We start from the raw sequence: 144,179 nt of genomic DNA on the forward strand, positions 1-144,179 counted from the left end.
GACCTCCCGGGTAGTAATTTCTGGATTGCTGCCTGTGAGGGTAGAAACAGGATGACTTGGCAGATAAATGCGTGGCTGAGAAGCTGGTGCAGGGGGCAGGGCTTCAGGTTCTTGGATAATTGGGATCTCTTCTGGGGGAGGTATGACAGCTCTATTTCCATCTTTAATATCTCCATGTTTCCCTTTCAGGGTTCTTTTGAAAACCCTCACCTGGAGTTACACACTGACTTCAGTTCTTTGCGGGAATGGGACCCGCTCTCAGGGTTCATGACTGGCCGTTATTCGATATGCCAAGGATGCGGCCTAGGAGATTAGCTCACCTTTCGAGTTCCTGGATCTCGTGGCTCTGGAGACTGGTAGACTGAAGGTCAGTGTCTCCACAGGAATCCGGTATGTCGTGGGAGACGAAAGATCAAAAGCGGCACCAGACACTTGAGGTCTTTGGGTACGGAGCTCAGAAAAAGCAATGCAACATCATAAATCAGTGAGTTGTTTGTTGTGTCTCCCCTCTCACTATTAGGGAAAGAGAGAGCCAGTGGTATGTTGAATACCATGTGAACGAGTAGCCTTTGGGGTACTGCAAGTCTGTGTCTTTGCTGATGCTTTGCTGCATGCTTGAGTGCTCTGTGGTGGGTGCTGATGCATTTTTTTTGCTGGTGGGGAGGGGGATTGTTGCCTTGCTGCTGCTTACACGTGGGGGTGGGGGTGCTGGAGATGCTTTAGGGTTCTAACATTTAACTGTCAATCACTCTTCGGGGGCACTCCGTTTTCATGGATGGTTGCAAAGAAAAAGTATTTCAGGATGTATATTGTATACATTTCTCTGACATTAAATGTACCTTTGGACTTTCAGAAGGCCTTTGACAAGGTGCCACACATGAGGCTGCTTACCAAGTTAAGAGTCCATGGTTTTATAGGAAAGTTACTAACATGGTTAGAGCATTGGCTGATTGGTAGGAAGCAGTGAATGGGAATAAAAAGATCCTTTTCTGGTTGGCTGCCAGTGATTAGCGGTGTTCCACAGGGGTCGCGGGTTACCGAACCAGCAGAAATGGAATACACGTTGGAGTCTGGTATTACCGTAACTAATAGTATTTATTAGTAAACTAAGTAATACAGTACTATAAAATGCAAAATATATATAAAACAGGTTAGCAATGATATATACAGAAGTGTGGAAATAGGAATCAAAACCAAGCTCTTTCAAAGTCTAGGGGTAAATGGATAGTCTTATGTTGGTGAAGAGTTCAGTTCAGTTCAGTTTAGTTTAGTCGAAGTAGTTGCTGGTGTAACGGAGAGAGAGAGAGAGAGAGCGCGAGAGGTGATGCAGTTGCTGTCGAACCTTCCATTGTCTTCCTGTCCTGTTACAGTCACTGACTGTGATCCCGTACCAGGCACGTCCATTCTTCAGTGGTAGACCTGTCACCCAGGCAAGGGTGGACACACACACAAGCCCCCACCGGTCGCACCTTCACACACTGTGAGCCACTGATCATTTCCCTCGAGTCGATCCTCCAAACCCACACCTTCACATGGGTGTACAACGCTCTTTCAGTGTCCCGTGGTGTGTCTGCTTGTGTCTTCGCAGATCTGCTTTTTATCTCCCCTTGCAGGGCACCGGCCATCAGGCCGTCCATCACCTGGTCCCACCTTGCTGTCTCAGCAAGAATCCTCACAAACAGGCAAAGACAGTATCCTTGGAGCAAAGGTAAACAATCAGCCAAGAAGCCATAATATTAAATCATGTTTCTCTCATCTCTCATCTGTGCGGGATGCCTCCCCCTTCTTCTTCTCTCTCTCTCATTAGCAGCATAGTTCACAGGGGGGTCGACTCTGGACCCCATCTTAGCTTGGTTTGCTCATCACACCCCCACCCTTTTAGGAATTTTTATGGGGGTAAAAATTTAAACATGAGTGTACAGTACAAAGTCTAACATAATACATAGGCAGTCATCAATCAACAGAGTAACACAGATACAACTTCAAAATCTAACATCTAGATAAACAATCAGTGATTATATTGTCAGTTCCCTTTACATGTTTTATCTTCACATCATATCCTTGTAATATCAGACTCCAATTTAACAACCTTTTGTTCTTATCCTTCAGGTTAGTAAAAGTATCAATGGATTGTGGTCAGTATGAACTATTAGTGGCTTCTGTGCCAGACAAATGTAAACCTCAAAATGCTGTAATGCCAGAATAAGTGACAGTAATTCTTTCTCTACAGTGGAATAATTTCTATGGTGCACATTAAACTTTCTAGAGAAATAAGCCACTGGGTGTTCAATTTCGTCCTCATCTTTCTGCAGCAATACTGCCCCTGCAGCCTCATCACTAGCTAATGAGGCTAGCTAATCACCGTTGCTAAGGAGAAGGGTTTCGAAAAATCAGGCATTTTTAACACAGGATGATAACACCATATAGTTTTCAGCCTCATTTATTTTCATGACAGCACTGACTGGTGCTGCCTTAGGGTCATGATAAGCTTTTAACATATTGACATGAACTAACTGATTAGGCTTGCGTCGATCAGGGGTTTCAATAACATAGTTCAAAGAGTCTATCTTCTTAATTACCTTGCATGGACCTTAGAAGCTTGCCTGCAGGGGGTTGGTCACCAAGGGAAATAAAACTAAGACCTTATCACCCACTTTAAACACCCGCTCTTGTGTTCGTTTATCATACCACTGCTTCATTTTGACTTGGGAGTATTGTAGGTTTTTCTTTGCAAGGTCGCATATCTTACTAAGCCTCTCGCAGAATTTCAAAACATAGTCAATCACATTGACATGCACTGTCGGGTTAAACCATTGCTCTACAAGCTCAAATGGGCTGAACCCCAATGACCCTTGAACCGTGTCCCTCACTGCGAACAGCAAGAGAGGTAATCCATCATCCCAGTCTCTGATATTCTCCTGGCAGTAGGTTTTGATCATGGTTTTCAAAGTCGAGTGGAACTGCTCCAAAGCCCCTTGAGACTCCGGGTGGTATGTGGAGGACAAAATTTGTTTAACTCCCATTGCAGACGTCATATGTTAGAATGTGTGGGATGTGAATGTAATCCCCTGATCGGACTGAATCTCCTTAGGCAACCCTACCATGGTGAAAAACTTGACAAGTGCCTTTACCACAATGTGAGCTTTGATGCTCCCCAGAGGTACAGCCTCCGGGAATCTAGAGGCAGCACACATAATAGTTAGCACATACTGACGCCCAGCTGTGGTCCCAGGCAAGGGACCCACACAATCCACAATGACTTAGCAGAAAGGTTCCCTGAAGGTGGGTATCGGTCGAAGGGGTACCCTAGGAATGGCCTGATTCGGCTTTTCCACCACCTGGCACGTGTGATACCTTCTACAATAATCAACAATATCCTTCCTCATATTGGGCCAGTAGAATTATTCTCTCATAACTCTTTCTAACATTTTCCTTACTCCAAAGTGTCCACCTAGGGGTATCTTGTGGGCCAGGTCCAAAATTTTGTCCCGATAAACCTTCGGAACTACCACCTGGTGTACAATTGCCCTATCCTCATCTGCAGGCACTGTAGCTGGTCTCCACTTTCTCATTAACACTCCATCTTTAATGTAATATCCCACTGGTTCCTTTTTAATTCCCTCCTCAAAGAGAGCTGTCTCCTTCAAAGCCACAAGTTCCTCATCTTTTCTCTGTTCCCTCACAAATTCTTTCCTTGATAATGGTAAATCCACCTCATCCCCCTTACTCTCCTCTGCTTCACTGTCCTCTAACCCTTTCTGATACAGGGATGGTAAAAACGTCTCAGCTAAATCAATGTTTGTCTCAGCAGCCTTTTTCACCATGCTTCTGGTTACTGCACAGGCGGGATAAACTTCAGAATCTATGGGTGGGTCCTCAGCCCTTACAGGCTTACTCGTAAGCTGAACTGTTGGGAACACATCCCCCGCTGCCAGGTCATTCCCGAGTAAGACATCCACATCACGTATCGGGAGTGCAGACCGCACCCCTATCGTGACTGGTCTGGATACTAAGTCACATTTCAAAAATACTTTATGCAACGGTACAGCCTCGGTCCCTTTCCCAATGCCTTCTATCACCATGTCACCAGTCTCTGTCTTTCTGCTTCCTCTCTCTGTTGCTTTGCTTCTTCCACCTCTAACTTAAGTCTCTCTAACCTCATCTGTTCCAAACGCACCTGGACCTCCCCTTTCCCTACAGGAAAGTGCTCTAACACCTCTGTCTCAAAGTCTCAAATGCCTTCACCATGACATAATATTCAGCTATCTTCCATTTTATTTCTACCTTTGTCATCCCTTTCTTGACCTGTGTGAGTTTCAAGGCCTCCACAACCTCCCACAACTCATCCTTTTTAGCCTTCTTTAAGCCCGCAGGGTCTGGTCTTGACAGAAAATCCTCAACATCCATTTCTGCTGTTTTCCTTTTGCTTTCCATACAACCAAATCAGATAAGGGAATTTAACCCAGTCAATTCAACAGCCTCCCAATTTGACATTCAAATCTTAGCTTGCTTTGCTCATCACAGGACCACTTCTTTTTATGCTGTATTTAAATGATTTAGATAATGGAATAGATGGCTTTGTTGCCAAGTTTGCAGATGATATGAAGATTGGTGGAGGGGCAGGTAGTGTTGAGGAAACAGATAGGATGCAGAAGGACTTGGACAGATTAGAAGAATGGACTTGAAAGTGACAAATGAAATACAATGTTGGAAATTGCACGGTCATGCACTTTGTTACTAGAAATAAATGTGTGGACTATTTTCTAAACAGGTAAAAAATCCAGGAATCTAAGATGCAGAGGGACCTGGGAGTCCTTGTGCAACAACCTGAAGATTAACTTGCAGGTTGAGTCGATGGAGAGGAAGGTAAATGCCATGTTAGCATTCATTTCAAGAGGTCTAGAATGCAAGAGCATGGATGTAATGCTGAGGCTTTATAAAGCACCAGTGAGGCCTCATCTTGAGTATTGTGAACAGTTTTGGGCCCCTCATCTTAGAAAAGATCTGCTGGCATTGGAGAGGGTCCAGAAGAGGTTCACAAGGATGTTTCCAGAAATGAAAGGGTTATTATACTAAGAACATTTGATGGCTCTGGGTCTGTACTGGCGGGCATTCAGAAGGATGGGGGGATCTCATTGAAACCTCTCGAATATTGAAAGGCTAGACAGAGTAGATGTGGAAAAGATGTTTCCCATGGTGGGAAAGTCTAGGACCAGAGGGCACAGCCTCAGGATAGAGGGGCGCCCTTTCAAAATAGAGATGCAGAGACATTGGTGTTTCCATACCAGTCAGTGATGCAACCATTCAATATATTCTGTACCATACATCTAAAGAAGTTTGTCCCAGTTTTAGATGATTTCACAAACTTCTGAGAAACTAAAGGCACTGCTGTGCTTTCTTCATAATGGCACTTATAAGCTGGACCCAGGACAGATCTTCTGAAGGGGTAGCATCGAAGAATTTGAAGTTGTAGACCCTCTCCATCCCTGATCCCTCAATGAGGTTCATGGATCTCCAGTTTCATCATCCTGAAGTCAATAATCAGGTCCTTGGTCTTGCTGACAGTGAGTGAGAGTTTGTTACTGTGGCATCACTCAGCCAGATTTTTAATCTCCCTCCCATATGCTGATTTGTTACCATCTTTAAGTCAGCCAACATCAGTGGTGTCATCAGCAAACTTAAGTATGGTATTGAAGCTATGCCTAGCCTCACGGTCATAAATGTAAAGCGAGTAAAGCAAAGAGGCGAAGCACAGTCTTGCGAAGCACCTGTGCTGACGGAGCTTGTGGAGGAGCTGGTTTTGCCAGTCTGCAACTGACTGGGGTCTGCAACTGAGGAAATTAAGGATCCAGTTGCACATGAGGGTAGTGAGACCAAGACCTTGAAGCTTATTGGTTAGTTTTGAGGGGATGATAGTATAAAGTGATGTAATTGGTGGAAACATACATAATTCACAACCAATGACATTGAGTGAGGGTTCACTTTATGTGGCTGGTCTGATAATTACATGAAGTTCTGTTACCGTGCTTTGTGTTCAGTTTTTGGAGTACAATAAATGAGTTGTTACAGTTTTCCTTAAACATAAAATGTCTCATGTCTTTTTGTTTGCAAAAACCTACTTTGATGACCCTGATACTCGAGGACAATACCAGATTTATTGAACATGTCAGTGAACACAGTCGCTTTGAAATTGCTGGAGATCTGGGAGCAAAATGCCATTGCTTTGGTTGTACAAGCTGAGGCCCAATTCACAAAGTGAGAAATCATTACTGACAACTCCAAATTTTTCTACGTGGTAGCATGGCTCAACAACTCCATGGCTGCGAGAGTGGGGAATCTTCGAGAAGACCCATCTGAACATGATAAATGCCAATCACTGAAAACTTGTCTTTTACAGACTTTTGGACTATTGGAGTTTGAGCGTCCCTTTAGCATCAACAACACCCGCAGACATGGATCAGGTGTTCATCAGCACCTGGGTTGCTCAGTTTGGCACCTCATCTGATATTTCCTCTGTCCACTGTCCCCAATTCATGTTAGACCTCTGGGCTGCAATAGCCGAGAACCTCAGCATTAGGCTACATTGCAACCACAGAAATCACCCACAGTCCAATGGCCTTTGCGAGTGCTTTTACTGCTCCTTAAAGGCTGCTCTGAGAGCTTCCCAGATGTATGAGAGCAGGCATGATCATCTCCTGTGAGTCCTGCTGGGGCTCAGAACAGTTCCAAAAGGGGACCTGCAGTTGTCAGCGGCTTTGTTGGTATACAGGCAGCTGCTGTGAATGCCAGGTGATTTTACTCCTGGTGCCATGAATGCCTGGTCGGCCTTTTAAAATCTGGAATCTTCCTAGAGTATCGATGTTTCACCGTCCTCAGTAAATTCAATTACTTTTCACTTGTTCCTACCTCCCATCATGGCATATAGCACTCTTGGGTTCCTGTTGACTTGTATTCTGCCTTGTTCGTTTTCATCCACCATGATGCACACCAACATCCCCTGAGGCTCTCTTACAATGGCCTGTTCCATGTTTTGGAGCAGAGAGAAAAGATGTTTATCATAGATAACAGGGGTAAACCTGAACATAATTCAGCAGATTGCCTTAAACCGACCCACCAAGTTTTGGAGGATTCTGCTACCATGCCCATGCCTTCACAACATTACCATGAATGTGTCAACATACCTCTAGATGATCCAGAGGTCAGTTCTAATCTCCCATTAATTTCTCTGTAATCTGTTCTCCCATCAACTGAGCCATTCTCTTGTTGTTCGCCTACACTGGAGACAATTTACAGCAGCCAATTAATCTACTAGTAACTTTTTTTGAGAAATGGAAGGAAACTACAACATCTAGGGAAAATGCCCAGACTCCACAGAGACAGCTTCCGAAGTCAGAATGAAACCTATGTCCTTGAAACTGAAGGCTGGGAACACCAAAACCGTTGTCTGTAGTCCCCAATAGAAACTTCCAAATTGTTTAAGAAGTCAATTCACTATTACCTCCTCAAGTCCATTCAAGTATCAAAATAACACTGTCTTGTTAGAGTAATTTTTACTCAGTTAATAACTAGATCCCACAGTTTATAAACCTAAGGCTTACTAGGTCTATAGTTTCTAGGATTATCACTGCTTTCCTTCGTAAATAATGGAACATTTGCTCCTCTTAGTCGTCCAAACATCACCTGTGATTAGAGAAATAATTCGCCCTTCATTCCCACTTAATACTCTCATAACTTGCTCTGCTCCAATTTAATATTCTACCAGGTTCATACTTACTCTTATCCATAGCTATCTTAAAACTTAAGAAGTTGTGATCACTGTTTTCCAATTAGAGGTTCAATCACCTGACAGGCTCATTACCCAAGCCATGGTCCATTTTGCCCTCTCCTGTTGTTGAACTAGCTACATATTGATTTAAGGAACACTTCTGGAAATACCCAACAAATTCTTCCCCATCTTGCATCACAAAGGTCCCATTATATATTAGAGAAGTGAAAGTCATGCACTACAACAACCCTGTTGTTTTTACTCCTATCCCTAATCTGCCTACATATCTGTACCTCAATGTCCAGTGGCTACTGGGGAGGAAGTCTAGAGTATAATTTGATCAGAGTGGTTGCACCTTTCTTATTTTTAAGTGCTACCCTTATAGACTCATAAAAAACCTTTTTAAGTGCTACCCTTATAGAACCTTATAGAAAACGTTCAGAGAGCTAGGCAATGTCAGAGATCTAGAAGATTATAAGGCTACTAGGAAGCAGCTTAAGAACAAAATTAGGAGAGCCAGAAGGGGCCATGAGGCCTTGGTGGGCAGAATTAAGGAAAACCCCAAGGTATTCTACAAGTATGTGAAGAGCAAGAGGATAAGATGTGAAAGAATAGGACCAATCAAGTGTGACAGTGGGAAAGTGTGTATGGAACTGGAGAAATAGCAGAAGTGCTTAATGAATATTTTACTTCAGTATTCACTATGGAAAAGGATCTTAGTGATTGTAGTGATGACTTGCAGCAGACTGAAAAGCTTGAGCATGTAGATATTAAGAAAGAGGATGTGCTAGAGCTTTTGGAAAGCATCAAGTTGGATAAGTCGCCGGGACTGGACAAAATATACCCCAGGCTACTGTGGGAAGCGAGGGAGGAGATGGCTGAGCCTCTGGTGATGACCTTTGCATCATCAGTGGGGACGGGAGAGGTTCCCAAGGATTGGAAGGTTGCGGATGTTGTTCCTTTATTCAAGAAAGGGAGTAGAGATAGCCCAGGAAATTATAGACCAATGAGTCTTACTTCAGTGGTTGGTAAGCTGATGGAGAGGATCCTGAGAGGCAGGATTTATGAACATTTGGAGAGGTATAATATGATTAGGAGCAGTCAGCATGGCTTTGTAAAGGGCAGGTCGTGCCTTACGAGCCTGATTGAAATTTTTGAGGATGTGATTAAACACATTGATGAAGGAAGAACAGTAGATGTAGTGTATATGGATTTCAGTAAGGCATTTGATAAGGTACCCCATGAAAGGCTTATTGAGAAAGTAAGGATGAATGGGATCCAAGGGGACATTGCTTTGTGGATCCAGAACTGGCTTGCCCACTGAAGGCAAAGGGTGGTTGTAGACAGGTCATATTCTGCATGGAGGTCGGTCTCCAGTGGAATGTCTCAGGGATCTGTCCTGGAACCCTTATTCTTCATGATTTTTATAAATGACCTGGATGAGGAAGTGGAGGGATGGGTTAGTAAGTTTGGAGGTGTTGTGGATAGTGTGGAGGGCTGTCAAAGGTTACAGCAGGACATTGATAGGATGCAAATCTGGGTTGAGAAGTGGCAGGTGGAGTTCAACCTAGATAAGTGTGAAGTAGTTCATGTTGGTCGGTCAAATATGATGGCAGAATATAGTATTAATGGTAAGACCCTTGGCAGTGCAGAGGATCAAAAGGGTCTTGGGGTCCGAGTCCATAGGATGCTCAAAGCAGTTGTGCAGGTTGACTCTGTGGTTAAGAAGGGGTATGGTGTATTGGCCTTCATCAATCATGGAATCGAATTTAGGAGCTGAGAGGTAATGTTGAAGCTATATAGGACCCTGGTCAGACCCCAATTGGAGTACTGTGCTCAGTTCTGGTTGCCTCACTACAGGAAGGATGTGGAAGCCATAGAAAGGGTGTAGAGGAGATTTACAAGGATGTTGCCTGGATTGGGGAGCATGCCTTATGAGAATAGGTTGAGGGAACTTGGCCTTTTCTCCTTGGAGCGAAGGAGGATGAGAGATGACCTGATAGAGGTGTACAAGATGATGAGAGGCATTGACCATGTGGATAGTCAGAGGCTTTTTCCCAGGGTTGAAATGGTTGCCACAAGAGGACACAGGTTTAAGGTGCTGGGGAGTAGGTACAGAGATGTTAGGGGTAAGTTTTTTACTCAGAGAGTGATAAGTGCGTGAAGTGGGCTGCCAGCAATGGTAGTGGAAGTGGATATGATAGGGTCTTCTAAGAGGCTTTTAGATAGGTACATGGAGCTTAGTAAAATAGAGGGCTATAGGTTAGCCTAGTAATTTCTAAGGTAGGGATGCGTTCGGCACAACTTTGTGGGCCAAAGGGCCAGTACTGTGCTGTAGGTTTTCTATGTTTTTATGACTCCATTATGTCCCCTCTGAGTGCCATTGTGATACCCTTGTTGATTAATAGTGCAATACCTTCCAACACCCTACCCAACTTGTCTCTTTCATTACTTTTTTTTCTAAAAAAACTGAAAATTGAAACATTAAATATCCAATCCAGTCCCTCTGTTAACCAAAGTCTCTGTGATGGCTACAACATCGCAGTTCCAAGTACTGATTCATGATCTAGTTCATCACGGGAAGTAAAACAGTAGCATGACCTTGAGACATCCCAGAGTTAGGAGTTGAATTCTAGTGCCATCTGTAAGCAGTTTGTATGTTCTCCCCATGGCTGCGTGGGTTTCCTCCGGGTGCTCCAGTTTCCTCCCACAGTCCAAAGACAACCTGGTTCGTGGATGAATTGGTCATTGTAAATTGTCCTGTGGTTAGGCTAGTGTCAAACATGCGGATTGTTGGGTGTGCGGCTCATTGGGAAGGAAAGGCATGCTCCATGCTGTATCTTTAAATAGAAATAAAAACAATACTTCTGACATTAAAATACACACACTTCAACCTGTCCATCACAGTGTGTCTACTGTCTTGTTCCTGGCTGTTCTTATGGTCAAGGCATTCATCTCACTCTGAATCTCTCCACTTTCTGACCTGGTGCTCTCCTTCCATCTCTTTGTTAAACTAGTTTAAACCCTCCTGAGCAGCATTAGTGAACCTTCTGGCCAGAATATTGGTTACCCTCGAGTTAAGGTGCAACCCATCCCTCTTGTCAGATCACCTCTGCCTCAGAAGAGGTTTCAATGATCCAAGAAACTGAAACCCTGCTCCCTGAACAAGTTCCGCAGTCACTCATCCATCTGTTCTATCTTTCTATTCCTGTTAAGACTATTACAAGAAATTATGCTACAGATTCATAAGGTGGTGGGGTGGAGAGCTGCCTTGACCAAAGGAGGTGTAAGGAGTGTATTCCCTCCACTAGCCTGCAAGTCAACCATGGCAAAGTGTTGCACCTGCTTATCCCATGATCAGGGTCATGTGAAGTCACGGGAGCAATTGGTGGATGGTGGTATGAGCAGCTAGTCGATATCACGTCTTTGTTATGCAGCCACTGATGCCAGGCAGGCAATCTCTGAAGACTATTAATAATGACTGTGGTCACCCATCCTGCAAAGACACTGTCCAGAAGAAGGCAATGCCAAACCACTTCTATAGAAAAATTTGCCAAGAACAATCATGGTCATGGAAAGACCACGATTGCCCTCATCATACAACATTATAATGTCATCATAATGACATTAGTGAAGCTGCACTTAAGAGTATTGTGTACAATTTGATCACCCTGTTACAGGAAGGATGTTATTAACTAGAAATAACACTATACCATATACCTACACCATATACATATATGCTACATCTACTGCTCCAGCTTCATCAATGTTTTTAGACACATACTCAAAAAATTGAATCAAGCTCATAAGGCACGACCTGCCTTTGACAAAGCCATGCTGACTATTCCTAATCAGATTATGCCTCTCCAAATCTTCATAAATCCTGCCTCTCAGGATCTTCTCCATTAGCTTATCCACCAACTTGATGCTTTCCAAAAGCTCCAGCACATCCTCTTCCTTAATATCTATATGTTCAAGCTTTGCAGTCCACTGCAAGTCATCCCTACAATTGCCAAGATCCTTTTCTGTAGTGAATACTGAAGCAAAGTATTCATTAAGTACCTCTGCTATCTCCTCCAGTTCCATACACACTTTTCCACTGTCATGCTTCATTGGTCCTATTCTCTCACGTCTTATCCTTTTGCTCTTCCTATACTTGTAGAATGTCTTGGGGTTTTCTTTAATCCTGTCCGCCAAGGCCTCCTCATGGCCCCTTCTGGGTCTCCTAATTTTATTCTTAAACTCCTTCCTGCTAGCCTCATAATCTTCTAGATCTCTATCATTACCTAGTTTTTTGAACCTTTTGAATCTTTTTTGAATCGTCTTTTCTTCTTGACTAGATTTACAACATAGGTTCCTGTACCCTACCATCTTTATCCTGTTTCATTGGAACATACCAATACGGAACCCCATGCAAATATCCCCTGAACATTTGCCACATTTCCTCCGTATGCTTCCCTGAGAACATTTGTTTTCAATTTATACTTCCAAGTTCCTGCCTAATAGCCTCATATTTCCCTTTACTCCAATTAAACTGTCTGTTCCTATCTCTCTCCAATGCTATGGTAAAGGAGATAGAATTGTGATCACAATCTCCAAAATGCTCTCCCACTGAGAGACCTGACACCTGACCAGATTCATTTCCCAATACCAGATCAAGTACAGCCTCTCCTCTTGTAGGCTTATCTACATATTGTGAAGAAACCTTCCTGAACACACCTAACAAACTCTACCCCATCTAAAGGAGGTGGCCCTGGAAATTGCGGATGCATTGGTAATCATTTTCCAATGGTCCTTAGATTCAGGATCAGTTCCTGAGGATTGGAGAATGGCTAATGTTATCCCACTTTTTAAGAAAGGAGGGAGGGAGAAAACAGAGAACTATCGACCTGTCAGCCTGACATCAGTGGTGGGAAAGATGCTAGAGTCCATTATTAAGGATGAAATAGTGGCATATCTAGATAGCAGTGATAGGATTGGGCCGAGCCAGCATGGATTTACCAAGGGTAAATCATGCTTGACTAATCTGGTGGAGTTTTTCGAGGATGTAACCAGGAAGTTAGACAAGGGAGATCCAGTGGATGTAGTGTACCTCGATTTTCAGAAGGCATTTGATAAGGTCCCACATAGGAGATTGGTGGGTAAAATGAAAGCTCATGGCATTGGGGGGAAGACATTGACATAGATAGAAAACTGGTTGGCAGATAGAAAGCAAAGGGTAGCAGTGAATGGGTGTTTCTCGGAATGGCAGGTGGTGACTAGTGGGGTGCCACAGGGCTCGGTATTGAGACCACAGCTGTTTACAATTTACGTCAATGATTTAGATGAAGGCATTGAGAATAACATCAGCAAATTTGCTGATGATACTAAGCTGGGTGGCAGTGTGACATGTGATGAGGATGTTAGGAGAATTCAGGGTGACTTGGAAAGGCTGGGTGAGTGGGCAGATACTTGGCAGATGACGTTTAATGTGAATAAGTGTGAGGTTATCCACTTTGGGAGTAAGAACAGGAAGGCAGATTATTATCTGAACGGCGTAGAGTTAGGTAAGGGAGAAATACAAAGAGATCTAGGAGTCCTTGTTCATCAGTCACTGAAGGTGAATGAGCAAGTGCAGCAGGCAGTGAAGAAGGCTAATGGAATGTTGGCCTTTATTACAAAGGGAATTGAGTACAAGAGCAAGGAAATCCTCTTGCATTTGTACAGAGCTCTGGTGAGACCACACCTGGAGTATTGTGTACAGTTTTGGTCTCCAGGGTTAAGGAAGGACATCCTGGCTGTAGAGGAAGTGCAGCGTAGATTCACGAGGTTAATTCCTGGGATGTCTGGACTGTCTTACGCAGAGAGGTTAGAGAGACTGGGCTTGTACACGCTGGAATTAAGGAGATTGAGAGGGTATCTGATTGAAACATTTAAGATTATTAAGGACTTGGACAAGATAGAAGCAGGAAATATGTTCCAAATGCTGGGCGAGTCCAGTACCAGAGGGCATGGTTTGAGAATAAGGGGTAGGTCATTTAGGACAGAGTTAAGGAAAAACTTCTTCTCCCAGAGAGTTGTGGGGGTCTGGAATGCACTGCCTCGGAAGGTAGTGGAGGCCAATTCTCTGGATGCTTTCAAGAAGGAGCTAGATAGGTATCTTATGGATAGGGGAATCAAGGGATATGGGGACAAGGCAGGAACCGGGTATTGATAGTAGATGATCAGCCATGATCTTAAAATGGCGGTGCAGGCTCGAAGGGCCAAATGGTCTACTTCTGCACCTATTGTCTATTGTCTATTGAAAGGAAAGGTGACAACCCCGAATGGCTGCATTGGGCCAGTCAACAGACCGATGAAGAAGGAGAGGTCAACCCCAGTTCTAGTGCGGATCTGGAGAGACAATGGGGCTTGTCAGTCATTGATCTTAAGGAAGGTGTTAGAATTCAGTGCTGAGACTGAGACTGGGATGGTAAATGTGATAAAAGGTATTGGAAAAGGGACTGAGGCTGTACCTTTGCACAAGATATTTCTGAAATGTGACCTGGTATCCAGACCAGTCACAATAGGGGTGCGGTCCTGAACTACCGATGGACGACGTGGATCTTACTCGGTAATGATCTTGCAGGTGGGGATGTGTACTCAGCAGTGAAGCTGACGAGCAAACCTGTAAGTGCTGAGGACCCGCCCATAGATTCCAAGGTATATTTCGCCTGTGCAGTGACCCGCAGCATGTCGACAAAGGCGGCTGCAACAGGCACAAATTTAACTGAGTCCGGTGTTGATTTAGCTGAGACGTTTTTACCAGCCTTGTACCAGGAGGGGTTAAAGGATGAGAAGAAAGAGGATAGTGGAGCTAAGGGAAGTAAGGGAGAGGAAGTGGATTTACCATTAGCAAGGAAGGAACTTAAAAAGGAGCAGGGACATGATGAGGAGCATGTGGCATTGAAAGAGACAGCTCTCTCTGAAGCAGGAATTAAGAAGAAACCAGTAGGCTACTATATGAAGGAGGAGTATTAATGAGAAAGTGGAGGCCGACCACCATGCCGGCAGATAAGGACTGGGCGGTGGTACACCAGGTGGTGGTTCCAAAGGTTTATAGGGACAAAATTTTGAACCTGGCGCATAAGATACCCCTAGGTGGACATTTTGGAGTAAGGAAAACGGTAGTTAGAGTTATGAGAGAATTTTACTGGCCTAATACGAGGAAGGAATTTATGGAGGCACAGAGCCAAGATGAGAAACAGATGTGGCAGCTAGAAGGTCCAGGGTTGGACACTGGTGATTTATATAGCTTGAAAGAGCTGTATAAAGAGCTCTTTATAAAGAGCTGTAGAAAGAGCTGTAGTTGAAGAGTTTAAGTGTGTTCCCGATGATGTAAGGGCATTCCGAGAGGAAAAGGATGCCGCTACCTTGGGGGAGTCTGCTGGGTTAGCAGACGAGGTTGTTTTAAACCGTAAGGTTGAGCTTACTCTGGATGGGAGTTGCCCAGAGAGTATCTGGGAGGATCAGGGGAACTTGGAATTTGAAACGGACTGGTATTGAAAGCCTAGAAGAGGCAGATGTCCCGTTTTCCTGTGTTCAGGTTGTTGAGGTACCTGTGGATTCACAGGGTACTGAACCTTGTGTTGAAACTCAGGAAAGGTCTGAGGTATCTGACTTGGTTAAAAAGGAATGCAATCCTTTCGGGTCAGATGAACTTGGTTCAGTGAGTAAGGGGTTAACCCTGGCACCAGTGGAAAGTGAGGATTCTCAGTCACTTGTGTTAGAAGGTGTTCTAAAAGTTAGTGATGAGATGAAGGCTGGTGGTGTGAATATTATTGAAGATAAAGGGAAAAGTATTGTTCCTGAACTTTCGAATAAGGAAAATTTAAAGTTTGGATTGGTTTTAGAAGTAGTAACCATGCTGAAGGGTCAGTGGTCTGTTAACAAGGTGCCTGCTAGTCTGTTACAGTTTATTTTGAAATTTAAAGATAAACAATGTGGTGATGTTGTTCAAGTTTGTGATTTGGAGAGGCAAAACTTGAAGTGTTGCTTTGATCAAGAGGGATCACCTGCTGGTGTTATTATAAGGACTAACAGACTTAAAGATCTTGAAGATAAAATTAATGACTTGCTTAAAATTAATGAGTTGTTTGGAAGTTCAGCAAGTGGGCTTAATCTGAAAAACATTGGTGATAAGCTAGCACCTGTGCAGGGGGTCTATGAAGGCCTTTCCTTCGATAGCCGAGCTGGTATGCAAGCTGATTACGTGAGGGTTAGGTGTTCTGTGTCAAAGTGGAAAAGAGATAATGGTTGACAAAACACCACTTTGAATAACAATATCTGGTTCTGCAGGAATTTGATTTTTTTTGTAACTAAGTATGTGAATGATAAAGACAATGTCATGGTAGATTGACTGACTGAATGTTAAGTTTAAAAGTGAAATATAGATTAGTAGTTGTACACACTTCTGGAATGTGTTATATGATTAATCACACATGTACTAGTTTAAATGCTGTAATATACACCTAAGTTAAAAATTATTCTACTGTAGAAAAAATTACTGGCTCTTATCCTGGCGTTACAGCATTTTGAGGTTTACATTTGTCCGGCACAGAAGCCATTGATAGTTTATACTGATCACAATCCATTGATATTTTTGACTAACACGAAGGATAAGAATAGATGACTACTAAGTTGGAGTCTGATGTTACAAGAATTCGATATAAAAATACAACATGTAAAGGGGGCTGGCAATGTAATTGCTGATTGTTTATCTAAGTGTTAGATTTGAAATTATATCTATGTTACTCTGTTGGTTAATGACTACTTCTGTATTATGTAAGACTGTAATGTGCCTTACTATTGAATTTTTCCCCCAGTAAAAATTATTTTTAAGGGTGGGGGTGTTATGTGTGATGAGAAAACCAGATGGAGATGGGGTCCAGAGTAAACCCCCCCTGTGAACTATGCTGCTAACGAGAGAGAGAGAGATAAAGGGGGGGGGGGGGGAAGGCATCCTGCTGCAGATGTGAGAGACAAAGATTTAAAGTTATGGCTCCATGGATGATTTTGTATTATGGCTTCTTCACTGATTATTTACCTTTACTACAAGAACACTTTTTTTTGCTCATTAACATTCTTGCTGAGACAGCAAGGAGTGGCCCAGTTTAATGGACATAGACATGGTCAGTTAATGGATGGCTGGTACCCCGGCAGGGGAGATAAAAGACGAGTCTGCTGAGACACCGGCAGACACGCCACTGGACACTGAACGAGTGTTGTGCACCCACAGGAAGGTGGGGGCTTGGAGGATCAATTCGGGGGAATCGATCAGAGGCTCACAGAGTGTCAAGGCAGGCCGGTGGGGGCTTGTGTGTGAGTCCACCCTTGCCTGGGTGACAAGCTTATCTCTGAAGAACAGTCTGGCCGGGAACGGAGGGGTCACAGTTGGTGACCACAACAGCACAACAGATCAAGAAGACAACGGAAGGTTTGCCTGCTGCAACTGCTCACCTCTCTCTCTCTCTCTCTCTCTCTCTCTCTCTCTCTCTCCAACATTACAACAGCAACTACCTCAACTCAAACTGAACTGAACTGAACTCTGCATTATCTTAAGACTATTCGTTTACCCCTAGACTTTGATAGAGCTTGGTTTTGATTTATATTTCCACACTTCTGTATATATCATTGCCAACCTGTTTTATATGTATATTTGCATTTTTATTGTACTGTATTACTTAGTTTACTAATAAACACTTATAGTTACAGCACCACCAGACTCCAACATATCATTCCATTTCTGCTGGTTTGGTAACCTGGTCACAGGGTACGTGACAACGCCATCTGGTTAGATGCTACCAGACAGATATAAAGTGTTGCTCTTCCACCCTGAGAGTGGACTCATCTTGGCACAACAAAGTGAATTCAAGGCAGAGAGTGGTAGGTTCTTAGTTGCTAAGGGGTTAAAGTGGAAGAATGGGATTGAGAGAAGAACATCTGCCATGATTGAATACCAAAGGGTTGCCAGTGGGCCAAGGGGTCTGATTTTGCTCAAAGATTATATGAGACAATGAAAGCCCAGTTCTGGTCACCACACTACCAGAAGGATGTGGTAATATGAGATAGATTACAGATGAGACTCACCAGAACATTGACTGGAATGGAAACCTTTATTTATTAGGAGGGATTGGACAAGATGGTTTTATTCTAACTGCAGGATAGGAGATTGAGGGAAAGGGGCTACAGTCCAAGAAAGCGTGCCATTTGAGAATTTCTGTAATACAAAGCCACATCATTTGCATATATAAAGAAAGGCGACTGAGAAAGACATGAATTTTGTGTTGACATTTAATATTTCTGAAGATAAACTATGCAGGATGAATTTCTGTAATTCAAATGGCCATTATACAGTGATCACCAGCATTTACTTCCCAGCCATGGTCAATGTGTACCCTTATTTCCATAAAGGCTATTGGATACAATTCTGATTGTTAAATCTATTTGCCTTTTTAACCATTTCCCCCACTCTGTCTCCTTTTGAAGGTATATTATTATGTCAATATGCTCCATGCACCACAATATGAAACCAATAATTCCTGCATTAACCTCTGAGCCACCCATATAACTCATTTCCCTTTCCCAATATTCACATGGTTATGTAGTCATCCAGAGATTATTACCTCTATGGTTCTGCTTTTTCTGCTGTAGTCTCTGGGATGTATTCCTTTCGCAAGTAAAGTTTATTTTTTAAATTTTATCTCTTTCTCGCCATCCCTTTACTTCCACCTGGACTGACAGTGAGGGCAAGGTGTGTGATGACCTCTCCCCTAACATGATGAAGTCCCTGTACTGTTCCTGCTATCCCAGGACTCGATAGCCAGAACTCATGGAGACACCAGGAAGAGGTGAAAGTGCGACAATGAAAGCCCAATGAGAAAATGCGAGTGGCTCCTTTTTCATTGCTATTTTGTGGGCAGACTGGCTCTGCGGCCTGAAGTCAACAAGTAACACAGAGCTAAATTGAACTGAACTGAACTGAACTGAATGCTCCTAGACTGTTTCAGTGACTGTGTTTTGCTGTTTTATATTCTGTGTTTTTCGCTCACTTTTTGCCATTTGCGGGATTTGTTCATTTTTTGTGTGTTGGATGTTTGACGTTTTCTTTGAATGTGTTCTATGGTGTTTCTTTGTTTCATGCCTGTCTGAGGGAAGTTGAATCTCAGGGCTGTATATTGCATACATATATAGATACATATATATACACAAATATATCAAATAGCTGTTCTTCAACCCGATGGTGTGGTACTTTGGATTTCTGTACCTCCTCCCAATGGTGGCTGAGAGAAGATGAAATGTCCTGATGATGGGAATTTTTGATAATATTGTTTTCTTGTGGCAGCACTACTTGTAGATGCTGCCCATGCCAGGGAGGGATCTGTCTGTGACGTACTGGGCAGAGTCCACTACTCTCTTTGTATGTTCTAGGTGCAATTTAATTGCTGTACCAGATCATGATGCAACCAGTCGGGACACTTTCAATAGTACTTCTGTGGAAGTTTGTTAGTGTTCAATGACAGGCCAACCTCCTTAACATTCTACCAAAGTAAAGATGCTGGAATGCTTTCCTTATGCTTACCTGTATCTGCTGGGCCCAGACAGGCCATGAAATACAGATATTAATGTTACTAACACTCTACATTACCAATTTCTCCCAGTGTAGACTAGCACATATTAACTCTCCTTCCCCTTTCTGAAGTTAATAATCAGTTTTTTAGTTTTGCTGACATCGAGGAAGAGATCGTTTATGCGGCACCACTCAACTAGGTGACCTATCCTGCTCTGGTAGGCTGAATCATCACCACTTGTGATTCATCCAACAACAGAACTGTCATTAGCAAATGTTAAGATGACATTGGAGCAATGCTTGGCTACACAGTCGTATCTGTACAGAGAGAAGATCAGGATGCTAAGCATGCAGCCTTGAGGTGCAACTCATGTTGCTGGTCAGCAACAAGGAAATGTTCTTATTAATCCTTACTGATTGAGGTCTATCATTGTGGAACTCAAGTATCCATTTTCAGAGGGAAGTACAGGGATCTGGTCTTGAAGCTTGATGATGAGTTTGGATGGGATAACAATGTTGAATTTTGAGCTGTTGCTGATGAACAATTTGTCTGATGTACATGTTCCTGATGACCAGATGATCCAGAGTAAAGTGAAGCGCCAGAGAAATCGAATCTGCTATTGACCTGTCGTGGCAGTAGATAAATTGGAGCAGACTTGGGTCATCTGAGAAGGAGTAAATATGTCACATAACTACTCTCTTAAAATATTTCATTACAGTGATGTAATGTAAGTACCACTGACAGTAGTCATTAAGGCAGGTCACTGCAATCTTCTAGTGTATTGGTACAACAGATGCCTCTTTGAAGCAGTGGGAACTTCACACTGCAGAAGTGAGGATGAATACGTCTGTATGTTCTCCTACCATTTGGTCCACACAGATCTTCAGTAATCGGCCGGTACAATGTCTGGACCAGGTGCCTGTCATGGATTCAACCTCTTGGACAATGCTCAGAGACTGAAATTAGAGTCACTCAGAGATGTGGGGGCTTGTGTGGCTGTGTCATAGTTCCCCTATCAGGTTGTGATAAAAGGCATCATGCTTATCCGAAAGTGATTGGTCATTGTTACCAGCACAATGTGATCGTGCCTTGTAGAACATTATATTGTGAAAATCCTGCCGCAGCTGTTATTTCAGTCCAAAATTGATTCTTTGCATACCCAAGACAGGTCCACTGAAATAATAACACATAGGAATTTAAAGTTGCTAACCCTCTCCAGTTCTGATCCTTCAATGAAGACAGGCTGATGGACTTCTGCTTTCCTTCTCCTGAAGTCTAAAATCGGTTCCTTGGTCTTGCTGACATAGAGAGGTTGTTGTTATGACACTACTCTGTCAGATTTTCAGTCTCCCTCCTATACACTGATTCATCACCACCTTTGATTCAGCCTATGACAGTGGTGTCATCAGCAAACCTGAATATGGCATCAGAGCTGTGCCTAGCACAGAGTCATAAATGTAAAGCAAGCAGAGCAGGGGACCAAGCATACAGTTTTGTGATGCACTTGTGCTGATGGCGATCGTGGAGATGTTGTTGCCAATCCAAACATACTACAAATGAGGAAATACAGGATTCAATTGCACAAGGAGGTTTTGAAGCCAACTTCTTGGAGCTTATTGATGAGTTTTAAGGGGATGATATTGAATGCTGAGCTGTAGCTGATAAAAAGCACCCTGATGTGTGCATCTTTGCTGTCGAGATGTTCCAGGATTGAGTGTAGAGCCAATGAGATGGCACCTCTTGCTCTGGTAGGCAAATTGGAGTGAATCTAAATTGCTTCTCAGGCAGGAGTTAATATGTTTCACGCTGAAGCTCTCAAAACACTTAATCACTGTGGATGAGCCAGGTGGGTAGCACACACTGCCGAAGTGAGAAGATAAAGCCAGGTGGGTAGCACACACTGCCGAAGTGAGAAGATAAAGCCAGGTGGGTAGCACACACTGCCGAAGTGAGAAGATAAAGCCAGGTGGGTAGGAAAGTTAAAGGACTTGAGTGGGAGGAATATGATTGGAGAGGAGAGCTGGTGAACATTTTAATTCCCATTCCAACATGTCAGTCCGTGTCCTCCCCTTGATGAGGCCACCCTCAGGGTGGAGGAAAAACCTTATGTTCCATCTGGGTAGCCTCCAACCTAATGGCATAAATACTGATTTCTCGTTCAGGGGAAACAAATTCCCTCCCCCTCCCCTCTTCTTCTCTTCCCCACTCAGATCTCTTATCTCTTCACACCTGCCTATCACCTCCCCCTGGGTTCCCTCCTCCTTCCCTTTTCTGTTATGGTCCACTCTCCTATCAAGGATGTTGCTGGGACTTGAGAAACTGAGTTACAGAGAAAGGTTGAACAGGTTAGGACTCCATTCCTCAGCCCAGCTCTCTGACTGATCAAGATCACTTTGTAATTCATTGTGACCTACTTCAGGACCCTTAAATTTAGTATCATCAGCAAACTTGTTAATTGTGCCATGGACACTCAGATCCAAATCACTTACATAAATAATGACTAAGGCTACATCCACACTCGACCGGGTAACTTTGAAAATGCCGGTTTCACTAAAAACAATAGGCGTCCACAACAGGCGTTTTTGAAAATACCCCCATCCCCATTAAAATGGGTATTTGGGCGAATCTCCTCCTACTGGGCACATCTACAGAAAACAAATGACATGTTTGGTGTCAAATCTCATCGTGAAAGACTGGGTGTGTGTTTGTCCAGTTACAGACTACAAAAGCTTAAAAGGAAATTGCCTAACAACAGGCAGCTGTTGGCTCTCGTGCAGGAGGACTTAAAACTAAAAAAGCAAATACTGGAGTGTATGGAGGCAACCGACAGGTAGTTCACGGACAGTATGACCCAGCTGACGACGAACATTGAAAAACTGACTAACTCTGTTGTAGAGGGATTTGCAATGATGAGGAATATGATGGCTCCCCCCAGTACTTTTCACTGCCACAATGCACTACAGTCACTACAATAGCTCCACATACAGACACACAGACCCCCGGGTGGCCCCACCAACATCTTCCCCACTCCCACAGAGGAGTTACCCTGGAAACATTTCCTACAGCCATAGTCTCTTCACCGATGAAAGGTGCGACAGCTACAACTAAATGCAATAAGACTTGTTACTGGGCAAAAGTGAAATTTGCTGTTACCTCATTTGTTTTCCTTTACTTTTGTCATGTCTTTCTGTATTATTTTGCTGTATTTAACATGTGCAATAAAACGAGTTACTGGGCAAACGTTTCTTTTATTTTTACTTCAGTAAAAGTGAAACTTACTATTTTCCTTTTTTGGCCTTAACATTTTCAAGTCTATACCAAACATAAGCTACTACAGTACTTAAAAATGACATTTTGGAAGTAGTGACAATTGCATCTATTGAATGTTTGCACAAGCAATACATTAATAAAACACCTTGTTAAATGTATAAAACATGTCTGCATTCGTGTTACCTTCTACTTCCATACAATGTTGCATTAGGCTGTTACACATCTATTGTCAGAGAAGTAATTGCATAAGCAGGTAAACAACCTTCATACAATCAAGGACAGAAAACAGGGCAAAGTGATTATACTTATTTATTCAGTAAGTTATAGGTCAAAGTATTTGGTGAATACATGTCTACCTCTTCTGGCTTCAGTCTCATAGCCGTCTGTTCTGAAATTGTTATATTGTGTGGGGGGGGGGGGGGTTGAAATTCTCTGTCATACTGCAAAGCTGCAGTAACATTCTGCTCAGGGACAGTCTCCTGAAGTCATCCGCCATTGTTGTTGTGGTGTTGGAGGTTGCATTCAAGATACCAATGAAATGCCGTGCTGCCAACACCATCTGTTCCGGCACGTCATGACAGCGTTTTTAAAAACCTTCGGTTACCCTGTCCACACTACACTGGCCAATCGGTGTTTTCAGATTTACACACTCTGGAGAACGTTTTAGAAAAGCTCAGTTTTCGGGGGAGGAAAACGCCATTTCATTGTGGACAGAGGGTCAAAATGAAGAGAAAAAGCTTTGGTTATGGGATTTATCCAGTCTAGTGTGGAAGTAGCCTGACAGAGTTCCCAACACTGAACCCTGGGGCACCCACTAATCACAGGCCTCCTGTCAGAGAATCAACCTTCAATAATCACCCTCTGCAAAGGTACAGCACAGGAACAGGCCCTTTGGCCCAGCTAGTCTATGCCAGCCCATTTAGATTGTCTACATCCCATCACTGAGCCAATTGTGAATCCATTTTGCTAACTTCCCCTGATTTCCATGTGACCTAACCTTCCAGATCATCCTACATCTACCAAATGGGCCTACTGAAGACAGTATATACTTGTCTTCACATGCTTACAAACACCTGTCCATGTGTAGCCTATGTGAACATTTGGGAAACTAGCAGGGTGGATTTGCTGGTTCCTGTAGGCATCTACTGCTGTGTGGGGTCATTGTTCTAATTTGCAAACTGTTCAGGTTATGTTAACCCTGTTATAACCTCGAATCGACTTGTACTCAGCCAGATCTTCAAAATCTCTATCACGTTACTTAGAGAGAATTTTCCAGCAACAAAGTAAAGGTAACACATACAAAATGCTGGTGGAACGCAGCAGGCCAGTTTGTGTCTGTTGCTTGAATTTCCAGCATCTGCAGATTTCCTTGTGTTCGCGTAACAAAGTAAAGGTGTCTGTCCTGATCAATCCATGCCTTTCTTTGTGTAGATTGATCTCTTCCCTCAGAAATTGTTCCCAATAATTCAGTCATAGAACACTATAACAAGTAAACAGGCCCTTCAGCCCATCCAATCTGTGGTGAACCATCAATCTGTCTAGTCCCATCAACCAGCATCCGGACCATAGTCCTCCATACCCCTCCCACCCATATATCTTTTCAAATTTCTCTTCAGTGTTCAATTGAACCTGCATCCACTACTTCAACACTCTCACCGCCCTCTGAGTAAAGAAGTTCCCCTTAAACATTTCACCTTTCACCCTTAACCCATGACCTATAGTTGCAGTCTCAGCCAGCCTCAGTGGAAAAAGCCTGCTTGCATTAACCCTATTTATACCCCTCATAATTTTGTTCACCTCTATCAAATCCACCCCCCCCAATCTCCTATGATCTAGGGAATAAAATTCCTAACCTATTCAACTTTTCCCTATAGATAGATAGATAGATAAATAGATACTTTATTCATCCCCATGGGGAAATTCAACTTTTTTTTCCAATGTCCCATACACTTGTTGTATCAAAACTAATTACATACAATACTTAACTCAGTAAAAAATATGATATGCATCTAAATCACTATCTCAAAAAGCATTAATAATAGCTTTTAAAAAGTTCTTAAGTCCTGGTGGTTGAATTGTAAAACCTAATGGCATTGGGGAGTATTGACCTCTTCATCCTGTCTGAGGAGCATTGCATCGATAGTAACCTGTCGCTGAAACTGCTTCTCTGTCTCTGGATGGTGCTATGTAGAGGATGTTCAGAGTTTTCCATAATTGACCGTAGCCTACTCAGCGCCCTTCGCTCAGCTACCGATGTTAAACTCTCCAGTACTTTGCCCACGACAGAGCCCGCCTTCCTTACCAGCTTATTAAGACGTGAGGCGTCCCTCTTCTTAATGCTTCCTTCCCAACACGCCACCACAAAGAAGAGGGCGCTCTCCACAACTGACCTATAGAACATCTTCAGCATCTCACTACAGACATTGAATGACGCCAACCTTCTAAGGAAGTACAGTCGACTCTGTGCCTTCCTGCACAAGGCATCTGTGTTGGCAGTCCAGTCTAGCTTCTCGTCTAACTGTACTCCCAGATACTTGTAGGTCTTAACCTGCTCCACACATTCTCCATTAATGATCACTGGCTCCATATGAGGCCTAGATCTCCTAAAGTCCACCACCATCTCCTTGGTCTTGGTGATATTGAGACGCAGGTAGTTTGAGTTGCACCATATCACAAAGTCCTGTATATAACTCGAGTCCTCAAGTCTAAGCAAGATCCTAGTAAATTTTCTCTGCACTTTATCAATCCTATGTACATCTTACCTGTAGATAGATGACCAAAACTGGATACAATGCTCCAAATTAGTCCTCAACTACATCATACAATTTCATCATAACGTCCCAACTTCTGTACTGAATATTTTAATTTATTAAGGCCAATATGGCAAATTTCCACTTTCAAGGAATTATGATCTGTATTCCCAGATCCCTCTGCCCTACTGTACTCCTCAATGCCCCGTCTGTCGTGTCTGTAAACTACACATCAATTAAATAAAGGCGTGCTCAAGGAAGGTGAGGTTAACTGGTGTATTCACATTGAAGAGTGAGAGAGAGTGAAAGAGAACAGAGAATAGATTCTTAGACAACAAATCAATGCACATAGGTAAGTTATCAGTCCTTAAGTATTGCTAAGGCGAGTCATTGCTCTAAAAGAAATAGATCCATTCATTACACTTCATACGCCTTTAGATTAATATAACATAAAACTGTATATGTAACAAACCATTCAAATTCCCTTTAACAAACCATATTTAAATGAACATGCTTTCACATAATAGTTCATAACAACTTCACTATAATAAAGATTCAGTCTTTTGGGTGGTGCTCTGTTTCTTCCAGGATAGTGCCTCTGGATCTGTGGGGTGGTATCAGGTTTGGTAGGTGTCTTGTCAAACACAACCTTCTCTATTGCAGGTGTCATGTTGCCGTTAGTGACATGAGGCAAGTCCAGTGGGTGTAACGTGTCCATTTTGTTGGATGCAATCAACTCAGGTGTATTCTTCGACTGAGCATCCAGTATCTGATCCACATGATATCTCTATGTCTGATCTCCAACATCCACTGTGTACATCAACGGTTCAGTTCTTGTAGCTATCTTACCAGGTATCTACTTATCTTCTCAGTAATCATGTGCTAGGACTTCCTATCCAATCTCCAAGCTTCTTGATGATTCAGTTAGCAACTGGCTGAACAGTTTATTCTGCACTTCCCCTCCATAGATCTGGTTTCAGGAGGTTTATGCAACGTCTCAGATTCTTGCTTATGAACAGGATTGCAGGTGTTTGATTTGTGATCGTATGACCAGAGTTTCAATACACAAAAAGGAAGTTGCCCACATTACACTGTAAAGAGAGTCATCTTTGTCCATTGCTTTGGACTAACCTTTCAGCTAACCCATTCATTACTGGGTGATGAGGAGCTGACTTGAAATGATTGATGCTGTTTTTCTTCATGAATCGTCTGAGTTCTTCTATTGAGTATAATGGGCTGTTGCCACTCACTATTTGTTCAGGTAACCTAATTCTGGCAAAGGTAGTCGTCAGTGCAGAAACAGTCTTTTCTGAGGTGACTGACTTCATTGGTATGACCTCCGGCCACTTTAAATGAGCATGGACAGCAATCAGAAACATGGAGTCCATGAATGGCCCAGTGAAGCTGACATGTACTCTTTGCCATGGTTATGCCATGGGTATGTATAACAGTGCCTGTGGGGGTGCATTGTGAACTTTGTGTAAACCCGAACTGCTTTTGGTCATGACATCAATCTGTTTATCTATTCCCGAACACCACACGAGGCTCTGGGCAAGACTCTTCATCTTGACTGTCCCTAGGTGTCCTTCATGCAGATTTTCTAACACTCTGGTGCGCAGTTTAGAGGGAACCACAATGCAAGATACACATCAGCGTTCTTTGACATACAGACAGTAGGTTTCATCTCGCTAAGAACTCTGAAAACACAGGATTACCATGAGCTGGCCATCCTTGCATGGTGAGTTCATAGACTTTTGATAATGATGGATCCTTCCCTGTTTCTCTTTGTATTTCAGAATTTGTTACCAGCAACTGATCCACCAATGCTGTGTGCAACACTGCTGCTGGGTCACAGAATGAAGACGTTTCTTCTCCAGTTGCCAGCAGTGGAAGACATGACAAGCCATCAGCGTTGCTGTGTTGTTTGGTACCCTTGAACTCTATGTCATAAGAGTGGGCTCCTAGGAAAAGTGCCCAACATTGTAGCCGGGTAGCAGACATCACTGGAATTCTCTTCCTGGGATTGAAAGTGGACACAAGGGATTGGTGATCTGTCACTAGAGTAAATTTTGGCCTGTAGAGGTAGTGGTGGAACTTCTTTATTCTCCATACTCGACTAAGGGTCCTTCGGTCGATCAGTGCATAGTTGTGTTCTGCACTCATCAGTAATCTTGAAGCAAATGTAATCAGACATTTAAATCCATCTTTCATAGTGTCTGACAGAATAGCACCAATGCCATAAAGCTCTAACTGCTGTGTTTAGCCTCCATATATAAGGTTTACTTTCAGTTTACTTTTGGGAGACACTTTTTCACCTGTGTAGGTCTTTAGTATCTCTGAGGTCTTCTCTAATGGTATCTTAGAAAACAATCTGCTGAAGTCAGCCTCTGAAATTATAGACAAAGTTGACCCTGTATCCAGCTCCATTTTCAGTTTTACACCAGACACATCTATTGTGATTGATATGATATTGTGATTTGTTTTAGTAATGCTATACAGCTCTAGACTTAACAACTTGTTTTGTCAGGCTCTATGTTGTCTGATTCTGTTTCACACTTAGTCACTTCATACATTTGTTTATTTCTGTGTTTGAAACTTTTCTCTCTGTGGGGTTTTCCTCTTTGGCTGTGCTTTTATATCTGACTTGCATATTCTCTCTATGTGATCTTGTCTGTGACACTTTTCACAATCTTTTTTTGAACCAATAGTCATTTGCATCATGGGAGGATTTGCCACGTCAATGACATTTTTGGCTTTTTGCACCATTCAGAGGCATTTTGTGCATTTCACCTTCTAAACTCTTTTTGGATGTTCTGACGAGTCCATTTCTGCATTCTTCAACAATATTGCAAACTCTTTTCTCAATTCCTTCGTCTCAGCCATATCTGTTTTCAGGATACAGTTTTCCATTCCAGGACATCAGATATGTGGTCCTTCTTCAAAGAATGGGGTTTCACTTCCTTTACCTTTGATGCTGCCCTCACCCTCGTCTCTTCCATTTCCGAACATCCACGCTCACCCTATCTTCCCACTGCTTTAACATTTTTTTCTCTAATTTTTTTATTGAGTTTTCAAATGATTACAGAAAGAAGAAAAAAATTATCTACCCTTCCCCCCCTAACATCCCTATAGAAAAAAAGAAAAAGAAAAAGAAGAAGAAAGAAAGAAAGAAAGAATGCCTGGATATCGTAAGATCCCCACATGCTCCACAGAGTTCATAATAACTTTAGTATATATATTTATTTCTTTCCCCAAATAACCAATTATTTTATCTTCGGAGCACCTATATATTTAACCCTGTCTTTTGTAAATAAGGGCGCCAAATTTTCAAAAATGTTTCATATTTATCTCTTAAATTATAAGTAATTTTTTCAAGTGGAATACAGCTGGAAATTTCATTCTTCCAACGATCTATACTTAAGTATGAATCCGATTTCCAAGTAACTGCAATAGCCTTCTTGGCTACTGCCAGTGCAATTTTTATGAATTCTTTCTGATATTTATTCAATTTGGGTTTCGGTTTTATCCCTTCAATATCACCTAATAAAAATAATATTGGGTTATGCGGAAGTTGTGTTCCAATAATTTGTTCCAGTAAAACTCTTAAATTTGTCCAAATAGGTTGAATTTTAGAACAAGACCAGGTAGAATGTAAAAAAGTACCAATTTCTTGGTTACATCGGAAACACTGATCAGATAAATTTGGGTTTAATTTATTTATTTTTTGTGGTGTAATATATAATTGATGTAAAAAATTATATTGCACTAATCTTAATCGGACATTTATTGCATTTGTCATACTATCAAGATATAGTCTTGACCAATTTGTTTCTTCAATTTTAATATTCAAGTCAGTTTCCCATTTTTGTCTTGACTTATGGATTCCTTGTTTAATTGCCTGTTTTTGAATCAAACTATACATACAAGAAATAAATGTTTTAGTTTTTCCTTTTTGAATTAAAATTTCTATTTCATTAGATTTCGGTAATAACATTGTTTGACCCAATTTTTCTCTTAAATAAGCCCTTAATTGGAAGTAACAAAAAAGAGTGTTGTTTGATATTTTATATTTATTCTTTAATTGATCAAATGACATTAATATACCTCCTTCAAAACAATCTCCTATATATCTAATCCCTTTTTGAATCCAATTATATAAAAGTTGATTATCCATTGTAAAAGGAATAAGTCTATTTTGAATTAAAGATCTCTTTGCTAATAAAGATTTCTTTATCTCATCATCAACATTTATCTTATTCCATAAATCAATCAAATGTTTTAATATAGGAGATTCTTTCTTTTCCCATATCCATTTAGATTCCCATTTATATATAAAATCTTATGGTGTATTTTCTCCTATTTTGTCTAATTCTATTCTAATCTATGCCGGTTTATCTTTATCAAAAAAAGATGCAATAAATCTAAGTTGATTTGCTTTATAATAATTCTTAAAGTTTGGAAGTTGTAACCCTCCTAGGTCAAATTTCCATGTCAATTTTTCCAACGATATTCTTGACATCTTACCTTTCCAAAGGAACTTCCTCACACATTTATTTAACTCTTGAAAAAACTTCTGCGGTAGTTGTATTGGTAGTGTTTGGAATAAATATTGTAATCTAGGGAATATATTCATTTTTACAGTATTTACTCTGCCTACTAATGTTATTGGTAACGTCATCCATTTATCAAGATCTTCTTGAATTTTTTTCAATAATGGTAAATAATTTAATTTATATAAATTCTTTATATCATTATCAACTCTTATACCTAAATATTTTATACCGCTTATCGGCCATCTAAATTGAGTTACTAATCGACATTGACTATAATCTCCTTTAGTAAGAGGTAAAATTTCACTTTTATCACAATTTATTTTGTAGCCTGATATTTTCCCATATTCTTCTAATCTAGAGGATAATTTACGCAATGAGTACAATGGGTTTGTTAAATAAAGCAGAACATCATCAGCAAATAAGTTAATCTTGTATTCCTCCTGGTTAACACTGAAACCCTTAATATCTGGGTCCATTCTAATTAATTCAGCTAATGGTTCTATCGCCAACACAAATAAAGCAGGTGATAATGGGCAACCTTGCCTCCACTGCTTTAACATTGATAGAATTCCTCTTGTCCTTACCTACCACCCCATGAGCCTCTGCATCAAACATATCATTCTCTGCAACCTCCGCCATCTCCAAAGGGACCCTACTAGTAAATATATCTTTTCCTCCCCTCTCTCTCGGTTATCCACAGGATCGCTCCCTCCATGATTTCCTTGCCCACTTGTCCCTCCCCATAATCTCCCTCAAGGCACTTATCCTCCAAGCTACAATTGCCCGTCCACCTCCTCCCTCACATCTATTTAGGGCCCCAAATAATCCTTCCAGATGAGAAAACACTTCACCTGCGACTCTCCTGGGGTCGTCAATGTGGCCTCCTCTATATTGCTGAGGCCCGTCATAAATAGGAGAACTGCTTTGTTCAGCACCTCTGCTCGATCCACAAAATGTGAATCTTCCCTGTGGGCCAAACATTTTAATTCCTGTTCTGACATGTTGGTCTATGGCTTTCTCCTGTGCCAAGAGGAGGCCACCCTCAGGGTGGAAGAGCAACACCTAATATTCTGTCTGGCTAATCTCCAACCTGATGACATGAACATCAATTTCTCCTTGTAGTAAAAAAAATTCCCTCCACTCTTTTTCTTCAATTCCCCTCTCTGGCCTCCTACCCCTGGATCCTCTCCTCCTTCCTTTTCTCCTGTAGTCCACTCTCCTCTCCAGTTCTTTATCTCTCCTACCCACCTGGCTTCATATTTCATCTTTTAGCTGTCCTCCTTCCCCTCCCCTCAAATAATAAAAGACCAAAATATTCAAGACAATAAATGCAGAAAATGCCAAGAGAAACCAGAAACAATCCAACATGACAGCAGTGTTCTACAACAGTTTAACTCAATCTGATTACTTACAGCGGCACAATGAAGTGGCAAACCTCGTTCACCAAAATCTTACTTTACTATACAAATTCATACCTTATTATCAATACAAGATGATCCAATTTTAGAAACAGAATCTTACAAATTATATTTCAACTGATCCATTAAAACAAATAAGACAACCCATAAGAACCCTCCGGATATAATGTCACCAAATAAACAAGCAGGAGCAACTTATTTAATAGATACAGTGTATAGCCATTTCAAACACACACAACATACAGAAATCAAGAAGTGAAAAACACCAGAAATATACTGAATTAAAAGAGCAAATTGAAAGACGATAGAACATGAACATTGTCCCAATAGTAATATCTACAACTGTTATCACCCCGAGGCACACGAGTGAATCTGCAGGTGCTAGAAATAAATAACAACACAAAATGCTGGCAGAACTCAGCAGCCCAGACAGCATCTATGGGAGGAGTTTGCTGTCTGGCCTGCTGAGTTCTGCCAGCATTTTGTGTTGTTATCATCCCAAAGTCACTACACAATAGCATTAAACAATTAGGCCTACATGGAAATATTTATGTAAACTTGCAGAAAGGACAACGCTAAACACCACTGGAATAGTACATAAAGTTCCCAGCGATTGAGAAATCAGTGGCTTGGCTCTGCCCATACTTCAGGTTTTACCTGCTTGAGCTGAGAAAAAATCAAAATAATAAATATTGAGAACATGAGATGAAGAGTCCTTGTAAGAGGGTCCATAGGTTGCAGGAACAGTTCAGTGATGGGAGGAGAGGCTAAAGACATCAGTGAACATTCCAGCCAGTTGATCAACAAAGGTCTTCATTATCAGCACAGAGTCATCATGGAGTGAAGGGTCACTGACATTTATGCTGTTAGGTTTCACCTTATCCGAAGTCATGGTATGCAAACCATGCCACAGTTGTTATGAAACTGTTTATGTCTCTAACTGCACATGGAATTTCCATTTCACTTTCATGATGGCTTCTGTAGGTCATACCGGACCAGAACTTACCATGCAGTTCTGAATTGTCAGTGTTGAATGCCACAGACCTAGTCCTCACTGAAAATCTCCTGATTCATCCCTGGCTTCCAGTATCTGCACATTCTCAAAAATACACCACTCATCTATGCAGATCTTAATGAATTTGATGATGACTATGGCAACTTCATTCAGATGAATTCCTGAATTTAGTCTAGTTCACCAATTCAGAGCTGGTCCTGATCACATTTATACAAGAACATTCTGAGAGACTACACAACAAATTGTGGGAACACTGGCAGAGATATTTATTTCATCATTGTCCACAAGTGAAGTGCTTGATGATAGGAGGAATGTGAATGTTGTGCTTTTATTTTAAGAAGGGCTGCAATGGAAAACTGAGAAAATAGAGTCCAGCAAGTTTAACATCTATGGTGGGTGGGCTACTGTAGAAGATTCTGAGGGACAGGATATACATCAATATGGAAAGGCAGACATTGATTAGGGACAGTCAGAAAGGCTTTGTGTGTGTGAGACCATGTCTTATAGACTTGATCTGAGTTTTATGGGAAATGATGAAGAAGGGTGATCAGTGTAGGGTAGTAGATGTGGTCTATATGGACATCAGTAAGGCCTTTAATAAGGTTCTACATGGTTGGCTGCTCTAGAAGGTTATATTGCAAGGGAGCATTGGCTAAAATGATACACAACTGGCTTGATGGTAGGAAGCAGAGCATGATGGTGGAAGGTTGTTTCTCAGACTGGAGCCTGCGGCTACTGCTATGCCACAGGGATCAGTACTGAGACCATTATTGTTTGTTATGAATATCACTGATTTGGATTAGAATGTATGAGACATGATTTATATTTGCCAATGACACTTACAAAGGTGGCATTGTAGACAGCGAAGAAGGTTATCAAGAATTGCAGGAGGATCTTGATCAGCTGGGCAATCAGGCCGAGGAATGCCAAATGGATTTAATTCAGTTAACTTTGAGATGTTGTAGTTTTGAAAGGCAAATCAGGGTCGGTCTTTCACATTAAACTGTCAGGATCTTGGATAAGTTGGAGGACAGAGGGATTTTGGAGTTCACATTAAGACCATGCACCAGGACCATGAGTGTGCAGTAGAAGTAGCCAGTATAAAGATGTGAGGGGGGAATGGATGAGTGAGGCAGCAGCTGGCAGACAATAGGTGAAGAGGAGATGGTGGAATGACTAGTATGGAAAAACCAATGCCCAGGAATGGATAAAGCTACAGAGGGTTGCGGATACAGCCCAGTCCATGACAGGCAAAGCCCTCCCCACCATTGAGCACATTTACATGGAGTGCTACCACAAAAAAACAGCAACCATTATCAAAGAACCCCACAGTCCAGGCCATGCTCTCTTCACACTACTACTATTATTGGGCATGTGGGGGAGAATCCATAGGTCTACACAACCAGGTTCAGGAAGATATTACCTTACTACCATTAGGCTCCTGAACCACCATGGATAACTTCATTCACACACGCTGATCTGATTCTACACCCTAGACTCAATTTCAAGGACTATTTACAACTCATGTTCTCAGTATTATTCCCTGTCTGTGATGGAATATAGAGGGTTAATGATAATGTGTGACTGCTGAGTGTTCTATTTGCACAATTTTGCTTCTTTTGCACATTGGTTGTTCGACAGTCTTTATTTATACAGTGGATTCTGGATAATTGGGCCATTGATTAATTAGGTCTGTTGCTTATTTGGGACAACTATTAAAGAACAAAAACTAAACAAGAAATGAGCCAGGATTCCCTTTGTTTATTTGGGACACTATGCCAATGTTCTAACTAGCGTCAGTTCAGTGCACTTGTGTGGCTGTTAAAAACTATACAATGCTTAGAGAAGAATGTTTTAAAATAGCCTCAGTTGTGTGTGTTTGAGTTTAAAAAAGTGATTTTTAACACTGATAGTTGGTGAAGAATAAGCAGCAAGACAATTCAAAACTGTTTTGCTCATGGGTTTCAAGCATTCATGCTTGGAGATACCAGATATGACTATGAGTGAAAATGAAACAATTTCACTACTTCAGCAAGATAGGAACTATGAAGAATTTGATGGCATTGACAATCATCTGAAATGTTACAATAAAAATGAAGATTTGGAGGATATAACCATCTAAAGGAACTATTAGAAGACAGTCCATTATCTGCACTGATTTTGTTACTTTCTAGTCAATCAAAAGCGTACACTGGATGATTTCCTCTGTTGATAACAATTAGAAACTAATCCACAGTTTTTTTAGCACTGTAGTAGCATTGATAGTGTTCTCATTTGTTCTGTATTGCATTTAAATACATAATCTGTTACACAGTGAAATAGTAGTTTGTCTTTTTTAAATATTTTCAACTATTTTCATGTAACTTTCTGAATTTGGGCAGCTGCTTAATTGGTCCAAAATTTACTGGTCATGATTTGTCCCAATTACCAGAATCCATTGTATATTATTTTTCATAAAACTTTGTTGTGTTTCAGTTTTATTGTAAATACATGCAATAAAGTAACTCTTAATGTAACATATACTACCTCCACTTTGAACTAGTGAATAAGTGAAACCAGGTAAGGGAGTGATCATGGGCAAACACAGTCAGCTGGGAAACAATAAAATTTTCAGTTTACATCTGTTCTGAGAATTGCAAAACAATTTATTTTATGACATGACCCAGTATTTCAAGGCTACAAAATGCATTGACAACTGTCATATTTTAAAGGATGAGAAGAGCTGTGCTCAATTATAAAATAACAATGAAATACAAAATGGTGCTCAGGTATTGCAAAGGAAAGCAATGTCCAGCGAAGAGTGTTCGTATTGTGTAAATCTCCCACTGGATACTGGAAGCAGCAGTGAACATAGTTCTATTTCTTATCCGCATCATTTTCTGGGGTAATAACTTCCTTATTGAATTATGGGGCTTGGTGTAAGATTTACATAATTCCGAGATGCAAAGGTCAGCGATTATAGACCGGCACAATTTAGTTTCTGCTTTCACAATTTCCACTGCAGCAGACAATTGGTCACCAGAGTTTTGAACTGTGTCTTGTTTTTATTGAAGACACCTATGAAAGAGAAAAGCTAGAGTTCCAATTTTAGTCCTTTTTTTTGTTTCCTTCAGGTTTGGGTTTGTTTTGGATTTTAAAATGAAAAGAGGAATATGCAGGATAAACACTATATATTACTGCTGTCTCTATTTTGCTACAGTCTTAGGTAAGTTTCAATATAATCTATATTCTAAAATTATTTTTGTGAGATTTGCATTTGAATTTATCTGAAGCCTGTGATAGACATTGTTGCCGATATGAATGGGATGCATGAGTTTCAGGTGCTGTGTGAAGAGGATAGATAAACCTTGGATATACAGAAAGCTGGAGCAAAAGTTCACTTCTCCCCAGTCAAGCAAACAATACAAAGAACCCGATTGACTGAATAATAAATACAGGATGGAGCTGATAAATCAAACTGCTTGTCTCTTTCACTATTTCAGTCTGGAAACTATTTTTATTTTCATCAGTTAAAAAGAACCCCGTCAATTATGTAATGTTTCAGTTGTGGGTTTTCTGAATGCAACCAATCAAAATAGGAAGGGTGTTAGTTAATTCTTTTACACTCCAGCTAACTGAAAACCTGAAGTCAGGTTCATAACAAGAGACTGACTAAAATACCCTACTAAAGTTACATGTAGTGGATTTGGTTAAAATAGTTCCCAGAGTTTCTAACCACTGTTAGTTAAATGACCCTAAACCGTTAAAACACTTGGCACTTTCTAATACTAGTAAAAACTCTCAAACACCTTCTGCTAACTCCTGATCTCAATTCAAATAACTCCAAACTATTAATATATCTGGATTCCCTCATTCCTTGTCCTATCCTTAAAAACGTCCTCGAAAAATACATGTGGTAGAAGGGGGAATAAACCACTCACTTCTTCATGCCCCTTCACATTAAATAAAATCATGCCTGATCAAACTGTAAACACATCACCACGTTCCAATCTATTCTCAGCCTTTCCCCAAAAACTGTTTTCACCGTATATCAAGGAAGGGAGTTCCAAAGGTTCCCAACTCTGAGAGAATAAATTTTCACCTCATCTACACCTTAAATCAATAAACCTTTTTTTTTTTAAAACAGTGACCTCCTAGCTATACATTCTGTAAGATGAAATAACATCTCCTCTACATCTATATATGGAAAAAGGCCAATAATATCATGAAGGATTCCCCCCCACCCTGCTCATGGACTGTTCGTTCCACTCCTATCAGGTGGAAGACTATGTAGCATCCACACCAGGACCACCAGACTCAAAAACAGTTACTATCCTCAGACTGTAAGGCTAATCAATACTCCACCCACGAACCCAGCACACAACCACTACTTTATCATTTCCTCTCAAGTTACATTATGTACAGACACTCTTGTACCAAGAGTCATTTTATGTAAATAGAGTGAAAGTATAGAAACTATCTTCTGCATTTATATGCATTTATTTATATGTATTTATATTCTGTGCCTTGTGCAGGAAGGCACAGAGTCGACTGTACTTCCTAAGAAGGTTGGCGTCATTCAGTGTCTGTAGTGAGATGCTGAAGATGTTCTATAGGTCAGTTGTGGAGAGTGCCCTCTTCTATGTGGTGGCGTGTTGGGGAGGAAGCATTAAGAAGAGGGACGCCTCATGTCTTAATAAGCTGGTAAGGAAGGCGGGCTCTGTCGTGGGCAAAGTACTGGAGAGTTTAACATTGGTAGCTGAGCGAAGGGCGCTGAGTAGGCTACGGTCAATTATGGATAACTCTGAACATCCTCTACATAGCACCATCCAGAGACAGAGAAGCAGTTTCAGCGACAGGTTACTATCGATGCAATGCTCCTCAGACAGGATGAAGAGGTCAATACTCCCCAATGCCATTAGGCTTTACAATTCTACCGCCAGGACTTAAGAACTTTTTAAAAGCTATTATTAATGCTTTTTGAGATAGTGATTTAGATGCATATCATATTTTTTACTGAGTTAAGTATTGTATGTAATTAGTTTTGCTACAACAAGTGTATGGGACATTGGAAAAAAGTTGAATTTCCCCATGGGGATGAATAAAGTATCTATCTATCTATCTATCTATCTATCTATCTATCTATCTATCTATCTATCTATATCTATTGTGTTTGTATTATTGTTTTATTTATCTTGTTTTTATATACTGCATCAGATCAGGAGTAACAATTATTTCATCCTCCTTTACACTTGTGTACTGGAAATGATATTAAACATTGCTGAATCACCTAGTCAAGATCTCTCAGAGTACCTACTTACTGCTAAATATCAGCAGACACGAGCCTTGCCTGTCCAACTGTTCCTCGCTCTTTTCTGGAATTAGTCATGAAACTCTTCCCTGAACATTCTTCCTGAGATAAAGGAGAACCAACACCATCACACACAACAGAGAATAACTTGCATACGTTTATACTCAGTTCTCAAAGCCATGAACCTACTGTTACTTTTTGCAATAACTTGCCGTATCTGCAAACAAACCTTTTGCTTATTATGCACAATGACACCCAGGTCTTTCTGGCATTTCAGAATTTAATTTAATGATTAGCAGCTGAATTTAGCTACAACACTCAGCTGAGGCACAAAAGAGTATTGAGAAGTTTTGTCTTGGATATCGATTCCTCTCCAATAAAAGAGGACTGCTGAAATTCCATTTCTCTGTTAAATGCTGGATTATCAAGGCAAAGATTACCAATACCCTGTCAACAATAACAGATAAATATCACAAGACATAGCGACAGATGTAGGCCATTCTGACCATCGAGTCTGCTCCAACATTTCATCGTGGTTGATTTATTATTCCTTTCTGAACTTCGTTCTCCTGCCTTCTCTTGCATGCCTTTCCTATCTCCTGTTGTAATTTGCACCCCACATCCTGGATACTATTTACACACCTGTATGTGACTTGCATCAAAGTTTTTTTAACCCTTGCAATATAACTCTACCCTCCAGAGTTCGACACCTTCCAATCCTATATCAAGTCTTACCAGCGGAACCACCCCACCCCCTCTTTTTGATATGTATACTTGGATGTTTTGGGTTCATCTGTGATATTCTTTCAGTTAGTTTTATTACAAAACTTGAAAAAATATACAGATAAAGCTTTCTCCAAGATTAGTTGTGCCATGTGAAAATGTTCAAAATGGAAACCGTTAAAAACTGTTGCTCTTTTCCTTTGCTTTATTCAAGTGATTGGAGGATTTTCTGACTTTCAACTAAGCAAAACCCAAACAAAGTACAAGACGTACAATGCTGGCATTACTTCAACACAAGCACCCGGTGTAGAGTCCAGCACTTCAACCAGAGGAACCAGCACACTGACGAGTGAATCAACCACAGAGGAGTGCGTATGGGTCTGTGTGACAACCAGCAAAACCACCACAACGACAGACACCAGCATAGAAACCACAACGACTACAGGGACCATAACAACAAGCACTACATCGATCACAGTAACAGGTACACCAACCACAACATCGACCAGTACACTGACCAGCACACCGACTCGAGAGATCAGTACACCGACCAGAACATTGCACACAGAGATCAGTACACCGACCAGTACATCAACCACAGAGACTAGTACACTGATCAGTACATCGACCACGGAGACCAGTACACTGACCAGCACATCCACTGCAGTGACCAGTACACCAACCAGAACATCGCACACAGAGACCAGTACACCGACTAGCACATCGACCACAGTGACCAATACACCAACCAGAACATCGCACACAGAGACCAGTACACCAACCAGCACACCGACCACAGAGACCAGTACACTGGCCAGTACACCGACCACAGTGACCAGTACACCAACCAGAACATCGCACACAGAGACCAATACACTGACCAGCACATCCACCACAGAGACCAGTACACCGACCAGCACATCCACCACAGAGACCAGTACACCGACCAGCACATCGACCACAGAGACCAATACACTGACCAGCACATCCACCACAGAGACCAGTACACCGACCAGCACATCCACCACAGAGACCAGTACACCGACCAGTACATCGACCACAGAGACCAGTACACCGACCAGCACATCGACCACAGTGACCAGTACACCGATCAGAACATCGCACACAGAGACCAGTACACCGACCAGCACATCGACCACAGAGACCAGTACACCGACCAGCACATCGATCACAGAGACCAGTACACCCACCAGCACACCGACCACAGTGACCAGTACACCAACCAGAACATCGCACACAGAGACCAGTACACCAACCAGCACACCGACCACAGAGACCAGTACACCGACCAGTACATCGACCACAGAGACCAGTACACCGACCAGCACATCGACCACAGAGACCAATACACTGACCAGCACATTGACCACCGAGACCAGTACACCGACCAGCACATCCACCACAGAGACCAGTACACCGACCAGTACATCGACCACAGAGACCAGTACACCGACCAGCACATCGACCACAGTGACCAGTACACCGATCAGAACATCGCACACAGAGACCAGTACACCGACCAGCACACCGACCACTGTGACCAGTACACTGACCAGCACATCAACCACTGTGACCAACATACCCACCACAGCATCCATTATATCGACCACCTTGTGCACATATCCTACCACACCACTTAGCACTGTAACCACAGTGTCAAGCACAGTGACCAGCATGAGTCCAGTGACCTGTACGATGATCTGTATTCCAATCACACAGTCCTCCACACCGGCCAGTGCACCCACCACATTCTTCAGCACATTGTGCACTACACTAGGCTCTGTGTCCACTGCAGCCGCCAGTGTGTCTCCCACAGTGACCAACCCATCAACAAGGAGCAGTACAATCAAGGTTGCCACAGAGTCCAGTACTCAAACCACCACATCAACCACACCATCAAGCAATCTGACTGCTACATCGACCAAACCCACACTGTCCAATGTGCCGGCCAGCACATCAACAACAATGATCAGTACAACCAAGAAGATCACCACGGAGGTCAGTTCAGCAACTACAGTGTCCAGTTCAGGTAAACTACCTTTATCTTATTCCTTTCACCTGATAACTGAGGCCTAGCAGAGATCTACTGCAGGCTGTTGCAATGATTTGGTACTAAGACGTAGAGATTCAATGTGGAGCGAGTAGTTGAGGCTCAAGACTGGGACCAAAGGTTTGTCTGCAGAACATCATTTATGCTTGTAATAGAAAACAGTTTATCACTGTAATACAATATCTTAGATGTGAATTCACTGCTCATTGAGATTTCCAGATAGATGTGGTCTTTGATCATTCCCTGACAATGGGGTCTTTGGTCTTGGCTTTTTCTTGCCCTGAAGTTCCTGACAGTGCAGCCAAGTGCCAGTTACAAATTGACACCAACCAGTGGTGTGTTTTCATCCTATGCCAATTGATTCCAAATTGAAGTAAGGATTCTTGATGCCAAGTTTGCTTAATTGATCCCTCGAACAGAAGGACAAATATGTGCACTTTGTAATTTAGCTCCACTTTCTGAATTATTGTTCAATTCTTATTTTTTTGGGTTGCGGGTGTCATTGGTGAGACCACCATTCATTTCCTGTCTGCAACTGTTCTTGAGGTGGTACCACTGGGCCGTTGTTTTCAATTTCTACAATCCATCCGTTGAAGCAACTCTCACATCATTGTTGAGTGGGGATTTTCCAGGAGGTCAATACGACGATGGAGAAAGGTGTGCATTATACAGTAAATCTACAAGTAGCCATATTACTCCACACTTGCTGCATATGTGCCTGGTTAGACGCCATGGTTTTGAGAAATGTTGATAATGATTAGCAGGTATCTGCAATGCGTTTTGTAGATAGCACACTGCAGCCGTGTTGCAACAGTGCGGATAGCCACAAATAATTTATGTGGTGAATAAGTTGCTGATAAAATGGCCTGTTTGTTTGTTTGTTTATTTATTTATTTGTGTAATTATTTATATATTTAAATCTTACATCCAACCCACAATGTGAGGGAGTAAAAATCTGCATTATGACTCTGTTGCAATGTACAGACATGAGAATTAATAAGTCTAATGGCTTGTAGAAAGGAGCTGTCCCATAGCCTGTTGGTCCTGGCTTTAATGCTGTGGTACCATTTGCCAGACGGAAGCAGCTGAAACAGTTTATGGTTGGGGTGACTGGTGTCCCCAGTAATCTTCCCGACCTTCTTTCTGTATCTGCTCCAATAAATATCCTCAATGGAGGGAAGTTCACACCCACAGATGTGCTGGGCAGTCCATACCACTCTCTGCAGTGCCCAGCGATCAAGGTTGGTGTAGTTCCCATACCACCTGGTGATACAGTCAGTAAGAATGCTCTCAGTGGTGCCCCTGCAAAAGGTCTTGAGGATTTGAGTTCCCAAGCTGAACTTCATCAGTCACCTGAGGTGGAAGAGATGCTGTTGTGGTTTTTTGCCACAAAGCCAGTGTGTACAGTCCAGGTGAGATCATCAGTGATGTGTATACCGAGGAACGTGAATCTACTCACCCTCTCAACTGCAGACCCATTGATGTTGATGGGGCTGAGCCTCTCTGTTCCTCCTGTAATCTACTATCAGCTCTTTTGTTTTTAGGACACTGAGGGAGAGGTTGTTATCCTGGCACCACTGTGTCAGGGTGTTAACCTCTCCTCTGTAGGCTATCTCATCACTGATAGAAATAAGGCCAATCAAAGATTGGAGCTGTGTGTGGCAGCACAGTTGTGGTTGTAAAAGGAGTAGAGGGGACTCAGGACACGAACTTGGGGGAGGGACTCATGTGTTGTGGGTCAGTGGGACAGAGGTGAGAAGAGCCCATACTTACCACCTGTTGGTGATCTGATAGGAAGCCTAGGATCCATCTGCACAAGGTGGGTGGAGGCCGAGGTCTCTGAGCTTCCTGTCAAGTCTGGAGGGAATTATGCTGTTGAATGCTGAACTGTAGCACAGGAACAGCATGCTAACGTATGCATCCCTCTTCTCCAGGTGAGTGAGGACGGTGTGCAGTGCTGTGGCTATGATGTCATTGGTAGACCAGTTCTGTCAGAAGGTGAATTGTAGGGGGCCCAGTGTGAGTGGTAGCATGCTGCAGACGTAGTCTTTAACCAGCTTCTCAAAGTATTTGCTTATAACTGAGGTGCGTGCAACAAATCACCAACTGTTCAGGAAGGCTGCCTTGGTTTTCTTCAGTACAGGGACAATGATGGATGATTTGAAACAGGAAGGCACTACACACTAGGAGAACGAGAGATTAAAAATGTCCATGAACTCACCAGCCAGTTGTACAGCACACACTTTGAGGACCCGCCCTGGGATGCCATCTGGGCCCATTGCTGTGCAGCTGGTGACACGTTGGATGACCGAGGTGAAGTCTCATTGGTGGGTCAATCCTATCAACCTGAAATCGAGCATAAAAATCACTTAGCTCACCCAGGAGAGAGGAGGCAATGTTAGCTGTACTGCTGCGTTTCCTCTTGAAGTCCGCGATGGTGTGCAGTCCTTGCCTTACGCTGCGTGTGTCATTGTCACAGAGCTGTGACTGGATTTTGTCCCTGTGTTGTCATTTTGCTATCTTGATGGCTCTACATAAACTATAGTGGACTCTCTTATGCTCCTGTTGGTTTCCAGAGGCAAAGGCTTTATCCCTTACACTGAGAGCAACTGTTTGTCCAAAGCTTCTGGTCTGGGTAGACTTGGACCAATTTGTGGTGAACAATGTCTTCAGTACTCTTCCAAATGAAGCTTGTGACCACCTCTGTGTATTCAGAGATGTTTGTAGTGTGAAGTACCTCCCAGGCGACGCTGTCAAAGCAGTCTTGTAACATTGAGTCTGATTGGTTGGACCAGAAGTGGATAGTTTTCACTATGGCCACTTCCTGCTTCAATTTATGCCTGTAGGTGGGCAGGAGCAAGATGAAGGAATGATCAGACTCTCCAAACGGAGGGCAGAGAAGTGCTTTGTAAGCGTTGCAGAAAGGGGAGTAGCAGTGTTGAGTATGCTTCTTTCCCGTGTGTCTTCAGGTAAGCTCTGGTCAGTGATGCTTGGCTAAAGTCTCCAACAAGGATGAAAGCAGCCTCCTGGATAGTATCCAGTTTCTTTAGTATTATTGGATATGTATCGATACAGACAAGTGAAGAATACTCTATTATGCCCTCAATCAGATGCTGACTTAATGTCAAGTCATATGTCTCCCTTCTGGAATTCAGTTCTTTGGTCAATGTTAGGTCCAAGGCAATGTTGAGGTATGGAGCTGAGTGGTCTAAATTTAGCCAAACATGGCCTCTGTCAGCAGGGTATTGGTGACTATCAGTTAATAGAAATATAGATGACCTCTTTCGTTTTGCCAAAGAATGAGATTAAGTCTGATTGGACTGAATAGGTGATACTTAGCAGCTTGGATAATCCTGCCTTTTGTGGATGAGATATACCTGTGAGATTTTCCACATTGTTAAACAGAAACAACTCATTCTCCAGAAACTATTGTTATTCAATGGGACAGTGGCATTTCTGATGTTCAAGCCCATTTTCCTGTCTTTGTCATAATCCTTGATTCCCTTCTGCCTCCTTCCTCTCCAGTCCTGATGAAAGCTCTTGGCCCAGAAGGTCAACACTTTATCTCCCTCCATAAATGTTGCATGGAGTTCTGTGTTCCTCCAGAACTTTGTGTGGTTTCCACATGATTTCTAGCATATTGAAAATGGCATCAGCAAACAACGTGCTCAAAAGTGGCGACCTTCAAACCATTCACAAAACTAATTCTTTTATTACTGCTTTGTCTTTCAAATATGATTCTGCTGCAATTGGAATGTGGGATTCACATTTTGATGCTGTTTCTTTGAGCTGATTGAGTGATCTGTCAGTTTGCTATCTCTGAGGGATTTCAGTGAAGTTTTGAGCGAAGTGTGCAGCCTGGAGGCCAAGAAGCCTGGAGGTAAAGCGTGAGACCATGATGGATTCCATTTCTTGCCGATTAAAGCGACAAGCAAAACTGAAATTGACAAGGCCGAGAGCAGAAGGCGAGCGGGTGTTCAGTGCAGTCTGTCTGCGTTTGACTGGTCTCTGTCTGCTTCTCGCTTGCTGCTGTCAGAGGAGGGTGTCTGCATGTGACTACTCTCTCTCTCACTCTTGCTTGTAGCTCACAGATCCCAGAGGAAGGTGACTGCAAATGACCAGTCTCTCTCTGGCTCTCTCTCTTCCTCTTGCTCGATGTTGCCGGAGTCTTGAATCTTGGGCAAAGTTTAATTGATGCAATTTGTGTATTGGACTCTTGTCGTTTATGTAATGATGTGTTTCTGGGTCTGGTTAATCCTTTTTTATTGCTATTTTCATGCGAATTTGATCAGGGCAGACTGGCTCTGCGGCCTGCAGTCAACAAATGATACAGTGCTAAATTGAACTGAACTGAACTGAACTAAACTGAACATTCCTAGTCTGTTTCAATGACTCTGCGCTTTGATGTTTTACATTCTCTGCTTTTTGCAGAGTTTTTACTGCTTCCGTGACTTGTTCCTTTTCTTGGGTATTAAGTGTTTCTTGTTTTCTTTGAACAGGTTCTATGGGATGTTTCTTTTCCTTTGCTACATCGACGACTGCATTGGCGCTGCCTCTTGCACACATGCTGAGCTCGTCGACTTCATTAACTTTGCCTCCAACTTTCACGCTGCCCTCAAATTTACCTGGTCCATTTCCGACACCTCCCTCCCCTTTCTTGATCTTTCTGTCTCCATCTCTGATATCTACTATAAGCCTACAGACTCTCACAGCTACCTGGACTATTCCTCTTCCCACCCTGTCTCTTGCAAAAAGGCTATCCCCTTCTCACAATTCCTCCGTCTCCACCGCATCTGCTCTCAGGATGAGGCTTTTCATTCCAGGACTGGAATGTCTTCCTTTTTAAAACAAAGGGGCTTCCCTTCGTCCACCATCAACTCTGCTCTCAAACGCATCTCTCCCATTTCCTGCATGTCTGCCCTCACCCCATCCACCCGCCACCCCACTCGGGATAGGGTTCCCCTTGTCCTTACCTACCACCCCACCAGCCTCCAGGTCCAACGTATAATTCTCTGTAACTTGTGCCACCTCCAATGGGATCCCACTACCAAACACATTTTTCCCTCCCCACTCTTTCTGCTTTTTGCAGGGATCGCTCCCTATGTGACTCCCTTGTCCACTCATCCACCCCATCCCTTCCCACTGATCTCTCTCCTGGCACTTATCCTTGTAAACAGAACAAGTGCTACACCTGCCCTTACACTTCATCCCTCACCACCATTCAGGGCCCCAGACAGTCCTTCCAGGTGAGGCGACACTTCACCTGTGAGTCGGCTGGTGTGGTATACTGTGTCCGGTGCTCCCGGTGTGGCCTTTTATATATTGGTGAGACCCGACACAGACTGGGAGACCATTTCGCTGAACACCTACGCTCGGTCCGCCAGAAAAAGCAGGATCTCCCAGTGGCCGCACATTTTAATTCCACATCCCATTCCCATTCTGATATGTCTGTCCATGGCCTCCCCTATTGTCAAAATGAATCCAAACTCAGGTTAGAGGAACAACACCTTATATACCAGCTGCATAGCCTCCAACCTGATGGCATGAACATTGACTTCTCTAACTTCTGTTAATGCCCCTCCTCCCCTTCTTACCCCATCCCTGACATATTTAGTTGTCTGCCTGTTCTCCATCTCCCTCTGGTGCTTCCCCCCCCCCCCTTCTTTCTCCTGAGGCCTCCCGTCCCATGATCCTTTCCCTTCTCCAGCTCTGTATCACTTTCACCAATCACCATTCCAGTTCTTAGCTTCATCCCTCCCCCTCCGGTCTTCTCCCATCATTTCGCATTTCCCCCTCCCCCCACTACTTTCAAATCTCTTACTATCTTTCCTTTCGGTTAGTCCTGACGAAGGGTCTTGGCCCGAAACGTCGACAGCGCTTCTCCCTATAGATGCTGCCTGGCCTGCTGTGTTGCACCAGCATTTTGTGTGTGTTGTTCTATGGTGTTTCTTTGTTTGGTGGCTGTCTGTGGGAAGGTGAATCTCAGGCTGTATACTGCAAATATGCTCTGATAATACATGTACTGTACTTTGAATCTTTGAAATTTGATATGTCAAATCTCTTGAGCTTATTCTCTGGTTGGTCAAAGAAACTATTCTAAATGTACTTAATGAATTTGTTCTCATAGCAACCAGTAGAAAAATGATCAATCCAATCTGCATGAAGATTAAAATCTCCCTTCATTACTGCATGTTCTTTCTGCAACCACCCCCACCCCGTTTATTTATTGATTTAAAACCTCCTCTGCTGTTAAGGTTAGTGAGTTGTGGGCTTACCATTGTTATAAGGATCTATATTTTTGTAATAATGATCAGAGAGAACAGAGAGAATCTGTATCTACTGATAAGTAACATTTATTGCCTCAATTAAAAAGCATGCCAGTTCACAAACTAATTATCTGTGTGCACACCCTGACCCTCTATGAGCAATCAATGAAGAGAAAATGTATTAATCGAGAAAGCAGTCTCCGCTGACCAGGCATTCCTCAGGGTCCCGATATCCACATGTCTGTGGGGTCCTCCTCATCTGTGTTGGTTGTTCTCTGTTTGCTGGAAAGTTATCGCTGCCTCGTATTTGAAGCTCCTGACTCTTCTGATGTTGCTTATTAGTTCAACTAATCCATCTCCATCAAATCGGCCCAAGTTCACCTGACACTACCTGGGTCACCTTCGTACTGGCTTTGGTCCAGGGAGACAACCAGCAATGTTCTATGGTCCCTGCTCCCCAGCATCGTGCCTTTGTTCCTTTCAACTCTAACTGGTTCAAACCAGGTACACTCGGTGACCCAGATGCTGAGTCTAACGAGATTACAGATTACTTCTCTGGCAAGCCTGACACTTTACATAATAAATAGCTACTCATCTGAGTATGGACTCAGGTTCGGCAGATCATCAGCTGAAAGTCCTTGTGTCCACATTCAATTGCTCTGAAGTAGATATCCCAGAGCAAGAATTCATTCATAGTTCACAAAATCTCGCAAATTGGCCATCTCCATCTCCTTCAAGCACATAACAAGAGCAAAGACAATTGGTGTGTCTACTTCCACTGCCCTTTAGTCATTCAAATTCACTGATTTGCAGACTGCTGGCAACAGAGCATGGTTACACTTGCTGGCTGCCCCCAGCAAAACTCTCAAACGTTGATGCATTTTACTTTTGTTTCAATGTACATTTGACAAATAAAGCTAATCTTTAAAATGTTTGTGTATTTATACAGAATACCCACCTCCATCCAATGGGCTCACTCTCCTCTTTTCGTAACTGCACCCTTTCACTGTTGATATTCTCAGACCCATAGACCACAGTACTCTGCCTAATGAAGCCCACTGTCTCCCCATTAACCAACCCAGACTAATTCTGCCCATAACCAAGCCGAAGCTCTCTATTCAGAAGTGCCCTCATGTTGTTCCTCCTCTCCTCTTCACTGGTTTCGTAATGGTGCATAATCCCAAATTACTGACAGTTTCATACACTTTTTCAGGTGCATTACGCTTTCTAGTAGATTGTAGACAGTGCTTATATTGGGAACATTATCTAAATAAAAGCCTAAATAAAAAACTTATTATCTGCTTTGTAGAAAAAAATCCATGCCAGAATGGAGGGATCTGGGATGGTGAACAATGTGACTGCCCAAATCACTATGAAGGGTCCTTCTGTGAATTTCTTGATGATGAAATTGAAATTGGTGAGTCCATTTTCAAATGACTTGCATTATTTTGGGGCTTTTGTTTTGATGCTACTGCTACTCAACTTTTCTTCTTGCTATATGAGTGAAACAAAACTCCATCTACCTCTATCCTGAAACTCAGAAAAGTTTTTGGAATGTAAAAGTCTGGCTTCCTACCATTCTTTTCTCCCAGAAATGTCACTGCACGTAGCAAAGTGTATGTATGTCATCTGATGGAATTTCAACCAACTGATCAATAAAATTGGGTGATCCAAGTGCAAATTGCTCAATTTCAGATATATCATTTATTACATTTGTGTAACACATTTAATACATATAAGTTCTGTTAGCACATTCCATGCAAATAGGATGTTGATAAATCAAATAATGCATGTGATAGGAGACAACTCGATCCCTCATGTCTGTTCCACCATTCATTAAGATCATATTTCAGAGCAATTTTTTCTGAATAAACCTCATATTCCCACTCTCTTTATATCAGAAGTACTACCTGCTATGTATTTAGTATTTGTTATATTTGAGTAATTTTGTACTGTATATATATGTTTTAAGTATTCCTCATCCTTTAGATAATTAATTATGAGTTGGAAGTAAAAATACATTAATTGCATATGTCATCACGATACCACATAATATTGTCATGGTTTTGGTCATTAACTCCTTATCTTTCTCCTAATTTTCTTTGATTGTGCCACAGTTCTGACCGTTAATTTCCCATTTGCTTCTAATTCTCTTTGATGACGGCACATCTGGTTTCCATCAGGACCTGCAGCATAAGAACCCCAACATTACAACCACTAGTCACCAGATTGTTGGTTTTGCCTGTGTGGTAATTAATGTTTCCCAGCCGTTTAGGACCGTGAGTTCCAAGTTTTGCTCCAGTTTCAAGATTTACCTATGAAACTCCGTCTCTCTGTGTCAAGGCTCCATGTCAAGAACCCTCCTGTTTGCTGTTCAACGTTCACGTCCATGTAAGCATCCTGACTCAATCTCCGTGCCTGTGTCCTGCACTTGAGTTCGCTTCATTTGCTCATTGCAACAGAACGATCTGGCCACAATGGACCCAGCGGACTTGCCAACCAGGGCTCCCTACTGGGTCTACATGATCAAATTCTCCAGGAGGTCATGGAAAACCTCTGTTCCCTGTCTGCTAACGTAACAAAGATCGGTGACCAGGTGGACCGTGTATCCACTCATCTTACCCCATCCACTCCTGGAACTCTGTCTAACCAGTCCAGATGGTCTGTAGTGGCAACCCCCTACGTGTGAGCAACACCCCCGCCAAGAGAGCCGCATGTACCTGAACCAGAACACTACGCTGGGGATTTAGGGAAGTGCCGGGCCTTCCTTCTGCAGTGCTCCTTGGTGTTCGAACAGCAGTCGTCCACGTACTCCACGGACAAGTCAACGATAGCTTATATCATGGGTTGTTGTGGGGAAGTGCCTTAGCCTGGGCTACAGCTGTCTGGGATAATCAACCGGAGATCTGCTCTTCTTTCCACACCTTTATCGTGGAAATGAGAAAGATCTTTGACCACCCCGTCCATGGTAAAGATGCCGCCAAGCATTTATTCACTCTCTGTCAAGGCTCACAAAGTGTTGCTGAATATTCTGTGGAGTTCCGGAAGTTAGCGGCCGACTCGGGGTGGAGTGATAAGGCACTCCAAGGGGCATTTTGGAATGGTCTCAGCGAGATGGTGAAAGACGAGTTGGCGCAAGGGATGACACCAACAGCCTGGATTCATTGATCTCTCCAGCCACCAGGTTGGACAATTGTCTTTGAGAACGGCATAGAGAAAGAAATGGTCATCCACCAACTTTGGCCACTCCACGGCACTCATTACTGTCTTCCACCAGCACAAGCCTCTCTTCTCCTCCTGCTTCTAGAGTAGCTCCCAGCCCAGCCGTTTCCACCACCCCAGGAGAATGTTGGACAGGCTCTTTTGTGGCCAGTCCAGCCACTTCTGTGCTACCTGTTCCCTTCAGCCAAAAGAGAGGGCTCACCAGTAGAAAGGGAGACCCTGGTGTGCCAGACAACATTCTCTTTCATCCCCCAAACCCGGATGCAGATCCAAGCTACTTTACGTTACAACCAACAATCCCTGACTTCTGTCAGCTGAGGGAAACCTTTTGGATGAAAACATAGCTTCCCGGGCCCGAATTCCTCGGGAGCCGTTGAGTACTCCTTTGGAAGCCCGGGCACTGGACGGTAGACTTCTGGACCGAGTCACACACTGCACACCACCCCTGTCTCTATTTTTCTCTGGGAACCTTTGGGAACAGGTATTATTTAACCTAATTTCCTTTCCTCAAGCTCCGATAGTTCTTGGTTATCCCTGGTTAAACCGCCATAATCCCCACATTGACTGGTCCACCGGGAAAATAGCCAGCTGGAGTCCATTCTGTCACTCCACTTGTCTACAGTCGGCCCTTTCCCCTGTGAAAATCACTGTGACCTCGTCTGCTGCTGAGACCCCCGACCTATCCAAGGTTCCAGCAGAGTACCACGATCTGAGAGAAGTGTTTAGCAAACAACTGGCTCTTTCCCTGCCTCCACACCGCTCTTATGATTGTGCAACTGACCTTCTCCCCAGAGCCCCTCTACCCACCAGTCGGCTGTATAACCTGTCCCGACCAGAAAGGGAAGCAATGGAGGTTTACCTAGGTGACTCTCCTGTGGCTGGCATTATCCGACCCTCATCTTCCCCTGTAGGCGCAGGTTTCTTCTTTGTGGGGGAGAAAGACAGTTCACTGCACCCCTACATTGACTATTGTGGCCTGAATAGTATCACCATAAAGAATGAGTATCCACTGCCCCTTATCAACTCTGCTTTCGAGTCCCTTCATGCAGCCACCATCTTCTCTAAGTTGGACCTATGAAGTGCCTACCACCTGGTCAGGATAAGGAAGGGAGATGAGTGGAAAACAGCTTTTAACACCCCACTTGGTCACTTTGAATACCTGGTCATGCCATTCAGTTTCACCAGTGCCCCTCCGTCTTCCGAGCCCTGATAAACGAAGCTGATAAAAGATGTCCTTAGGGACTTTATTAACCATTTCGTTTTTGTTTATTTGGACGCCATCTTAATCTTCTCCCTCAGTCTTCAGGAACGCATCCACCATGACCATCAGGTTCTGCAGTGGCTTTGGGAGAACAAACTATTCATGAAGGCTGAGAAGTGTGAACTTCATGTTCCTTCAGTCAGTTTCTTAGGGTACATCATCGAGAGTGGGCAAGTGAGGGCCGATCCCGAAAAGATCCGGGTGGTGGTGGAGTGACCAAAACCCATGACACTCAAGCAACTCCAGTGATTTCTGGGGTTTGCGAACGTCGCTTCATCAGGGATTACAGCCAGGTGGCAGCACCCCTTATTCAACTCACCTCTCCTGCGACCCCTTTTCACTGGGACCCTGATGCAGACTCAGCCTTCTTGGAGCTGAAGAGGTGTTTCACCTCTGCTCCCATCCTGGTCCAACCTGACCGCTCTCGAAAGTTCATTGTGGAATTTGATGCCTTTGACTCTGGGGTTGGAGCGGTCCTTTCCCAAAGCTCTGGCCCAGACCAAAAACTCCATCCCTGCGCCTTCTTTTCTCTCCGGTTATTCCCTGCCGAATAGAACTACGATGTAGGGAACCGGGAGTTACTGGCCGTCAAACTCGCTTTGGTGGAGCGGAGGCACTGGCTGGAGGGAGCAGAACATTTCTTTATCATCTGGACTGATCACAAGAATCTCGCATACATCCAAACCACCAAACGCCTGAATTCCCACCAAGCCCGTTGGGCATTATATTTTGGCCATTTCAGATTCACACTCACCTATCATCCGGGGTCCAATAACGGGAAGCCCGATGCTCTCTCCTGTCAATAGGTTTCTAAGGAGGGCCTTTACAACCCCGAGACCACCCTTCCACCATCCTGTGTGGTGGCTGCCCTCACCTGGGAGATCAAATCCATAGTCAAAGAGGCCCAACAGACTCAACCTGACCCAGGAAATGGACCCTCCAATCGCCTCTTTGTGCCTGACTTGGTTTGGTCTCAGGTTATTCAGTGGGGGCACACTTCTCGTTTCGCCTGCCATCCCAGAATCAATCAAACTCTGCCTCTTCTGAAGAGTTATTTCTCCATGGACGCTGACACTCGCTCCTTCGTCTCTGCCTGTTCTGTTTGTGCCTGTGGAAAAGCCTCCCACCACCTGCTGGGTTTCTTCGTCCCCTACCTGTCCCTAGCCACCCATGGTCTTACATTGTACTGGATTTCATTACAGGACTACCCCCATCACATGGGAACACTGCCGTACTCACCGTGCTGAACCGCTTCTCCACAGCTGTGCATTTTGTAGCCCTTCCCACACTGCCTACAGCCCATGAGACAGCCGACTTCCTTGTTCATCACGTATTCTGCCTTCATGGAATTCCCTCTGACATTATTTCTGACCAGGGCCCCAATTCATCTCTCAAGTCTGGGGATCCTTTTGCCAAGCCCTTGGAGCCTCAGTAAACCTGTTTTCTGGCTTCCATCGCAGACTAATGGTCAAACAGAATGAGCAAACCAGGATTTGGAAGCAGCACTGTGCTGCATATCCGTCAACAATCCGTCATCCTGGAGCACCCATCTCGTTTGGGTCAAGTACACCCACAACTCCCTGGTCAGCACTGCCACCGGAATGTCTCCCTTTGAATGCTCCCTTGGTTACCAACCCTATCTGTTTCCCGCACATGAAGATGACATTGCTGTGCCTTCTGTTCAGGCCCATCTCCACCGGTGCTGCAAGATCTGGAAAGACACACGCGCGGCGCTACTCCGCTCAGCCGACCGCAACCTGAGGATTGCTTATCGCCATCGAATTCCTGCTCCAAATTATCAGCCTGGGCAGAAGGTTTGGCTCTCATCAAAAGACATCTCCCTCAAGAATGAATGCAAGAAACTCACCCCTCGCTACCTGGGACCATTTGAGATTGAGAGTGTCAACAACCCCTCGGTGGTCACACTCAAACTGCCTGGATCCATGCATATTCACCCCATGTTCCGCATCTCCCAATTAAAACCTGTATCTGTTTGCCCTTTGTGCCCTCCTACCAAACCCCCTCCACCCGCCCAGATCATTAACGACTACCCAGTGTACACAGTCTGGCGAATACTGGATATGCACCACCGAGACAGGCCTCCAGTACCTGGCCAATTGGGAGGGATACGGCCCGGAGGAATACTCCTGGATTCCCCGCTTCTTCATCCTGGACCCTTCCCTCCTCCATGATTTCCAACGAGACAATCCAGACAAGCCTGGTGGATCACCTGGAGGCTCCCGTTGGGGGGGAGGGGGCTATTGTCACAATCCTGATCGTTAATTCCCTATCCTTCTTCTAATTTCCTTTGATTGTGCCACGGTTCTGATTGCTAATTTCCCATTTGCTTCTAATTCTCTTTGATGACTGCACACCTGGTTTCCATCAAGACGTGCAGCATAAGAACCCCAGCATTACAACCACTAATTGCCAGATCATTGGTTTTGCCTGTATGGTAATTAGCATTTCCCGGCCACTTAGAACCGTCTGTTCTAAGTTTTGCTCCAGTTTCAAGATTTACCTATGAAACTCCGTCTCTCTGTGTCAAGGCTCCGTGTCAAGATCCCTCCTGTTTGCTGTTCAACGTTCACGTCCGCGTAAGCATCCTAACTGAATCTCTGTGCCTGTGTCCTACACTTGGGCTTGCTTCATTTGCTCATTGCAACAGATATGTGCACACCTTGCTTAGAGTAAACTCAAAATTAGACCTGCATTTCGGATTCCCATGTCTTCCTCTGAATTAGTTTAATGTTTGAAGCTACAAAACATGACAGTATCAATTTCTGAGCATTTGCAGTCTCCTGTGTCTCTGTTAATTTCTCACTTGGGTATTCACAGCAATTAAGCCTACACAGCTCATGAATTCCAAAGATTCACTCCACTCTGGGTAAGGACAGATTTCTATCCAGAATGGACAACCTTATGCTCTATGACTGTGATCTTTTGGCTCTAGAGAAATATTAACTCTATTTATCCTGGGAAGCTATTTAGAATTTTCTACATTTCAATCACATCATCACTAAATCATTTAAATTTTAGACAGAAATTACTTAATCTGCTTAACCTCTCCTCAGACAACAAATATGCCCATACAGAAATCAACCTGGAGCAATTTTGCTGCACTCCCTCAATCAGAAGATCAGAAATACAGCCTTCCTTGGATTAGAAGACCACAGTATTTCATATGCAATTTCACCTGGATGTATCACTGAGAGAGATTTCTCAACACAAATCTACCTGCAACAAAGACCAGGATAACATATGTTTTTCTATTATTAGTTGTGCCTGATACAGGATGAAATTGTCTAGTCCAGGCCCTAAGAAAAACTGGTCCAATTCCTCTAAGCAGAACGGTTTTGTTTTAAGCACTGTCACTTAGATACCACGTGGGTTGCATAAAAATTTCAAAAACTTTCTGTACCTGAAGATTCTGTAAGATGGAAATACTGTCAGATGGGGTTGCAAAGGTGCACTGGTAGGTTAGTAAGTTATAGATTAGTGCAGATCTTACTTAATTTTATATCTTGGTAATAATTAGCTCATTAGTTCACATTGGAACAAAAAATGAAAACCATGCTGGAATCCACGATCTGCATCACAGAATTGCAGACCAGAGAGTTTCAATCTGTATTTACTTTCAGTGATTTGTGTACGAAGGTTCCCAGGTCATTTGAACACCACCACCTTTTCATATCTCACCTTGAATAAACAAAATTATATTTTAAACACAAAGTGCTCCTGTGATCAAAGTCATGATCATTTGCCTTGCCTGAATGAGCAAGCTTTTACAGACGGTGAAAATCCACCCTGCCCGTGCTGCTGACAGGAAATATGGCTTTTCTATTTGGTTCAGTCATGCTTTCATTTTGGTCTTTGTGTGTGTCAAACCATCACTATTTCTGTATTGTCTGCCAAAGGCTAATGGTGTTACGTAACTTCCTCCTAACAACAACCCTTTGACTAAATTTTCCACAAGCAGCTCCAGCGGTTCAGACAGACACATGCCTCCTTCATTTTCCTGACCAGACTATCCACTTGATATGTCTGCCCTTCAGCCTAACCTGCTGTATAATTCTTTTATAAAGCCTCCCACTTACCTTTTAGAGTTACCCAGGTAACCCTAGCTAGAACCTGCCTAATGCCCTCTAATCTGGCCCTGCTCCAGTTCAGGACTTGAATCTGTGGAATTATACTATCTTTTGCCATATTTATTTTAAAACTAATATAATTATGTTCACTGGTCCCAAAGTGCTCCACAACTGCAACTTCAGTTACTGCCTAAGGTGACTGGAACATAATCCGAGGGGTGGTACTGGAGGCAAATAAGATGGTGGTATTTAAGCATAGGAAAGTGCAGAGAATGGAGTGATATGGACATTTTGTGGGCAGACAGGATGTTTAGTTATGCTTTTCAATACGAGTTGAATTAGTTTGGTCTGTTCCTGTGCTGTACTATTCTATATTCCTTCCCAAAAAATGGCTTTGATCTTCCAGTTACTAACATTTCAATTCTCTGACTCACTTCCACTTTGACTGTTTGAGTCTCAAACTGTTCCAATGAGTTCAAGGAACAACATGTCATCTACTGTCCAAGCACACTGCAGCTCTCAAAGCTCTATTTTAAACCAAGTCATTTCAAACAGCCATCTTTTCCAATTTGAGTGAGAACTGTCTAGTTCTGGTGCAATGCAGGCAAAATTGGGGGTAATAAGTGAGCTGCGTGCTACTGTACATATGGGAAGGGAGTGGTATTGGCTTTTCGGTCAGTGGCTTTTCACGCCAGGGGATCATCAACCCATAGATAGAGGTGGTGATGTTTCACTCTCCAGAGACACTGCCTGATATGAAAAGAATTTCCAGCATTTTCTATTTTTTTTTAGATTTCCAACCCTTGCAATTTAACTTGTTTTCACTTAACTGATCAGTTCTGATGAACAAGCTCTCTTTTCTCTCAGAATCTGAATTAAAATAAGAATCAGGTTTAATATTACTGGTACATGTCATGACGTTTGGTGTTTTGCAACAGCAGCACATTAAAATATATGATAAAAATATATAAATTTCACTAAGGGTGTGTGTGTGTGTGTGTGTGTGTGTGTGTGTGTGTGTGTGTGTGTGTGTGTGTGTGTGTGTGTGTGTGTGTGTGTGTGTGTGTGTGTGTGTGTGTGTGTGTGTGTGTGTGTGTTCCTGGGTTCACTGTTTTTCCAGCTGGTCCAGATCCCACAGCAAGCTCCGTTAGTCTTCCTCGCTATTCACTACAACCCCAATCTTGGTGCCATCTGCAAGTTTACTGATCCAGTTTCCCACAATATCATCCAGACTGTTGGACAGATGACAAACAACAATGGACCCAATACCAATCCGTGTGGCATACCACTTGTCACAGGCCTCCAGTCAAAGAAACAATCACCCTCTGGCTTCTTCTATGAAGCCAGTGTCTAATCCAATTTACAACCTCATCTTGAATACCAAGCAAATGAACCTTTTTGAACAATCTCCCATATGGGACCTTGTCAAAGGCCTTACTGAGGTCCATGTAGACAACATCCAGTGCCTGATCTTCATCAATATTCCTGGTAACATCCTCAAAAGACTCTATTAGCTTAGCTAGACATGACTTACCATGCAAAGAGCAATGACGACTATCCCAAATCAGTTCCTGTCTATCCAAATACTTATATATCCAGTCAATTAGAATACTTTCCAATCACTTTCCTACTACTGATGGCAGGCTCACCTGCCTATTAATTCCTGGCCTATTCTTAGAGCCTTTCTGAAACAACAAAACAACAATATCTATCCTTCAATCCTCCGGCACCTCACACATAGCTAAGGATGTTTTAAATATCTCTGCTACGGCCCCTGCAATTTCTGCACCAACCTCCCACAGGTCTGAGGGAACACATTGTCAACCCAGGATTAATCCATCTAAATTAAAATAAAACAAAAGATATGGTTGTTGACTTCAGGAGAGCACAGAGCAACCACTCTCTGCTGAACATCGACGGCTGCTCGGTAGAGATCGTTAAGAACACCAAATTTCTTGGTGTTCATCTGGCAGAGAATCTCACCTGGTTTCTTAACACCAGCTCCATAGCAAAGAAAGCCCAGCAGCGTCTCTACTTTCTGCGAAGGCTGAGAAAAGTCCATCTCCCACCCCCCATTCTCATCACATTCTACAGAGGTTGTATTGAGAGCATCCTGAGCAGCTGCATCACTACCTGGTTCGGAAATTACACCATATCAGATTGCAAGACCCTGCAGCGGATAGTGAGGTCAGCTGAGAAGATCATTGGGGTCTCTCTTCCCGCCATTACAGATATTTACACTACACACTGCATCCGCAAGGGAAACAGCATTATGAAGGACCCCACGCACCCCTCATACAAACTCTTCTCCCTCCTGCCATCTGGGAAAAGGCACCGAAGCATTCGGGCTCTCACGACCAGACTATGTAACAGTTTCTTCCCCCAAGTCATCAGACTCCTCAATACCCAGAGCCTGGACTGTCCTCTACTGTGTCTATTGTCTTGCTTATTACTTATTGTAATACCTGCACTGTTTTGTGCATTTCATGCAGTCCTGGGTAGGTCTGTAGTCTAGTGTAGTTTTTGTGTTGTTTTTACATAGTTCAGTGTACTTTTTGTACTGTTTTATGAAGCACCATGTTCATGAAAAACGTTGTCTCATTTTTTCTGTGTACTGTACCAGCAGTTATGGTTGAATTGCCAATAAAATGTGATTTGACTTGACTTGACTTAATTTGCCTCAGGACAGGAAGCACCTCCTCCTCTGTAATCAGTATAGTGTCCATGACCTTCCTGCTGCCTTGCCTCACATCTTTAGACTCTGTGTCTGTCTCCCGAGTATATACAGATACAAAAAACAAACTTAAGGTCTCCTCCATCTCTTTTAGATCCACGCAATTACCACTCTCAGCTTCCAGAGGACAATTTTTTTCCATAGCAACCCTTTTGATCTTAACATTTCTGCAGAAGCCCTTAGGATTCTCCTTCACCTCTTCTGACAAACTTCTGTCACCAGCCCTGTCTCATTCCATAATAGGAGATCTAGTTGGGATTTCTACAGTATGTACTGTTTATGGAAACTTTCCCAAGCACATTTGACAAACACTTCCCCATCCAGCCCTTTTACAATTTGGCAGTCCAGGTCAATATGTAGAAAGTTAAAATCACCTACTATCATAACCTTATGTTTCTGGCAATAGACTGCAATCTCTCTACAAATATGCTCCTCTTAACCCCAGACTGTTGGGTGGTCTATAATGTAATCACATTAATGTGTTCTTACATTTTGTATTCCTCAGTTCTACCCATCAAGCCTCACTAAACAAGCTCTCCAGTCTGTTTTCAGTGCCAAGACATTTTTTGTTGATTAGTAATGCTCCTTCCCCCTTTTATTGCTCCCACTCTATCACATCTAAAACAAGGGACCTCTGGATCACTGAGCTGCCAGTCCTGACCTTCCTGTAACCAAGTCTCACTAATGACTACAGTATCGTATCTGATGTGGAATTCGAAGCATATGGATTAGGATATCTCACGTCAGGAAACAGCCATGATCATATGCATTTAGCAAAAAGTAGCTTTTCAATTAGCTGATATTCAAAAAGAAACACAGAATAGATTTTCTGGACAACAAACCTAACAGAAGACAGAAATATGACACATTATCATCGTGGCAGTTCACCGAAAAAAAGTTTCTAATTCTGCTAAACACTGCAAACATTCATTCTTCCACGTACATCACTTCTCAAAGTTAATCTGCCAGCACCATCCTCACAGGCAATGATTTCCAGTTCATTTCAACTTATTGTGTCAAAATTGAAAAACATTTATCTCCCATATCAGATAAAGCCTTGACTGATGTGTCATTGACCAAATTGTAACTGATGATTTACAGTTGAAGTTGAAGTCACCGTTGATGTCACACTCAGAATAATCAACCTAAGGTTTTCACCTGAACTGCAGGATAAGGAATCAGACGTATACAAAAACTTCTCGCAGGAATTTACAGATCAGGTAGGTGACCAGAACTACATATTGTGCTGCCAATGATGACAGTGTATCAGTTTAACACTATTTCCTTATTTTGACATTTTTTCCTTTCATGTAATTAAAATTAATTTCATTTTTTACTTTAATCAGTCTGCAGTTGTCCAAGTGACTATTAATCCAGTTTGATCATTGCCACTAGGATGTTCCCCATTGCCAGGGTGAAATTGATTAGTCTGTAATACTGAGTGCATTCCTACCCACTTTTGAGACAAAGGGAATAAAAATGCAATTTTCTGATCTAAAGACATTAATTAATCAGAATTTATAAATATTTGGAAATCATGACTGGTGTTTCTGCAACCTTTTCCCTCAGCAACACTGGATGAATCCTCATGTATCTACAGCTAGCCTTTGTACTACCTGCACTTAAAAATGTGTAACCCATAACCCCTAACTTAGTGTCATCAGCGAACTTGCATTAAATGGGAGTTATATAGAGGCCTCCAATTAGTAGCCAGGATGAATGGGAGATAGAAAGAGGGAATGTTACAATAGTTACGATGATGCTGCCTGGCTTCCTGAGTTCTTCCAGCATTGGTGCTACCTAGTCTGCTGAGTTCTTCCAGCATTTTGTGTTTTTGCTTTATGTTACAATAGTTATTGGGGATTTCAATATGCAACTGGATTGGGAAAATCAGGTTGGTGCTGGAATCCAAGAAAGGGAATTTATAGAATGCCTTCAAGATGTCTTTTTAGAGCAGCTTGTGGTTGAGTCAACCAGGGAAAAGGCAATTCTGGATTGGGTGTTACGTAATCAACTAGATTTGATTAAGGAGCTTAAGGTAAAGGAACTCTTAGGAAACAGTGATCATAATATGATAGCATTCACTCTGCAGTTGGAGAGGGAGAAGCTAAAGTTGGATCTATCAGTCTTACAGTGCAGTAAAGAGAATTACAAAGTCATGAGAGAAGAGTTGCTCACAGTTGATTGGAAGGGGAACACTAGTGGGGATGATGCTAGAACAGTAATGGCTGGAGTTTGTGGGAACAATTCAGAAAGCATAGGATAGATACATCCCGAACAAGTCAAAATATTCTAAGTGAAAATGACACAACTGTGGCAGACAATGGAAGTCAAAGACAGTGTAAAAGCAAAAGAAAAGGCATAAATTATAGAAAAATTAGTGTTAAGTTAGGGGATTGGAAAGCTTTTAAAACAACTAAAGACAACTAAAAAGTCATAAGGAAAAATCAATGAAATATGAAGGTAAACTAGCCAACAGTATTTATAACGAGCAAAAGAGAGGCGAGTGAATATCAGACGACTGGAAAATGGTACTGGAGATGTAGTGATGAGGGACAATGAAATGGCAGATAAACCTGATATGCAGTTTGCATCAGTCTTCACTAGAGCAAACACTAGTAGGATACCAGAAATTTGAGAGCGTCAAGGGGCAGATTTTATTGTGGCTGGTATTACTAAGGAGAAGGTGCTTCGGAAGCTGAAAGGACTGAAGGCAGGTTAGTCACCTGGACTAGATGGACTACACTCCTGGGTTCTGAAAGAGATAGCTGAAGAGATTGTGGGGGCATTACTGGTGATCTTTCTAGGATCACTAGATTCTGTAATGTTTCTGGAGGACTGGAAAATTGCAAATAATTCTCCACTCATTAAGGAAGGAAGGCAGAGAAAAAAAAGAAATTATAGGCCAGTTAGCCTGCCTTCAATGGTTAATAAGATATTGGAGTACCTTATTAAGGGTGAGGTTCATGGTAAAGTAGACCAAGGTCAGTATGGTTTCCTTAAGCAGAAATCTTGCTTGAGATATAGAACCATAGAACATTACAGCACAGAAACAGGCCTTTTGGCCCTTCTTGGTTGTGCTAAACCATTTTTCTGCCTAGTTCCACTGACCTGCATCTAGATCATATCCCTCTCATCCATGTAACTGTCCAAGATTTTTTTAAATGTTAAGTGAGCCCACATTCACCACTTCAACTGGCAGCTCATTCCACACTCCCACTACTGTCTGTGTGAAGAAGCTCCCCCTAATGTTCCCTTTAAACTTTTCCCTTTTCACCCTTAACCCATGTCCTCTGCTTTTTTTCTTCCCTCACCTCAGTGGAAAAAGCCTGCTTGCATTCACTGTATCTACAACCATCATAATTTTATACACCTCTATCAAATCTCCCCTCACTCTTCATATCTGTTGGAATTATTTGAGAAATTACAGACAAAATAGACAAAGGAGAGTCAATGGATATTGTTTACTTAGAATTTTAGAAGGTCTTTGACAAGGTGTCACACATGAGGCTGCTTCACAACAGCCCAATGGAATTACATGAAAAATACTAGCATGGATAGAAGATTGCGTGAGTGTCAGAGGGCAAAGAGTGGGAATAAAGGGTTATTTTTTGGTTGGGTGCCGGTGACTAGAGGTGTTCCATAGCATTTGGGACAGCTTCTTCACAGGTTATATGCTGATGATTTGGCTGATAGAATTGATGGTTTCGATCCAAGGTTCATTCAGGAAATGGACGCAAAACTTGTTGCTTCACAAACATTTTATAAAGAATTGATAGAAGAACTCAGGAATGGAGCAGTGATAAATGTCTACTAGTTGAAGAGACAGAGTAAAACTAAGATTAAGATGGCACTGCTTTGTGTTTGGCTATTTTATACCACAGAGATAAGGAAATATTCCATTTAAATCTATAGATAAGAATTAACCAATCAGAAGGCTACTATTCAATACTGCAGTACCAATCAGAAAGCCCTTATTCAAGTAACGCAGAAGACACTTCCATAGATTTCCAGAATTATATTTCCCATAGCCACTAGAGGCATATTAAACTGTCATGTGTATATAAGAATGACTTACTATTAAACTACAAAAGAAAAAGAATGAAACAGTCAGATTCAACAAAGAGCAGGTAGTGTTGATGAAGCAGAAAACATGCAGAAGGGCTTAGAGAGATCAGAAGAATAGGCAAAGAACTGGTATAAGGAATATAGTGTAGGGAAGTGTATGGTATTGGACTTTGGTGCACTGAATATCGGCATAGTTTGTTTTCTAATAAGGCAAGATTTTAAAAATCAGTGGTGCAAAGGGACTTGGGAGTCCATGTGCATGATTCCCTGAAGGTTAACGTTATGTTTTGTAATTCTAAAACATAAAACTAATAGAAAGAAAAACATGGAACTGGGAGATAGTGCGTGTCTACTTTAGTTTCATTTTTTAAGTGAAGCGCATGCTTGTGACGTGTTGGTGTGATGATGCTCTTGATTCTATTCATATACTTTTTCAATTAATCCATAATGAATTATTTAAACAAATTAATGCTTAATAAAACAATACATTTGGAATATTACTCAAATATTACTGATATATTAAATACACGACACTCTTCCCTGCTCAGCTATAAACTCCAACAATATAGAACGCATTCATATGAGATAAATTATATGTCAATATATGTATACACTGTATACTGTATAATACAACTACTATACAGACATCCACAGCATAGTAAATTTTAAATTGTCCCATTCAGGCTTAAAGATTTCATTGCTGTGGAGGATTTCTTACTCTTGTAGTATAACGTCTTTCCTGACAAGTGGTTTTGGGTGGGGGGAGGCGGGGGGTCAATCTGCTTGGCAAGTGAGAATTGTGGCTGTGAAACTATTTCAGGTTCTGGGACCTCCTCTGAGGTGGTTGTAGGAGTTGACTGTGGGACTGCATCATGCCCCAAGCCCATAGTCTTCTAATCTTCTTAACACTGTCTTGAGATTTTGCAAATGTTCCTCATCATCCTTACCGGTAACAATGATGTCATCCAGGTAGCATTGAGTGCCTGGATATCCTTGCAACACCTGGTCCATAGCTTACTGCCAAAGTACAGGTGCAGATGCTACTCCAAAAATAGGCCTATTACAGCAATAAAGCCCTTTGTGAGTGTTTATGATAAGAAACATTTTGAACTCTTCTTCCATCTCCATTGTAGGTAGACCTTAGCTCAATCCACTAAGCTGAAGTGCTTCCCTCCAGAAGGATTTGTAAAGATATCCTCTCTCTTGGGCAGAGGGCATTGATCAATTTTCAGTATTGGGTTGATGATTAACTCAAAATCTCCAGAAATATTGACGGACCCATTCTTCTTGGCTACTGGGACCCCTGCTGTTGTCATGTGCTCCACTCAACTTTGGAAAGAATTCCTTCAATCTCCATGCAATCTAGCTCACTGACTACTTTATCCCAGATGATATATGGAATCAGATGGGTTTTGTAAAACTTCAGCGTGGCTCTTTCGTTGAACACTATTTTACCCTTGATAGGTCTGAGTTTTCCAATTATATCATTGAAGACTGCTGTGGCATCTTCCAATATCTTTCTTAATTCACTTTCAGTTGAATCAATTGCAAATGATATGGCATTCGAATGACAGCTGGATCTCCAATCAAGTTGTAGTTGTCTCAGATACAGCTCCCATTGTTGTCTCTCCTGTTTTTACCACATACAAGCCCAAAATGCCTTCTTGGTTGCTGCATATTGCTTGTCTCTAGTATGCTTTCACTTTGTAAATCTCAAGAACACCAAGTCCTGTGTCACTCTCATCACTATGAGATTCATCATCAACGGCATGCAGATTAGTGTTCTTTTTGAAACTGCAACTTGACTTTTTATCTTTTCCTCTTCCTGGTGCAATCCACTTATTTTTGTCTGCCCAACATGCTTTTTGTATGCGTCCTACTTTGTCACATTTTCTACAAGTTTTGCTTTAAAATCTGCATTAATCTGGTGTATGTGAACCCTGCCACAATGGTAATGCAACATGTTCAGCCAGGCTGGTTTCTGTTTAACATTGGAATTTTGTTCATGCTCACTTTCATTCATGAAATCAACTCAATTGCACCTCTGTCAACTGCTCCCATTGATACAGCAATTTCAACTGCTCTTTTAAATGTGAGTTGAGCTTCAGTTAGGAACCATTTTTGAATGTTTTCTTCCAAGATTCCACAAAATAAATTATCTCTCAGTGCATCATTATGACCATCAATGAACTGACAATGAGAAGACAATCTATTCAATTCGGCCACATACGCTGAAATGGACTGAATGCTCTTCCTTTTGATTTCAGTCAAAAGGAAGAGGATTGAGTCCATTTCAGTGTATGTGGCTGAATTGAATAGGTTGTCTACTCACTTATGAAATCTAATGTCTTCTGCAATCAACAATGGATTTGGTTCTAAATATTCCCATATTACTTTCACAATATCAACAAAGCTCATTTTGGCTGGTTTGGTTGGTGTAGTTAAACTTATAAGCAAATTATATGCTTTTCCACCAGGAAGTATACCCACTAAATTCCTCCCCCACCAAAAAAACTCAAATAATATCAAAAAGTCCAATGTTTTTCAGAAAGTCAAATACTCAATCATATACTTTACGATGGCAGTTATATTCTAACAAACTTTCAATGTTAAATTGTGTCCGTTCCAAAGATCTCAATTTAGGTGTTTCCTTTGTACCTCACAGGAACTGCATTCAAACAACATATGCTGTATCGTTTCTTGACATGTGCACACCCTACAAATACCTGTATCATGCATTTTAATTCTAAACAAGGAATTATTCAACCTAGTATGTCCAATACGTGCTATAATTTCTTCCGTGCTTTCATACCCATGTCCCAGTTGAGTTTGCATCATCCTCGGAATTTTATATAAATTATGTACTTTCTTTTCCTTATCCCAACTTTGTTGTCACAGTGATTGAATAGAGTTTTTAATTATGGTTCTCAACTCTCCCCTTATGCAAAGGCACCACTACATTTACATCCTTAACTTTAAGTAATTGCTTGGGAAGAATATTTGCCATCGCATCTCCTTCAAACCAAACATGGATAGGAACCCATATGAAATGTATACACAGGCCTGGACCCTGCAGCCTCAATAGATGTTGTCCAGTCTCAAGAAGAATGTCTGCCCTACAATTTGAAGTAGCTGTTTTAATAGATGTCAAGACCAAAAGTGAATCAGAGCACAGAAGTAGATAATCAGGGCATTCTTCTTCGAACCATTCCAAAGCTGAAGTAAGAACAACCATCCCAAACATGAATACTATACTTAGTATGATAATCTTTTCTTAATAGTCTCCTGTAACTTTGGAACATAAACTCAAACATCTGAATGGCCTCTTACTAGATCACTTGAACTATCCGTATAGATATGTAAGAATCCATAATATCAGCCTTACATATATTGCTGAACATCCTGTTCAACTGATAACTAATCACTCATCTCAATCTTTTCCTGGCAGCCCAAATTAACTACAGGCAAAGGGGAAAAATATGGAAGAGTGACAGATTAAAGCAATATACATTTGCTTAAGTGACCTCCTACTTGCACCTAATCACACCCAACTAAACATCTGAGCACTACTTACTCCTCCTAGTAAGGCATCCCATCTCTTATGGTCTTTTGGGGGTAGCGGGGATAAGCTCCCACGGCCTATTAAAAGCTCCCAATGACTTGACAGCTCATCTAGGAGAAGGAAAACTCTGATCTCAAACCGCGGTGACCTTGCGGCTACACCTGCCCATGAGCAAGGCTTCGGGAGTAAACACTGAGGAAAGACCCAGAGCTGAAGTCTTGCATTTAGCTCAACAAGTGGTGTTCCACAGGGTATCATACTGCAACTCCTGCGATGCTTCTGGTGCCAAATTGTATCAGTCTCTGCCATTTAATTGGATTAATCAGTGGTGTGAAGTGAGGGAGCCTGCTGCATGGGCAACAGCTTGCTCCTCATATTGTACTGCCATAGTTTACATACTGGCTTGTATAGGCAGCTGGGAGGCAAAATTCATGGTCAACTCCGATCAATGGAGGGTCTACTCTATATTACAACAACAGAGGTCCCAGTATAATACCCTGTGGAACACCATGAGTCAGGATCTCCAACCAGAATAAGATCTAAGGACCACTACCCTCTAACTACCCTCTGTCTTCTATGGGAAAGCCAGTTCTGAATCCAGAATGTAAAGTCATGGTAGACCCCATGTTTCCTGTTCTTCTGAATGAGCCGATCATGTGTAACCTTCCAAATCCTTTACTAAAATCCATGTAGACCATGTCCACTTCTCTACCTCCTATGATTACCTTTAGCATCTCTTTGAAAAATGTTAGAATGGAACCTGACCTGTACAAAACATAACCTTATTAGATTATCTCTAATAAGGTCATGTTTTTCAAAATGCTCATAAATTCTAACCCCTCAAAATCCTCTCCTAAGCTTCCCTGCCACTGATGTCTATCATTTCGCGAAATATTCTTTTTCCTTCTTGAACAAAGGAACAACACTGGCTGCTCACCAATCCTCTGGGACCTCACCTGTGGCTAGAGAGGACGCAAAGATCTTGATTGAGGTTCCAAGAATCTCATCTCTTGCCTTCCTTAATAACTTGAGCTATATGCAGTAAGGTCCCAAGGACTTTAGCACCTTATCATTCTTCAATAGATCCAATATGTCTTCTCTTTATTTCAAAATACCCTTACATATTAGGATGCTCCACACTATCATCCATGTCTTTCTCCTTGGTGAATATCAACTCAAAGTACTCCTTCAGAACCCTTCCCACATCCTCTGTCTCAAATCATATGTCACCTCCTTTAACACTGAGAGGTCCTACATTCTCCCCAACAATCTTTTTGTACTTGCTAAGTGAATAGATTGCCTTCGCAATTTCCCAGAAAGAACCCAGCAATGTTGTCTTCTGTGCTGGAACAAATACGTACTGATCATGAAAAATCTGCTGAACACTCCTCACAAACTCATGTTCCCTTCACTCTTCATGTTAATGCAATCCCTTGTTATTCTGGGATAGATAAAGTCCTGTATGATCACTACTCAATGGGTTAATGACATGAATTCCCTGCATTACATACCATGGAGCAATGATGCATTTTGGAAGGATAAACCAGAAGACTGAGTACAGGATAAATGGTCAGTTACTTAAGAGTGTGGATGAACAAAGGGACCTTGGGGTTCAAATCCATACATCCCTCAAGGTCGCTGCACAGGTTGATAGGGTAGTTAAGAAGGTCTATGGGATGCTCAGCTTCATTAACAGGGGGATTGAGTTCAAGAGTAGAGAGGTCATGTTGCAACTCTACAAATCTCTGGTGAGACCGCACTTAAGAGTATTGTGTTCAATTCTGGTCACCTCATTATAGGAAGGATGTGGAAGCTATGGAGAGAGTGCAGAGGAGATTTACCAGGATGTTGCCTGGTTTGGAGAACAAGTCATATGAAGCAAGGTTAGCAGAGCTGGGACTTTTCTCTTTGGAGCGTAAAAGAATGAGAGGGGACTTGATAGAAGTCTACAAGATTATGAGAGGCATAGATAGGGTGGATAGTCAGTACCTGTTTCCCAGGGCACCAATATCAAACACCAGAGGGCATATGTACAAAATTAAGGGAGGGAAGTTTAGGGGAGACATCAGGGGTAAGTTTTTCTACACAAAGGGTTGTGAGTGCCTGGAATGACTTGCCAGGTATGGTGGTGGAGGCTAAAACATTAGGGGTATTTAAGAGCCTCTTGGACAGGCACATGGATGAAAGAAAAATGGAGGTTTATGGGGTAGTGTGGGTTTAGTACTTTTTTTTAAGGATTATATGGGTCGGCACAAAATGGAGGGCTGAAGGGCGTGTACTGAGCTGTAGTGTTCTATGGTAATTAAACCTCCATTTCTCCAGTTTGAGCAGTTTTTAAGGAGAAAAGATAGTGAGTACTAATTCTGCTCACCATACTCAGACATCATGGCAGATAATTCAGAATTTTTTTTAGAGAAAACCATAAAATAGTTAACAATCTTTAGACTTTCTAATAAAATACAATTTATAGTCAAATTTGGCAATTTCTGAATCAGAATCAGGTTTAATATCACTGGCATATGTCATGAAATTTGTTGTTATGCAGCAGCAGTACATTGCAATGCATAATGATTTTTAAAAACTGTCAACTCTGGCAAGAAGTATGTAAGTAGTGCAAAAAATCAAAGTAGTGGAGTAGTGTTCATGAGTAAAATGTCCATTTAGAAATCTGATGGCAGAGGTGAAGAAGCTGTCCCTTAATCATTGAGACACCTGTACCTCCTTCTTGATGGTAGCCATGGGAAGAGTGCATGCCCTAGTTGTTGGATGCCGTCTTTTTGAGTATTCACTCTTTGAAGATGCCTTGGATGTTGCAGAGGCTATTGTCCATGATAGAGCCGACTGATTTTACAAACTTCTGCAGCTTATTTTGATCCTGTGCTGTGCCCCTTCCCCATACCAGATAGTGATGCAGTCAGCTGGAATGCTTACCTGAGTACACCTGTAGAAATTTGTAAGTGTCTTTGGTGACATACTAAATCTCCTCAAAACTCCTACTGAAATATAGCTGCTGTTGTGCCTTCTTTGTAACTGCATTGATGTGTTGGGCCTTGGATAGATCCTCAGAGATGTTGATACACAGGAACTTGAAATTGGTCATCCTTTCCACCCCTGATCCCTCTATGAGGGACTCTGTGTGTTCCCTCCTCTCACCCTCTGTGAAGTCCACAATCAATTCTTAGGTTTATTCACAACTTGTTCTACGTTTCTTTTCAGATGGACACCATTTATAAGAAGATACATGGATACAAAAATGTGACTATTATAAACATCAGGTAATCTCAGAAATACCCAAGTAGCAGATGTCTAAACTGAGTTGTGCTCAGATCATGCTGCCCCAGACTTTACAACAACTTTGGTCCAGAACAGTGGTAACTGTGCCACAAGGTTCAACCAAGTGTGACATCAAGACATCTTACTTCTTAAAAGAAAATCACTCCAGTGATACAAAGGAAATGGTTGTTGTTTAAGAACAATTATTCCAACTGCAGGACATCACTGCAGGTCTTCCTCAGGGCAGTGTCTGAGGAGCAACTGTCTCTATCAATGACCACTGGTGGAAATGTTCATTGATGATTGCACAATGTCAATCCCATCTGCAGATCTTCAGCAAATGAAGCCATTCAGACCTAAATACAACAAGATCTGGACTATATGACAAGGGCTGATAAATTGAGAATATCACTCATACAATAAAAGTGACAGAACAAAACTATCTCCAGCAAGAAAAAAAACTTAACCATCTATCCTGTCACTTCAATGGAATCACCATATCTCATTCTGTCATCACAACAATATGATTCAACAGGACTTGCCACACAAATGTAGTAGATTTGCTGAAAGATCAGATCAGAAGCTGAGTATACTGTAACATGTGATTCATGATCTGATATCCAAGGCATTTTCACTTTCTAAATGACATAAGTCAGAAGAAATGATAACTACTTGCTGTATCAGTGCAAATCCAACAACTCCCTGGAAGCTTGACACCATCCATCACAGACGAAGCCAGGGGATGGTAGTATAGGGTTGTCTCTCTGACTGGCGGGCCATGACTAGCAGAGTGCTGCAGGGAACGGTGCTAGGTCCATATCAGTGAACTAGATGACAATGTGATAAGCTTGATCAACAAATTTGTGGATGACACCAAGACTAGAAGTGTTGTGGACAGTGGGAAGGACTATCAAAGCTTGCAGTGGGATCTGGACCAGATGGAAAAATGGGCTGAAAATGCAGATGGGATTTAATGCAGACAAGTGTGAGGTGTTTGGGTGGACTAACCAGGGTAGGTCTTACACAGTGACTGGTAGGGCACTGAGGTCTGCATTAGAACAGAAGGATCTGGGAATACAGATCCATAATTCCTTGAAAGAGACATCACAGATAGGTAAGGTTGTAAAAAAAAAGCTTTGGCCGTCATAAATCAATCTATACACTACAGGAATTGGGATGATAGTTTGAAATTGCATAACATGTTGGTGAGGCCAAATTTGGAGCACTGCATCCAGTTTTGGTCAGCTACCAACAGGCAAGATGTAAATAGGATTGAAAGAGTACAGAGAAAATTTACAAGATGTAGCTGGGACTTGAGGACCTGATTTCTAGGGATAGAATAGATTAGGACTTTATTCCTTAGAACATAGAAGACTGAGGGGAGATTTGATAGAGGTATACAATATTATGAGGGGTATATATTGGGTAAATGCAAGCAGGCTTTTTACATTGAGGTTGGGCGAGACTACAACTAGAGGTTATGGGTTTAAGAGAGAATGGTAAAATGTTTACAGGATACATGAAGGGGAACTTCTTCAGTCAGAGGACGTGAGAGTGTGGAACAAGCTGCCAGCGCAAGTGGTTGATGTGAGGTCAACTTCAACCTTGAAGAGAAACCTGGATAGGTACATGGATGAGAGGGGTATGGAGGTCTATGTTTCAGGTGTGAGTCAACAGGACTAGGTAGCTTAATGGTTCAGCACAGACTAGATGAGCTTCAGGTCTGTTTCTCCCTGTAATGTTCTATGACTCTATGACGTTTTTATTTAGGGTCAAGTTGGTGGGTACCCTATCCACCATCCTAAACCACCTTCCTCCACATAGAGGCTGTGGTGTGTATCAGCCATCAAATGCAGCCCAGCTATTCTTGACAGCACCTGTCAAAACTTTTACCAATAGCTTCAAAAGCTCAGTGGCAGCAGAACAGGGGAACACAAGTACCCTCAAGTTTGCCTTCAAATTGCACACTCTTCTGTCTTCATTGGCATTCAAATCTAACTCCTGGAACTCACTTCCCAAAGGTATGATGAAAGTACCTTCAACAGCCCCTTCTCTAGGAAATTTGGAAGGGGCAATAAATATTAGCCTTGCCAGCAATGCCCAGATTTCGAAAACAATTAGTGAAATTATTTCACTCTAGTCACCTGGATGCTTCAAAATGCTCCTTAGTCATGAATTCTGCATAGATAGGAAAGAATTTGCATTTCTGTATAACCTTCACTCCACCAGGATGGCTCATTGCCTTCAACCTACTTCTGAATTGACATTGTTGTTACTGTTGGGTGAACACAGTAGCCAACATGCTTACTGTTGGGCCACACTTGCAACAAAATGTACAATTTACTTTACGGGGTTATAATCTTCTATGTTCTATTATATTAGGCACATTTAAGAAACTCTTAGTTATGCACATGGATGATAGAAAAATGGAGGGCTATGTAAGGGGGAGGGTTAGATTAATCTTAAGAGTCAGTGAAAAGGTCAGCACAACATCCTGGGCTGAAGTGCTTCTGCTGTGCAGTGATGTTCTATGTTCTAAAAAGGTATTTGGCTTAGGTTACCTATTGGTTAGAATACAGTGCTGCTCTGGATTTGTTCCTATATGAGAGCATGAGACGTAGGTGCAGGAGTTGGTCAAATGGCCGCAAGTTCTCTCTGCTATCTGATAAGATATTGCCTGGTTTGTTCCCTGTAACCCCTGATTCCACTGCAGATCAAAAATATGATAATCTGGAATATATTCATTTATTCTACCTGCTGAATACAATTCCAAGAAATCAAGATTTCAAATCATGTGCAACTTTAAATTCAATTTGATGAACCAACGTGATCAGTTGTCATCATTAAATACATCACGTTATTCTAAAAATCCGAAGAGTTTACATCCTTCATGGAGCCACCTGCCTTATTCTGCTTGTGTGAGATTCTAGTTGCTCGCCTGTGATTACAGATCAGGTTACCAGCTCAGGCAAGTCAGATGTTGAATTTCAGATAAATTTATTAAAGTATTAAACTCAGTTCCCTGAAAAATATTGAAGCCCAAGGAAGCAAAATTACTTTCAACAGACGACTGAAACAGTTAGAAACATAGAAAACCTACAGCACAATACAGGCCCTTCAGTCCACAAAGTTGTGCTGAGCATGTCCTTACTTTAGAAATTATTAGGGTTACCCATAGCCCTCTATTTTTCTAAGCTCCATGTACCAATCCAAAAGTCTCTTACAAGACCCTATCATATCCACCTCCACCACCATTGCCGGCAGCCCATTCCACACACTCACCACTCTGCATAAAAAACTTAGCTCTGACATCTCCTCTGTACCTACTTCCCAGGACCATAAATCTGTGTCCTCTTGTGGCAGCCATTTCAATCTTGGCAAAAATCCTCTGACTATCCACATGATCAATGTCTCTCATCATCTTATACAAGATAATTCTTTTATTAATAATAATTTTAAATTATTACCCAAATGCACCTTTCATTATTCAAAAGGTAATGGCTGACCTTGATTGGTTTAATTTATCTTACTTTTTGCCTCATAGGCACGGCAGTATTATTGTGGATCACAAGGTTGTACTCGGTATGGAAAATGAGCAAGCAGTTTCTTCTGAAGTTATCAATAATAAAGTCAAAGAAATAGAAACAACTCTTAAAAATTCATCAGGAGGTAGGAAATAAACTCAAAAGTTCAAATTGACACCAAACATTTGGGTTGAATTATATGAGCTATTTATGTATTTTAAATCTGTGTGTGTTTTGTGGTGTGTTTAATATGGTATTTTGTCATGTGGGTTGGGATTTGGTAGACACGAAAGAGTATAGTTACGTAATCACACTTTGTCTTAGTTTAGTTTAGGCTAGTCTAGTGGAGAGGGGGTGAGCCAATGGGAATGATATTTTTGTTGACTGCTAACTAGATTGCTAATATCACCTATGAGGACACTTAGTTACACTGATTTGAAAACTAATATCACTATTAGACTGCTAATAAGGTCACTGTATCGCAAATTTAGTGTAGTTACCGGTAGTTTTTTTATCACAGTAGGATCATTCGTCTTTGCTGATTTCGTAATAAAGGATCAAACATAGCTTCCTCAATTTGGAACTTCATTATTTGGAAGTTCATCATACAGCGTCAATTACACTGGCTTAGTCTCTCAGTGGTTTTGGTTTATTTTCTGGTAACGTTGCATAAATGTTAAATATTCAAGGTGATAGACTTTAAATCCAATGAGTGGTTGATTCCATATATAAAAGAGTCTGATGGGACAGTGTAAAGGGAGCTTTACACTGGATCTAACCTGTGCTCTACTGGCTCTAGGAAATGTTCAATAGGACAGAGTACTATGTAAAACCCATTCAGTATCTGACATACAGCACTTGATGGAACAGTGTAGGTCTTTCTCATTTTTGGAATATCTGATTGAATAAACGGGCAGACTATTATTTAGATGGGGAGAGAATTCAAAATACAGAGATGCAAAAGGACTTGGAAGTCTTTGTGCAAGATACCATAAAGGTTAACTTCCAGGTTCAGTCAGTTGTGAAGAAAGCAAAGGCAATGTTGGCATTCATTTCTAGAGGTATAGAATATAAGAGCAGGGATGCGATGTTGAGGATCTATCAGGCACTCGTGACCACATTTGGAGTATTATGTGCAGTTTTGGGCTCATTATTTTAGAAAGGATATACTGACATTGGAGAGGGTCAGAGAAGATTCACGAGAATGATTCCAGGAATGAAGGGTTTCCATATGAGGAATGTCTGGCAGCTCTTGGGCTGTATTCCCCGGAGTTCAGGAGAATGGAAGGCATCTCATAGAACCATTCCAAATGTTAAAAGGCCTAAACAGATTAGATATAACTAAGTTATTTCCCGTGGTAGGGGAGTCTAGGACAAGAGGGCAAGATTTCAGGATTAAAAGACGTCATTTAAAACAGAGAAATTACTTTAGTCAGAGGGTGGTAAATCTGTGGAATTTGTTGCCATGAGCAGCTCTGGAGGCCAAGTCATTGGGTAGAGATAGATAGGTTCTTGATTAGCCAGGGCATCAAAGAGTATGGGGAGAAGGCAGGGGAGTGGGGTGACTGGAAGAATTGGATCAGCCTATGATTGAATGGCAGAGCACACTAGATGGGCTGAATGGCCTACTTCTGCTCCTTTATCTTATGGTCTAGTTTCTGAGGGTGTGATTAACTCCGTTTCATGGCTTAGGAAATGAAGTTTTGTTCTGTCCTGTGACCCAGCACTGATATTCTTCACCTAAATTGAATTCAGATTTTGAAAGCTTCCATCATTTCATATTTTGCATTTAAATCATCTTCCAACACTTTGTGAAGTTATTCACATAACTTGCATTTTAAATTTCAGGTAGTAATGGATTCATTTTTGACAATTCCAGTACAACCGTGGAAAACCCTGTTTTGATTGGTAAGGCATGCAATTAATTACTTTGTAACTGCAGAATATCTTGTTATTAAGTATAAATTCAGGTATGCATCAAGCATTTTTAGTAATTTTAAAAGTATTTGATGCAGCAGAAATGTTGCTATGCAGCGAACACAGTTGTTAGATTATATATCAATGAGCTAAGGTGGAGAGAAGATTTTTTTTTTAAACCCGTGAGATGCTGTGAATGCTTCGTCTGAAAGGTTGGTAGAAGCTTTTTATGGAGTGTTTGAGGCTCTGGGTCTGTACTCATCAGAACTCAAAGAATGAGAGGGAATCTCACTGAAACCAATCGAATGTTGAAAGGCCTCAATAGAGTGGATGTGGAGAGGATGCTTCCTGTGGTGGGTGACTCTAAGACCAGAGGACACAGTCTCAGAGTGAAGGGATGTCTGTCTATAACAGAGATGAGGAGGAATTTCTTCAGCCAGAGAATGGTAAATCTGTGGAATTTGTTGCTGAAGGTGGCTTTGGAAAACATTGGGTATATTATGGCAGAGGTTAATAGATTCTTTATTAGCCAGGGCATGAAGGAAAATTGGGAGAAGGCAGCAGACTGGGGCGGAGGGGGAAATGGCCGAGCAGATTCGCTGGGCCAAATGGCCTAATTCTGCCCCTACATCTTATGGTTTAAACCAAGATTACAAGAGGGGGATTGTATAAATTGCTAAAAAGGAAACACATGGAAGAAGAGGCAGCAAGTGAGACAACAGTGTACACCCATATTATGACAGTTGAGATAATGGAATTTCACCCTTACACAGCTCATGAACTGGTGAGATATGGAATAGAAGTTCATTCTCATGGAAATTATGTGAAAAATATAAACACAAATTGTTATAGAAAACAACAGCGATAGCAAGAGGCCATTTAAGAGATGTGCTTTAGAATATCAAAGCAGTCTCTCTTACTTGCACACTAATACCTTATCAAACAATGTAATAGCCATTTCTAGTTGATTAAAACAATAACCTTTCTCTTCTGTTTACAACACAATCAGAATTCCCTTACCAACAGACCGTGTACCCAGATGGACCTCACTATTGTGGGAAAAACCTTCTTTATGAACACCTCTTCTCTTACAAAATAGGGTCAATAGAGAAAAACAAGGATCTATGTCAAGGCAAATCACAATACAGAGTTTTGTTAGGAATGTAATCCTCTATAATGCAGGTCAACTCTGTATTTTGATAGCATCATCTGTGAATTATGATTCCACAGCCAAGAAATATCTGGATATATCTGGATGATGGGGTGGTAAATTGGATTAGTAAGTATGCAGATGATACGAAGATAGGTGACATTGTGGATAATGAAGTAGGTTTTCAAAGCTTGCAGAGAGATTTAGGCCAGTTAGAAGAGTGGGCTGAAAGATGGAGATTAATGCTGATAAGTGTGAGGTGCTAAATTTTGGTAGGAATAATCCAAATAGGACATACATCGTAAATGGTAGGGCATTGAAGAATGCAGTAGAACAGAGTGATCTAGGAATAATGGTGCAGAGTTCCCTGAAGGTAGAATCTCATGTGGATAGGGTGGTGAAGAAAGCTTTTGGTATGCTGACCTTTATAAATCAGAGCATTGAGTATAGGAGTTGGGATGTAATGTTAAAACTGTACAAGGCATTGGTGAGGCCAAATTTGGAGTACTGTGTACAGTTCTGGTCACTGAATTATAGGAAAGATGTCAACAAAATAGAGAGAGTACAGAGGAGATTTACTAGAATGTTACCTGGGTTTCAGCACCCAAGTTACAGAGAAAGGTTGAACAAGTTAGGTCTTTATTCTTTGGAGCGTAGAAGGTTGAGGGGGGACTTGATAGAGGTATTTAATATTATGAAGGGGATAGATAGAGTTGACGTTGATAGGCTTTTTCCATTGAGAGTAGGGGAGATTCAAACAAGAGGACATGAGTTGAGAGTTAGAGGGCAAAAGTTTAGGGGTAACACGAGGGGGAATTTCTTTACTCAGAGAGTGGTAGCAGTGTGGAACGAGCTTCCAGTAGAAGTGGTAGAGGCAGGTTCGATATTTTCATTTAAAGTAAAATTGGATAGGTATAAGGACAGGAAAGGAATGTAGGGTTATGAACTGAGTGCAGGTCTGTGGGACTAGGTGAGAGTAAGTGTTCAGCACGGACTAGAAGGGCCAAGATTGCCTGTTTCCGTGCTGTAATTGTTATATGGTTATATATAAATCATAAAACACACACAAATGACTACTGTAATGTCATTGCATAAAGGAACACATCACGTTTTTGTTATGGAGTCAAAGGTCAAAACTTGGGACACGTATAATAATAGTCAGCTCTCACATATTTGACCTGTAATTGAAGAACCAATTGTTGGTCCATGGTAGATCTGAAATGGTTCAAGCACGTTCAAAAGTTTGCAGGCAAGGTTTCTTATTCCCACTTAATTCCCAAAACATTAATGTGTTCTCAAATCGTAGAAACATAGAAACTTAGAGAACCAACAGCACAATACAGGCTCTTAGGCCCACAAAGTTGTGCCAAACATGTCACTATCTCAGAAATTACTAGGCTTACCTATAGCCCTGTGGCGGTGTGCTACACGCAGCGCTGAAATAACGACACACAGTCGGTGAGCTGCAGTTGCAAAAGAGATATATTCAAACTTCGCGGCCTCGCTTTAAAGCCTTCCTGTTCCTGCCCTCTCCGGGCGGGAATACTGTAGGGGGCGCGTATTCACAGTCCCATCCCGCGTGTGGGCTTTTCCCCTTGCTGGTGAAGCAGACTTGGTGCCCTCTTTGGAACCGGCCTCAATGCCGGCGTGCGCCACTTTGTGAGCCGGTTCGAGTGCGTTGGGAAGTGGGTCGCCACATAACCCCCCCCCCCCAGAACTGGCGATACACCCCCCAATGTCCACAGTCTGGGTCGGACTCTGTTTGGAAGGTCCGCCTCTGCGTCGCGGTGCCGGAATCTCGACCGGCTGCGCCACGTCCACATGGGCCGGTTTGAGTCAGTCCACCGTGAAAACCTCCTCTTTCCCCCCAATGTCCAGTACGAATGTGGACCCATTGTTTCAGATCACCGTAAACAGCCCGTCGTAGGGCTGCTGTAGTGGTGCCCGATGTCCGCCCCGTCGTACAAAAACGAACTTACAGTTTCGCAGGTCTTTGGGTACGCAGGTCGGGTTCTGCCCATGCTGCGGTGGGCCTGGGGGCCAGGTTACTGAGCCTCTTGCGCAGTCTGCCCAGGACTGCTGCGGGTTCTTCCTCTTGCCCCCTTGGGGCTGGTATGAACTCCCCTGGGACGACCAGGGGTGCGCCGTACACCAACTTGGCCGACGAGGCGTGCAGATCGTCATTGGGCGCCGTGCGGATTCCGAGCAGGACCCAGGGAAGCTCGTCCACCCAGTTAGGTCCTCTCAGGCGGGCCATGAGAGCTGACTTCAGGTGATGGTGGAAACGCTCCACCAGTCCGTTCGACTGTGGGTGGTAGGCAGTTGTGTGGTGCAGCTGTGTCCCCAAAAGGCTGGCCATAGCTGACCACAGGCTGGAGGTGAACTGGGCGCCTCTGTCGGAGGTAATGTGGGCCGGTACACCAAAGCGAGATACCCAGGTGGCAATCAGTGCCCGGGCGCAAGATTCAGAGGTGGTGTTGGTGAGCGGGACCGCCTCTGGCCATATTGTGAACCGGTCCACGATAGTCAGGAGGTGCCGTGCTCCTCGTGACACTGGCAGGGGGCCCACTATATCCACACAAATGTGGTCGAAACGCCGGTGGGTGGGGTGGAACTGCTGCGGCAGAGCTTTGGTGTGCCGCTGCACCCTGGCTGTTTGGCAGTGCATACACATTCTGGTCCATTCACTGACCTGCTTGCGGAGTCCGTGCCAAACGATCCTGTTGGCTACCATCTGGACGGTTGTCCTGATGGAGGGGTGCGCTAAGTTGTGAATGGAGTTGAAAACGTGCCACCGCCAGGCCGCTGAGACGACGGGACGGGGTTGGCCGGTGGTGACGTCACAGAGTAGGGTCCTCTCACCTGGGCCTACGGAGAGGTCCTGGAGCTGCAAACCGGAGACTGCAGTTCTGTAACTAGGGATCTCCTCATCTGCCTGCTGCGCCTCTGCCAGGGCTTCATAGTCTACCCCCTGGGACAGGGCTTGGATGTTAGGTCTGGAGAGGGCGTCTGCCACGACGTTGTCCTTCTCCGAGACGTGCCGGTCATCCGTTGTGTATTCAGAGATGTAGGACAGATGTCGCTGCTGGCGGGACGACCAGGGGTCAGATGCCTTCATGAACGCAAAGGTAAGCGGCTTGTGGTCCGTGAACGTGGTGAAGGGCCTACCTTCTAAGAAGTACCTGAAATGCCCGATTGCCAGGTATAGCGCCAACAGTTCCTGGTCGAAAGCACTGTATTTGAGCTCGGGTGGTCGCAGGTGTTTGCTGAAAAATGCCAGGGGTTGCCAGCGACCCTTGATGAGTTGTTCCAGCACCCCACCGACAGTAGATGCGTCCACTGTGAGGGTGGTAGGGACGTCCGTTCTGGGGTGCACTAGCATCGTGGCGTTTGCTAGGGCTTCTTTGGTTTTAATGAAAGCGGCGGCGGACTCCTCGTCCCAGGTAATGTCTTTGCCCTTACCCAACATCAGGGCGAACAGGGGGCGCATGATTCGGGCAGCTGAAGGGAGGAAGCAGTGGTAGAGATTCACCATACCCACGAATTCCTGAGGGCCTTTGATTGTGTTGGGTCGGGGGAAATGGCGGACTGCGTCTACCTTGGCGGGCAGAGGGGTTGCCCCATCTTTAGTAATCCAGTGGCCCAGGAAGTCGATGGTGTCAAGCCCAAACTGGCATTTGGCTGGGTTGATTGTCAGGCCGTATTCACTCAGTCGGGCGTAGAGTTGACGGAGGTGGGACAGATGCTCCTGACGACTGCTGCTGCCTATGAGGATGTCGTCCAAATAGATGAATGCGAAGTCCAGGTCGTGTCCCACCGTGTCCATTAACTGCTGAAACGTCTGTGCGGCATTCTTTAGGCCAAATGGCATGTGAAGGAACTCAAAAAGGCCGAAAGGGGTGATGAGTGCTGTTTTGGGGACATCGTCCGGATGCATCAGGATCTGATGGTATCCCCGGACGAGGTCTACCTTGGAGAAGATCCATGCCCCATGCAGGTTTGCTGCAAAGTCCTGAATGTGTGGCACAGGGTAGCGGTCCGGTGTTGTAGCCTCATTCAGCCTGTGGTAGTCGCCGCACGGTCTCCAGCCCCCTGTTGGTTTGGGCACCATTTGCAGGGGGGAGGCCCATGGGCTGTCGAACCGCCGTATGTTCCTCAATTCCTCCATCCTCTTGAACTCCTCCTTCACAAGTCGGAGCTTGTCCGGGGGAAGCTTGTATCGGGATGTGGTGCTGTACGCCGTGTCTGGGCATGGCTGCCGTGAACTGCGGTGCCAGAACCGATGGGAAATCTGCCGGGACTCTGGTGAAGTCGTTGTCGGACAGCGTGATGGAGCCGAGGTGAGGGGCTGGCAACTGGGCTTCACCCAGGGAGAACATTTGAAAGGTCTCAGCGTGGACCAGTCTCTTCCCTTGCAGGTCGACCAGTAGGCTGTGAGCCCACAAAAAATCCGCGCCCAGAAGCGGTTGGGCTACGGTGGCCAGTGTGCAGGCCCACATGAACTGGCTGAAGCCGAACTGTAGCCACACTGTATGGGTGCCGTAGGTCCTTACTGTGCTGCAGTTCGCGGCCCTCAGGGGGGGACCCGATGCCCTGTTGCAGGTGTCATAACTCGTTGGAGGTAAGACGCTGATCTCGGCTCCAGTGTTGACCAAAAAGCGGCGTCCCGACCTCTTGTCCCAGACATACAGGAGGCTATCCCGATGGTCAGCCGCCGTAGCCATCAGCGGCAGCTGGCCCTGGCGTTTCCCGGAAACCTGCAGGGCAGGCTACAGCAGCGGGCTTCTGCGCCCCACCGCTGGTGGTAGAAGCACTATTGTGCGTTTGTCTCCTCACCCCTGCCTCTGGGGTTAGCGGGCTCTGCGGCCGGGCCTGGTCTGGTTTGCTGCTGGGAGCATGGCCTGGTGATCTGTACAACAGACGCCCCACTTTCCTTCTTGATTTTCCACAGCACGTCCGCCCGGGCCGCCACCCTCTGGGGGTCGCTGAAATCCGCGTCGGACAGCAGCAGGCGTATGTCCTCGGGCAGCTGCTCCAGGAATGCCTGCTCAAACATGAGGGAGGGCTTGTGACCTCCAGCCAGGGAGGGCATCTCGTTCATCAGAGCCGACGGTGGCCTGTCCCCCAAACCATCTAGGTGCAGTAAGCGGGCAGCTCGCTCGCGCCGTGGGAGTCCGAAAGTCCTTATGAGCAGGGCTTTGAATTCTGTGTATTTGCCGTCCGCTGGGGGCGACTGTATGAACTTCTCAACCTGGGCCGCTGTCTCCTGGTCGAGGGAGCTCACCATGTAGTGGTAACGTGTGTCATCCGAGGTCATCTGCCGAATGTGGAATTGGGCTTCTGCTTGCTGGAACCATAGGTGAGGTCGAAGCGTCCAGAAGCTTGGCAGTTTTAACGAAACTGCATGAAGAGATGCAGCGTCGTTCATCTTCGGCCCAAATATCGTTTGGGCCGTCGGGGTCACCAATGTAGCGGTGTGCTACACGCAGCGCTGAAATAACGACATGCAGTTGGTGAGCTGTGGTTGCAAAAGAGATTTATTCAAACTTCGCGGCTTCGCTTTAAAGCCTACCTGATCCTGCCCTCTCCGGGCGGGAATACTGTGGGGGGCGCGTATTCACAGTCCCGTCCCGCGCGCGGGCTTTTCCCCTTGCTGGTGAAGCAGGCTTGGCGCCCTCTTTGGAACCGGCCACTATGCCGGCGCGCGCCACTTTGTGAGCCGGTTCGAGTGCGCTGGGAAGTGGGTCACCACAGCCCTCTATTTTACTAAGCTCCATGTACCTATCTAAAAAGCCTCTTAAAAGATCATATTGTATCCACCTCCACCACTGTTGCCGGCAGCCCATTCCATGCACTCACCACTCTCTGAGTAAAAGACTTACCCCTGACATCTTCCTCTGTACCTACTCCCCAGCACCTTAAATCTGTGTTCTCTTGTGGCAAACATTTCAGCCCTGGGAAAAAGCCTCTGACTATCCACAAGATCAATGCCTCTCATCATCTTATACACCTCTATCAGGTCACCTTTCATCCTCCTTCGTTCCAAGGAGGAAAAGGCTGAGTTCCCTCAACCTATTCTCATAAGGCATGCTCCCCAATCCAGGCAACAGCCTTGTAAATCTCCTCTGCACCCTTTCTATGGCTTCCGCATCCTTCCTGTAGTGAGGTGACCAGAACTGAGCACAGTACTCCAAGTGGGGTCTGACCAGGGTCCTATATAGCTGCAACATTACCTCTTGGCTCCTGAATTCAATTCTACCATTAATGTAGGCCAATACACCATACGCCTTTTTATTATGGGCTCAGACCCCAAGATCCCTCTGATCCTTCACACTGCCAAGAGTCTTACCATTAATACTATATTCTGCCATCATATTTGACCTACCAAAATGAACCACTTCACACTTATCTGGGTTGAACTCTATCTGCCAGTTCTGCATCCTATCAATCTCCCGTTGTAACCTCTGACAGCCCTCCACACTATCCACAACACCCCCAACTTTTGTGTCATCAGCAAACTTACTAACCCATCCCTCCACTTCCTCATCCAGGTCATTTATAAAAATCACGAAGAGTAAGGGTCCCAGAACAGATCCCTGAGGCACTCCACTGGTCACCGACCTCCATGCAGAATATGACCCAGCTACAACCACTCTTTGCCTTCTGTGGGCAAGCCAGTTCTGGATCCACAAAGCAATGTCCCTTTGGATCCCATGCCTCCTTACTTTCTCAATAAGCCTTGCATGGGGTACTTTATCAAATGCCTTGCTGAAATCCATATACACTACATCTACTGCTCTTCCTTCATCAATGTATTTAGTCACATCCTCAAAAAATTCAATCAGGCTTGTAAGGCACGACCTGCCCTTGACAAAGCCATGCTGACTATTCCTAATCATATTATACCTCTCCAAATGTTCACAAATCCTGCCTCTCAGGATCTTCTCCATCAACTTACCAACCACTGAGGTAAGACTCACTGGTCTATAATTTCCTAGGCTATCTCTACTCCCTTTCTTGAACAAATGAACAACATCCGCAACCCTCCAATCCTCTAGAACCTCTCCTGTCCCCGTTGATGATGCAAAGATCTATGCCAGAGGCTCAGCAATCTCCTTCCTTGCCTCCCACAGTAGCCTGGGGTACATCTCATCCAGTCCAGGTGACTTATCCAATTTGATGCCTTCCAAAAGCTCCAGCACATCCTCTTTCTTAATATCTACATGCTCAAACTTTTCAGTCTGCTTCAAGTCATCACTACAATCACTAAGATCCTTTTCCATAGTGAATACTGAAGTAAAGTATTCATTAAGTACCTCTGCTATTTCCTCCAGTTCCATACATACTTCCCCACTGTCACACTTGATAGGTCCTATTTTTTCACGTCTTATCCTCTTGCTCTTCATATACTTGTAGAATGCCTTGGGGTTTTCCTTAATTCTGCCCGCCAAGGCCTTCTCATGGCCCCTTCTGGCTCTCCTAATTTCCTTCTTAAGCTGCTTCCTTGTAGCCTTATAATCTTCTAGATCTCTGACATTGCCTAGCTCTCTGAACCTTCTGTAAGCCTTTCTTCTTGACTAGATTTATTACAACTTAGTACACCACGGTTCCTGTACCCTACCATAATTTTCCTGTCTCATTGGAACATACCTATACAGAACTTGACACAAATATCCCCTGAATATTTGCTACATTTCTTCTGTACTTTTCCCTGAGAACATCTGTTTCCAATTTAAGCCTTCAATTTCCTGCCTGATAGCCTCATAATTCCCCTTCCTCCAATTAAACGCTCTTCTAACTTGTCTGTTCCTATCTCTCTCTCATGCTATTGTAAAGGAGACAGAATTATGATCACTATCTCCAAAATGCTCTCCCACTGAGAGATCTGACACCTGACCAGGTTCATTTCCCAATACCAAATCAAGTACAGCCTCTCCTCTTGTAGGCTTATCTACATATTGTGTCAAGAAACCTTCCTCAACACACCTAACAAACTCCACCCCATCCAAACCCCTTGCTCTAGGGAGATGCCAATCGATATTAGGGAAATTAAAATCTCCCATCACGACAACTCTGTTATTATTACACCTTTCCAGGATCTGTTTCCGTATCTGCTCCTCGATATCTCTGTTACCATTGGGCAGTCTATAAAAAACACCTGGTAAAGTTATTGACCGCTTCCTGTTCCTAACCTCCACCCACAGAGACTCCATAGACAATCCCTCCATGACATCTACCTTTTCCGCAACCATGATACTATCTCTGATCTACAGTGCCACGCCCACACCTCTTTTGCCTCCCTTCCTGTCCTTTCTGAAACATCTAAAACCCGGCACTTAAAGTAACCAATCCTGTCCCTGAGCCAGCTAAGTCTGTGTAATGACCACCACATCATATCTCCAAGTACTGATTCACACTCTAAGCTCATCTGCTTTGGTCACAACACTCCTTGCATTAAAGTAGACACATCTCAAGCCTTCTGTCTGAGCGCGTCCCTTCTCTATCACCTGCCTATCCTCCCTCTTGCACTGTCTACAAGCTTTCTCTATTTGTGAGCTAACCTCCTCTTGCCCAGACTTTTCAGTTTGGTTCCCACCTCCCAACAATTCCAGCTTAAACTCTCCCCAGTAGCCTTAGGAAACCTCCCCGCCAGGATATTGGTCCCCCTGGGATTCAGGTGCAAACCCGTCCTTTTTGTACATGTCACATCATGCTTCATTGAAATCATGCTTCAATGAAATGTTGTTCATTTACTGACAACATTGTTAGAGTACCCTCTGTAGATAAGCATGTCACACATGAAGACAATGGTACAATTTCCCATTGCAAACTTCCATGAAAATAAATACTTTTTTTTTTGAGATTTACAACTGAATAATGAAGATTGATAATAACTTGTATATTTTTACTATTGACAGATAACTGTGCTTCACTGGTTCCCCAGAAACTAATCGAATATTATAAACTGCTTGTGACTAAGAATAAAGTAATATGTGCTTCAGTCTGTGATTCCAGAAGGAACAACTCTATGAAATGTGGAAACGGAATGTGTGGAATGACAAATAATGGACCCAAGTGCTAGTAAGAACTGACAATCAATTAAACATTGTTCTCTAAATATTGTTCAGAGGGAATGCTGCACTGTTGAGAGTTTTATCTTTAGAACGGGTATTAAACCAAGGCCCTCTCTGCTCTTACAGAAAGATCCTATTTCATTACTTCATAGAAGAGCTGAAAAGTTCTCCTCAGTGTATTAAGCAATATTGTGTCTTAATCAATAGCACCATAAGGGATTATTAGATCATGATGTTGTTATTGTTTGTGTAAGCTTAATGCTTCCTATATAATTTGCTACATTGTAAAATGGTTATAGCTCAAAAACATTATTAATTGAAAAGCCATTTGGGAAATACAGTAAATCATCAATAACCTGACACCATGGCACTAGACAAACAGATTTTTTGAACAACTGGATATTATTCCCAATAACACCCAAATACATTTGCATTTCACTGATCTAACATTCCACTTTGATATAATAAATTTCCAGTGCAGTCAGTGAGTTTAGAGAGAGTGAGAAAAATACAAGCACTCCGTACTTCCGTACAAATTTACCCTTGGTATTCCAGACCCCAAACATAACTCAGACCACATGCTGGTCTCTTGGATCAGGCTGCATATCTACTCCCACTTAGGACATCATTCTAACCCCACCCCAGCTCAAGCTGAGTTGATGATCATAAGCACAATTATGATGACATGCAGGTACACTAAAAAACCTGCTTGCAGCGTCGTCATAAGTACGTTGATTCTGACAACACACAGAACATAAATTACACTTTAATTATATGAAACCCCTTGGTTTTCTTGGCTGTGTACACACTCTGGTCCCGCCAAACTCATGAGATTGAGACGGCTCTCCCACCCCGAACCTCGTGTGTTTGTGTGGATGCTGTGTAATTTGCTACCCTGATACAACTCAGTGCCAAGAAACAACAGACAGCACACTGCATATGATTAAAGGAATTATATTTATGAATCTTAACTTAACTAAATGGTTAGTAAAGAAAACAAATAATAAAGAGCCCATTTTAATTAAACAGTCAAATGTACACAAGTTGGAACTCAAAGTTTTGTCACATTCACCAATTCTTGATCGATCTTGCCACTGGCTTTGTTTAATCTAGGCTCCCGCCGGGTCGAAACCTATGACCTCTTCTCTCCAGTGTCTTCTCTCTTTATCTCCCCCCCCAGAACAAAAGCCCTAAGCCCAACCTTAGTGTCCCTCACTAGAGAAACCAATCAAATTCACCCCAAATAGCAATAAGTAAAGGAATTATCAGAAACCAGAAACACATATCACATGACCTGCAGAGTCCAATCCACAAACACAATAATGTTTACGTTACATACATCACATTCAGACCTTCAGAATTCTACATAGAAAACCTACAGCACAATACAGGCCCTTCGGCCCACAAAGTTGTGCCATACATGTCCCTACCTTAAAAATTACTAGGCGTACCCACAGCCCTCTATTTTACTAAGCTCCATGTACCTATCCAAAAGTCTCTGAAAAGACCCTATCGTATCCACCTCCACCACTGTTGCTGGCAGCCCACTCCACGCACTCACCACTCTGAGTAAAAAACCCCTGGCATCTCCTCTGTACCTACTCCCCAGCACCTTAAACCTGCGTCCTCTTGTTGCAACCATTTCAGCCCTGGGAAAAAGCCTCTGACTATCCACACGATCAATGCCTCTCATCATCTTATACACCTCTATCAGATCACCTCTCATCCTCTGTCGCTCCAAGGACAAAAGGCCGAGTTCACTCAAACTGTTTTCTTAAGGCATGCTCCCCAATCCAGGCAACATCCTTATAAATCTCTTCTGCACCCTTTCTATGGCTTTCACATCCTTCATGTAGTGAGGTGACCAGAACTGAGCACAGTACTCAAAGTGGGGTCTGACCAGGGTCCTATATACCTGCAACATTCCCTCTTGGCTCCTGAACTCAATCCCATGACTGATGAAGGCCAATACACCATGTGCCTTCTTAACCACAGAGTCAACCTGTGCAGCTGCTTTGAGCATCCTATGGACTCGGACCCCAAGATCCCTCTGATCCTCCACACTGCCAAGAGTCTTATCATTTATATTAAATTCTGTCTTCAAATTGGACCTGTCAAAAGGAACCACTTCACACTTACCTGTGTTGAACTCTATCTGCCACCTCACAGCCCAGTTCGGCATCCTATCAATGTCCCGCTGTAATCCCTGACAATCCTCCACAACACCACCAACCTTTGTGTCATCAGCAAACTTACTAACCCATCCTTCTACTTCTTCATCCAGGTCATTTATAAAAATCACAAAGAGGAGGGATCCCAGAACAGATCCCTGCAGAACACCACTAGTCACCAACCTCCAATGGGAATGCGAACCATCTACAACCACCCTTTGCCTTCTGGGGGCAATTCTGGATCCTATGCCTCCTTACTTTCTGAAGGAGCCTTGCATGGGGTACCTTATCAAATGCCTTACTGAAATCCATATACATTACATCACCCTTCATCAATGTGCTTTGTTCCATCCTCAAAGAATTCAATCAGGTTCATAAGACACACCCTGCCCTTGACAAAACTATGCTGACTATGCCTATTCAGATTATGTCTTTCCAAATGCTCATAAATCCTGCCTCTCATAATCTTCTCCAACAACTTGCCCACCACTGAAGTTGGACTCACTGGTCTAAAACTTCCTGGGTTATCTCTACTCCCTTTCTTGAACAAGGGAACAACATTGGCAACCCTCCAATCCTCCGGTACTTCTCCCAACCCTATTGATGACGCAAAGATCATCGAAGGAGGTTCAGAAATTTCTTCCTTGCTTTCCACATAAACCTGGAGTATATCTCATCTGGTCCCGGTGACTTATCTAACTTAAAGCTTTTCAAAAGCACCAGCATAGCCTCTTTCTGAATGTCTATACGTTCAAGCGTGTCTGTCTGTTGTAAGTAATCCCCCAATTATAGAGGAATTTAAGGTGGGGGGTTATATGTGAGGCAGGGTTTGAGGGTCGGCACAACATTGTGGGCTGAATGGCCTGTAATGTGCTGTACTATTCTATGTTCTAAGTTCTATGTTCAATTGTCAAGATACTTTTCCCTGGTGAATACTGAAGCAAAGTATTCATTAAGTACTACTGCTACCTCCTCCAGCTCCACACACATGTTTCTACTATCGAACAGTATAGTTTCTTGAAGAACGCAACCTCAAGTGTCCTGTCCAATTTCCTGATTGTTGGGATTTTAACAGGAAATGAATTTAAACACCTCAAAATCTGCTCCAAATACTGTTTTTGCACTTTACAAACAGATCTAACAGCTGTGCAGTTGTGGCAATGTGGGTTGAATTTTCATTCCTCAGATCCCCAACGTACTAAAACTAAATCCTAGAAAACTCAGTAACCAATGGTGATTATTCTCCTCTTCCTTTTTTTTCCCAGTTGTGATGTATCTCCCGATTACTGGTACTTTGGTGATTACTGTGACCAAATGATTCATAGGACAGGATTAATTGCCGGTGTATCAGTGACACTAATTCTACTTGTTCTTGGGCTTTTGGCTCTTATGATCTACCTTATGAAGATTCACAAGACCATGAAGGTGTGGTAAAATATGTCCATATTTTTTACTTTGGTATACTGTATCTATTATGTGGATTTTTTAAAACAACGATTTCATCCTGGAGATCACAAAAATAGAAAACTCATCTGCTTAAAGAGTGCAGGAGACAAAAATCCTGAAAGCTCTGAAAAAGTAACTGGGTGAACATTATAGTCTTGTGGTCTCCTTCTGTGCGTAAATTTCTGAATTATTGACAATCTAATTGACTACTCTTCTGGCTCAGTATCTTTCCATAGGCTGATTAGACTTTTTTTTTTAAAAAAAGCTTTAACAAAAAACAAATTTAATAAAAGTTAAATGGGTTAGCCTTGTATTGAGTAGAGTTTTCCAGAGGTAATTTGATATGTGGAGAGGATGCTTCCTTTTCTGGGAGAATGTACAACTGAGACTCACTGCTCAAAAATGAGGGTTACTCATTTAAGAACACATTTCCTCTCAAGTAGTCATGAGTCTTTTCCTCAAAGGACCATGGAAACTGAGTCTGAATGTTTTTACTGCTTCTCATTACTAGGGAGTTGTAAATGTGACAGTTGCTGTTTCTATGACAAACTAATGAGAACAGTGATCCAACTGAATCAACTGGGACATATCTGTTGAACCAAAGCACACAGGCTGATCTAACGAGGACAGTCGATTCAAAGCTAATCTGTAAAGCAGCATTTTTACCACCCAAGGGGGAATCAGTGTATCAGAATTCCATGGGACAGAGGCAAAAGCAGTTAATATTCATTCAAGTGTAAATGCGGCACAAAATGAATTCCAGTCGATGTAGAAAAGGAAAAACAAATAAAACTGTGGATTCACTGGAATCTCAACGAAAGAAGAAATGCTGGAAAAACTCAACCAGTCAAGCAGGATTTGTGGAAATAGAACCCAGTTAACATTTCAGGTCAGAATGATTGATTTACAGTTTTCAAAGCAGAGTGAGGCAGCTGGGGAGGGAAGGTGTGGAAGAAGTGAGTCAAGACAGAAGATCATATGGAGACACAATGAACTGCTGGAGGAACAAAATTGCTGGAGGAACGGGCAAATTGAGTTGGGTGGGGGAGGGGTAAAATGGTGTCAGGAGACAGTGGCAAGTGGGTGGCGAGGAAAAGGAAAAACAGGGATGTTTGGGATAGAGGAGTTAACTAGAAAAGGAGAAGGAAAGGAGCACTGTGAGTATGGGTTACCAAAAGTTGGAAAATGTGATGTTGTAGCCATTAGTGCATGAAGGACAAGACTGGCAGCTAAGTGCTTCAAGATTCCTATGTTTCAGACATGATAGAGGGGGAAGTATTAAAAGAGAAAGAGGAGGTTGGCTCACAAATAGAGAAAGCTTGGAGACAGTGCACGAGGGAGGATAGGCAGGTGATAGAGAAGAGACACACTCAGACTGAAGGCTTGAGATGTGCCTATTTTAATGCAAGGAGTTTTGAGAATAAAGCGGATGAGCTCAGAGTGTGGATCAGTACTTGGAGCTATGATGCCGTGGCCATTACCGAGGCTTGGATGGCTCAGGGGCAGGAATGGTTACTTCAAGTGCCAGGCTTTAGATGTTTCAGAAAGGACAGGGTGGGAGGCAACAGAGGTGGGGGCATGGCACTGTTGATCAGAGATAGTGTCATGGCTGCAGAAAAGGAGGAAGACATGCAGGGATTGTCTACGAAGTTTCTGTGGGTAGAGGTTAGGAACAGGAAAGGGTCAATATCTCTACTGTGTGTTTTGTTATAGACCATCCAATAGTAACAGGGACATCGAGGAGCAGATGGGGAGACAGATTCTGGAAAGGTGTAATGTGGGAGATTTTAATTTCCCAAATATCGATTGGTATCTCCGTTGAGTGTGAGGTTTAGATGGGCTGGAGTTTGTTAGATGTGTTCAGGAAGGTTTCTTGACACATTTTGTAGATAAGGCTACAAGAGGAGAGGCTGTACTTGATTTGGTTGGGGAAATGAACCTGGTCAGGTGTCAGGTCTCTCAGTGGGAGAGTATTTTGGAGATAGTGATTACAATTCTATCTCCTTTAGCATAGCATTGGAGAGGGATAGGAACACATTAGGAAAGTGATTAATTGGAGTAAGGGGGAATATGAGGCTATCAGGCAGGAACTTGGAAGTATAAATTGGAAACAGATGTTCTCAGGGTGTTACATACCAGCAGCAATAGATTACAAATTGAGCCAGGTTTTAATGTTAAAGCCACTAACTTTATTAGTATCTACTTAAAATATAGAAAATTAAATGAATTAAACAGAAGTTAACAGTGTTATGTGTAACACTGACAGTAAACGGAACCCGTGGGCACGTAAGAAGGGAAATGTATGGAAGAAATGTGGCATATGTTCAGGGGACAGTGCATGGAGTTCTGCATAGGTACATTCCAATGAAACAGGGTAAGGATGGTAGGGTACAGGAACCGTGGTGTACAAAGGCTGTTGTAAATCCAGTCAAGAAGAAAAGAAGAGTTGACGAAAGGTTCAAAAAAACTAGGTAAGGATAGAGATCTAGAAGATTATAAAGCTAGCAAGAAGGAGCTTAAGAATGAAATTAGGAGAGCCAGAAGGGGCCATGAGAAGGCCTTGGTGGACAGGATTAAGGCACTCTACAAGTATGTGAAGAGCAAGAGGATAAGACATGAGAGAATAGGACCAATCAAGGGTGACAGTGGAAAAGTGTGTGTGGAAGTGGAAGAGATAGCAGAGGTATTTTGCTTCAGTATTCCGTACGGAAAAGGATCTTGGTGATTGTAGGGATGACTTACAGTGGACTGAAAAGCTTGAGCATGTGGATATTAAGAAAGAGGATGTGCTGGAGCTTTTGGAAAGCATCATGTTAGATAAGTCACCAGGACTGACGAGATGTACCCCAGGCTACTGTGGGAGGCAAGGGAGAGATTGCTGAGCTTCTGGCGATGATCTTTGCATCATCAATGGGGACGGGAGAGGTTTTGGAGGATTGGAGGGTTTTGGATGTTGTTCCCTTATTCAAGAGAGGGAGTAGAGATAGCTCATGAAATTATAGACCAGTGAGTCTTACTTCAGTAAGTTGATAGAAAAGATCCTGAGAGGCAGGATATATGAACAAATGGAGAGGCATAATATGATTATGAATAGTCAGCATGGCTTTGTCAAAGGCAGGTCGTGCCTTACGAGTCTGATTGAATTTTTTGAGGATGTGACTAAACGTGTTGATGAAGGTACAGCAGTAGATGTAGTGTGTATTGAATTCAGCAAAGCATTTGACAAGGTACCCCATGCAAGGCATATTGAGAAAGTCAGAAAGCTTGGGATCCAAGGGGACATTGCTTTGTGGATTCAGAACTGGCTTGCCCACAGAAAGCAAAGAGTGGTTGTAGATGGGTCATATTCTGCAGGGAGGTTGGTGACCAGTGGTGTGATCCAGGGATCTGTTCTGGGCCCTCTGCTCTTCGTGATTGTTATAAATGACCTGGATGAGGAAGTAAAGGGATGGGTTAGTAAATTTGCTGATGACACAAAGGTTGGGGGTGTAGTGGAAAGCGTGGAGGGCTGTCAGAGGTTACTGCGGGACATTGATTAGATGCAAAACTGGGCTGAGAAGAGGCAGATGGAGTTCAACCCAGATAAGTGTGAGGTGGTTCATTTTGGTCGGTCAAATATGATGGCAGAATATAGTATTATAGTATTAATGGAAGTTCTCCAAGTTGGAACAGGTACATCCAGTATTATTTAGTGTCAGTTAGTCAAACATTTTTCTTAGTATATGGTATATATTTTACCTTTCTATTCATAAAAACACTTAAGAAACGTATGTATTTCAATAATTAAGCCACTGTGTTGCTTAGTAATAATTGTAGCTTTCATTGGGGCAGGGTCTTCACACGCTCCATTATTCTCACTTTATCCTTTAAAATTGTCCCGATTGTTGACCGACTGTAGTCTACCGCTTTTCCAATGACCGATGGCATTTCACCTCTTTCCGGTCGCTTTATTATTTCCCCTTTATTTTCAACCGTGATCGTTTTCCAGAACAGAAACACTGCGGGCAGCTGGTCCTGAGCTCCACCAGGTCCTAAAATCCATTGCACTGAGACAGGTTAAATAAGGTCCTGAGCTCTGCCGGGTCCTAAAGTCCACCACACTGAGACAGGTTAAATAAGGTCCTAAGCTCCGTCAGGTCCTAAAGTTCACCGACTTGAGCATCTGCGTTTTTTGGTATCTCGGGGGGGGGGGGGGTCCCAGAACCAATCCTCTGTGGATAAGGAGGGCCGATTGTACATAAGGCATCGATTCTTGGCAGTTTGGTGTTTCGAGCAGCAGCTAATCAGCTTTCGGGATTGATTGGCAAGAACAAATTACAATAAGGCAGGGATAAGCAGAGTGGCCATTGTTGGAGCAGACAGTGTTAAAGAGTGGGGATTTTTAGTCTTTAGCTCTTCAAGGCTTTAGAATAGAGTGGCGTCAGTGAGAGAAGAAAAAATGTTGGTCGATTTTTCCCCAGTTCATTTAGTGTTGCTTCTTTATGACATATTATCTTTCATCTTTTTACCTTCTGTGACATAGGTAGACAAGGTTCGGAGGTCCTGAAGAGAGATTTTAGTAAGCTAGGTGGAAAGCTGAAAAAAGTGCTTCCAGGGTAGTCATCTCTGGATAGCTCCCTGTGCTATGTGCCAGTGAGGGTAAGATTGGCAGGTGAATGCATGGCTGAAGAACTGGTGCAGAGGGCACAGGTTCAGATTTATGGATCACTGGGATCTCTCCTGGGGAATTTAAGACCTCTACAAAAGGGATGGATTACACCTGAACCCAAGGGCATCCAAGATCCATGTGGGCAATTTGGCTACAGTTGCTAGGGAGGGTTTAAACCAAATTGGCAGGGGGGATGGGAACTGGTATGATAATTCTGAGGATGAAATAGTTGGTTTACAAACAGAGGCAATGTGCAGTGAAACTCCGAGCAAGGAGAGACTAATAGTAGGGCAAAACTGCAATCAACAGGATGACTCACAATGTAAAAGGCAGACAGAATTGAAAAGGGTGAAAACAGGACAGAAGGCGTTATATTTTAATGCACACAGTATACAGAATAAGGTACATAAGCTTGTAGCACAGTTACAGATTGGCATGTATAATCTTGTAGACATCACTGAATTATGGCTGAGATAAGGTTATAGCTCTGAGTTTTCATGACAAAAGGATGCTCACTGTATCAGAAGGACAGGTAGGAGGGCAGAGTGGGTGCCATTGCTCTGTTGGTAAAGAATGAAATCAAATCCTTAGAAAGAGGTGACATAGGGTCAGAAGGTCTTGAATTATTCTGGATAAGGGAATGCATGGGTAAAAAGCCCCTAATGGGAGTTGTATACAGAGCCCCAAGCAGTAGTAAGGATGTGGTATAAAATTACAAATGGAGATAGAAAATGCATGCCAAAAGGGCAATGTTACAATAGCCATGGGGGATTTCATTATGCGGGTAGATTGAGAAAATCAGTTTGGTGCCAGATCCCAAGAGGGGGAATTTCTAAAATACCTATGAGATGGCTTCTTAGATCAGCTTGTGTTTGAACCCATGCGGGGATCTGCAATTCTGGATTGGAAGTTGTGCAAAGAACAATAGTTGATTAGAGAGTTTAAGGTAAAAGAACCCTTTGGGGCAAGTGATTATAATATGACTGAATTCACCTTGAAAGTTGAGGAGAAGCTAAAGTCAGATGTATCTGTATTACAGTGGAGCAAAGGGAATTACAGAGCCATGAGAGAGAATGTGGCCAGAATTGATTGGAAAAGAACACTGGCAGGGATGATGGCAGAGCAACAATGACTGGAATTTAAGGAAGCAATTTGGAAGGCACAGGATATATACATTCCAAAGAGGAAGAAATATTCTAAAGGCAAGATGACATAACCGTGGCTAACAAGAGAAGACAAAGCCAACATAAAAACCAAAGAGAGGGCATATAATAGAGCAAAAATAATATGAAGTTGTAGAATTCAGAAGTTTCAAAAAAGTAACAGAAGGCAAATAAAAAGTCAGTAAGAAAATAAAGATGAAATATGAAAGTAAGCTAGCCAATATTTCTTCAGATACATAAAGTGTAAAAGAGAGTTGAGAGTAGATATTGAACTGTAGGAAAACAATACTGGAGAAGAAGTAATGGGGACAAGGAAATTGTGGACAAACTGACTAAGTATTTTGCCTCAGTATTTTTCCTGTGCAAGACATTAGCAGTATGGTAGAAGTTCCAGATGTCAAGTAAGTGTTTGAATTTTCCCATACTAAAGAGAAGGTTATTGGGAAACTGAAAGGTCTGAAGGTAGTTCAGTCAACTGGACCAGATGGTGCACATCCCAGGGTTCTGAAAGAGATGGCTAAAGAGGTGGCTGAAGAGATTGTGGAGGTATTAGTAATGATCTTTCAAGAATCACTAGATTCTGGAATAGTTCCAGAAGACAGGAAAATTGCAAATATCATTCCACTCTTCAAGAAGGGAGAGAGGTAGAAGAAAGGAAATTATAGGCCAATTACTCTGAACTCAGTGGTTAGGAAGATGTTGGAGTCAATTGTTAAGGATGTGGTTTTGAAGTACTCGGAGGCACATTGTAGAATAGGCCATAGTCAGCATGGTTTCATCAAGGGAAAATCTTGCCTGACAAATCTGCCGGAATTCTTTGAAGAGATAACTAGCAAGCGAGACAATTGGTGGATGTTGTGTGCATGGATTTTCAGAAGACCTTTACAAGGTGCCACACATGAGGCTACTTAACAATTTACCACCCCATGGTAGTTCAGGAAAGATTTTGGTGTGGACAAAGCAGTGGCTGAATGGCAGGAGGCTAAGAGTGGGAATAAAGGGAGCCTTTTCTGGTTGGCTGCCAGTAACCTAGTGGAATTCCACAGGGGTCTGTGTTGGGACCCATTCTTTTTAAGTTGTATGTCAATGATTTGGATGATGGAATTGATGGCTTTGTTGTCAAGATGATATGAAGATAGGTGGAGGGGCAGGTAGTTTTCAGGAAGTAGAGAGGCTACAGAAGGACTTAGAGAGATTAGGAGAGTGGGCAAAGAAGTGGCAGATGGAATACAGTGTCGGGAAGTGTATGGTCATCTAATTTGGTAGAAAAAAAGGTAAACAATTTTCTAAATGGAGTGAAAATACAAAAAACTGAGGTGCTAAGGGACTTGAGAGTCCAAGAGTAGGATTCCCTAAAGGTTAATTTGCAGGTTGAATCTGTGCTGAGGAAGGCAAATGCAATGTTAGCATTCATTTCAAGTGGACTAGAATAGAAAAGCAAGGATGTAGTGCTGAGACTTTATAAAGTATTGGTGAGGCCTCACTTGGAGTATGTGAGAAGTTTTGTGCCCCTTATCTTCAAAAGGACATTCTGAAACTGGAGAGGATTCAACTGAAATTCACAAAAATGATTCCATGATTGAACAGTTTGTCATATAAAGAGCATTTGTTGGCTCTGTGCCTGTATTCACTGGAATTCAGAAGAATGAGGGGTAACCAAATTGAAACCCATTGAATGATGAAAGGCCTTTATAGAGTGGATGTGGAGAGGTTATTTTTGAGGTGGGAGAATCTGAGACCAGAGGACACAGCCTCAGAATAGAGGGACATCCCCTTAGAACAGAGATGAAGAGGAATTTCATCAGCCAGGCTGAGAAATTGTGGAACTTATTGCCACAGGCAGCTGTGGAGGCTAAGTCATTATGTATATTTTGGGCAGAGGGTGACAGATTCTTGATTGGTCAAGGCAAGAAGGGATACAGCGAGAAGGTAGGAGATTAGGGAGGAGAGGAAAAATGGATTAGCCATGACAAAATGGCAGAGCAGGCTCAATGGTCCAAATGGCATTTGTTTCAATATTCACCAGTGAAAAGGACCATGGCAATCGTACGGATGACTTACAGTGGACTGAAACGCTTGAACATATGGACATTAAGAAAGAGGAAGTGCGGGAGCTTCTGAAAAGCATTAAGTTAGATAAATTGCAGGAACCAGACGAGGTATATCCCAGGCTAAAGTGGGAAGTGAGGGAGAAGATTGCTGAGGCTCTGGCAATGATCTTTGCGTCATCAATATGGATTGGAGAAGTACCAGTGGATTGGAGGGTTGCAAATGTCATTCTCTTGTTCGAGAAGGGGAGTAGAGATAACCCAGGAAATTATAGACCAATGAGTCTGACTTCAGTGGTGGGCAAGTTGTTGGAGAAAATCCAGAAAGGCAGGATTTATGAGCATTTGAAGAGACATAGTCTGATTAGGGATAGTCAGTATGGCTTTGTCAAGAGCAGTTCATGACTTGAAAGCCTGATTGAATTCCCTGAGGACGTAACAAAACACATGGATGAAGGTTGAGCAGTAGATGTAATCTATATAGATTTCAGTAAGGTAAGGTTTGATAAGGTTCCCCATGAGAGGCTCATTTAGAAAGTAATGAGGCATGGGCCCCAAGGAGACCTTGCTTTGTGGTTCCAGAACTGGGTTACCCACAGAAGGCTAAGGGTAGTTGTAGATGGTTTGATTTCTGCATGGAGAGCAGTGAACAATGGTCTTCCATAGGGATCTGTTCTTGGACTCCTCTTTGTAATTTTTATAAATGACCTGGATGAGGAAGTAGAAGGGTGGGTTAGTAAGTTTGCTGATGACACAAAGGTTGGGGGTTTGGGGTTAGTCTGGAGGGTTGTTGGAGGTTATGGCAACAATAGGATGCAGAACTGGCAGATGGAGTTCAACCCAAATAATTGTAACATTGTTCATTTTGGTAGGTCAAATTTGAAGACAGAATATAATATTAATGGTAAGACTTTTGGCAGTGTGGAGGATCAGTGAGATCTTGGGGTCTATATCCATAGGACATTCAAAGCCGCTGCACAGGTTGACAATGTTGTTAAGAAGGTATATGGTGTGTTGGGCTTCATTATCTGTGGGATTGAGTTCAAGAGCTGTGAGGTAATGTTACAGCTATATAAGATCTTGGTCAGATCCCATTTAGGGTACTGTGTTCAGTTCTGATCACCTCACTATAGGAAGGGCATGGATACTGTAGAAAGAGAGTGCAGAGGAGATTTACAAGGATGTTGCTTGGATGAGAGATGTAAGTTACAAGGAGAAGTTGTATAGACTAGGACTTTGTTCCCTAGAATGCAGGAGATTGAAGGATGACCTGATAGAGGTATACAAGAGGCCCAGACAGGGTGAAATCACATTGCCTCTCTCCCCAAAGGGCAGGGTGTTGCTAAAAACAAGAGAGCATAGGTTTAAGATCAGAGATGAGAGATTTAAATGGACATCAGGGACAGCTGATTCACACCAAGGGTGGTGTGTATTTGCAACAAGCTGCCAGAAATAGTGGTTGAGGTAGGCACATCATCTACATAAGCACTTCAATAGGAGAGGTTTACAGGTGGAACTAGCTCAATGGGAAGCACAGCATGAATGAGCTGGGCCGAAGGGCCTGTGCTGCAATAACTCTAGTTTAGATGAATGGAAGATAACTGCAGAAGCAGCTGAGAATAGTTGAACATGAAGAACTCCTGTGACTGAGATAATTAACTACCAATAACTACAACTATCTTATTTTGTGAGCAATAAAACTTCAGCAAGTTAGTTCTATCCACTGCTCTCATCTATTTCTTAATATCAGGTGAGTTTAATTGAATTGGCCAAAAGTGGGCTTCTGTGATGGTTTAGATCACAGGAGGAATCCAGAATGGATCATTAACTCAGTATTTCAAGCTGAAAATGATTTTGTTACATTCATGGTCACAAGTCTGATAATAACATTTTAAAATCTCAGATTATTTAACAACCAAATCTAAATATATAAGTTGCTAATGACCTTGGCCTCGGACCTACTGTACAACAGCAATACCTGCATCAGGCTGCTGTTTATTAATTACTGCCCACCATCATCCCCTCAGCGTCAGTATCTAGACCTCCATACCTCACTCTGCAACTGGATTCTTGACTTCCTCATCAGTAGACCACAGCCATTGCAGATCAGAAATAACATCTGAACCTCTTGACCATGTCTGCGTGTTTTTCTGCATTGAGTTGCAGCCACATGATTGGCTGATTAGATATTTGCATTAACGAGCAGGTGTACATTTATACCTAATAGCAAACTTCTCTTTGGTGTGTGTATAAAAGCTGACAGGAAGGTGACAGTAACTCAAATAACCATGAGTCACAACAGTGGTGTGCAGAAGAGCATCTCTGAATGCACAACACGATGAACCTTGAAGTAGATGGGTTACAACAGGAGACAACCACGAACATACACTTAGTGTATGTTAAGAAAACATATATATAGATATCTATATCTATCTATATATATATATATATATATATATATATCTGAAAATCCAAATTCCAAAAACCTCTACAATACAGTAAATACATTACTGCATATTATAATTCATAGATAAACATTATTTTATCTTATGTTGAATTAGTAATTGTTGAGCATCAACATTACAGACCACCCTAATGGCAGCTCTCATTGAAAATAATGAAAAGCATCAAATATTCTTGTTTTAGCCTCCTATGGCTAAGAACCATAACTGCATCTATGATGTGCACAGTCAGTGATGAAGTTCCAATGCGACTGAATGATTGCATTAGAATGTCACGGTCCCGATCATTTATTCCCTATCGTGCTCCCAATTTCCATTGATTATGCCACAGCTCCGACCGTTAATTTCCCAGTTGCTTCTAATTCGCTTTGATGACAGCACCTCTGGTTTCCATCTGTCCAACTCTGGCATCACAACCACTAGTCGCCAGTTCGTTGGTCTTTACTTCTATGAGTAAACTACGTTTCCCGACTGTTTAGCTCTAGTTTCAAGGTTTACCTATGAGACTCCGTTTCTCTGAGTCAAGGCTCTGTGTCAAGGTTCCACACCAGGGCTCCGTGTCAAGATCCCTCCTGCTTGCTGATCGGCGTTTACGCCCGTGTAAACATCCAAACTCAATCTCCGTGTTGTGCCCCGCACTTGGGTTTGCTTCCTTCGCTCCTTATAACAGAACAAACTGGCCACAATGAACTCAGTGGACATGAATACCCTACAACAAGCCCTCGCCAGCCAGGGCTCCCTACTGGGTCTGCATGATCGACTTCTCCAGGATGTCATGGAGAACCTCTGTTCCCTGTCAGCTAATGTAACGAAGATTAGTGACCAGGTGGACCATATATCCACTCAGTTTACCCTTTCCACTCCGAGAACTCTGTCAAACCAGTCCAGAAAGTCTGTAGTGGCAACCTCCTACGTGTCAGCAACACCCCCGCCAAGAGAGCTGCGCATACCTGAACCAGAACACTACACTGGGGATTTAGGGAAGTGCCAGGCCTTCCTTCTACACTGCTCCTTGGTGTTTGATCAGCAGTCATCCACGTACTCCACGGACAAGTCAACGATAGCTTATATCATGGGTTGTTGTGGGAAATGCCTTAGCCTGGGCTACAGCTGTCTGGGATAATCAACCAGAGATCTGCTCTTCTTTCCACACCTTTATCGTAGAGATGAGGAAGATCTTTGACCACCCTGTCCATGGTAAAGATGCAGCTAAGTGTCTACTCACTTTCCATCAAGGCTCACGCAGTATCACCGAGTATTCCGTGGATTTCTGGACGTTAGCGGCCGACTCGGGGTGTAATGATGAGGCACTCCAAGAGGTATTTCAAGATGGTCTCGGTGACAGGGTGAAAGATGAGTTGGCGGCAAGAGATGACACCAACATCCTGGATTCCTTAATCTCCGTAGCCACCAGGCTGGACAACCATTTTCAAGAACGCTATAGGGAGAAAACTGGTTGTCCACCCCTTTTGGCTACTCCACAGCACTCTGTACCATCTCCCACCAGCACAAGCCTCCCTTCTCCTCCAGCTCCTAGAACAGTTCCCAGCCCGGCCATTTCCACCACCCCGGGAAAGGAACCAATTCAGCTGGGATGGAACCGTCTTTCTCCCACAGAGTGACTTCGGAGATTCGGAGCGGGGGAATATCTCTATTGCGGCTAGTCTGGCCACTTCCATGCTACCTGTACCCTTCGGCCAAAAGGAGTTGCACCAGTAGAAAGGGGGACCCTGGTAAGCCAGACAACATTCCCTTCCGCCCCCCCGAACCCGGATGCAGACCCCAACTACCTTATGTTACAACCAACAATCCCTGCCTCTGTCAGCTCTAGTGGAATCTGGTGCTGAGGGAAACCTTCTGGAGGAAAACCAAGCTTCCCGGGCCGGAATTCCTCGGGAGCCGTTGAGTACCCCTCTGGAAGCCCGGGCACTAGACGGCAGACTTCTGGCCCGGGTCACACACTGCACACCACCCCTGTCTCTAATTCTCTCCGGGAACCATCAGGAGTAGGTACAATTTGAGTTAATTTCCTCACCTCAAGCTCCTATAGTTCTTGGGTACCCCTGGTTGGTCCGCCATAATCCTCACATTGACTGATCCACTGGGAAGATAGCCAGCTGGAGTCCATTTTGTCACTCCACTTGTCCTTAATTGGCCCTTTTCCCTGTGAAAGTCACCATGACCTTGTCTGCCCCTGACTTATCCAAGGTTCCAGCAGAATATCACGACCTGGAACAAGAGTTTAGTAAACAACGGGCCCTTTCTCTGCCTCCACACTGACCTTATGATTGTGCTATTGACCTTCTCCCCAGAGCCCCTCTACCCCCCAGTCGGCTGTATAACTTGTCCTGGCCGGAAAGGGAGGCAATGGAGGCATACTTAAGTAAATCTCTCGCGGTGGGTATTATCAGACCCTCATTCTTCCCTGTTGGTGCAGATTTCTTCTTTGTGGGGAAAGAAAGACGGTTCACTGAACCCCTGCATTGACTACCAAGGCCTAAATAGCATAACCGTAAAGAACAAATATCCACTGCCTCTTCTCAACTCTGCTTTCCAACCACTTCACAGAGCCACCATCTTCTCCAAGTTGGACCTACGAAGTGCCTATCATCTAGTCAGGATAAGGGAGGGAGATGAGTGGAAAACAGTGTTCAACACCCTTCTTGGTCACTTCGAATACCTGGTCATTCCATCCAGCCTCACTGTTTTCCAAGCCCTGATAGACAATGTCCTTAGAGATTTTATTAACTGTTTTGTGTTTGTTTATTTGGATGCATCTTAATCTTCTCCAGCAATCTTCAGGGACACACCCACCATGTTCATAAGGTTCTACAGAGGCTTTGGGAGAACAAACTAATCGTAAAAGCTGAGAAATGTGAGTTTCATGTTCTTTCAGTCAGTTTCTTAGGATTCATCATCTAGAGCGAGCAAGTGAGGGCTGATCCTGAAAAGATCCAGGCGGTGACCCCTTACTTGACTCACCTTTCCTAAGACCCCCTTTCACTGGGACCCTGAAGCAGACTCTGCCTTCTCAGAGCTGAAGAGGCATTTCACCTCTGCTCCCATCCTGGTTCAACCAGACCCCTCCTGTCAATTCATTGTGGAGGTCATCGCCTCTGACTCTGGTGTGGGAGCGGTCCTCTCCCAGCTTTCAGACCCTGACCAAAAACTTCATCCCTGTGCCTTCTTTTCTTGCCGGCTGTCCCCCACCGATCAAAATTACAACGTAGGGAACAGGGAGTTACTGGCGGTCAAACTTGCTTTGGAGGAGTGGAGGCACTGGCTGGAGGGAGCGGAACATCTCTTTATCGTCTGGACTGATCACAAGAACCTCACATACATCCAAACCACCAAACACCTAAATTCCCACCAAGCCCGTTGGGCATTATATTTTGGTCGGTTCAGGTTTACACTCACCTATCATCCGGGGTCCAAGAACAGGAAGCCCGATGCTCTCTCCCGTCAATATATTTTCGAGGAAGCTGTAACTACACTGGTCCAATGAAATAAATGACCACGCATCATACAGACGTCCTTGAAGATTTATTTTTATCTCTCTCTTTCTTCAGCAAACACCATGAAAACTACAAGAAAATAAAAGACATAAAAGGTTTGAAATGTACATTTCTCAGTCTTTTAAAGTCTCTCAAGCTAGTGTCTGCCAACAGAAGTGTGCTGAAGTCAAATAAAATCACTGAAAATGTATTATGCTGTCCATGTAAAGGCACATCAACAACATTATACACAATATAAAACAAATAAAAACAATTACTGTGTGCGCTTCTTGGACCATGCGCAGAATAAGGTTATTTTAGGGCCATATGTCTTTCTCTGCTTCCATATTGGTTCTGACCCATAATGCCACAGTCATGCCCTTAGTAAACTCTGGTCATGTGACCCATTACACTCTACATTAAATAAAACCTTACATAAAAAGCACAAAATTTTTAATCAAACATTATTTTAAGATGATAAAACAGTCATGAATGTATGACAAAACATATAAAAAACATCTCAATGAAACATGTCTCTGAGACAGTTACACTCTCACCAAATTACAATGATTTATGATAACTTTTATACAAGTATTTGAATAAATCTAGTAATTTCTGGAACCAAATAATTGGTATTTGTAACAAACTTTGAGATTAAGCCTGATACTTTGTTGGTCGTGGTCGACTGTGGGTACTGTGCCTTTGGTAGTCACTGGTTTGTTGAGCAGCATTAACTGTGGCTACTGAGGCCTATCCTGGAACAGTAGGCTCTGCCACAGTTGTTGCATGTGTAGGGCATCATGGAATTGTTGTCCGCTGTCCTCTTCCTTTAGCTCTCGGCTCCACAAACTGACTCAGGATCACTCTTTTGCTTTGCTCTAGGTGTTGCTGAAGAGCACCTCGCCATTTGTTGTGGTCATCTGCTGTATCCTCCCAGCACTCTGTGTTGATTTTTATGGCTTTCATGTTGTGCTTGCAGAGGTCCTTGAAGTGAAGCTGGGGTCTACCAACGTTCTTCTTGCCTGTTGCTAGTTCTCCGTAGAGGATGTCCTTTGGTAGTCTACCATCCTTCGTACAACAGATGTGGTCCAGCCAGTGTAGTCTGCATTGTTTTAAAAGCATGAACATTGTGGGAAGTCCAGTGTGGGAGAGGACCTCGGAGTCTGGGACTTTGTCTCTCCAGATGATGCTGAGGATGCGGCGAAGGCTGCACAGGTGAAAACTATTGAGTTTCCTCTCCTGTTTGAAATAGATGGTCCAAGTCTCTCTACCATATAGGAGGGTGCTGATACCACATGCATTGTACAAGGCAGTCTTGGTCTTGGCAGTTTTGGATTCTGCCAGACCCGAGAGGAGAGTCGAGCAAGGATTGATGTTGCTTTGCCAATACGCTTATTGATTTCAGCATTGAGGGAGAGTGTCACTAATGGTCGACCCCAAGTATGTGAATTCGTGGACCACTTCTAGGTTGTAATTGTTGATGGTAATGACCGTTGTCTCCACTATGTTCTGGGCAAGGACATTTGTTTTCTTTAGGCTGATGGTAAGCCCGAAGTCCTTGCATGCCTTAGAGAAACGATCCATGCGAGTTTGTAGTTGTTGTTTGATGTGCGAGCTTATAGCAGCATCATCGGCAAATAACATGTCACATATTAAGATCTTTCCCACCTTTGTTCTTGCTCTCAGGCGCGCAAGGTTGAACAGCCACCCATCAGACCTGGTGTGCATGTAGCTGCCTTCTGTCGACGTCCCAAATGCATGCTTCAATCGCATAGAGCAGAAGATGCCGAATAATGTTGGGGCCAACATGCATCCTTGTTTGACTCCACTACGAATAGCGAAGGGTTCTGATGAGCTGCCATTGTACTGAACAGTAGCCCTCGTCATCATGGAATGACTTGATGATACTTTGGAGTATGGGGGACTGCTGATCTTGAGGAGAACCTGAAAGAGCCCATCCCTGCTGACAAGGTCGAATGCCTTGGTGAAATCGATGAAAACATAGAGGGGTTTCTGTTGATCCCTGCACTTCTCCTGGAGTTGACGGAGTGAGAAAATCATGTCAACAGTTGATCTCCTTGAGCAAAAACCACATTGGGACTCAGGATAGACTTGTACCAGTGTTTGTAGACGTGCCAGAGCTACATGAGCAAAGACTTTGCTGACAATACTCAGGAGGGAGGTAGCCCTGTAGTTGTTGCAGTTGCTCCTATCACCCTTGTTCTTGTACAAACTGACAATTTTGGAGTCGCATATATCCTGTGGTACGGCTCCTTCCTTCCAGCACTGACAGTGGATCTTGTGTAAAGATTGGAGGAGTGAGCTCTAGGTGTTTAGAAATTGGTTCCATTGGAACACATTTTAGTTGTTTTCTACAAGTACAACTAATTTATGAATAGAACGTTCATGAATGGATGACACCATCTCTTGGTAGGATTACTGGATGCTTCATGTCAAGAGGTAAGGAAGCCTTCTTTAATCGCCCTCCGACCCTGAGAACACCATCTTGCAATACTGGGTCAAGTTGGAACAACGGATGGCTGTGTGGCAGTTTGCCATGACTCAGTATTCTCATTTCCTCTTTGAAAGTATCCCTTTGTCCCAATTTTATAAGCACAAGACTGGCCTTTCTTCTGTCTTCGACATTGATGGGTTTTGCTGTCTTGGCTCTTTTTGCTAGTTGCTGGATCCGGGCAACCATATTCAATGCCGTATGCCATTTTGAGAAACGTTTAAGTCTCTCCAAGAAATTGTCCTCATTTACCACCTTTGTTTGTTGTACTTGTGTCATTTTGACTTCAGGATCGCCCACCAGAAGCTCTGGAGTTAACTTTGATGTGACAATCTCTCTTTCCCACAGAAATGTGGGTCCAGTAAGCCAATTTGTACCAATCAGCTCTGCCACCTTGAGGCCTCTGGAAGCGTAATCTGCTGGATTTTGATCAGTGTTGATATAGTACCACTGTGCTGGATCAGTTGCTTCTCTGATTCTTTGGACTCAATTTGCAACAAAAACGTGAAACCTTCTGGCTTCATTATTAATGTAGCCCAAGACTACCTGGGAATCTGTCCAAACATACTCTTGGTCAATTTTGAGCTCCAGCTCCTCCTTTAGCCTACTGCTGACTGCTGAGGAGACCACTGCAACTGTTAACTCTAGTCTTGGTACGGTTACAACTCTGTGGGTGCAACCCTTGCCCCACCTATGACTAAGCTTTGTCTTCACTCAGTACTGGGATATATGAGCACTGACCGCACCCATGGCTACTCGCATCCGCAAAGTGTTGCAGTTCAATTCTCTGGACCTTCCCTAGGTTTTCAGGAGCAAAGCATCTTGGAATCTGGAGTTTTGCAGATACTTTAGATCATTCAGCCAGCTCTCCCATCATGACTTTAATTCTCCAGGCAGTGGTTCATCCCATCCAATGCCCTTTTGGCACATTTCCTGTAGTACTTTCTTTCCTGATAGGAGGAAGGGAGCTAGGAAGCCTAATGGGTCAAACACAAAGGCTACAGTCAAGTGAATTCCCTGCCGTGTTGCTGGTCTCTCATCTAAGGCAACCTTAAAAGAGAAGGTGTCACTGATCACACTCCACTTTACTCCCAACACGGTCTGCACTGGGAGTTCATCATAATTGAGATCCAGATTCTGAATTCCACTAGCTTGTTCACTGTCCGGAATTGACTCCAAGACTTCTCTGTTGTTGGAGATGAACTTGTGGAGATGTAATCTCCCTTTTGCACACACATTTTGCGTTTCTCTCACTAGTTTGATGGCTGTGTCCACAGATTCTACACTGATGAGACCATCATCGACATTGAAATTTTTTCTGATGAAGTTGACTGTGGCTGGATACTCTTTTTCATTTTGGCTTGCAAAATAATTCATTCCATAATTTGTGCAGCCAGGAGAGGACGCTGCTCCAAAAAGATGGACCTTCATGCGATATTCTTTTGTCTCTTTTGTAGCACCATTTTCCCACCACAGGAACCGTAAGTAATCTCTGTCCTCTTGGCTTACACGGAACCTGTGGAACATTTTTTCTACATCACAGATGACTGTGATTGGGTATTTGCGGAATCTGCAGAGCACTCCTGTCAGCCCATTTGTGAGATCAGGTCCAGCTAGTAAGTGATCATTCAAAGCCATGCCATCATACTTAGAAGAGCAGTCGAACACAACCCTAATTTTTCCTGGCTTTCTAGGGTGACAGACTCCTTGGTGAGGAATATAACCATATAACAATCACAGCACGGAAACAGGCCATTCTGGCCCTCCTAGTCTGTGCCAAACTCTTAATCTCACCTAGTCCCACCTACCCGCACTCAGCCCATAACTCTCCACTCCTTTCCTGTCCATATACCTATCCAATTTTACCTTAAATGACACAACTGAACTGGCCTCTACTACTTCTACAGGAAGCTCATTCCACACAGCTATTACTCTCTGAGTAAAGAAATACCCCCCTCGTGTTTCCCTTAAACTTTTGCCCCCTAACTCTCAAATCATGTCCTCTCGTTTGAATCTCCCCTACTCTCAATGGAAACAGCCTATTCACGTCAACTCTATCTATCCCTCTCAAAATTTTAAATACCTCGATCAAATCCCCCCTCAACCTTCTACGCTCCAATGAATAGAGACCTAACTTGTTCAACCTTTCTCTGTAACTTAAGTGCTGAAACCCAGGTAACATCCTAGTAAATCGTCTCTGCACTCTCTCTAATTTATTGATATCTTTCCTATAATTCGGTGACCAGAACTGTACACCACACATTTCCTGCTTTGGGTTGATCTTCAGCTCTCTCTGCATCAGCACCCTTGAAGACACCTTCCATAAATTTAACATAGTCATCCTTGAATTTGGGATTTTTCTCAAGTTTCCCCTTCAGGTGCTTCAGTGGCACCAGAGCCAGCCACTTATTTTCTGGCATTTGAGGATGTATTTTAAAAGGGAGGGGCATTTGCAGGTGCCCCTCTGTCATCTTGTGATATGCTCTTTTCCCCAGGGTTTGTACCTCTGAAGTCTGATTCAAGGGCTCTAATGACAGTGGCTGGTGACAATGGTGGAAGTTCCTTGACAGATACACGATGGCACAGACCTGTCACTTCTGTTGACATTGAGACCCATGGTGAGCTGCCGACAATGCTCCAACCCAGGTCAGTCTTGATGGCATCCGGCTCATCGTCACCTCCTGTGATGACTTGTCGTGGTGCCAATGCTCTCGCACAGTCGTAGCCTATCAGGAGTCCTACCTCACAATTCATCATCCTTTCTGTAGAAGCTTCCTTCCAATACCAATCGTGCCTCACCACTGATGTATTTTTGTAGGTAGACCAACCTGTCAGTTGGATTTGTGCATCGCTGTTCTATCAATGCCTTGAAACTTGTGCCCCACTCTAAGAACCTAAGTGGATCCCTTGAGAGGACTGAGGGCTCGGGTGCAGGAAGTCTGGTGAGAACCATTGTGTCATGTAGGGCTTGTACTAACGATGTCATTGTTAGTATTGTTTGTTTGTTCATTGTTATTGTTCTTACTTATTTGTTCCCCTTTAATTTCTTTATAAGGTATTGGAGGACAATTAGCCAGCTCACTGCTTGCTGTTCTACTTTCCTCCAAGGCCTCACCTGAGTCAGCTTCAGAGTAAGCCTTAAGCTTTGCGGCTATTACTTGAAGATCTCTCTGATTTTCCAGTCTTGCCTCTGTGCAGTGATAGCCTCCTCCAACTTCATTTCAACCTGCTTTGCAGCAAACTGTGCAGCACTCTCTGCTCTTTTCACTGTGATGCTTTGCTGTTCTGATAAACAGCTTGAGTAGTGGCTACGAACAGTGGATTTGGAAATTGTAGTTACAAATATCGACTGGGCATACTCTCTGTCGAGCACCATACGAAATCCTGTGTTTTCTGCCTTAGCATCAAACTTCTCTTGCCCCACTTCACTCATACATACTTTCATTAGCCCCATCAAATCAGTTGTTACTGCTGTGCAGGAATCCATCTTTCTTCTAATCTCAGTAGAAGGTGCCGATTGAGATCGTATATTTTCATACACGTCTTTCACGTGTCTCCAGCCCTTCAAAAGCATCCATCACGTCACCTACATCTTGGTCGGAGCACTCATCCTTAAGTTTGGTTCGTGTAGCTCTAACTTGTTCTTTCCAGCTTTCATATAGCTTGATGAATTTACTCTCCCTCTGAGAAGCCTCTTGTTGTTTAAGCTCCAGCATTTTTGGGGTTAACATTTTTTCCCTTGAAGATTTCCTGGATTCTACTCTCCTTGAAGTGGCATTGAACATGTTTTAGAAAAAACACCGTAACTATCACCAAGTTATTGCTAAATATGCATATAACCTTTTGCTACTATGTAATTGTCAGTGCAATCCAAGTACTAATATTTGGTAACTGTTTACTCAATAAACCTCCTAATACTCCTTTTGATTATGCATTTGAACTCTCAGATGAAAAGCTTCAGATCATTCGTGAGGCAGAGACAGAAATAAACAGGAGTTACAGGGAGATAGTCACCCCTAAGAGTCAGGAGGCAGGTAGCTGGGTGACTGTCAAGAGAGGGAAGGGGAATAGACAGAATGAGCAGAGCACCCCTGTGGCCGTTACCATCAACAATAAGTATACCGTTTTGGATACTGTTGGTGGGGATGACCTACCAGGGACAAGTTGCAGTGGTTGCGTCTCTGGCACCAAGACTGGACCCTCAGCTCAAAAGGGAAGGAGGGAAAAGCGGTGAGCAGTAGTGATAGGGGATTCGATAGTTAGGGGGACAGATAAGAGGTTCTGTGGAAGAGATCGAGAACCCCAGACGGTCTGTGGCCTCCCTGGTGCCAGGGTCCGTGATATCTTGGATCGAATTCTCAGTATTCTCAAGAGGGAGGATGAGCAGCCGGATGTCATGGTCCATGTAGGGACCAATGACGTGGATAGGAAGGAGGAGGTTCTGCAAGGAGAATTTAGGGAGTTAGGTGCAAAGTTGAAGGACAGGACCTCCAGGGTTGCAATCTCAGGATTGCTACCAGTGCCACGTGCTAGTGAGGCCAGAAATAGGAAGATAATGCAGCTAAATATGTGGCTAAGGAGTTGGTGCAGGAGGGAGGGCTTCATGTTTCTGGACAATTGGGCCTGGTTCCAGGGAAGGTACGACCTGTACCAATGGGATGGGTTGCACCTGAACTGGAGGGTGACTAACACCCTTGTGGGAAGTTTTGCTAGTGCTGCTCCGGGGGTGGGGGGGGGAGGTGTTTAAACTAGATTTGCAGAGGGAGGGGAACCAGAGTGTTAGAGCAGATAGTGATGTGGAGGAGGATAAAGGTCATGCGAGAGCTGCAAGTATAGTGCATGGAGTAAAGCCAGATCTAGCATATAAAGAGGCTTTGAGGAAAGAGAAACAGAATAAAGGGTGTAAAGGTAGTAAGGTAGAAGGGCTAAGGTGTGTGTACTTCAATGCAAGAAGCATCAGGAACAAAGGTTATGAACTGAGAGCTTGGATACATACTTGGAATTGTGATGTAGTGACCATTAGAGACTTGGCTGGCACCAGGGCAGGAACGGATTCTCAATATTCCTGGATTTCAGTGCTTTAAAAGGGATGGGGGGGAAGGGGAGGAGGGGTGATATTACTGGTCAGGAATACTATTACAGTTACAGAAAGGGTGGGTAATGTAGCAGAATCCTCTTTTGAGTCAGTATAGGTAGAAGTCAGGAACAGGAAGGGAGCAGTTACTCTATTGGGAGTATTCTATAGGCCCCCTGGTAGCAGCAGAGATACCGACGAGCAGATTGGGAGGCAGATTTTGGAAAGGACCGAAAATAACAGGGTTGTTATCATGGATGACTTTAACTTCTGGAATACTGATTGGCACCTGATTAGTTCCAATGGTTTAGATGGGGCAGAGTTTAAGTGTGTCCAGGACTGATTCCTGTCATAGTATGTTGACAGGCCGACTAGGGGAAATGCCATACTAAATCTAGTATTAGGTAACGAACCGGGTCAGGTCACAGACTGTCAGTGGGTGAGCATCTGGGGGACAGTGACCACCGCTCTCTGGCCTTTAACATTATGATGGAGTAGGATAGAATCAGAGAGGACAGGAAAACTTTTAATTGGGAAAGGGCAAATTATGAGGCTATAAGGCTAGAACTTGCGGGTGTACAAGTGGTTGATGTTTAGGGATATCCTGCAGGATGTTAGGGATAAATTTATCCCGGTGAGGAAGATAAAGAATGGTAGGGTGAAGGAACCATGGGTGACAAGTGAAGTGGAGAATCTAGTCAGATGGAAGAAGGCAGCATATGTAAGGTTTAGGAAGCAAGGATCAGATGAGTCTACTGAGGAATATAGGGTAGCAAGAAAGGAGTTTAAGAAGAGGCTGAAGCGAGCAAGAAGGGGGCATGAGAAGGCCTTGGCGAGCAGGGTAAAGGAAAACCTCAAGGCATTCTTCAATAATGTGAAGAACAAAAGGTTGACAGGACTGAAGATAGGACCGATTAGAGATAAAGGTGGGAAGATGTGCCTGGAAGCTGTGGAAGTGAGCGAGGTCCTCAATGAATACTTCTCTTCAGTATTCACCAATGAGATGGAACTTAATGACGGTGAGGACAATATGAGTGTGGTTGATGTTCTGGAGCATGTTGATATTAAGGGAGAAGAGGTGTTGGAATTGTTAAAATACATTAGGACGGATAAGTCCCTGGGGCCTGACGGAATATTTCCCAGGCTGCTCCAGGAGGAGAGGGAGGAGATTGCTGAGCTTCTGGCTAGGATCTTTATGCCCTCGTTGTCCATGGGAATGGTACTGGAGGATTGGAGGGAGGCGAATGTTGTTCAAAAAAGGTAGTAGGGATAATCCGGGTAATTATAGACCAGTGAGCCTTATGTCTGTGGTGGGAAAGCTGTTGGAAAAGATTCTTAGAGATAGGATCTATGGGCATTTAGAGAATCATGGTCTGATCAGGGACAGTCAGCATGGCTTCGTGAAGGGCAGATCGTGTCTAACAAGCCTGATAGAGTTCTTTGAGGGGGTGACCAGGCAAATAGATGAGGGTAGTGCAGTGGATGTGATCTACATGGATTTTAGTAAGGCATTTGACAAGGTACCACATGGTAGGCTTATTCAGAAAGTCAGAAGGCATGAGATCCAGGGAAGTTTGGCCAAGTGGATTCAAAATTGGCTTGCCTGCAGAAAGCAGAGGGTCGTGGTGGAGGGAGTACTTTCGGATTGGAGGGTTGTGATTAGTGGTGTTCTACAAGGATCGGTTCTGGGATCTCTACTTTTCATGATTTTTATTAACAACCTGGATGTGGGAGTAGAATGGTGGGTTGCCAAGTTTGCAGATGACACAAAGGTTGGTGGTGTTGTGGATAGTGTAGAGGATTGTCAAAGATTGCAGAGAGACATTAATAGATTGCAGAAGTGGGCTGAGAAATGGCAGATGGAGTTCAGCCTGGAGAAGTGTGAGGGGGTACACTTTAGAAGAACAAACTCCAAGGCAAAGTACAAAGTAAATGGCAGGATACTTGGGAGTGTGGAGGAGCAGAGGGATCTGGGGGTACATGTTCGCAAATCTCTGAAAGTTGCCTCACAGGTAGATAAGGTAGTTAAGAAATTAGCTTTCATAAGTCAAGGGATAGAGTTTAAGAGTCGCGGGGTAATGATGCAGCTCTATACAACTCTGGTTAGGCCACACTTGGAGTACTGTGTTTAGTTCTGGTCGCCTCACTATAGGAAGGATGTGGAAGCACTGGAAAGGATACAGAGGAGATTTACCAGGATGCTGCCTGGTTTAGAGAGTATGCATTATGATCAGAGATTAAGGGAGCTGGGGCTCTACTCTTTGGAGAGGAGGAGGATGAGAGGACACATGATAGAGGTGTACAAGATAATAAGAGAAATAGATAGAGTGGACAGCCAGCACCTCTTCCCCAGGGCACCACTGCTCAGTACAAGAGGACATGGCTTTAAGGTAAGAGGAGGAAAGTTCAAGGGGGATATTAGAGGAAGGTTTTTTACTCAGAGAGTGGTTGGTGTGTGGAATGCACTGCCTGAGTCAGTGGTGGAGGCAGATACACTAGTGAAATTTAAGGGACTGCTAGAGAGTTATATGGAGGAATTTAAGGTGGTGGGTTATATGGGACTCAGGGTTTAAGGGTCGACACAACATTGCAGGCCAAATGGCCTGTACTGTGCTGTATTGTTCTATGTTTAAAACACCATTAGAACATTCATAACAATGCCACTAGTAAAGCAGGAACAACAATTAGGCTATAATGATAAATCAATTACTTTTCTCATCAATAAACCAGTATTTTATCAAGTATTTTTTTCCTCAAATTTTACTAATGTCCATAAAGTTGTAGAGGTAGCACAGTCAAACCTGACAGCATCTGCAGAGCCACACTTTCCTGCCTGAAGACAGCAAGGGAATGAAACAGACACTGCACTCTGAAGCCTGTAGAGAGGATATTTGCAAAGCTGTAGCCTATGCTGGTAAACATTGCCCTCTCTTGGTGAAATCACGGTATTCTCAACCCAACGGTGTCAGGAGCCGACACACCTGTTTTCTCCCGTGAATTGCCAAGCCTTTTCTCCAATGACATCTCCGGCCACGCGCTGCCCCAGCGATCGTGCTTCCTCCTCTCTTCTTCCCGGACACGTGGTGCTCCTTACTTTGAACTCTCGGCCATGTTGGCTGCACGTTTTCACTGTAACTACACTGGTCCAATGAAATAATGGCCACGTAGCATACAGATGCCCTTGAAGATTTATTTTTATCTCCCTCTCTTTCTTCAGCAGACACCGTGAAAACTACAAGAAAATAAAAGACATAAAAGGTTTGAAACATACGTCTCTCAGTCTTTTAAAGTTCCTCGAGCTAGTGTCCGCCGATAAACAGGCCCAAACACGTCCGCACACCAGAAGTGTGCTGAAATCAAATAAAATCACTAAAAGTATATTACACTGTCCATGTAAAGGAACATCAACAGCATTATACACAATATAAAACAAATAAATACAATTACTGTGTGTGCCTCTTGGACCATGTGCACAATAAGATTATTTTAGGGCCATGTGTCTTTCTCTGCATCCATGTTGGTTCTGACCCATACTGCCACAGTCATGCTCTTATTAAACTTTGGTCATGTGACCCATTACACTCTACATTAAATAAAACCTTACATAACAAAACCCAAAATTTTTAATCAAACATTATTTTAAGATGATAAAATAATCATGAATTTATGACAAAAACATATAAAATAAACATCTCAATGAAACATGTCTCTGAGACAATTACAGAGGGCCTTCCTACCCTGAGACCATCCTTCCGCCATCCTGTGTAGTGGCTGCCCTCACCTGGAAGATCGAGCTCATAGTTAAAGAGGCCCAACGGACTCAACCTGACCCAGAAAACAGACCCTCCAATCGCCTCTTTGTGCCTGATTCCGTTCAATCTCAGGTTCTCCAGTGGGGGCACACGTCTCGTTTCACCTGCCATACCTGGATCAATCGGACTCTGTCCCTCCTGAAGATACATTTCTGGTGGCCCTCCATGGATGCTGACACCCGTTCCTTTGTCTTTGCCTGTTTTGTTTGTGCTCGTGGAAAAGCCTCCCACCAGCCACCTGCTGGATTGCATCGTCCCCTACCTGTTCCTAGCCGCTCTTGGTCTCATATTGTGCTGGATTTCATTATGGGACTACCCCCTCAATGGGAACACTGCCGTGCTCACCGTGGTGGACCACTTCTCCAAAGCTGTGCACTTCGTAGGCCTTCCCAAGCTCCCTACAGCTTGTGAAACAGCCGATCTTCTTGTCCAACATGTCTTCCGCCTTCACGGGATTCCCTCTAACGTTATTTCTGACCAGGGTTCCCAATTCGTCTCTCAAGTTTGGAGATCTTTTTGTCAAGTCCTTCGAGCCTCAGTAAATCTGTCGTCCGACTTCCATCTGCAGATCAACGGGCAAACAGAGCAAGCTAACCAGGAATTGGAAGCAGCACTGCATAACCGCCAACAAATTATCTGCCTGGTGCACTCACCATGCTTGTGTTGAGTACGCCCATAACTCCCCGGTCAGCACTGCCACCAGAATGTCTCCCTTTGAACCAATCCCCTCTGTTTCTCGCACATAAAGATGACATTGGGCCTTCTGTTCAGGCCCATCTCTGCCGGTGCTGCAAGATCTGGAAAGACACCTGCGCAGCCCTACTCTGCTCAGCCGACCACAACCGGAGGATTGCCGATCGCCATCGGATCCCTGCACTTGATTATCAGCCTGGGCAGAAGGTTTGGCTCTCTTCTAAAGACATCCCCCATAAGAACAAGCCCAAGAAACTCACCCCCCCCCCCCATTTCCTGGGACCATTCGAGATTGAGAGTATTATCAACCCCTCGGCGGTCCGACTCAAACCACCCAAATCTATGCATATTCATCCCACGTACAAATCTCCCAATTGAAACCTGTGTCTGTCAGCCCTTTGGGGCCTCCAGTACCTCGTCGATTAGGAGGGATGTTCCTGGATTCCCCGCTCCTTCATCTTGGACCCTTCCCTCATCCGGGATTTCCATCGGGACAATTCGAACAAGCCTGGTAGATCGTCTGGAGGCTCCCATTTGGGGGGGGGGGAGGGTGGTACTCTCATGGTCCCGATCGTTTATTCCCTACCTTCCTCCCAATTTCCGTTGATTGTGCCACGGTTCCAATTGTTAATTTCCCAATTGTTTCTAATTCGCTTTGATGACGGCACACCTGGCTTCCATCTAGAACTGCAGTGTAAGTTCTCCGGCGTCACAACCACTAATCGCCAGTTCGTTGGTCTTTTTTCCTGTGAGTACATTACATTTCCTGACCGCTTAGAACTGTTTGTTCTAAGTTTAATTCCAGTTTCAAGGTTTACCTATGAGACTCCGTTTCTCTGAGTCAAGGCTCCGTGTCAAGATCCCTCCTGCTTGCTGTTTGCTGTTTATGTCCATGTAAACATCCAAACACAATCTCCGTGCCTATGTCCTGCACTTGGGTTCACTTCCTTTGCTCCTTATAACATAGAACCTCTACAAATGCACTGTGAAAAACATTCTGACTGGCTGCATCACTTTCTGCTATGGCACAAGATCGAAGTAAGTTGTAGAAACTTATAAAATTAGTCAGCTCTATCATGAGTACCAGCCTCTGTAGTATTCAAGATGTTTTCAAGCTGCCTTAGGACGGTAGTGTACATCATTAACGATTCCCACCACCCAGGACATGCCCTCTCCTCATTTCTTCCTTCAGGAAGGAGGTACTGAAGTTTAAAGGCACACGCTCAGCTTCTTCCCCACTACCTCACTACTTTTTTTACTTCTGTTACTTTGCACTATTTATTTTAACTTAACTATTTAACAGACAAGGTGGTGATCTCTTTAAGCTCACCGGGCAGAAGGCAAAGGCAAACCACTGCTGTAACTTGCCAAGTACATGATTTCCAAATATGTCAGTCTCAATGAAGGATCAAAGCGACAACGTTAACGACAAGTGTCGGGACAGAGTGGCGTGGAAGGAAATTGTCTGCCAAGTGGAAATTCTGGAGTGCGGCCTAACGACGATGATGACGATTTAATAGACATATATATACTTAATGTAACTCAGTTATTTTCTCTAAATTCACTTATCGTACATTTCATTGTATTGCTGCTTGTAAAGTTAACAAATTTCACGGCATATGCCAGTGATATTAAATCTGATTCTGAATTATAGAAGCTGGTTAGGAGACCTCTAAAATTGTAAACTTTAGAATATTTCATGGCATTGGTCATCTTGTGCTACAGGATACAGAGGTATAAGATACACGTGGAGCTATGAGCACCATCCAGCAATTGTGGCCATGACTCAAGTGATCAGGATGTTTCAATTATAAGGATCACGTGGGTATTAGCTGGCTACTTTCATTCTGGCAACACTAGAGTGCCTGAAAAGTTGTGACAGAAAGTGAAGCTGGAAATAAGATAATGCTAATTCTTCTCCTGTTGTGCTGCCAAAGGGTAGTAAAAACTGACCAAGTGTGGACTTTGTCATTTGGGCTAAAATGTCAGCAAATATGAATTTCATCTCAATGCCATACATTCCATCCTATTAGTATGGTGGCTGTCCGTCAGGTCCGACAGAAACAGGAGACCTATGTGGGAAAGCTTTTAAAGTGGACTGGGACAGTTCCACTTTCTTGACCTCAGTGGTACAAAGAAGCGTCACAAACCGGGGTCTTGCTTGGCTGCAGTAGATGGCCATGATGTCTTCGGTGTCTTGACATGCCCTTTGCTCTCCACGGAACATTGCAGAACCACACTCCTGGCAACTGAATGTCACTGTAGATCTCATCCACCCAGTCCGCTGGAGCTGGTTCGAATGCTAGGACAGGCATGTCCCTATCTCATGAGGTATGAGACAATGGCTACCTTTATGTAGATTAGCCAGCCCGTCGAAGTGGTGTATTGGGCTGTGGCCATGGTCATATGCAGACAGCTACTTGGAGCCACAGGTTAGAGTCTGTTGGGACCACAGGTGAGTGAGCTGTCCCAGAATGGACAAACAAGTCCCTTCACCAGAGGTGCTATCCCTCCCTGAACACCCCATACACCCCAATCAGTATAATGCTATAATTAATTGCATATATCTGTATTTATAACAGGATCTTAAATGTCTCAAACTATAATTATTTCCTCCTTACTAGTATTAGAACTGCATCTGCATCAGAAGCAAACTTATTGTTACTAACTTATATGGTGTAAAATTGATTGTTTTATGACAACAGTAAAGTGCAAAGATATAAAATTACAAAAAAATTACAAAATAAATATAAAATAAGAAATATATATAACATATTATTACAACTTGACTTGAATGATCTCATTACCATAAAAATATTAGCATTATAATTTGTAATGGAAATCTCTCAGAAAATGTTGGATATTTGATATAGGGAAACAAATAGATTGCTTTTCATTTTCCAGAAGCCACAGATGAACATCTACAATGAAGTCTAATATGTCAAGATTACAACTTTTTCTAATATTGTTGAGTCGTACTTTAACGTTGAGTTTCTTTTTCTCTGTGAATTTTACATATGTAAAATGTGTACCTCTGCTTAATTGCAAATATATCAGATTTTCAAATATTTTCAACAATGTCACATGTCAAATGAATTAAAATGACAAAAGGCTCAAGTAACAGTTTCCTGAGCTGTGCAATGCTGAATGTCACAAGTTTCCTAATGAGTCCTCTGTTGAGTTTCTTTTTCTAACAGTGATTTAATGATGACTGTTTTGGTTGCATTATATAATTATCAAGCAATAAATCAAAATGTTATTATCTGCTAGTTTTCAAGCTTGTTTTAAACTTTCTGAAGACCAAACATTGTGTAAAAAACTAATGTAGACCCAACCCGTTAAGAGACAATTGCATGCAATAAGACTGAGATGGCAATGGAGCTAGAAGTTAGGAAGAGCGCCTTCAAAATCTTTTCTGTCCTCTTGGTACACTATTTTACAAATGGCACCTTATCTTGATTGTATCTGAACTAACTCCACCAAAGATTACCCATTGTTCAAATACAAATTTGGTAACTGATCTGATTCCTGGCCTAATGATTACCTAATCCACTGAAATTAGGATTTGTCTAATCAAATACGTTCATTCATGATTGCTCCCTATCCTTTTTCAAGCTGAATCAAAAGCATCAACAATTATCTTGAATGACAATAAAAATGAAGATTTGAAGGATGCAATCATTGTATGAACACAGACAATTATCTGCATTAGGAATCTGTGCTGATTTTCTTTATTTAGTCAATCAAAAGAATGCAGCAGCATATACAGGATTAATTCTTTCATCAAAAATAATTAGGAACCAATATACAAATTTACAGTAATGTAGTAGTATCATAGCGTTCTAAATTTCATTTAAATACATAATTTATTACTTAGTTAAATGATACATTGTCTTTTTTTTCGTACCTTTTTAACTATTTCTATAAATATTTGGCTAATTGTGACAGCTGCTTAATTGCACCAAAATGCACTGTGTCCCAAATCCACTGTAAACATAGAAACATACAAAATAGGTGCAGGAGTAGGCCATTTGGCCCTTCAAGCCTGCACCACCATTCAGTATGATCATGGCTGATCCTCCAACTCAGAATCCTGTACCTGCTTTCTCTCCATACCCCCTGATCCCTTTAGCCACAAGGGCCATATCTAACTTCCTCTTAAATATAGCCAATGAACCGGCCTCAACTGTTTCCTGTGGCAGAGAATTCCACAGATTCACCACTCTCTCTGTGAAGAAGTTTTTCCTCATCTCGGTCCTAAAAGGCTTCCCCTTTATCCTTAAACTGTGACCCCTCGTTCTGGACTTCCCCAACATCGGAAACAATCTTCCTGCATCTAGCCTGTCCAATCCCTTTAGAATTTTATATGTTTCAATAAGATCCCCCCTCAATCTTCTAAATTCCAGTGAGTATAAGCCTAGTTGATCCAGTCTTTCTTCATATGAAAGTCCTGCCATCCCAGGAATCAATCTGGTGAACCTTCTTTGTACTCCCTCTATGGCAAGAACGTCTTTCCTCAGATTAGGGGACCAAAACCGCACACAATATTCTAGGTGCAGCCTCACCAAGGCCTTGTACAACTGCAGTAGAACCTCCCTGCTCCTGTACTCAAATCCTTTTGCTATGAATGCCATGTCAAATCCTATGATCTCTGCTCTCTGGCATCTTATCTCTTCATCTCCCCTGAACTCCCCCCAAAAAAACCCCAAGCCAAACAGTAGTGTCCCTCACCAGAGAAACATCCCCTTCAATTTGACCACCCTAATTGGATAGCAGACAGTTTTCCTCATCTCTTATCCTCAACAATAGCCTAAACATAAGCTGAAAACAAGCAGCTTGCAGAGAACGGCACAAAATGAAATACATAGAGCATAACAGTAAAAAATATGATCTGGGCATTACAGAAGTTAAAATATTTGTAAGGTCCAACTGCCGATAGAAACATAGGAACATAGAAAACCTATAGCACAATACAAGCCCTTCAGCTCACAAAGCTGTGCTGAACATTAGAACCTTAGAAATAACCTCAGGTTACCCATAGACCTCTATTTTACTGAGCTCCATGTACCTGTCCAGGAGGCTCTTAAAAGGCCCTATCATATCCAACTCCACCACCACTGCTGGCAGCCCATTCCACGCACTCACCACTCTCTGCGTAAAAAACTTACCCCTGACATCTCCTCTGTACCTACAAGCACCTTAAAACTGTGCCCTCTTGTGTTTGCCATTTCAGCTCTGGAAAAAAGCCTTTGACTATCCACACAATCAATGCCTCTCATCATCTTATACACCTCTATCAGGTCACCTCTCATCCTCCGTTGCTCCAAGGAGAAAAGGCCGAGTTCACTCAACCTATGCTCATAAGGCATGCTCCCTAATCCAGGCAACATCCTAGTAAACATCCTCTCAGCTCCTAAACTCAATCCCACGATTGACGAAGGCCAATGCACCGTAGGTTTTCTTAACCACAGAGTCAACCTGCATAGCTGCTTTGAGCGTCCTACAGACTCGGACCCCAAGATCCCTTTGAACCTCCACACTGCCAAGAGTCTTACCATTAATACTACATTCTGCCAACATATTTGACCTACCAAAATAAACCAGCTCACTCTTAACTGGGTTGAACTCCATCTGCTACTTCTCAGCCCAGTTTTGCATCCCATCAATGTCCCACTGTAACCTCTGACAACCCTCCACACTATCCACAACACCGCCAACCTTGGTGTCATCAGCAAATTTACTAACCCAAGCCTCCACTTCTTCATTCAGGTCACTTATAAAAATCACAAAGAATAGGTGTCCCAGAACAGATCGCCACACCACTGGCGATCAAACTCCATGCAGAATATGACCCGCCTACAACCACATTTTGCCTTCTGTGGGCAAGCCAATTCTGGATCCCATGCCTCCTTACTTTGTCAATAAACCTTGAATGGGGTACCTTGTCACATGCCTTGCTGAAGTCCATATACACTACATCTACTGCTCTTCCTTCATCAATGTGTTTAGCCACATCCTCAAAAAAATTCAATCAGGCTCATAAGGCATGACCTGCCTTTCACATGCTGACTATTCCTAATCATTTTATGCCTCTCCAAATGTTCATAAATTATGCCTCTCAGGATCTTCTCCATCAACTTACCAACTTACCAACAGTGAAGTAAGACTCACTGGTCTATAATTTCCTGGGCTATCTCTACTCCCTTTCTTGAACAATAGAACAACATCTGCAATGCTCTAATCCTCCAGAACCTCTCCTGTTCCTATTGATGATGCAAAGATCATTGCCAGAGGCTCAGCAAACTCCTCCCTCGCCTCCCACAGTATCCTGGGGTACATCTCGTGTGGTCCTGGTAACTTGTCTTATCCAACTTGATGCTTTCCAAAAGCTCCAGCACATCCTCTTTCTTAATATCCACATGCTCAAGCTTTTCAGTCTGCTGTAAGTCATCCCTACAATAGCCAAGATCCTTTTCCATACTGAATACTGAAGCAAGGCACCTCTGTTATCTCCTCCGGTTCCACACACACTTTTCCACTGTCACACTTGATCGGTCCTATTCTCTCACATCTTATCCACTTGCTCTTCACATACTTGTAGAATGCCTTGGGTTTTATTTAATACTGTCTGCCAAGGCCTTCTGATGGCCCCTTCTGGCTCTCCTAATTTCTTTCTTAAACTCCTTCCTGCTAGTCTTATAATCTTCTAGATCGCTATCATTGCCTAGTTTTTTGAACTTTTTGTAAGCTCTTCTTTTCTTCTTGACTAGATTAACAACAGTCTTTGTACACCATGGTTCCTGTACCCTACCATACTTTCCCTGTCTGTTTAGAATGTACCTATGCAAAACTCCATGCAAATATCCCCTGAACATTTGCCACATTTCTTCTGTACATTTCCCTGAGAACATCTGTTCCCAATTTATGCTTCCAAGTTCCTGCCTGATAGCCTCCCCTTACTCCAATCAAACACTTTCCTAATTTGTCTGTTGCTATCTGTCTCCAGTGCTATGGTAAAGGAGATGGAATTGTGAGCACTATCTCCAAAATGCTCTCCCACTGAGAGATCTGAGACTTGACCGGGTTCATTTCCCAATACCAGATCAAGGTCAGCCTCTCCTTTTGTAGGCTTATCTACATATTGTGTCAAGAAACCTTCTTAAACACACCTAATAAACTCCACCCCATCTAAACCCCTTGCTCTAGAGACATGCCAGTCGATATTTGGGAAATTAAAATCTCCCACCACCACAACCCTGTTATTATTACACCTTTCCAAAATCTGTCTCTCTATCTGCTCCTCGATGTCATTGTTACTACTGGATGGTCTCCAAATAAACATCCAGTAGAGTTATTGACCTCTTCCTGTTCCTAAGATTCCATAGACAATCCATCCGTGTCTTCCTCCTTTTCTACAGCCGTAACATCACTGATCAGCAGTGCCACGTCCCCACCTCTTTTGCCTCCCTCTCCCTGTCCTTTCTGAAACATCTAAAGCTTGGCACTCGAAGTAACCATTCCTGCCCCTGAGCCATCCAAGTCTCTGATGAGTATCCTGGCAAAACTACACCATGAAGGCCCTAGAACAATCCATGCACCTGAGCAAAAAGGTTATTGAAAAGCACAATTCAAGAGATCGATATAACAAAATTTCCAAGTCACTGAATATCCCTTGGAGTCTGTTAAGTCAATAATCAAGAAATGGAAAGAATATGGCAGAGCTGTAAATCTACCTAGAGCAGGCTGTCTTCAAAAACTGAGTGATTGTGCAAGAATGAAACTAGTGAGGGATGGAACCAAGAGACCTTTGATAACTCTGGAGGAGTTACAAACTTCAGTGGCTGAGATGGGAGAGACTGCATATACAACAACTGTTGTCCGGGTGCTTCACCAGTCACAGCTTTATGGGAGGGTGACAAAGAAAAGCCAATGTTGAAAAATAAAACTCACATGAAATCTCGCTAAACTTTGCCAAAAGGCACATGAGAGACTCTGAAGTCAGCTGGAAGAAGTTTCTATGGTGGAATGAAATCAAAATTGAGCTTTTTGGCCATCAGACATAAACTAAACACCACACATCATCAACAATACACCATCCCTACCGTTAAGCATGGTGGTGGCTGCATCATGCTGTGGAGGTGCTTCACTGCAGCAGAGCTTAGAAACCTTGTGAAGGTAAAGGGTAAAATTAATGCAGTAAAAACAGGGGAATCCTGGAGCAAAACCTGATAAAGTCTGCAAAAGAACTAGGACTTGGGAGAAATTTTGTTTTCCAGCAAGAAAATGGCCCCAAGCATAAAGACAAAGCTACACAGAAATGGCTTAAAACAACAAAATTAATATTTTAGAATGGCCAAGTCAAGAGTTCAGACCTCAGTCCAATTGAGAATTTGTGGCTGGACTTGAAAAGGGCCGTTCACTCACAATCCCCATGCAATCTGACAGAGCCTGAAGAATTTTGTAAAGAAGAATAGGATAAAATTGCAGTATCCAGATGTGCACAGCTGATTGAGACCTGTCCACACAGAATCAAGGCTGTAATTGCTGTCAAAGGTGCTCTGCCAAATATTGACTTGAAGAGGGTGAATATTTATGCAATCAATTATTTTGTGTTTGATATTTCTAATTAATTCAGATCAGTTTGTTCAGATTTGTTTTCACATTCACACAAAAGAGCCTTCTTGTGCTGATCAGTTTCAAAAGTAGCCAAATTAAATCCACTGTGGTTCAATATTGTAAAACAACAAAACAGGAAAATTTCCAAGCGGGAGTGAATACTTTTTATAGACACTGTAGATAGGTATAAATCAGGGGTCACCAACCTTTTTTGCAGCGGCGGACCGGTTTAACATTGGCAATATTCTTGCGGACCAGCCGATGGGGGGGTGGGGGTGTTAATCACGACTGGATATAGGTGATAAGTCAACTATAAGTCACTTATAAGTGGCTAATACACTCAATTTTGTTTCTAAAAGAATTCTAATGAATTCAATATTAAACACACAGCACATATTTTCCTCGCATGAATATAGTGTTAAACCAATTATAACTCACTTATAAGTCAATAGCATCATAACATTTTAAGTAATGTTTGGATATTAAACAAACAGCGCATATTTTCCTCATATGAACATATAAAGTTATTGCAACATACCAGTGAGAGGACAAGGTGAGGGCCGGAGGTCCCCCTACCGGGGCTGCGGCAGTCGCAGTCTGGAGAGAGTGACCGACTGATCGAGGAGTGTGACAGGGCGTGTGCCCACCCTCCCTTGAAGGTAGGTAGGATCTATCGGCAGACAAAAGTTTGGCTCGAGGGATGACTTTCAGTAGATCGCAACTCTGCTACTTACGAAACCCTGAGCCCGAATTAGGTAATCTGCGAATATTTAGCACTGGGTTCCCCACGAACATTCGGTGTGGTAAACAGGTTTAGAGGCGGCGCCCATCTGTCCGCACTCCAAGCCAGTAGCAACGGCACTTCTCACCAGCCGCGTGAGGCGGCCAGTTACCCGAAGCCGACCAGTGATCCCTGGTGCTAGGGTATCACTGCATTTAGGCGAATGATGACCTCGCATGTATTCAAGTTCAACAGTGGGCGTGACAGGGAATGAGGAAAGGTGCAGCCGACTCGTATTGTTTCATATTGCCAGATCATATCGTTTTCTCGCAGCTTGGTAGCACATGCTTTGCAGCCCGGTGGTTGGGGACCACTGGTATAAATAGGTAATGAAGCATCCTGTGCCTGCATACCACAAGATGGGCCAATATTCAGGATTTGGCTGAGAATGGGAATTAACATTCATGCTACAGAAGAACCAGTTAATAGCCATCTCCATCAGGAGAGTCTACACTTGAACTTCAATGGCATTATGATCATTGGTCAATAACAACATGTGAAGAGGGGAAGGGATCACTGTTAACCAAAAACTCAAACTTCAAAGCAAAATTTCTCTCAGAGTACATATATGTCACCATAAGCATTCCTGAGATTCATTTTCCTGTGGGCAGACTCAGCAAATCTATAAAATAGTAACTAAAACAGGATTAATGACAGATCAAGCAGAGGCAGAAGACAATAAACTGTGTAAATACAAATATAAATAAATAGCAATAAATAATGAGAAAATGAGATAACAAAATAAAGAGTCCTTAAAGTGAGATCATTAGTTGTGGGAATGGATGGGCAAGTGAGTATAGTTACTCCCCTTGTTCAAGAGCCTGATAGTTGTGAGGTAATAACTGTTCCTGAACCTGGTGATGCAAGCCCTGAGGCTCTTGTATCTTCTACCCAATGCCAGCAATGAGAAAAGAACATGGCCTGGGTGGTGAGTTGAATAAATAACACTGTTTTTAAAAAGATCAAAGGCTGCAGATGCTGGAATTGAACAAAATGAAGCAAACTGCTGAAATAACTCTGTGGGTCAAACAACACCTGTGGGAAGAAAGGAACTTTTGATGTTCCAATATGAGACCCTGCATCTGGATGGAAAGTGGCAAGGGAAGCTGTCCAGTATAGTAAGGAGAGGAACAGGAGTGAGACAGGGACCTGTAGCTGATGAATGGACCGAGAAGCAGTAAAGTTTGGAAGGCATATGAAGTTAGGTGTAAGGGAGGGGGAGAGATGGGATGGAGAGACATTTGTTTTTAAGTGGAAGCAAGCAAGGAACAAAACACAGTTCAAACCAGGTGGTAAGGGCAGGGTGAAGATAGAGACAAGTGAGGACACAAAGGTTACCAGTGCTGGAATCCAATAAGTAAGGGAAAGTAATGAATGGTTATGGAGGGAAAATCAATAAGTATTGCATACAAGATGTTGGAGGAACTCAGCAGGTCAGGCAGCATCTACGGAAATGAATCAACAGTTGATGTTTCAGGCTGAGACCCTTCTTCAGGACTGGAAAGGAAGGGGGGAGACTCCAAAATAAAAAGGTGGGGGGGAGGTTAAGGGTAGCTGGAAGATGATCAGTGAAGCCGTGTGAGTGGGAAAGGTAAAGGACTGAAGAGGACATGATCTGATGGACGAGGAGAGTGGACCATAGGAGAAAGGGAAGGAGGAGGTGACCCAGGGGGAGGTGATCTTGGCACAGCTAAGTGAATTCAAGGCAGAGATTGGCAGTCTCTTGGTTGCTATGGTGTTAAGGGTACAGGGAGAAGGTGGGAGAATTGGGTTGAGAGAAAAAAATTCATGGCATAGGATTTCTAAATTGTCAAATGGTTTGATTTTGCTTGTAGATTTTATGGTATTGTATGCAGTTCTGGTCACCACACTACTGGAAGGATGTGGTAACATTAGGTAGATTACAGATGAGACTCACCAGGACAGTGACTGGAATGGGAACCTTTATTTATTAGGAGGAATTGGACAAAGTGGATTTATTCTAACTGCAGCATAGGACATTGGGGGGGGGGGGGGGCTGCATTCCAAGAAAATGTGCCATTTGAGAATTTTTGTAACACAAAGACACTTTATTTGCATGTATAAAGAAATGTGAGTTGAGAAAAACATGAATTTTCTGTTGACTTATTTTTGAAGATAAACTATGCCAGGATGAATTTTTAATTTGTATATCATATTCTGTAATGATTGTGAATTCTGTAAGGATGAATTTCTGTAATTTGAATAGCCAAAATATAGGATCACCTGCATTTACTTCCCAACCATGGTCAATAGAACCATGAGAATAGGACCTATCAGGTGTGATAGTGAAAACGTGTGTATGGAGTCCGAGGAGATAGTGGAGGTATGTAATGAATTCCTTGCTTCAGTATTCACCAGGGAAAAAGACCTTGGCAATTGTGGGAACAATTTACAGTGGAATGAAATGCTTGAGCATATAGACATTAAGAAAAAGGATGTGCTGGTGCTTTTGAAAAGCATTTAGTTAGCTAAATCACCAGGACAGGATGAGATGTACCCCAGGCTACTGTGGGAAGCGAGGGAGGAGAATGCTGAGCCTCTTGTGATGATCGTTGCATCATTAATAGGGACGGGAGAAGTACTGGAGGATTGGAGGGTTGCAAATGTTGTTCCCTTGTTCAAGAAAGGGAGTAGCGATAACCCAGGAAATTATCGACCAGTGAGTCTGACTTCAGTGGTGGGCAAGTTGTTGGAGAAGATCATGAGTGGCAGGATTTATGAGCATTTGGAGAGACATAATCTGATTAGGGATAGTCAGCATGGCTTTGTCAAGGGCAGGTCATGCCTTACGAGCCTCATTGAATTCTTTGAGGAAGTAACAAAGCACATTGATGAAGGTAGAGCAGTGGATGTAGTGTATTTAGATTTCAGTAAGGCATTTGATAAGGTTCTCCATGCGAGGTTCATTCAGAAAGTGATGAGGCATGGGCTCCAAGGAAACCTTGTTTTGTGGATCCAGAATTGGCTGGCCCACAGAAGGCAAAGGGTGGCTGTGGATGATTCAATTTCTGCATGGAGGTTGGTGACCAGTGGTGTTCTGCAGGGATCTGTTCTGGGACCCCTCTTCTTTCTGATTTTTATAAATAACCTGGATGAAGAAGTAGAAGGGTGGGTTAGTAAGTTTGTTGATGACACAAAGGTTGGGGGTGTTGTGGATAGTCTGGAATGTTGTCAGAGGTTACAGTGAGACATCAATAGGATGCAGAATTGGGTTGAGAAGTGGCAGATGACTTCAACCCAGATAAGCGTGAAGTGGTTCAATTTGATAGGTCCTGTATGATGACAGAATATAATACAAATGGTAAGACTCTTGGCAGTGTGGAGCAGAGATCTTGGGGTCCATGTTGATGGGACACCCAAAGCTGCTGCGCAGGTTGACAGTGTTGTTAAGAAGGCATATGGTGTGTTGGTATTCATTAACCATGGGAATGAGTTCAAGAGCCATGAGATAATGTTACAGCAATACAAGACCTTGGTCAGACCCCACTTCGAATATTGTGTTTAGTTCTGGTCACCTCATTACAGGAAGGATGTTGATACTATAGAGAGAGTGCAGAGGAGATTTACCTGGGGTCAGCAGGAGATGCTCATGGAGTGAGCATTGTTTCAGATTCGCTCCATAACCTTTACTTTTTTTAACCTATGATCACCCTTATTTAACTTACTTTTACCTACACCAAAAGATTCTTGCTACTTTTTTGGACTTATCTTTAAGAGTTTATTGTGAATTTTGAAGAAATGAATATAGAAATGGCTCTTAGATCTAAAGGGTGAGAACCTGGGAAAGATTCTAATGGGAACGGGAAGAAAAAAAAGACCGATCCTAAGCGCACTGAATTGACTTATGAAATGTTATTGGAGGTTTTAAATGAAAAATTTGAAGAACAATGACAAATTTTCAAACAAGATATAAAGGCTTTTCAAGATTATATGGATAAGACGGATTCAGTAGTTAACCAGCAGCAAGCTCTAATCGCAACTTTGCAAGAGGAAGCTCGGAAGCGAGACTTGATAATCGAAAACTGGAGTAGAAATTACTTTCGACGATTAAACAGGTGGAAACACTTAAAGCCAAGAGTGTTGACTTTGAGAATCGGTCCAGAAGACAGAACTTATGCATACTTTTGCAGAAATTAAAGGGGTTATTTCCTCTATGAATTCTGGGAAAGCACCAGGTCCAGATGGGTATACAGTAGAATTTTTTAAATGTTTTTCTGCTACTCTTTCTCCTTTGTTATGCAGGGTTTTCAAAGAAGCAATTAGATTGGGTAATCTGCCACAATCTTTTTATAGAGCTTCCATTTCTTTAATATTGAAGAACGATGAAGACCCTACTGACTGTGCATCCTATAGACCAATATCTTTATTGAATGTAGATTCCAAGATCTTATCCAAGTTACTGGCATCCAGGCTGGAGAAGGTATTACCCCAAATTATTTCGGAAGATCAAACTGGTTTTATTAAAAATCGCTATTCTTTTTTCAATGTTAGGAGATTATTGAATATTGTTTATACTCCTTCACATAGCACTTCAGAATGTGTCATTTCACTAGATGCGGAGAAAGCATTTGATAGAGTTGAATGGCCATACTTATTTACTGTGCTTGAGAAGTTTAATTTTAGTCCGACATTTATTTCCTGGATTAAACTGATATATCATACTCCAGTAGCCTCGGTGCTTACTAACAATCAAAGATCTCCCTTTTTTCGTTTATTTCGGGGTACTAGACAAGGCTGTCCTCTTAGTCCATTATTATTTGATATTGCTTTAGAACCCTTGGCAATTGCTATCAGAGAATCACAGAACATTTTTGGCATTAATCGTGGGACGGATATACATAAGCTATCATTATATGCAGATGATTTATTATTATTTATTTCTGATCCTGAGAAATCCATTCCTGCAGTTATATCATTGTTGGCTCAATTTAGTAATTTTTCCGGGTATAAATTAAATCTTAATAAGAGTGAATTGTTTCCTTTAAATAGACAGGTTCCAATTTATGGAAATTTACCTTTTAAATTAGTTAATGACTCTTTTATTTACTTAGGGATTAAAATCACAAAAAACTATAAGGACTTATTTATGATGGTGGCCCAAAACATCCCCCACCATCTGATTTCGCCCATAATACTTTCCTGTCCCTTTGCCACAACTATGCCAAACACCAAGAAGCAGGGGCATGTTGGATAAATGCACAAGTACCCTTACATGGAAAGACAGTTGTCAGTGATCCCCTTCAATTCTAGCGAGGAACACTCTGTTAAGGGATTTTCTAATGAAACCTGGGGCAGTGAAGTCCAGAATTCCAAGAGGACATCGACCAACTGCAAATATCAGTGTTTTGAAGGGTGGTACCTCCTCTCCTGAAGCCTCTTTGCCACACCTATATGTGCCCCACACCCAGCCTCTTGTTACTGTAATCACCAAGGGAGACTCTTCCTGGGTAATAGCACTTGTGTCACCTATACCACTTGAACCTTGAATGGCACCTGGGGAAGCAGCCAACAGGTGGGGCCCACAGCCGCCCCGGAAGAAATGGAGTGGGTGTTGTTATCTAGTTTACCTAGTCCCCAACCTAAGGGTGATGCCTGAGCTGCAGGACCACCCTCACTGGCAGAGGCAGAAAAGGGGAATCACAGAGTTGGGGAGGTTCTGGACGATTGCCTTCCCATCTTACGGCAAGGCTAGGAACTCCCGAGAAATCATCAAGCTGGCAGCAGCCCTGGATGAATTGGCAAATGAAACTGCCAGTGCTCTGGTGGCTGAGATGACCATAGAAATGTTAGCCACCTGACAAACAGCCCTACAGTATTATATGGCTTTAGATTTTATCCCAGCTGAGAAAGTGGGAACCTGTGTTATCATTGGCACAGAATGCTGCACCTATATCCCTGATGAGTCTACTAACATTACATCCCTCTCTGAGCATATTGTCAAGGAGATTGACAACATCAAGAAAGTAGACCTTCCTCTTAATTAAGGTTTTTTTTTTCGGTCCCTTGCTTTCAGCTCTTTTTTTTTGGTAGTAGGCATTATTATCTTCTGTTTTCAAGTGTATTTACAGTTTTGGGGGTTTGAATGTCCTGATTTATATTCTCTATATTGTGTTGTGGTTGGTCTGGAGTTTTTTTTTGTTGTGGGGCTTGGGGAGGATACTAACTTTACATGACTTCAATTTGGGTGCTTTCTCAATTATCTTTTTTGTATTATATTATTATTGTATGTTTATTTTTGCACTGTATTAATTTTCTTCATTTTGGTTTGGGGTTTTTTCCTATCTGTAGTGTTGTAGAAAATGCATTTAAAAAAAAAGAAAGTAGAACAGGATTTACATGGGTTTATGGAGGGGTCTAAATGGTGGTCATTCAAAGGCCTGTTCGGTAACATGTGGGGCATGATATTGCATTATGGCCTAATAGTTGTACTTACCATTGTTAAAATTACTGTTGTACAGTGTTTTTACTCATTGATAACTCAGTGCTGCACTTGGTTGCTTTCTCTGTAAAAATTACTGCTTTGTTGATCATATACTGATCAAAAGGAGTGAATAATTAAGTATGTAAAGGGTTAACATGGTCGGTTAAACATAGCAGCCCGTTTTTCTGCAAGAAATCACTGATGATTAACAGATGTGCTAATCTCGCCATTCAATATCGAGCCATATTCTTGCAGTTAGACAGCTAGTGCTTCAAGTTCCCTGTTTCTTTGTACTGTCATGCATATAGATAAGACCGGCTCCAGCTAGGTCTGTGTGGGTGTATGTGAGCAACTGTATCTATTCTGTAAGAGGAACTGCCAGTTAGTTGGTGGACCAAGCGAGCTTATCTGGATTCGACTTCCACAATAAGCTGTAACATTACCTCATGGCTCTTGAGCTCAATCCCGCAGATGATGAAGGCCAACACACCATATGCCTTCTTAACAACACTGTCAACCTGAGCAGCAGTTTTGAGTGTCCTATGGACACAGACTCCAAGATCTCTCTGATCCTCCACACTGCTGAGAGCCTTACCATTAATATTATATTCTGTCTTCAAATTTGACCTACCAAAATGAACCACTTCACACATCTCAGCCCAGTTCTGCATCCTATCAATGTCCCACTGTAGCCTCTGAAAAACAAAGAAAGAAAACCACAGAACCCATTGAAAGAAAAAAATGAAACCCCCAATGTGCAAAAAAAAACACATAACACAAATGGCAAAGAAGTGAGTGAAAAACACAGAATATAAAACGTCAAACCACAAATCATCAAAACAGTCCAAACATATTCATTTCAGTTCAGTCTAGAGCTGTGTCCTAACTACAACTAAAATTTGAAGGAGCAGATTTTCTTTCTGTGGATTGCATGGTGGTACACCAGTCTGAGGGACCCAAGTTTGAACTTGACCCTTAGGTGCTATCTGTATGATGTTTGCATGTCACCTACTTGACTCTTGTGTATTATTGCTGTGTTCTCCAGTTTTTTTCTAACTTCCTAAGAAACTGTTGGTTAATTAACCTTCTGGTTTAAGATGGTTCTACCAGACATCATAAGGCAAGTGAATCAGCTAAAAACATTACTTATAACATCTTCCATGAAGCAAATAGTGGTGAACGATCGCCGCAGATAGTGAGGACGCAGGCGGAGGCAAGACTGCTTCAGGGGATGCTGGACCATTGCGAGGTGCAATATACTTGAGCCGCCAAGTTCACAGATGGAGTTCGTATCGCTTTTGGTGAGGAGACGATGTAGAAAAGATTTGATGCCTGCCCACCTAACCCGGGTACGAGGTTGGATTATTCCAAGTACTGAGTTGATTTGTTGAGATTGAGAATAGCTTCGGGTGGAGCGATCCAGGCGTAAGAGGGTGCTGGGATCTATGTCCTAGAATATGGCACCTCTCGGTGCTTGGACAATTTAAACACTGGCACAGATAGACTGGAAGCCTGAGTGTCAAGTACGGAGGGGAGGGTTGGGCCGATTTTGCTCGTTCTCTCACAAATGTTCATTCCTTTCTCCGTGACACTGAGGCTGTGAACTGAGCCAGCTGCTGTGTATTTCTGCCCCACTGGTGTGAAAACTGAAGACCAACGCTTGGCTTGGGCCTACTCCGGCTGCTCTGGGTCTCAGTCTGATTGGGGATGCTGTTGCCTTGCTACTATTTTATGCACACTTTTTTTTTTCTCTCTTTTTGTGTAGGTGGTTTTTTTGGTCCTTTTTTAAAAATTGGGTTATTTGAGTTTCTCTCTTTGTGGCTGCCTATAAGCAGACAAATTTCAAGGTGTATTATTTATACATTATTTGACAATAAATGTGCTTTGAATCTAACTTTCTCTTCAATAATCTCAGTTATGGGCTTAGAGGAGATAGAAAATAGGGGGAATAGAACAGAACTGGTCTGAGAAAGTAGATGAGCTTCTATGCAATGCTTTAAGTCCACAGATCAGCCCATGGCCAAAACTGAGCAGTCAGCTGAAATGAGTCACCACCATCATGGAATTTATTAACAAGAGCATTGAGGATAATGTATGAAAATTGGCACAGAGGTTTTTGCATAACTGGGTGACTTCTTGCAGTTCATCTGTGAAACAGCTTGATTCTCCTGTTCTCATTTCCATTTTTGTCCCTTTTCAAGGTGGCTGGAGTCCTGTCAGAGTCCATGATCTAGAGCTGTGCACAAACTACGTACTTCAAGGGTAGTGGATTCTTGCTCTTTGGAAATTGCATTAGGATTAGGGAAGTGGCTGAGCGGCCTCTCTCGATGGTAAGAGAGTGTGTTGGCCCCAAGCTGAGGAGCTCGAATGACAGATTGTAACATCGAAACAACGAGCTGTTGTCCCCCCCTCTTGCTGTGGCAGGACAGCATCTCTCTCCCCCTTGTCAGTGAGAGGTGGGCAGTAGTTTTTGATGGACTCTAGATCATGGTCTCTGGGGTTTGCTGTTGCTTTCATGGTGGGTGGCCAGTGGGGGGTGATGATGATTTTGCTGAAGCAAGGTGGGAGGGGGAGCATTGATGCTTTTGCTGCATGGAATGGGGGACTTTGGGGTTCTAACATCTTTCTGTCATTCATTCTATAGGGATTTTTTCTCTCTCTGTTTCACAAATGTCTGCAAACAGTAAGGATTTCAGGTTGTATATTATATACAGTTTCTCTGATGTTAATTTGAAGCACTGAACCATTGAAAGAGGACAGTTTGGTTGTTTCCAAACTGGCAACAATGGATAAACCGTGAAACCCAATCCTTACTGGTCTAGGCCTGTGGCATTCAAATCAGGTGACACTGATCGTTACAAGAAATTGAGATACGCCCTGTGTAAAGCTCTGATGGATGCCAAGAGACAATATCACCCCTAAACTGAGTCACACCAGCTGTCAGTTGTGGCAAGCCTTACATGCTATAATGGACTGCAAAACGAAATTGGGCAGCATCGCTAACAACAGTGCCGTTCTTCCAGATGCAGATAACACATTCCAGGTACATTCTGAATACGGGACTGGAATATCACCATCAATCCTGAGCGTCTCCAATACACATGAACTCACAGTCACCATTGGATCATTCTTCCATAGATCAAAGCTACGGAAAGCATCTGGCTCAGATCCTGTGCAGATCAGCTGACAGGTGTATTTGCAGATATATTTAACATCTCCCAACCTGCTTTAAAAAGCCCACTCTCATTCTTGTAGCATCTGTTGTAACTTTAATTTTTGCTTATTCATTTGTATAATCTGTCACAGTGAGTGCTGGCAACAACTGAACCAAAGTGTGGAGGAACAGCAGACTCTGTCATGGTGGATACTGGCAATGATCGAACCCAGGTGTCGAGGAACGGCAGATACTGTCATGGTGAGTGCTAGCAACAACTGAACCCAGGTGCGGAGGAACAATAGACTCTGTCACAGTGAACGCTGGCAACAACTGAACCTGGGTGTGGAGGAATAGCAACTTCTGTCACAGTGGGTGCTGACAATGACGGAACTCAGATGTGGAGGAACGATGGACTCTGATGTAGAAACGGAAACAAGAGAATACCAACAGAGCATCGGTGGTGTAACTGAGTGACACCATGAGACAAATCATTTTCAACACAAGGAATCTGACCTATGCTAATCGAGAATCCGATTAGCGAATAGCAGGAAACCCGTGCCAGTCACAATTGACTTGTTGTTGATCCTCTCTGCGTCTTGGGGCGCATTGGGCAGCCATTTCTTTTAGCATTTTTTATGAGGCTGAGTTGCTAGCTCAATACTCAGCTCAGCATGGATGGAAAGCACACACAGAGCTGGCTAGATTCAAACCCGGGACCACTTGTCTTGAGCTCCAGTGCAGATGCCACTGTGTCACCGGCCAGTACAATTAACTTGACAAGATTAAACAGAAAGCACAAGGGCCTAATGACGCTAGACAAGGCAACAATTAGTAAACACGGATGTTCGAGAAACTCAGAAGCCCAATGCTTTATAACACACTGCAGAGGCTTGGAGGGCTCATGACAGTTAGACAGACTTGGTTACAATTAGTTAGTTATCTGCTGTTGTTAGATACTTGCTCATAGTGCTTTATTGTTATTTGATATCAATCTCTAATAAAACAGCTGTAACCACCTTATTCTTGACTCCCTGGAAAATGTCCTCTCCAGATCCACCAACTTAGAATAGTTGGCAGTATAGTTAAACCAACTAGGGACATGGAATAATCCCAAGTGAAAGGAAAAGTTTAGATGTGCACACTTAACAAGCATCTGTCCCAATCTACTCCCACCAGGTCCTCCCACACTAATGCTCAAGTTCTTTTTGCAGAACCTGATCTCAGACTGATCCAACACTTCCAACACCTGTTTAATTTCAGTTAGCAAGAGAAGGTTGAGTTCAGCAATTTCTCATTAAATGACTATATACAGAGAGCCTTAAAAAAACTCTACTGGACACATTTAACAAACTAATCTAAACTGGGGTTAAGATAATCCCAGTCAATATTTTGAAAGTTTAGGTATTCTTGTCTTAATTAGTTGAGACATAGAAACATTGAAAACTTACAGAACAGTACAGGCCCTTCGGCCCACAATGCTCTGCCAACCATGTACTTACTTTAGAAATTACTGAGGGTTACCCATAGCCCTCTAGTTTTCTAAGATCCATGTATCTATCCAGGAGTCTCTTAAAAGACCCTATCAAATCCACCTTCACCACTGTCACCGGCAGCCCATTCCACTCACTCACCACACTCTGCGTAAAAAAACTTACCCCTGACATTCCCTCTGTACCTACGTCCAAGCACCTTAAAACTGTGCCCTCTCGCATTAGCCATTTCAGCCCTGGGAAAAAGGCTCTGACTATCCACACGATCAATGCTTCTCATCATCTTATACACCTCTATCAGGTCACCTCTCATCCTCTGCCGCTCCAAGGAGAAAAGGCCGAGTTCACTCAACCTATTCTTATAAGGCTTGCTCCTCAATCCCTTGTAAATCTCCTCTGCATCCTTTCTATGGTTTTCACATCCTTCTTGTAGTGAGGTGACCAGAACTGAGCACAGTACTCCAAGTGGGGTCTGACCAGGATCCGATATAGCTGCAACATTACCTCTCAGCTCTTAAACTCAATCCCACGATGGATGAAGGCCAATGCACTGTATGCATTCTTAACCAGAGTCAACCTGTGCAGCAGCTTTGAGTGTCCTATGCACTTGGACCCCAAGATCCCTCTGATCCTCCACACTGCCAAGGGTCTCACCATTAATACTATATTCTGCCATCATATTTGACCTACCAAAATGAACCACCTCACACTTATCTGGGTTGAACTCCATCTGCCACTTCTCAGCCCAGTTTTGCATCCTATCAATGTCCCGCTGTAACCTCTGACAGCCCTCCACACTATCTACAATACCCCCAACCTTTGTGTCATCAGCAAATTTACTAACCCATCCCTCCACTTCCTCATCCAGGTCATTTATAAACATCGCAAAGAGAAGGGGTCCCAGAACAGATCTCTTGAGGCACACCACTGGTCACTGACCTCCATGCAGAATATGATCCATCTACAACCACTTTTTGCCTTCTGTAGGCAGAGGTTAGGAGCAACATATCAGATGGACCAACTGCTTACACACTTGTAAGAAACTGAAATTTAGTTCAACCCATTTTACCTTTATGATCATTTGTAAAAAGCCTTGATGAAAGATAGTTACAATACTTACAATCACAAACACAAAACCCTTTCCTCCTCTACACTTTCTAGTTTCTTGTCATTTAAAAAATTACTCAGATTCTGTAAGTTTTTATCTTGCACCTGTTTTGTCAATGTTAAATGAGTTCAGTATGACATCTGATTGCTTGCATCACAAGAAATATTGTCAAACCTTTCCAAGTTTTTAATTGGAATAAAGTAAGTTATTAAACATTTCAAATATTTATATTTGTACTTCAGAGATATTAGGAAATCACTTCTTTATTCACCTCCTTTCTAACTGCACCCCTTCCCCCATCAAAATGGCCATGGATGCTGTGACAATCAAAAACAGGTTAAGTCCAGAGATAACATGGAGGGCAAAGGAGGAGTCAGACCTTAAAGCACGTTCAGAAGGCCCACAATCTTAAACTGCTCCTCCATCACTGTCCCACCTCAAACTATGTCCAACAACCTTAACTATTACAAACTACCTCCTAAATCTCCAATCACCACAAACCACTCCATATCCAGCCTTTTCCCCAACAGCCCACAGATTCCAACCCTCCCCCTCCTGCGTGCCACTGGGCTCCATGCTGTCCTCTTGCGCACTGTGGAGCTCCATGTTGATCTTCTGTGTGCTTGCCATCCACCAAACCACATTCTCTTCTTCTGACTTTTAATAGCGATTGGCAGTCCAATTTAAAGGCGCATTACAGCACCAACTGGACTGTGGTGTAGTATTGAGGAGCCCTTACTAGTTGTTAAATCAACTGAAGACTAAACTACCCCAAAAAGCTTGATAGATTGTAACTGATGAAAGACACTCCGAAAACTGATAGTAAAGCCAGCATTTGATTTTTCAACCTTATGTGCTTCACACTGTAATTGAATGTGTTCAAAACAATGACAAAACCTACACAAACTCAGAGTGATATTTTCTAGTGAGGTAAAAGGAATTAGCATAGTACACCCAATTCTAAGTCCAGTCAATACAATTCCTTCCCTTCTTGTCTTGCCCCTTTCTCCCATCAATACACAGTTTAATGTATTCTGTAAAGGTGTCTCCCCTTATGCCCTTTATCCCTCAAGTCTTAGCCTAATTCTTAAACCTACCAAACCCATAGATTCTGATTTGCTGTGGAAGGTCCATATCCATAGTTGAATTTTAATAGCCTTTTTAGTTAAATAATCTCAAAACTTCAACATATCTATGTGTAGGGACCCATAAGAGACATGTAAACTGATACTTTGAATATGAAATAAAGTTTGAAGAGCTTTCAACAGTAAATCTGACATTGCTATAATGACCTGTATTCAGACTCATCAAAACCTAACAAGAATCTCAACAAATTACTACTTTGCAATAACAAATTCCCTTTACCCAACGTAAGCCCAAATTCTGCTGGCTATATTGTCAAATGTTTCTTTATGGTTTAAACATATTTTAAAACATACTGTATTCTATCCTCGATGGCTGCCCTTTGAATGGCCTTTGTGACTCGGTCCAACTCGTGCTCGCCGATCCACCAATCCCATTGCGCGTCCTTTCCGCGGGCCGCACGTGCTCGCCGATCCACCAATCCCACTGCACGTCCTTTCCGCGGGCCGCACGCGCTCGCCGATCTACCAATCCCACTGCGCGTCCTTTCCGCGGGCTGCACGCGCTCACCGATCCACCAATCCCATTGTGTGTCCTTTCCCTGAGCCGTTTGCACTCGCCGATCCACCAATCCCATTGTGTGTCCTTTCCCTGAGCCGTTTGCACTCGCCGATCCACCAATCCCATTGCCGTGACTTTAACGCGGGCTGCTCGTCATTTTCTCGTTGGGCTCTAGTGGCCGCTTTCTCGTTTCCTCATGGTGTCTCCGCGGGCTCTGGCCGTCGAGTGCCGGGACGGCGAGGACCTGCTCAGGGAAATCATTATGTCAGGGGAGAGGACTCCACTTACCCCGCCCTCACTGTCAGTCCAGATGGCAGTAAAGGGGCGACGGAAAAGAGTTTACTTGAAAAAGGAATTTATCCCAGACTACATGAAAAAAACAGAATCATAAAGGTAATAATCTCTGGATAAATACATAAAACATGTGAATATTGATAATCTCAGAGTTATATAATCAGAAAGTTAAATGGTTGGCTCAGAGGTTAAAATTAGAATAATTGGTTTCATATTTTTAGAGTATATTGACAAGAGAATATACTTGCAAATGAAGACAGAACAGGGAAAATGGTTGAGATAATCGTGTGATTTCAGTCTCCGAGGCTGATGTGAGAGCATCCTTCAGGAGGATGATCCCACAGAAACCATCCAGCCCAGATAGGGAACCTGGCCCCATACTAAACACCTATGCTGAGATCTTTAACCTCTCGCTTTGGCAGTCTAAGGTCTCCACATTCTTCAATTATACCAGTACCTAAGAAGAGCGTGGTAAGCTGCCTCAATGACTTATTGTACAGTAGCATTTACATCCACAGCGATGAAATGTTTTGAGAGGTTGGCGATGAAACGTATCAACTACTGCCTGAGAAGTGACTTGGATCTGCTCCAATTTGCCTCCTGGTACAAGTCCACAGCAGATGCCATTTTATTAGCTCTTCACTCAACCCTGGAACAGCAAAGATGAAATCAAATCTCTCTTCATTGACTACAGGTTGACATTCAGCATCAGAATCAGGTTTAATAACACTAACACATGTTGTGAAATCTGCTAACTTTTAAATTCTATCAATACTATCATGCCCTCAAAACTAATCAATAAATTCAGGACCTCGGATCCAATAACTTCTTCTGCAGTTGAACCCTTGATTTCCTGACTTGCAGTCCCCAGGCAGTTTGGAATGGCAGCATCTCCTCTACAACCTCCATCAACACAGGTGCACCACAAGGCTGTGTGCTCAGCCCCCTGCTCTACTTGACTTTCCTTATGACTGTGTGACTGAGCACAACTCCAAAGTCATATTCAATTTGCTGACAACACCACAGTCAAATCATAGGTGGTGATGAATCAGCATATAGGAGGAAGACTGCAAATCTGACTGAGTGGTGCCACAACAACAACCTCTCAATCAATGTCAACAGGACCAAAGTGTTGATTATTGAGCAAACACGAGGAAATCTGCAGATGCTGGAAATTCAAACAACACACACAAAATATTGGTGGAACACAGCAGTCCAGGCAGCATCTATAGGAAGAAGAACTGTCGATGTTTCTGGCCGAGACCCTTCGTCAGGACTAACTGAAAGAGATACTAAGAGATTTGAAAGTAGTGGGGGGAGGGAGAAATGCGAAATGATAGGAGAAGACTGGAGGGGGTGGGATGAAGCTAAGAGCTGGAAAGGTGATTGGCGAAAGTGATACAGAGCTGGAGAAGGGAAAGGATCATGGGAAGGGAGGCCTCGGGAGAAAGAAAGGGGGAGTGGGGGAGCACCAGAGGGAGATGGAGAACAAAAACAACTAAATATGTCAGGGATGGGGTAAGAAGTGGAGGAGGGGCATTAACGGAAGTTAGAGAAGTCAATGTTCATGCCATCAGGTTGGAGGCTACCCAGCCGGTATATAAGGTGTTGTTCCTCCAACCTGAGAGTGGATTCATTTTGACAATAGAGGAGGCCATGGATAGACATATCAGAATGGGAATGGAATGTGGAATTAAAATGTGTGGCCACTGGGAGATCCTGCTTTCTCTGGCAGACCGAGCGTAGGTGTTAAGCGAAACGGTCTCCCAGTCTGCGTCGGGTCTCACCAATATATAAAAGACCACACCGGGAGCACTGGACGCAGTATACCACACCAGCCGACTCACAGGTGAAGTGTCGCCTCACCTGGAAGGATTGTCTGGGGCGCTGAATGGTGGCGAGGGAGGAAGTGTAAGGGCAGGTGTAGCACTTGTTCCGCTTACAAGGATAAGTGCCAGGAGGGAGATCGGTGGGAAGGGATGGGGGGGGCGGGGGGGACGAGTGGACAAGGGAGTCGCGTAGGGAGCGATCCCTGCAGAAAGCAGAAGGCCACACATTTTAATTCCACGTCCCATTCCCATTCTGATATGTCTATCCATGGCCTCCTCTACTGTCAAGATGAATCCACACTCAGGTTGGAGGAACAACACCTTATATACCGGCTGGGTAGCCTCCAACCTGATGGCATGAACATTGACTTTTCTAACTTCTGTTAATGCCCCTCCTCCCCTTCTTACCCCATCCCTGACATATTTAGTTGTTTGTTTTTTTCTCTCTCTCTCTGCCCATCACCCTGCCTGTTCTCCATCTCCCTCTGGTACTCCCCCCTCCCCCTTTCTTTTTCCCAAGGCCTCCCGTCCCATGATCCTTTCCCTTCTCCAGCTCTGTATCACTTTCTCCAATCACCATTCCAGCTCTTAGCTTCATCCCACCCCCTCCAGTCTTTTCCTATCATTTCACATTTCCCCCTCCCCCCACTACTTTCAAATCTCTTAGTATCTCGCCTTTCAGTTAGTGCTGACGAAGGGTCTCGGCCCGAAAAGTCGACAGTGCTTCTTCCTATAGATGCTGCCTGGCCTGCTGTGTTCCACCAGCATTTTGTGTGTGTTGTTGATTCTTGACTTAAGGTAGAGGAAGTTGGAAGTCCATGAGGCAGTCGTCATCGAAGAATCAGAGGTGAAGAGGTTCAGCAACTTTAAACTCCATAGATTTATCATTTTGGCAGATCTGTCCTGGGCCAGGCATGTAAGTACCATCATGAAGAGAGCTCAGCAGCACCTCTGCTTCCTTTGAAGTTTGGAAAGATTTGGCATGACATGTAAAATTTTGACAGACTCCTATAAACTTCTGTATTTGTGTGGTGGAGACTGGCTGCATTTCAGCCTGGTGTAGAAACACCAATGCCCTTGAATGGGCATTCCTACAGCCCAGTACATCACAGGGAAAGCGCTTCCCACCATGGCGTATATGTAGATGAAAAGCTCTCGCAGGAAACCAACATCCATCATCAGGACGCACACCACCAAGGCAATGCTCTCTGCTCACTTCTGCCTTGAGGAAGAAAGTACAGGAGCCTCAGGATTCACATCACCTGTTCCAGGAACAGTGACTGCCCTCAACCATCAGGCTCTTGAATCAAAATGGCTAACTTCACTCAACTTCACTTGCCCCTTCATAGATATGTTCCCTCAATCTAAGACTCACTTTCAAGGATCCTTCATCTCATGTTCTTAATATTTATTGCTTATTTATTTATTATTATTATTTCTTCTTTTTGTATTGCACAGTTTGTGTCTTCTGCACTCTGGTTGAATGCCCTAGTTGGACGGCCTTTTGTCGATTCTGTTTTGGTTACTTTTCTGTAGATTTATTAATTATGCCTGAAAGAAGATGAATCTAAGGGTTGTGATACACATATGTATTTGATAATAAAATTTACTTTGAACTTTGAAATTTACTGAATCTTCTTGGACTCAAATAATCAATTCTTGGATAAATATCACTTCTTTGAGTTTGTTTCGGCGAGTATCTTTGAACTTGCTTTCCTGAACCGCTAGAGTCAGTCTTGTGATGAAGTCATTTACATTCTCATCAGGGGTCTGCCATAGCTGTGAGAACCTGAAGTATGTTCTAGCAACATTGTCAGCATCCCCCAAATGTTGTCCAAAGCCTCAAATATTAGTCAGTTCAGATTCGTTCTGTAGCTATGGAGCGTCTCAATATTTCTGCCTGAGTTCTGGAGCAGCTTCAGTTTCTTTGATTCCTCCAGCTTTGCTGCTGGAGTTGTCTAGTCCAGGAAAGTTTCCTTCCATTGCAGCCAGAGTCCAGGGCTCGATTTTGCCATCACTGTGGTCCAAAATGGATTGGGTGCTTGGTTTAGAGCGGCCATTCTTGTTTTAATATTTGTCACAGAGTAAGACCTACAATGAAGTAGTATGATTAAACATTTTTACTGAGCCCTGTTTGTAAATGGTACATGCTGGGCAACTTACAGTTCAGGATGTACGAAGCAAACCCACCGAGACAAAACGTATGCACATGAACACTTGTGCCAAATGAGAGCCCTCCATACATAGGAAGTAGAATCAATTCCCCAATCAAGGGAGAGCAAGTGAAATGGATTCAAAATTTGCTCAAAGTTAAGAAACAGATGTGATTTAAGATAGTTTCTCAGAAAAGAAGGATGTAATGCTGAGGCTTTATAAGGCACTGGTGAGGCCTCACTTGGAGTATTGTGAGCAGTTTTGGGCCCCTTACCTAAGAATGCATGTGCTGGACGTTGGAGCATATTCAAAAGAGTTTCAAAGCTGGGGAAGTAAATTATTCTGGAATTGAAAGTGTTATCGTATGGGGATCATTTGATGGCTCCATGCTTGTATGCACTGGATTTCAGACGAATGAGGGGGGGGAACTTACTGAAACCTGATGAGAAGGCAATGTGGTTGGGCTATCAGTCTGTGACTAGTTCCATATCTCCATGCTCCATTGCTGTCTAATTTTCCACCAATCCCCATCCAGAACCACTATTCTCCATTTGAGCACTGGCTGTGATAAAGAGTTTAAATTTATTTCCTTAACTTTCATTATTGGATTCACTTTATTCATTGGTGTTTCTTGACTAACTTTATTTTTTTTTGCCCTTCCCATGCTGCCCTTCCTACTGTTTCATCTGTGAATGCATTTCCACAACTTTCAATTGACTTCATTTTGGACTGGCTCTTACATTTTAATACATCTACATCTGATAAAAATTATGTACATCCATTAGTTTTTGTACTAACTGGCTGATCTTGATTGGGGTTTCTCCAGCCGTAAGAAATGTCCTTTTTACAGCTGTACAGCTGCAATACGATCCCATAACAGTGCCTCTTGCACCTCAGACGGTTGAAGAAATTTGGTATGGGCCCCTAAATCTTAAGTGCTTTCTACAGGGGTACAATTGAGAGCATCCTGACTGGCTGCATCACTGCCTGGTATGGAAACTGTACTTCTCTCAGTCGCAGGACTCTGCAGAAAGGGGTGCGGACAGCCCAGCCCATCTGTAGTTGTGAACTTCCCACTATTCAGGACATTTACAAAGACAGGTGTGTAAAAAGGGCTTGGAGTCACCCCAACCACAAACTGTTCTAACTGCTGCCATCCGGGAAATGGTACTGCAACATAAAAGCCAGGACCAACAGGCTCGGGAATAGCTTCTTCCACCAGGCCATCAGACTGATTAATTCATGCTAATACAAATGTATTTCTATGTTATATTGACTGTCCTGTTGTGCAAGCTATTTATTATAAATTGCACACTTAACCGGAGATGTAAGGTAAAGATTTTTACTCCTCATGTATCTGAAGGATGTAAGTAATAAAGGCAATTTAATTAAATTCCTAAAGTATTCCAAAAGCATCTCGAGAATATGTAGATGTTAGTTGATTTTCCTTCTGCCTTCTTACACAATCCAGTCAATGATTTGTGCTCCATCTTTTGTTCAGAAACAGCAGGGGGCCATGCTTCTCAATGCCATCACTTCAGTTTCAGCAACATCATCCTTACTTACCACCCCATGAGCCTCTGCATCCAACACATTATCTTTAAATACTTTTGACGTCTCCAAAGCGAACCTACCACCAAATCTATCTTTACCTCCCCCACCTCTCTGCATTTTTTCCAGGGATTGTTCCCTCTGTGATTCCCCGTCCATTTGTCCCTCTCCACTAATCTCCTTCCCAGTGCTTTTCCGTCCAAGTGGCCAATGTGCTACACCTGCCCATTTACCTCCTGTCACTTTCATTCAGGACCCCAAGCAGTCCTTCCTGGTGAGGCAAACTTTACCTGTGAATCTACTGTCAGGTCTGGCCTCCTCTGCATTATTGAGACCTGTTGTAAATTGGAGGACGTCTTTGTTGAGCATCTCTGCACCATCTGCCAAACAAGAATGGAGAATTGTGAAGGAGAGGAAGTGGGGGATTTTTCATGTAGCTATCCTCCTAGTTAACCTAGAGGGTCAACTGTTTACTTGTGTCATGGATTCCTAATACTGGCAGTGTGCATAATATTGCCTGTATCGTTTGAAAGCTTCCAGCTGTGTTTCACAGGGTCATCTAATCACTTGCTGTCCTTTCAAGGGATTGCAATTTCAGCATAGGAATCGACCTGTGTTCTGTTGCAGTTACGCCATCCCAGAAATGATCAGCTTTCCTGGACTGTTGCAGATGGTTTTGCTGATTTGACAGTCTTTACGTGACCCTTGGTGATTGCCACTTCCTTTGGGAAATTGTCTGACTCAAGTAAATTATTTCTTCCCGTTATAATTGTGACTTATCCAAACTTGCTTATAGATATTACACTGATTGAAATGGGGGGGGGGGGAGTGGTTTGGGGGTGGGCAGGAGCAAACTGAATAAATAAACTGATAAAGTAGGTAAAGCACACATTATGCTGGAGGAACATAGCAGGCCAGGCAACATCTATGGACAAAAGTACAGCTGACTTTTCAGGCTGAAACCCTCCAGCATTTTGTGTGTGTTGCTCAGATTTCCAGCATCTGCAG

The 144,179-nt window shown here is 43.0% G+C and overlaps 1 protein-coding gene across 1 annotated transcript; it reads left to right on the forward strand.

The window, feature by feature from the left end:
* The first annotated feature begins 39,978 nt into the window (after window positions 1-39,978).
* On the forward strand, window positions 39,979-117,321 carry LOC140728746 (mucin-3A-like). Its single transcript, XM_073047693.1, has 9 exons — window positions 39,979-40,422; window positions 48,019-48,126; window positions 59,116-59,234; window positions 68,861-68,919; window positions 72,462-72,586; window positions 74,290-74,349; window positions 84,427-84,589; window positions 88,019-88,178; window positions 117,010-117,321. The coding sequence occupies exons 1-9, from the start codon at window positions 40,068-40,070 to the stop codon at window positions 117,040-117,042; spliced, it is 1,182 nt and encodes a 393-aa protein (XP_072903794.1). The 5' UTR covers window positions 39,979-40,067; the 3' UTR covers window positions 117,043-117,321.
* The last annotated feature ends 26,858 nt before the right edge of the window (window positions 117,322-144,179 follow it).

The sequence above is a fragment of the Hemitrygon akajei genome, chromosome 6 (assembly GCF_048418815.1).
Source record: "Hemitrygon akajei chromosome 6, sHemAka1.3, whole genome shotgun sequence".
Taxonomy (NCBI): domain Eukaryota; kingdom Metazoa; phylum Chordata; class Chondrichthyes; order Myliobatiformes; family Dasyatidae; genus Hemitrygon; species Hemitrygon akajei.

Excerpts from the sequence above, each read along its gene's own strand:
- LOC140728746 (XM_073047693.1), top strand. The coding sequence starts at position 40,068 with ATGAGTCCAGTGACCTGTACGATGATCTGTATTCCAATCACACAGTCC. Across the intron at positions 59,235-68,860 it reads CGCAGGAATTTACAGATCAG|ATGGACACCATTTATAAGAA; the intron begins GTAGGTGACCAG and ends GTTTCTTTTCAG. Across the intron at positions 72,587-74,289 it reads TCTTAAAAATTCATCAGGAG|GTAGTAATGGATTCATTTTT; the intron begins GTAGGAAATAAA and ends TTTAAATTTCAG.